At 46.3% G+C, this 144179-nt stretch overlaps 3 protein-coding genes across 11 annotated transcripts; all 3 read right to left on the minus strand.

Annotated features, from left to right (window-relative positions):
- Positions 1-4061: 4061 nt before the first annotated feature.
- On the minus strand, positions 4062-62367 carry LOC129604044 (NACHT, LRR and PYD domains-containing protein 12-like). Its single transcript, XM_055508462.1, has 7 exons — positions 61247-62367; positions 51281-51454; positions 50310-50483; positions 5527-5700; positions 4920-5093; positions 4253-4321; positions 4062-4092 (listed from the first exon to the last, which is right to left on the minus strand). Exons 1-7 carry the CDS (start codon positions 62278-62280, stop codon positions 4062-4064), a joined length of 1830 nt encoding a protein of 609 aa, XP_055364437.1. The 5' UTR covers positions 62281-62367.
- A 41093-nt stretch (positions 62368-103460) lies between these two features.
- Positions 103461-128599, minus strand: LOC114863684 (NACHT, LRR and PYD domains-containing protein 12-like). 8 transcript variants are annotated; one of them, XM_055507674.1, is made up of 11 exons: positions 128492-128599; positions 115903-116040; positions 115104-115182; positions 114724-114949; positions 112545-114480; positions 109835-110008; positions 108850-109023; positions 107533-107706; positions 106628-106801; positions 105222-105395; positions 103461-104471 (listed from the first exon to the last, which is right to left on the minus strand). In XM_055507674.1, exons 1-11 carry the CDS (start codon positions 128578-128580, stop codon positions 104462-104464), a joined length of 3348 nt encoding a protein of 1115 aa, XP_055363649.1. In that variant the 5' UTR covers positions 128581-128599; the 3' UTR covers positions 103461-104461. The 8 variants fall into 8 exon arrangements, with proteins under 8 accessions (XP_055363649.1, XP_055363634.1, XP_055363721.1 ...); XM_055507659.1 differs by lacking the exon at positions 128492-128599 and adding an exon at positions 116142-118407; XM_055507746.1 differs by lacking the exons at positions 106628-106801; positions 128492-128599 and adding an exon at positions 116142-118408.
- LOC129603994 (NACHT, LRR and PYD domains-containing protein 14-like) lies at positions 119117-125794 on the minus strand. 2 transcript variants are annotated; one of them, XM_055508228.1, is made up of 7 exons: positions 125169-125794; positions 124173-124346; positions 122582-122755; positions 121281-121454; positions 120643-120816; positions 120286-120459; positions 119128-119508 (listed from the first exon to the last, which is right to left on the minus strand). In XM_055508228.1, exons 1-7 carry the CDS (start codon positions 125654-125656, stop codon positions 119412-119414), a joined length of 1455 nt encoding a protein of 484 aa, XP_055364203.1. In that variant the 5' UTR covers positions 125657-125794; the 3' UTR covers positions 119128-119411. The 2 variants fall into 2 exon arrangements, with proteins under 2 accessions (XP_055364220.1, XP_055364203.1); XM_055508245.1 differs by lacking the exon at positions 120643-120816 and having other exon boundaries at positions 119117-119508.
- Positions 128600-144179: the final 15580 nt, after the last annotated feature.

Here is a 144179-nt window from a genome sequence, read left to right on the forward strand (position 1 = left end):
TTCTATCACAAGGCCGCTCAAACTAAAAGTCTATGTACGGAACGCATTAAACACATCCAACATGTGCCAGACACATTTTTTTCACAGCAGCAGTCAAATTAACTTTGAATTAACACTGACTCAATGTCAGAATAAATCCAGCTGTTTTTGTGGAGGTTTTTTTGAATCTTGACTCCTAAAGCGTCTACATGTACACTTACTACATTGGAGCCAGCAGGTGTTGTTACTGCGTTATCAGATCACACGTTTAACTCGTCTTCTGTATCGTGTTTGTGTTAAAGAGTCACCATCACTTCAATGAAGCCAGCAGCTTCTCTCATTCATTCTGGTCAATTTTATAGTTATTGAATGACTTCTATGTTTTTGTTTTCTTGACTGTGAGCTTTTCTGTACAACATCAAACTGTTATTGGTAAAGAACACCAACGAGGACACAGGTTATACAGTAAAAATGCTTTATCAACAATCTGTCTGTGACCAGAACGTCTACTTCATATTACAACACTAGAGCATTAATGTGTGAAAACACTGTTTGTACAAAAATACAAGCGAGGTTGTAAATTATACACATAAAAATAAATCAGGTTTTCTTTAACAAGAAGGATTACAGTCAACCCGATATCTACTGTAACTACTGCACCACACACTTCATTTCCCACATGATCCTGGTGGACTGGACACAGAGCAGCTGGTCTCAGATCAGTTCACACTGAGACTCGTCTCCACTGGTTCTGGTTCCTCTGTCAGTCAGTTGTGGATGAAGCTCTGCTCCCAGTAACATGGACCAGTCAGAACCTCCACACACACACTGCTGATGCTTCTACATCTGGATCAGTACCAGCTGCAGAGAGAATGAGAGCAGAGAGCAGATCAGTGAGTGTCTACAGAGACTCCCTTCATCATCTGTCACATCTAGGACAAAGAGCAGCAGGACTTCAGTTGTGTTCACAGCAGAAGTGGAGCAGCTGTTAAGCTTCCTTTTAGCTCATTGGCCTGATAGCTCAGTGTCGGACTCAGATGTGATGACTGGACTTCAGCAGAGGTTCTGCTCTGGACCAGCACCACATGGTTACTACATGGAACCATGGTTCTATCAGCCAGACTGATCTCAGAGCTGTGACACACATGAACCTGATCAGTAGTTAGTGTTGATGCTACGACACTTTGATGAGTGACTGGAGCTTTACAGGAAACACTGGATCTCTGCTGTGACACTAACTGAGTTTAGTCCAATACTGCTGAAAGCAGCACAGACTGACTCCAACCTCTACTGACCTCAGAGTCTGCAGTCCATAGTCTGGACTCTGCACCAGGTCACGAAGACGCTTCACTCCTGAATCCTGCAGGTTGTTGTAGCTCAGTTCCAGTTGTGTCAGATGTGACGGGTTCGACTTCAGAGCTGAGACCAGAGAATCACAGCTGATCTCTGACAAACTGCAATTACTCAATCTGAACAAAGAATCAAAGATAAAACAGTAGAAAACAAAAAGTCAGTTGAAACCATTCAGTGTCTCATCATGTATTTGGAACTGAAGACGTTTGGATAAAGTTTTCTCACAAAGAAAAAGAATCTCCGGGAGAACCACTCGGGGACTTTTGCCTCCGGCTACGTGCGGGACGCCTGGTGCCCTGTGTGTCTGGAGCCTCTGTCCATCAAGGATGCAGAGAATCTATTCATATTTTGGACCTTGATAACAGGGCTACTCATGATTGGCTTTGGTGGTGCCCTGCTTTATCGGACGATTGGAAAGGTTGGAAAATCTGTGGCCGACTCATTGGCGTGTCCACCGGCCGTGGAGCAACAAATGCTGATGGGGGCCATGGTTACTCGGCTGACGGAATCACACCAGAGGATGGCCCGAATTGAAGGACTGATAATTAACATCTCAGCCCGTTCCGAGGAAGACAAGAGACAGACGGATAACATCTGCAGACAGACTGAACACTTGGTTACTATGGTGACAGCCTTGTCTGACAGGCTTGAGGAGATGTCACGGGTGACCCATGGTCCCACAAAAGGCGATGAAGCCCTGAGTTCTGACCGATTGGAGTATTGATCTAGACAATTATTGTTAAAATGTATTAGAATTGGCTGTGTATTACTCTGTCCCTTCTCTCTTACCCCTCCTTTCCCGGGTCCAATGTAGCTCACAAGCTGTGCCTCTATCTTCTTTCCCTTATCGTGTCCCCCTTTAAGGACAACTGTTGGACTGGCATGTAAACATCGGCCTCGGTCATACTTCTATAAACCCACACTTCACTACACTGATGCAGATAACCCCCCCCCCCCCCCCCCCCACACACACACACACACACACACACACACACACACACACCACCTTACAGTCTCACTGTCTGCTCTCCGTCCTGATCTATCTGTCCTCATGTACCGAAGAAAAAATTCCAGCAACGTTTCCACTGGTACTGTGTCACTGTATGTAGGTGAGGTGTGTTTTTGGTTTTGTATTGCTTTGTACTGCAACCTTCTTCCACTGTCGGATTAAGCGCCGGTCAAGCTGGCTGCTGATGAAATTTCCCTGCTTTGGGACTAATAAAGTCCTATTCTATACTGAGGAAACATTTTTAAGAGTCAAACTGATGGAAAGAGTCAAACAAACAGAACCTCTGATTATAGCAATTGGGTTTGAATATTTGGGTCAGATCCAACATAATGAAGCCTTAGAAAAGTGTTGAAGCTTTAGCTGCTGATCATAGATTTGATATTTTTTGACTCATTAAACATTTATTTTGTTTTTATTCTCTCTAACTAAAACTGTTCACATTGTCTGGGAAACAATTTATACTGAGGAAACATTTAAAGGAGTCAAACTGATGAAAACAAACTAAAACTAAACAGTGATTGGACGAAACCAAAGAAGAAGACAGACTTTACCATGAAGACTGTCAGGACTTTGACTCTGTTTCTGTTTTATTTTGAAGGACTTCCTGTTTTGTTCATGTCACAGCTGGTTTGTGTCACTCCCGGCTCTCATTACGCACACCTGCCTGTCATTAGTAATCAGTCACCAGTATATAAGCACCAGTACTACTCACCCAAGCTGGTCGCCAGATTGTTATGCATGTACTCACCACTTTGCAGCATTACCTTGTCTGCTTACTGCCGATCCCGTTCATGACCTTGTTTTCAAGAGACCTGTCTGATCCTTGTCTGTACCTCTGCCGTGACTACCTGGTGACCTTCTTGCTTGTTTTTGGATCTGAGCCTGCCTGCACCTTATCTGTACAGTTGCAGAGCCTCACCGTGTATGAGCCTGCTTGAATTGACCGTGCTTGTACCGAATAAAGCCTGTTCCCTTTCTACCTACAATCTTGTCTGAAGCTATGCATGTGGGCCCGACATGGCTGTGGTTCTGACAAAGACCTTCAGTGTGGATCAGTAAAACATCAGCCTCATGTGTCAGCACAACGCTCCCATCACATTAACTTACACAGAACTAAAACATGGAGTCTGACCTCAGAGTCTCCAGTCGACAGTGACGACTCTCCAGAAAACCACACAGATGCTTCACTCCTGAATCCTGCAGGTTGTTGTTACTCAGGTCCAGTTGTGTCAGATGTGACGGGTTGGACTTCAGAGCTGAGACCAGAGAATCACAGCTGATCCCTGACAACATGCACCTCATCAATCTGTGAGTGAATAAAGAATCAAAGATGTGGATCAAAGCATTAATAATGAGTCAGATTTGTCCTGATCACTGATGTTTAGTCTAAAATGAGCAGAGTGACTTTGTGCTTGTGTTGTTGTGTCGTTGTGATCTCAGCTTCTACATGTCATGCAGACCCAAACAGGACCATTTGTTGGGATGATGGATGCATAGATGCAGAGGAAACCACTGTGAAAACCACGACTGGACTTTTGTACTTGGACCAGTTCTAGTTGTTTCATTAGTCTGTTATGAAAGAACTTTAGGTTTTTTATCCCTAAGAAACAATTTGGATTCAACATTTAAAGAATATTTTATTTTAATTATAATGTTTAGTGTTCTTTCAGTGAAACCGAAGTAAATCAAACTATACAGTAAGTGAACAAAAACCAAACCATTAACTCTCAGGAGCAAAACCTGCTGGTTCCCTGAAGCAGAACCACAGTCAGAACCTAGAACAGTAACAGTCAGTGAACTGACCTCAGAGTCTCCAGTCGACAGTGACGACTCTCCAGAAAACCACACAGATGCTTCACTCCTGAATCCTGCAGGTTGTTTCCACTCAGGTTCAGTTGTGTCAGATGTAACGGGTTGGACTTGGACGGAGCTGAGACCAGAGAATCACAGCTGATCTCTGACAAACTGCAGTAACTCAATCTAAATAAAGGACCAAAATGAAACAGTAGAAAGCAAAGTCAGTTGAACCATTCAGTGTCTCATGATGTGTTTGGAGATAAAGACGCTTCAGAAAGTAGAAGTTTAGAACCTAGAAGGTCCAAACATCAGAACCAACAGGATGCAGGTTAAAACAGTAACAAAGACTCATTAACATTAATGACAACACGCTGCTGCTTCAATTCAGACGTCGTGACTTCACCTCTTCAACTCTGCAGCTTCACCAATGGTTCCATCTAGACTCACTCATGTGCTGACACATTTATCTGAGCTTCTACTAAAGATCCTCATGAGTCCAACTCATGTTCTGGACACATGACATGTTTATAGAAACATACAGAAAATGTTCTATTGACAGAATAACATCGTAACAAAAACATTTTATACTGAGGAAACAATTAATGGAGTCAAACTGATGGAAACAAACTAAAACTTAACAGTGATTGGACAAAACCACAGAAGAAGAAAAAAGACTTTACCATAAAGACCCTCAGTGTGGATCAGTAGAACGTCAGCCTCATGTTTCAGCACAACGTTCACATCACATTAACTTACACAGAACTAAAACATGGAGTCTGACCTCAGAGTCTCCAGTCGACAGTGACGACTCTCCAGAAAACCACACAGATGCTTCACTCCTGAATCCTGCAGCTTGTTCCAGCTCAGGTCCAGTTGTATTAAATGTGACGGGTTGGACTTCAGAGCTGAGACCAGAGAATCACAGCTGATCTCTGACAAACTGCAGTCACTCAATCTGAATAAAGAATCAAATATGAAACAGTAGAAAACACAGAGTCAGGTGAAATAATTCACTGTCTCATGGTGTCGTCATTATTTTCTCTCAGATTCTTCAACAACATCTTTGTGCCTTTACTGTGATTCACTGGTTTGTTCCATGTCGTCTTGATGGAGACAGAACCAACAACATGATCCTGACTGAAAAGTTCCTGTCTAAACTGTGATAAACACCAGTGAACTTCAGGCTTCGTCACCACAGAGAACAGAGACACTGACTCCACACATGCTTTAGGACCAAAGTGTCTCCATAGGATCCAAGCTGTCAGTGACCTTTGACCTTCTCCACTTCTCTAGTCTCAGTCAGTTCTAAGAGTCACGATCAAACATCATCAAACATTTAAACAACATTTTCTCTAGAAACCTAGAACAGTAACAGTCAGTGAACTGACCTCAGAGTCTCCAGTCGACAGTGACGACTCTCCAGAAAACCACAAAGATGCTTCACTCCTGAATCCTGCAGCTTGTTGTTACTCAGGTCCAGTTGTGTCAGATGTGACGGGTTGGACTTCAGAGCTGAGACCAGAGAATCACAGCTGATCTCTGACAAACTGCAGAGACTCAATCTGAATAAAGAACCAAAGATGTGGATCAAAGCATTAATAATGAGTCAGATTTGTCCTGATCACTGATGTTTATTGTAAAATGAGCAGGGTGACTTTGTGCTTGTGTTGTTGCGTCGTCATGATCTCAGCTTCTACATGTCATGCTCTGGGTTCATTAGACATTATTAGTTCCATTTCCTGTTTTATTTTGTACTCATTTCCAGTTTTTGGTGCACCATGTTGTTCCAGTATTACTTTTGGTCACATCATTCGTTCAGCTGCAGTCAATTAGCAATTTGTCATGTATTTAGTCTCCAGCACTCACCTCATTCCTCCATGTTATAACCACTTTCCAGCGTTTATCCTGGTCTAGTCGTTACCGAACCTGTGACTGAGTTTGTTGTTTTGCCTGATCCTTGCCTGTACTGTCGCCTGATCTAACTGCCTGGTTACCAGTAAGCTTTGTTTGAACTTGGATTCTGCCTGCACCCTGTGATCATCTGAGTATCGACCACTGCCTGAACCTTAAATCCTTCTAATTTACCTGCTTGTCTCCAGTGCCGTGCACGTGGGTCCGCCATATTAAGCAGGCTGACACTAAACATCATCCACATGGCAGCACAATAATAGAACACCTGTTGATGTCAGCACTGATTCACAAGCTGCTGCTGGAACAAGTAGAAAACCAGACGTGTTGGATCAAAGACTTCATCTGGTTCCTTTGATTAAACGTTTTAAACTCTTTAAATCTGAACTATTCTGTCGTCTGATGGAAAAAGTTCAGACTAACATTTGATCAAACTCCAAACTGACCATTATTGATGAAGTGAATCATCTTTAGAATAGATCCCAGTCAGATGGATGTTCTCTCCTCTGGTTCTACATGGAACCTAGAACTTTCTGTAGCAACATGTCTGCAGCCTCATATTCATGCTTCTGTTTCCTGCTTGTGTCTCTACAAAGTGACATCATTGTCTGACAGAAAGCATCACACACAGGTTCAAACTGCTGTTCTGTCGTAAACACCATTAATGGGGAGTTAATCAGACGCCACTAAAGATCCTTCAAACATGGTTTACTCGGAGTCTCTGCTGCTGAGTCACATTTAAAGAAAAAGGCGTCACAAACATCTCTTCATGACCTTCATAGACTTTATAGAGTCACAATAAACTGTCAATCATTCCTGCAGGTTTTTGACATGATTCTTTTTTCATTCTAGATCAAGTGGATACGTTTGAATTGATGAGCTGAAAAACTGCTGCTTGGACATGAAACACGAAAAACACTGACCTCATAGTCTCCAGTCGACAGTGAGGACTCCCCAGTCCAGCACACAGAACTTTCACTGAGTCCTGCAGGTTGTTGTTGCTCAGGTCCAGATGTGTCAGATGTGACGGGTTGGACTTCAGAGCTGAGGCCACAACTTCACAGTGAGTCTTTGTGAGTACACAGCTAAAAAGTCTGTGATGACAGAAAATATAAAGTCTATAAATGTGAAGTTACTGTGACACAATCTGTATGGGGTTCCGAATGTAAAAAGAAATAACTATAACTAATTTTCTCACATTTAACTAAATGACTTAACATGTTTTCTCACATTTAGTTAAATGTGCAAAAGTCTAAATGTAAATGTTAAATGTTAAATGTTAAATGTAAATGTAAATGTAAATGTAAATGTAAATGTTAAATGTTAAATCTAAATGATAAATGTTAAATCTAAAAAACTGAATATTTAGGTAGACTCCACCCCCTAAGATCCTAGATCAGTGACGCGGACTCAAACACGTCAAATAGTACGCATAGCTCCACCCACATCTGACTCTGGATCGGTGCACGAAAATACTGGAGAAAAGCCTGAAGTCGAAGCCATCATGGCCGTCAGCTCCAACTCCCCCCCGTTAGCGGAGATTGAACGGGCTGTAACGGCAAGTGTGCGGGCTGAGGCTCCGCTTCAAACTGCTGTTCTGTCGTAAACACCATTAATGAGGAGTCAAGTAGGTTTAAAAAGAATATTTCTGTGGCGCCGGTGAAGAATTAGTTAGCTGACTTTACTAGCTAGCTGAAGTTACGGCCACGCTATAAACAAAAGTTTCCAGGTCAGATGTGGGCGGGGTTTGCACGCACTGTTTGAGGTGTTTGAATTCGTGTCTCTGATCTGAGACCAGCACTGTTTGAGGGTAGGGGTGGAGCCTACTTGCACATTCATGAATATTCAGTCTTGCACTCGGCAAACATTTAACATTTTCATTTACATGTAACATTTACATTTAACATTTAACATTTACATTTAACATTTAACATTTACATTTACATTTACATTTACATTTACATTTACATTTACATTTACATTTACATTTACATTTAACATTTACATTCAGACCTTGCACATTTAACTAAATGTAAAAAAAAACATGTTGTGTCATTTAGTTAAATGTGAGAAAACTAGTTATAGGTGCTCCTTTTACATTCGGCACCCCATACAAACTGAGCTGTAGATCAGTTTGTGTCACATCCATCAAAAACCAGAAGAACCAAATACAGATCATAGAAACATGTTGCAGACGCTTCATCCACTGAAAGAAACGACCATCAGCTGTGATCACATGTCAACTGTCAAAAGCTTTTAGCAGAAACTCTTCAGAGCTAAAGTTTCTCGGCTTGATGGAGCTTTACACCAAATCCAACAAAAAAAAGTCAGAAGATCCTGATGTTCACTAACTTTAAAGCTGATGTGATCTGACCCTCAACAAAGACGTTTTCTAGGAACCAGTAGTTGATGTTTTCACTCTGTGAACTTTTAGATTCTGTGTGAAGTGTTTCTCTTTAACACTGAGGCTTCAGCTTAAAGTTGCTGTAGAATATTAATGAACACATTAACGTTGGACTTACTTAAACTTTCTGCAGTTCCTCACAGCTGGAATCAGTCTCCGTCGTCCCTCCTCTGATGATTTGTACTTATTCAGGTCCAACTCATCCAGAACCTCCTCTGACATCTGCAGCATGTAGGCCAGAGCTGAGCACTGGATCAAGGAGAGTTCCTTCTCTGATCTGTTCTCTGACTTCAGGAACTCTTGGATCTGCTGATGGACTGAGTGGTCGTTCATCTCCATCAGACAGTGGAAGATGTTGATGCTTCTGTCTGGAGAGATTTTGTCACTGTTTATCTCCTTCAGGTTGTTGATGATTCTCTGGATGGTTTTCTGGACTGTTCTCTGTGTGACCCAGCAAACCTCCTAAGATTCTCTGGTTGGACTCCAGACAGAGGCCATGAAGGAAGCGAACAAACAGGTCCAGGTGTCCACTTGGACTGTGGAGGGATTCCTCCATGGTTCTAATCAGGACAACATCCAGAGCAGCACTGGACTCTTTCGGGAAGTTCTCCAGTTCCTTCATCTTCCCGTTGATGTAACAGAGCATCATGTGAACAGCAGCCAGAAACTCCTGAACGCTTAGATGAACAAAGCTGAACATCTTGTCCTTGGTTTTCCTCCCTCGCTCCTGTTTAAAGATCTCTGTGAACACTCCTGAACACACTGAGGCTCCTCTGACATCGATGCCGCTCTCTTTCAGATCTTCCTCATAGAAGATCAAGTTTCCCTTTAGCAGCTGCTTAAAAGCCAGTTTAGCCAATGACTTGATGTAGTTGCTGCTCTGTTCTGGTCCGTACTTGTCTTTAGTCCGATCCATCTGAAACCCCAGGAACTCTGCGTACATCTCCGTCAGGGTCTTGGGCAGCTCTCCTCCCTCTCTGGTTTCCAGCAGATCCTCCAGAACCGTAGCAGTGATCCAGCAGAAGACTGGGATGTGGCACATGATGTGGAGGCTTCGTGCCGTCTTGATGTGGGACATGATTGTATTGCTCTGCTCCTCATCTGTGAACCTCTTCCTGAAGAACTCCTCCTTCTGTGGGTCAGTGAACCCTCTGACCTCCGTCACCACGTCAACAAAGTCTCCATGAATCTGAATGGCTGCTGCAGGTCGTGTGGTGATCCAGATGCGAGCAGAGCGTAGTAGTTTTCCTCTGATGAGGTTTGTCAGCAGCTCATCCACTGAGGTGGACTCTGTAACGTCACGTTGACCCGTCTCCTTCTCACTGGTGCTACAGTCCAGTTGGAGGCGACTCTCGTCCAGTCCATCAAACACAAACAGAAGTTTGAAGCTGCTGTTGTCATAGTTGCTGTTTCCTGATGACTGTAGATGTGTAAAGATGTAATTCAGAGCCTCCAGGCTGATGGACTCAGTTTCTGGGATACATTCATGAATGAGCTCTGACAAACTAAACTTCTGTCCCTTCAGTGGATTCAGTCGACGGAAGGTGAAGGGGAAAATCAGATGCACCTCTTGATTGGACCTTTGTTGGGTCCAGTCCAACACAAACTTGTTCACAAGGACTGTTTTTCCAATCCCAGCGATTCCATTGGTCAACACTGTTCTGATGCGTCTGTATTTACCAGGGGGATGTTTGAACAGGTCACTGGGCTTCACTGGCTCCTCTGCTGATCTTTGCTTCTGCTGTGTCGTCTCAAGCTGTTGGACCTCATGCTGTGTGTTGATGTGTGAATCCGGCCCAGCTGTGATGTACAGCTCTGTGTAGATGTCATCCAGACGTTGGTCGACTTCTGACCAGCCTGGTTTCACACAGAGAAACTGGTCTTGGAGGTTTGATTGAAGCATCTGCTGGTAATATGTGATTGGCCGTGGCTCTGGTACTGGAACCATCAGATCTGGGTCTAACAAAACACAAAGAAGACAAAGTGTGAGATGTCAGCAAATGTCTGGTTCATTAATTCAAGTCTTTGTGCTAATGAACAAACATTAGAACTAGTGAAGAGAAGAACTTTGTTATATCTGATTATTAATGTACTGTAAATTCTCCTCCACATTTAACCAACTTAACCTCCAAACAGTCAATGTGTGATTGGGTCTGCGATGTTAAATGTAGAGATAAATCCTCTTACTCTGCAAACAATCAACCAGCTCATCCTGCTTAATCCTCCTCAGGAAGTTCACTGTGATCTTCAGAAATGCATCTCTGCTGCTCTTCCTCTGCTCTTCGTCATCATCATCACCATCCAACTCCTCTTCTTCCTCCATCTGACTCTCTAAGAATTCTGGGTAATCTGGACTCAGAACCTTCTGCATCTTCTTCAGCTCCTTTTTCACAAACGTGACAATGTTTTCCTCCAGCAGCTGGAACAGAAACTATATAAATGACCTGATCCAACTAAAACCATGGAGCCAAACATCAGATCCATGTTGGACACACTGACATCCACTGGTCTAAAAAGTGCAGCATGGATATGATTGAACACAACAGATGAACAGTAGTAGTTGTACATGTACAGACCGTAAATATGGAGTCTAGCTGTGTTTGGTGCTGCTGGACAGACTGAGCACTGGGAACCTCTGAGCTCTGCTGGTCCACTCTGTGGAGGAACCATGAAGAATGAGTCCACACAGAGACACACACAAGGTAAAGGTCCATGAAGTGATGTTGGATGTGAGCAGTGAGTCAGAGACTCCCTATAGTGGTGAAGGTTTACTGTCAGTCAGTTGCTTCAGTCTCAGCTCTGAACAACATATATCTCTGCCTTCCTCACTGAACAAGGCTGAAGAGTTGGAACAAGGAGTCTGCTGGGATCAGACTGGTTGTACTCGGCAGCTCCCAGTGGGTATATGTTGAACTAGTTACTTTTAACTACTTCCTACATTCATTCATTGTTGGACGTCGGCTCCGTTGTCGACACTGGTGACAAACAGTCGTCTCTACTGTACCACATCACAACTAAAGTCGCCAGTAGTAACTTCAATTTACTGCTGCAAGTGAAGAAGCTTCAAGACATTTGAACAAAACCTTCATGTAGAGACGCTAATAAACAGATTTGATCAGAGATGATCAGCTGCTTCCTTTGACGTCAGCACTTCATTAGAAGAGGAGCAGCGCCTGAGACCCTCTACAGGATCAGAGCTTTAGCTACTGCTGGATGGAGATTTGATCAATGATCAGAGTGAAGAAAGCTTCTCCTTCACATCAACACTTCAAACACAAATCAACCAGATCAACAAATGGAAACAACACGAATGTTTATCATCAGAAAAAGTTTACATCAGATTGTTGAGAATCATTCAAACTGACAACAACTCACTGTGACTCTGATACAGGTTGGTCTTTGAAATTAATAACAAGCTCGATTGACTGGTTGCTCTTTAAGGACACACAGCTGGGTCCAGGTCCAGGTCCAGGTCCAGGTCCAGGTTCAGGTCCAGGTTCAGGTTCAGCAGATCCTTGTCTTTGTTGGGACCTGATAGAAAAACACTTACGGTGACTCTCACACATTGAGTCCTAATTGAGCAGCAACAGTAAATCAGTGGTGTGTCTGTGACTTGGAGACAGAATCATCACCTCTGAGCTTTGTTCTGGTTCTCATGGTCCCCACACAGACTGGTTTTAGAGGGAGGGGCTCCATCCTCTCTGTCCTCACACTGGTTCATGCTGCTGGATTCACACTTTCTACCTTCATGTGGAGAAGAAACACAAATCATTCATCTGCACATCAACTCAATAATATTTCAACTTAATTGAGCCCACATTGAGGAAATTATTCTTTGGATTTTAACCCAGGGGATGGAAAAGTCCAAGCTAGTGTGAACTAGAAGACACACTTATCCACCAAATCCTGCTTCATCATCATCATCATCATCATCATCATCATCATCATCATCATCATCATCATCATCATCATCAGTTCCTCCACTGATTGTCTCTTCTTCTGTGGTTCATATCAGTGTCAGCTGGATGCAGTCAGACAGTGGGAGGCAGAAGAAGCTGCACCAGCTGCTCTACTTCTGTCAGAGACCACAACCAGTCTGATCACATTGACATAAACTACTGTAACAGACATCCTTTGACTCACACAATGACTCTGACTCTAATTGCTGAGTCCATTAAATGGCACAGAGAATTCACTTGAGTTTGTTGTCTTTGGATTTAACTACTACTAAAATTCCAGTCGTCATGGTTTGTTAATTCTGGGTTATGGTTTTACGGCAGAAAAGGCATCAGAATAAAGAAGCTTCTCTGCTGGAGTTCTGGGACTTTTTTCTGTGTTTGCTTGAATTCAACTGGAAGGATTCTGTCTGTGGATCAGTCCTTATCTCCCACAATCACATGTGAGGAGCATCAGAGCTCAGCAGCAACAATGTCCAACATGGTCATAGAATGATTTCATTTTCAAATGCAGTGTGATTTGACAAACTGTACTCAAGTGTTTTACAGAACCAACTGAATGATCAACTTAGAAGAACTTAACAGAAAGTGAACTGCTGAATAGCACATAAAGAAAGTTTAAATCCAGCAGACCCTTGTTTCCTCGTTTAAAACTTACTGCATGAGGAGAAGCGGTAGCAGGATTTGTGGTGTGTTTAGGTGGTGAATTTGTTTAACTGAAAGTGACACATGGAGTCTGTGAGAAAGTTCTGAGGAAGAGGACGTTCTGTCAAAGTGTTCTGTTCTGGAACACTTTGAATTGAATTGATTGCAGTCTCAGCCCTCATACTGTTGAACAAATTCTATTTCTAAACAAAAACCCTAATTAAATAACTTCACATGCATTGCGGGCTTATACACACTTCAAAAGCAGTTCAAGTCAATGAAGAAGTTAAATATGCTTTATATATAAGTTACAAGATATACAGATAGAAAGATGAACTTTATTGATCCCTCAGCAGCGAAATTCAACTGCTGGAACAGCCACAAGAACGCAGCAAAGGAATTGTGCAGGATTGCAGGACCAGAATAACTGGTTAATACATCACAAAGGCACGTGGAGGCAGTGACCTCACAGCTAAAGCATACATCCCTCAGCGGACTGTTGTTCAGCACGTGCTCCTCAGTAATACATGAGTACTTTGTCAAGACACTCAGTAACATTGATGAGCAGAGCTCCTTAGTCCTGGTATAATTTCAGCTGCTTCTATAACTACAACAGAAGGAATGTTCAAACAGCGCCAGACCGATTCTAGTTCAGCTCCAAACACTGTTTACATAGATCCTGCAGTGACAGAGAAGCCAACGTGCTGCTTCCTGATTTCAACAACTGAACGACAAGCGACCAGTCGGTCACCAGTTAAAGTGCTCACTGAAAAACTCACAACATAGAAAAGCAGAAAAGCAGAAAACACCACATTCCTGGACCTGTTCTGAGCGGACAGTACCACCGACTGTGAGCTCAGAACCAGAAACAGGACAAATATCAACTCCTCACATCTGGTTCCTGTCGGCATTAAATTGACAGAAGTGGATGGTGTCTCTTCTTACTCTACGTTAACAAACAGAAGCAGTCACAGTAATGTTGTTAAACACTCACCTCCTCAACTTTTCTTCTTTTTTTTTGGTGTTTATTTTAACTTTTCTCCTTCTGCTCTGTTTTCTCTAAATGGAATCTGAACTCACTGAACACCTTTGGTTGTTGCTTCTGTACCTGGATCCCGTGTTCACAGAGGCTCCGCCCCCTCTCTATTTACAGGAAACCAGGTGAGTTTAATGACTAAGAAGCAGCACATGAACAGGGAACATTCCATAAAACCTGTTAAAGTGTTTTTTATCTGCTGCAGCAGTTTGTCTGCGTCTCCAGCTGCTTGTTTCAGTGTGTAGCTAGTAGTAGTAAGTATCATGCTGTGAGTTACTCCAGCTGATCTGTTGGAACCAGTAAAATGTTTACATTTTTCATCGTCTTTACTGCTTAAAGATCCATCCACACGCTTTTTTCATGCTCCACATTGCTAAAGAATTGGACCTTGATGTCTCAGTAAGGTGTCTGTAACTTTTCATGTCAAAAAGCGCTGTAGATCGCCCACACGGCCCGTCTGAAAATGTGTTTTAAGCTCTCGTCCACAACGCCCGGTTTTCGGAGTGCGTTGCAAGCAAAATTGATCGCCACAACCCTTTGAGGAAACGCATAGCCATGATGCACCGTGGGGATCAAACTTTACGGTCACTGATCCACTGTAACAGCGACACTGGCTGACTCGTCCTCGTAGTGGAGTTCAACCATATGTTTGATCCAAAATCTGACTCTGAAGTCGAATGGGAGGCTGTTGAAGTGGTCACACTTTGACTGACGCAAGGTGGCAGATTCACATTTAATTTAATTTATTGATTTATATAATACGCAACTTGATTAGCTGCTAACGCTAATACTAATGGTTGCAAATTAGCAGCCTGAATTAATACAACAAAATATTCATAACACGACTACAGCTTGTTTGGGAGCATAGCTTGATAAACTAATATAAACTCATTTTATGTTATATATTTTATGTTTTTTTTATTTCTCGTGCTGCTGCTGTGTGAAAATAATTTTTCTTTAATGGGATCTTCAGCTGCAGCTTATATCTTGCCGTATTTGTCTGTAATTAAGTGTCAATGTAGTGAATGCCTACAGAGGCATGGTGTGACAGCAAATATTGCTTTCAAGATATTTCATGTGTTTATTACTTTTATTAATAAATTAAAATTTCGATAAATCTTACCTCAAGACGCCTGAACCAGTTGCCAAACCTACTGTCATGTATAGTTGATGACTCCAGGACTGGAGCCAGTATGATTAAATGTGTATTCATTACAGAACACATTTAATATACAGTATATCAGACAATTACACTTGCATGGAATAAATCAGTATCTCAGAAATTCATAAAAAACTTTACAACATTTTACTATTTGCAGAGTAATCATAATGTACCTGGGAACTCTGGTTTACAAACATAGTTTTGTTTCTAAATATATATTGACCTTATATTTTTTTAATTGCTTATAGTAAGGTGTATGTCTGTGTGTATCTCAAGTTGTTGCAGGTATCTGGCCTAGAAGTCTTGTTAGCTGGTGCTGGGGACTTCTAGGGCGAAGAGTCCAAGTCATCCCACCTTCCCTGGTCTGGATCAGGGCATTGTTTCCTGAGGGACAAGGCACATATGTTGGACTTAGACCACCTATGAAATACCTAAATTATTGTTTTTTAGCAATACCTCAATAAAAGCTGAAATATTATAAAATATTTGTCTGTTTTCCCTCATTAGGTATATACATACAAAAATAGTTCAGTGAAACAGCAATAGTCAAAGCCAACTTTATTTTTAACCAATGCACCAGCACTATAATGCTGGATAAGTTACCGTCACAGTTCAATTTGCAGACCACCAAATGAACGGGTAGGATTCATAGTTATGTTGAAAGCATAGTTTCTGGAGTGGAACAGGTACAGTCATGAGCAGTTGGCTGGGGAGATGTGAGGATCTTTTTTGTCTTCACGTGTTGGAAGACATCGGAAGCAGTGCAGCTGCTGTACAGATGGAGGATGCAGCTGTTTTCCTTGACACCACTCTAGAAGGTATAAAGAATAGAATAGCAGATTAATGAAATGACCAGTATTTCCTATGTATCTCACAACCTTTACAGATCTAAACAATAAATAGAGGTAGTTAGATCAGTTTTAATGGTTTGTGGAGCAAACACATTTTCAACTTATTTTATAGTGCTAGTTTGTTAAATCTTAGCATGACATTAATGACCTCCTTTCTGTCAGGTTGCTCAAATTCTGCTCAAAGGGCCGGTAGGACAGGGATGTTTACAAGGTCCTCCATAGAACAACCTGAGTCCAGCAGGACTTTATTGAAGATGGTCTCCATCACATTTTCCACATAATCTGCACCATAACACTAGAGTTAAAAATTACTCGTTAACAGACTAAAATATCGAAATAAGTTGACCAACTGCATACAGAGTAAATATATAGACAATAATATAGATCAGATTATGAATACCACAACTACTGAAATGTGAAATGCAAAATCTCAAATAAAACTGCATATTGGCCAACAAATGATTATACTGCTGTTAAATGTACATACCTTTGCTCCTGAGGTGAGCACTCTTCTACTCTTCTACAAGGTAGCTGTGTGTCAGTTTGAGAAGCAACCTCCTCGCGTTTCGGTAGCTGGCTTGCGTCAGCCTGTATAAAAAAATGTCACGTTTATAGCTGAAGTAGCTGACTAGATAAGCAACAACACACATGTTAGACTTAGATAGAACCTGCCATAACCCAAATTCACAGGTCTACTCGGGCTACAACATACACACGACAGGCTCGGTAGTAATTAGAAACACAGCTGACTCTCACAACTTACTAGCGCTAGCCGCTAACGTTAGCCGCTAAGGCTGTGCTACCATCGCGCTAGCAGCTATAATGTGAGCTGAGTGAATGACCTCAGTACCATATATCACACGATTTGAACCAGACAAATGCTGGAGAGGCTTGGACTCATCCAAATTGCGTATCAGCACCTTGCAACACTGTCTCTCTCTGTCGCTGTAGCTGTTAGATTCAACGGTTCTAGCAATTAGCATTCCTTACACAGGAGTGAAGCTACATTATAAACAGAGAAACTTCTGGAGTACATACATCAAATGAGTATCTTACGTTTGGGGAAGCAGCAAGTGGGCGCTTCTTCAACCTGAGTGACTTCTTCTTCTTTTGTCTTTTAAATGGCGAGTTTGAACAGGTCACTGGGCTTCACTGGCTCCTCTGCTGATCTTTGCTTCTGCTGTTTCGTCTCAAGCTGTTGGACCTCATGCTGTGTGTTGATGTGTGAATCCGGCCCAGCTGTGATGTACAGCTCTGTGTAGATGTCATCCAGACGTTGGTCGACTTCTGACCAGCCTGGTTTCACACAGAGAAACTGGTCTTGGAGGTTTGATTGAAGCATCTGCTGGTAATATGTGATTGGCCGTGGCTCTGGTACTGGAACCATCAGATCTGGGTCTAACAAAACACAAAGAAGACAAAGTGTGAGATGTCAGCAAATGTCTGGTTCATTAATTCAAGTCTTTGTGCTAATGAACAAACATTAGAACTAGCGAAGAGAAGAACTTTGTTATATCTGATTATTAATGTTACTGTAAATTCTCCTCCACATTTAACCAACTTAACCTCCAAACAGTCAATGTGTGATTGGGTCTGCGATGTTAAATGTAGAGATAAATCCTCTTACTCTGCAAACAATCAACCAGCTCATCCTGCTTCATCCTCCTCAGGAAGTTCACTGTGATCTTCAGAAACGCGTCTCTGCTGCTCTTCCTCTGCTCTTCATCCTCACCATCCAACTCCTCCGAGGGTGACAGGGACCGGAACGACCGCTACAGGGCCGACAGGAACGGGGCCTGGAGCGCCCTCAACTGGGCCGACAGGAACTACGGAACCGACAGGGACAGGAACGACCTCAACTTGGCCGACAGGGACTGGAACGGCCGCAACATGGCCGACAGGGACTGGAACGGCCGCAACATGGCCGACAGGGACTGGAACGGCCGCAACATGGCCGACAGGGACTGGAACGGCCGCAACATGGCCGACAGGGACTGGAACGGCCGCAACATGGCCGACAGGGACTGGAACGGCCGCAACATGGCCGACAGGGACTGGAACGGCCGCAACATGGCCGACAGGGACTGGAACGGCCGCAACATGGCCGACAGGGACTGGAACGGCCGCAACATGGCCGACAGGGACTGGAACGGCCGCAACATGGCCGACAGGGACTGGAACGGCCGCAACATGGCCGACAGGAACCGGGACGGCGTCCCCTCCGGAGCCGGCATGACTGCTTACAGCTCCCGAGCTCGACGGAGGAGACGTCGGGCCTGATTGGGTGGAACTAACAGTCGTCAGACGGACGGTGCCCTCTGACTGGGACAAGGACTGAGCGTGACTGGACGGGACTGGGACGTGACTCGACTGGACTGGAACGTGACCGGACTGGACTGGGACCTGGACTGGTCTCGACTGGACTGGGACCTGGACTGGTCTCGACTGGACTGGGACCTGGACTGGTCTCGACTGGACTGGGACCTGGACTGGTCTCGACTGGACTGGGATCTGGACTGGGCTCGACTGGACTGGGCTCGACTGGACTGGGCTCGACTGGACTGGGCTCGACTGGACTGGGATCTGGACTGGGCTCGACTGGACTGGGATCTGGACTGGGCTCGACTGGACTGGGATCTGGACTGGGCTCGACTGGACTGGGACCTGGACTGGGACCTGGACTGGTCTCGACTGGACTAGGCTCGACTGGACTGGGATCTGGACTGGGATCTGGACTGGGCTCGACTGGACTGGGCTCGACTGGACTGGGCTCGACTGGACTGGGATCTGGACTGGGCTCGACTGGACTGGGATCTGGACTGGGCTCGACTGGACTGGGATCTGGACTGGGCTCGACTGGACTGGGGCTGGAACCTGAGCATGACAGGGCTGCACTAGAGCATGAGCGTGGCGAGGCTGAGCGGCGACTGGAGCCTGAGCGTGGCGAGGCTGAGCGGCGACTGGAGCCTGAGCGGGGCATGGCGGACCTGGGGACTGGGCAAAACACGGCGGACCTGGGGACTGGGCAAAACACGACTGAGCTGGGGACTGGGCAAAACACGACTGAGCTGGGGACTGGGCAAAACACGACTGAGCTGGGGACTGGGCAAAACACGACTGAGCTGGGGACTGGGCAAAACACGACTGAGCTGGGGACTGGGCAAAACACGACTGAGCTGGGGACTGGGCAAAACACGACTGAGCTGGGGACTGGGCAAAACACGACTGAGCTGGGGACTGGGCAAAACACGACTGAGCTGGGGACTGGGCAAAACACGACTGAGCTGGGGACTGGGCAAAACACGACTGAGCTGGGGACTGGGCAAAACACGACTGAGCTGGGGACTGGGCAAAACACGACTGAGCTGGGGACTGAACAGCGCGCGGCTAAACTGGGGACTGAACAGCGCGCGGCTAAACTGGGGACTGAACAGCGCGCGGCTAAACTGGGGACTGAACAGCGCGCGGCTAAACTGGAGACTGAACAGCGCGCGGCTAAACTGGAGACTGAACAGCGCGCAGCTAAACTAGAGACTGAACAGCGCGCGGCTAAACTAGAGACTGAACAGCGCGCGGCTGGACTGGAGACTGAACAGCGCGCGGCTGAACTAGAGACTGAACAGCGCGCGGCTGGACTGGAGACGGGGGACCGCGTGAGTACAGGAAATCCTCCCAGCGGAACAACCATGGAGCTGGGCAGGTTGGTGCAGGCACGACGGTCCGACGGGGCTGGGAGGAGGAAACCGAAACCATCGGCGGTGCGACCGGCGCTGGCGTGGTGCGGAGCGCGTCCCTTAGCTCATCGAACTTCGCGCACAGTCGCTCATAGAGGCGACGAACACTGGGGCGCTCTAACGCGCTGTCATCGTCCTCCAGCGTCAATATCGCCACCTCCACGGCGCTGCGCTGGTTCTCCGGGTTAATCGCCCGTCGGTAATCCTCCGCGAGGATCTTAAAATAGACTTGGAGGTTGCTAGGTAGCTCAGCGCAGGTAAATTCCATACCCCCTCGGGAGAATAATACTCGCCGTTAAAAAAAAAAAAAAAGCGAGAAAAAACAGTCACTGACCCGACCGGAGGCTGAGTGCTGGCTGGGTCCAAGTTTGGCCAGATTGTTCTGTCAAACTCGAAGCAGGCGGCGGACCCACATGCACAGCATAGAGGCACGATTATGATAAAGCACAGGTTTATTAGATAAAGCAGGGTCAGGCGGTCCAGGTCGTACACGAAAGCGTTCAGTGAAGTGCTACGCACGGGAGCAGGCAATCTCTAATCAAATGTCCAGGCAGGGTTCGGTACACAAGCAGACTCGGTGAAGGTACCGGCAGGGATAAGACAAACTCACGGTCAGATGTTCGGTCCAGGTTCATTTCACAGGCGACGGTACAAACAAGGATCAGGCAGGATACACGGTCAAGGTAATACAGGAACAAAACACGAGGGTCACGGAACACGGAACATGAAACACGGGAACGAGGAAACTCAGGGAAACTAAGACTCTCAGGAAACACACGAAACTCAGGACACTCAGGAAACTAAGAAACTCAACAATCTGGCGGCGAACTAGGGGCACAGGTGGTGATTAAATACGTGACTTGATTACTGATTGGTAACAGGTGTGGATACTGGGAACCGGAGAGTGACGACTGAGTGAACAGGAAGTTAACAAAATAAAACAGGATGTGACAGATGGCGTGAAACATGACAGGAAACAACTGGAAACAAAACCCAAATCATGACACAATAAATGTGCATAATATCTCCACATGGTTTAATTAATAAAAAAGTTGTCTTTATAATTTTTCTTGTTAGTTAATTTCAGTGATTAATGTTTGTGTTTCTTACATTATCACGAATAATATCATTTTGTGTTTAATCTCTGACGCAGCACATAAACATGTAATATTACACAAAAACCTGTTAAACCGGTTTTTAGCTGCAGCAACAGTTTGTCTGCGACTACTAGTGATGGGTCCGTCAACCCCGACGCGCATGCGTCAAGCTCATAGAGCGATACAGTTCCTGTATCAGTCACTGTCTGACGCGCCAGACTGTGTTTATAATGAAGCGCATGTGTCGGGCTGCATCTGCCAAAAGGAATCCCTGAGCGTTTGCCGTTCATCGTCAAAATCTATAATTCATCTCATATCGGAAAATAAGGTGTCTTTTTTTGATTTAATTTTATAATAAAGTGAAAGTTTATTAATAAAATAATTAATCAAAAAAAGGTTTTCACTGGATCTATCTAAATTCAGATTAATTTCAAAGTGACTCTTAGTTTACTAATCATTATTTTATGCAGGTTTGACAGAACTTTCCTATTTAAACAAAACCACCTCACAGTGTGTTGACCCCACTGACACTTCTAGACCCCACATTTAAATCACTCTGGTTCCGCAGTTCCCCTAACTGCAATGAGGCCGTCAGTAGACTGCAGTCAGACTGTGCATCTGTAATTGGACGCACACAGAACCGTCATTACAGCAGCTGTCTGCACCCACTTCAGCATTATTTGTTTCTTGTTGTTGGGAAATCATGTGCTAAAATGCCAATTTGTTGTTTTTTAGATGACCATTGGCAAGATCTCGTCATTGAAGTGGGCAGATAGACCAAAAATGGGTCTTTTCTACAGCTGAAAAAGTTGTATCAAACAAGCTTAACAGACTCAATTTTAAAACGTTGGAAAAACTTATTTTTTTAAAGAAAAAAAAGGCATCCTCATTCACTACATGTTCACTTTTCACATTATGATACATGTTCACTTTATCGACTGTATCTTAAAATATGAATGGTAAATTTAAATAAAGAAATGAAATACTTTATAAAATACAATGACTTAAATTGTATAATTGTATATATAAAAAGGTCAAATCAGTGTCAGCTGAGTCTGTCAACTAAGTTGCCTGTAGGGATTTTTAAGGTCCAGCAGATGTCAGTATTCAGTGACACAGTATCAGTAATACAGTTTTGCAAAGTGTTGAGACGCTTCATAATGCCTCATCTAACCATCACTAGCGACTACAGCTGCTTGATTCAGCATCGAACTTATGTAGAGCAAACATCCGACACCAGAACTACAAGCGACCAGTTGGTCACCAGTTAACACACCTGATCTAGGTAACCAGCAGGGTCTGGGAAAGGAGAGCTGGAAAACCAGCAAGGGGCTGGTTTGAGTTTGACATCTCTGCTCTACATTAACAAACAGACTCAGTCACAGTAATGTTGTTAAACACTCACCTTCTCAACTTTTCTTCTTCTTCTTGGTGTGTAATTAACTTTTCCTCCTTCTGCTCTGTTTTCTCTAAATGAAGTCTGAACTCACCGAACACCTTCGGTCTTTGCGCCTGTACCTGGATCACGTGATCACTGAGGCTCCGCCCCCTCTATGTTTACAGGAAACCAGGTGGGTTTACAGGAAATAATTCTTAATGTCTGACGCAGCACATGAACAGGTAACATTCCATAAAACCCGTTAAAACAGGGATGTAAAAGTCCGGCCCGGGGGCCAATCACGGCCCGCGGTAAGATTTCATACGGCCCGCAATTTCGGTCTTATCATGTATTATTTATAGCCAACTAGCACTGTCTAACAGAATAAATAAATCACAAAACTTGAAAATGTAATTCCTCTTTTCACCACCACGTGGCAGCACCACTTTAATTCTATCTGGCTCTGCATCCTTGCCGCAAACCCTTCTCCGCTCATTGCTGCCATGGCGACTGCGACGAAAAAGAGGAAAGTTGACGGTGAGGGACGCCGCTTTCAAGAAAGATGGGAATTACAGTACTTCTTCACTGAAAAATCGAGACAATTGTGTTTGTCTTATTTGTCAAGAGACTGTTGCCTTGTTTAAAGAGTTTAACATAAAGAGACACTACCAAACCAAACATGCTAACACATACAGTACGACGGGAGTGACCGCGCAGAAAAAGTTAAACAACTCCAAGCTGCTCTGGCATCATCTGTGAGTCAAAGGAAAGTATCACCAAAGCAAGCTACGAAGTGACCATGTTAATAGCTAAACATGGCAAACCTCTTTCTGAAGGTGCATTTATCAAAGACTGTGTCATGAAAATGGTGGAGAACGTTGCCCCGAGAAGACGCAACAATTCATGAATGTTTGCCTGGCACGTAACACTGTGGCACGGAGAGTGGAGGACATATGATCAGATGTTAAGAGACAACTGGGGACAAGGGAGTGGCTTTTGATTATTTCTCATTAGCCTGCGATGAAAGCACCGATGCATCAGACACTGCACAGCTGTTGATTTTTTTAAGAGGAGTTGATGACAACATGAACGTAACCGAGGAGCTGCTTGACCTCCAAAACCTTAAAGGCCAGACCAGAGGAGCGTATTTATTCGTTTCTGTTTGTGAAGCTGTTGATGATCTGAAACTACCGTGGAGTAAAGTTTCTGGGATCGTTACCGACGGTGCGCCTGCCATGGCTGGTGAGCGAAGTGGATTGTCCACACTGATCTGCAATAAAGTCACCGAAGAAGGAGGTAACGCTATTAAACTTCACTGTATAATTTACCAGCAGGCTCTCTGCGCCAAACATCTCAAATTTGATCATGTTATGAAACTAGTGGTAAAGGCAATTAATTCTATTCGCTCTAAAGCTCTACACCACCGACAGTTTCAGCAGTTCTTGCTTGACATTCAGGCTGAATACGGAGACGTAATATATCACAACGCTGTGAGGTGGCGAAGTCGGGGCTCCGCATTGCAGCGGTTTTTCTCTCTCAGAGAGGAAATCGGACGTTTTTTGGGTGAAAATGGCAACCGATGGAAGAACTGTCCGATCCTGTCTGGCTGGCAGATTTGGCTTTTATGGTTGACATAACAAAGCACCTGAATGTGCTGAATGTTAACCTGCAAGGACGGGATGCAGTGGTGAGCCAGCTGTACGCTCACATCAAGGCCTTTGGAACCAAGCTGCAACTTTTCCAAAGACACTTGTCCCAAACAGAGCCCTGCACCGCACACTTCCCAGCTTTGAAAGAGGTGATCGACAGCTTCCCGCAGGACAACATTGGTGCGCAAATGATGAGTTACGCAACAACTATCACATCTCTTTTTATGGAATTTAACACATGCTTTTCAGATTTTGAGGCTATGGAAAAGGACATGTTGCTTTTCTCTTCTCCCTTCTCCGCGGACCCTGATGATGCTCCTCCACAGCTGCAGCTGGAGCTCATTGAGCTGCAGTGTGATGATGAGCGGCGCGGTGAACACCAGCAGCTTTCTCTTGTTGACTTTTACAGGCAGCTGGACAAAGGCAGGTTTCCAGAAATGCGAACATTTGCAAAGAAAATGCTGAGCTTATTCAGGCATTCTCTTTCATGAACTTAAACAAGAACCGACTGAGGTCAAAACGTGACTCCCACTTACGTGACATTTTACGCATCTCGACTACTTCCCTCAAACCAGACCTGGCCTCTTTACTGAAATCCAGATCTCAGTTTCCCCCCTCTTATTAGTGTCAGCAAGTTATTGGTTTCTTGATCAATCTGAAATTGAATGTTTTGAATCTGTCACTATTAACAGTGAAAAGCCAAAAGCATACTTATGCACTTTTAAGTATTACTATGGCACTTTTTTCATTTTATTAAACAACTTGAATAAGATTTGGATATAACTGTTGTTGTTGTGTACCTGAAAATGTGACAAACTATTACTCTGAAAGATCTTGTAAAAGATAAGAGCAAAATGTACTTGTTTTAAACTTAGACAACTTTGCATTACATATAACTCCTCTTTAAAATGTTCATGAGGCAAAGATATTTATCAAACTCATGTAACTTTAAGGTATTTCATACAGTTCAGTGTTCAATGTTATCTGACTCCCCAGATATGAATTAAAGGCAGAGTTGTCGTTTAAGAGTTGTTCACGTCTGCCTGAGCAGCTTATATTTGGTTACACTGCCATTTGAAAAAGAAAGAGAATTGTGACGATGAAAATTGTTTCATAATTGTGTACATTTGCATGTAACTTTTTTGGTTAAAAAAACATCAGAAGGATCTACTGACCCCCAGGCATCTTCACTTTATCAAATCTGGCCCTTTGTGCAAAAAGTTTGGACACCCGTGTTAAAGCGTTTTTTATCTGCAGCAGCAGTTTGTCTGTGTCTCCAGCTGCTTGTTTCAGTGTGTAGGTAATAGTAGTAAGTATCATGCTGTACGTTCCTCCAGCTGATCTGTTGAAACCAGTAAAATGTTTACGTTTTTCATCTCCTGATATCTTTACTGCTTAAAGTACGCAGTGGTGTTTCTAGATGCAACGACACAAAGTAATTGAGCTGATTCCAGCTTGTATTTGTGTTATTCTCTACTGACTCCGCGGAGCCGACTAGTGTAAGTAACTACAGGTTCACTAATCACTGTGGTAAAAGACTGCAGGAAAACAATGTGTTTGTCTTCAATATGTTTACTGTATTTATGGAGACATGATTTGAGTAAAGATGCAACATATTTTTAAATTTGTGTTAATCATACTTTTAATTATGGAAAAGTTAAAGTGTAGTGTAAAAGTGTAGTGCTTGCTCCAAACTAAGCACTATACTTTTTAGCAATGGTAAATCTTGAATACGTATGGGTTTTAATTTTTTTAACTTGCCTGGATTAAAAGTAAAAATGTTGATCAATATTTAATCAAAATCAAAGATTTTACTGATTTTATGAATGTCCGTTGAGGAATAGTAAAATAATTAGCTGTAACATATTGGAGTAATATCATAAGTATCATTTCTTCATTGTAATCCACCTGTGAGTCTCCTGTTGTCTGTCAGTGGAATGGAGGTGATCCTCAAACCAAGCAATTTGCCAGAATCTCTTTGAGGCCGACCCATAGTCCTCTTCCATGGCCTCTCCAGGAGGTGGGAGTTGAAATCCCTCTGACGTAGAGACATCCCTACAGACTCTCACAGGCCCACTGTGTTGGTCCGGCTTCCTCATCCGTCAGTGGACCCAAAGACCACCAGGTGGCGATAACTTACTGACCTGTAACGGCTCAGACCCACTTTTCACTGGAGCGTCCTTACAAGTGTGGTTGTGCCCAGTGACACAACCCAGAGGATGACCTTCAACCTCAGGCTGGAGTTTCCTGTTGATGTTTAGTTTTTTTAAATTTTGAGTCAGGTGTGAACAGGTGTTCTGTTTCCCAGGCAGAATGTCAGAACTGCACTGTGGGTTACAAACGGACAACGCAGCAGCGTAGCAGAGAAAGCGCTGATTTCGTAGATATACGATGAGTGGGGGAGGGGCGCTCAGTCTGCCGTAACCAGACAAGTCAAAGGCCCAAAAAGTGAAGCCTGCTCTTTCCTAACTATGAATTTTTGACCCAGATTGTTACATATAAGATATTAGGTTATAGTGAACACTAATATAGCATTATAGGGTATTTGTACAGCCTGTAAGCTTTCATTTGAGCCCTCCCTGGTGTCTCTGGGTTGATCCAGGCCAGAGTTGTGACTTATTAGGGGTACCTGGGCCAGGCGGAATTTGGTGTGAGGGGGGGATAATTAATTAATCATAAAATTAATTAAAAAATGTCCCATATACTTGTTTTTAACACCATTTGAATTATTTCTTCATGTATAAATGCAAAAGGCTTCATTCTTTTAGATCCTTTTTGTTTTTTTGTCCTGAGACCAGTCACCAGGGAGATATTTGCTTATATAAGGGAAGAAACCAGGCGAGGGCTTATCAAAAAAAATATTATAAAATTATTTCAGGTTTGTGTTTCTTTTGTTTTTCTCCTATATAACTGTAACAAATTATGTATCTTTCTTTTCCAATTACACCAAGCTCAATATTGTAGCCCTTACCATTGAGGAACTACAACCATTTTAATTGGAATATGCCAAATCGGATCCTAATTAATTAATAGGGTTTAAATAGGGCTCGGAAGCTAAGGGGTTAACGCGGCTGAAACAGCAGCTTTATGCCAGTAAATGAAACAAATCATCAGTAGCTGTTTCAGTTTGTCTCAGGTCAAATGTTCAGATTATTTTAATAAACCCAGACTTTCAGTAGTGACGCTTTTTGTGTGATTGTTAAACTCAATCACACACCATGCAGTAAATGGTATGTCTTCTGCTAAAGACTGGTCTAAACATATTATAGATAGGTATATAGGTCTATAATAGTCAGGACAGGAACGATCTGATCTGGAGCCGGTTTCAGTGGGAACATCATCTTCACTTTAAGGTCAAAACGTGGGCTACAAGTGGTTATAATTCATTATAGTTCATTTAGTGCAGGATCAAAGTGAATTTAATCAAAACGTTGCCCACTGAAGCACACAAACTATTTTCATGGTCAACTTCCCATAAAGCTGCACATCTCAGTATGATGTTGATTAGAGTGAAACTAATATAAATTAGGACAGTGTAGCGGATTCAAATTATTAAGAGTTTGATATTAATGCAGAAAAATTAATATACCTCGAAGTTGGGGCACCAGGTTTGTTTTAAAGCTGAAACCACGCTTGTATCAATCTAGTCAACACCAGATGTCAATTCAATTAAATCTGAAGAACAATGCACACAAAACCAGATTCCTTTTAACGTTTTATTAATCTAACACTACTGGATATATGAATAACATAATATGGAAATACTCAAATAAACAGAACAGAAAAAACAATCATGAGAAAACAATCAGAATGACATGATCAAGAGTAAATGTGTCACGATCTGGGTTTTGTGTCTAGTTATTTCCTGTTTTATTTTGGTAGTCTCCTGGTTTCTGTTCCTGTTTAGCTTCACTCCCGGCTTACGTCTTGTCACAGCTGTCCTGGTCATTATCCACACCTGCACGTTATCAGTAATCTAGTCATTTTGTATTTAGCCACCACCGGTTCTGATAGTCCCTTGCCAGATCGTTGTTCGTGTGTCATCGTTGTTTCCCCAGTTCATTGTTCCTGCCGTGTTTTCGTGTTCCCTGGTTTTAATGCTCGACCTTGTTTGCCTGCCTGACCACGCTTCACCGCCTGACGTATGGTATTGTACTCACCTCCCGGTTATGATCTGTGCCTGCTCCTGACTACGTCTCTGCCTAATCCCATGTAACCTGCCTGATCGCCTGTGTATGACCCTGCCTGGACTTCATTCTGCATATCGGAATAAACTACGCTCGTTAACACCAGAAAACCTTGTACTGTGCTGTGCATGTGGGTCCTCATCCGAGCGATCCCTGACAGAACGATCTGGCCAAACTTGGACCCAGCCAGCGCCAACCTGCACCCAGGTCTGTTACGAGTTTTTGTCCCTTGTTTTTTCCCCCGTTTTTTTTCTCTGTTCGTCGGCTCCGCGGCTAACTCCGCACCGGAGCGATGGAATTTATTCCCCCGGGCTTACCGGAGGACTTCCGCGGGGATCTCGAGAGGCTGCTCCGGCGGTTCGCGTCTCCAGCTCAGTCTCCAACCCAGTCGTGCTCTGTTCAGTCCCAGCCCAGCCGCGCTCTGTCCAGTCTCCAGTCCAGCCGCGCTCTGTCCAGTCTCCAGTCCAGCCGCGCTCTGTCCAGTCTCCAGTCCAGCCGCGCTCTGTCCAGTCTCCAGCTCAGTCGTGTTTTGCCCAGTCTCCAGCTCAGTCGTGTTTTGCCCAGTCTCCAGCTCAGTCGTGTTTTGCCCAGTCTCCAGCTCAGTCGTGTTTTGCCCAGTCTCCAGCTCAGTCGTGTTTTGCCCAGTCCCCAGTTCAGCCGTGTTTTGCCCAGTCCCCAGTTCAGCCGTGTTTTGCCCAGTCCCCAGTTCAGCCGTGTTTTGCCCAGTCCCCAGTTCAGCCGTGTTTTGCCCAGTCCCCAGTTCAGCCTCGCCACGCTCAGGTTCCAGCCCCAGTCCAGTCGAGCCCAGTCCAGGTTTCAGTCCAGTCGAGCCCAGTCCAGGTTTCAGTCCAGTCGAGCCCAGTCCAGTCGAGCCCAGTCCAGTCGAGCCCAGTCCAGTCGAGCCCAGTTCAGGTTCCAGCCCAGTCGAGCCCAGTCCAGTCGAGCCCAGTTCAGGTTCCAGCCCAATCGAGCCCAGTTCAGGTTCCAGCCCAGTCGAGCCCAGTCCAGTCGAGCCCAGTCCAGTCGAGTCCTGTCCCAGTCCAGTCGAGTCCTGTCCCAGTACAGTCGAGTCCTGTCCCAGTACAGTCGAGTCCTGTCCCAGTTCAGTCCAGTCACGCTCCTGTCCCAGTTCAGTCCAGTCACGCTCCTGTCCCAGTTCAGTCCAGTCACGCGCAGGTCTTGTCCCAGTCAGAGGATACCACCTGTCGAACGGGTGCTAGGCACACCCGATCAGGCCCGATGTCTGCTCCGTCGAGCTCGGCGGTTGCAAGCAGCCAAGCCGGCTCCGGAGTAGACGCCGTCTCAGTCGCTGCCGGCTCTAGTGGGGAGCCTGAGAGCAGCGCCGCCGGCTCTAGTGGGGAGCCTGAGAGCAGCGCCGCCGGCTCTAGTGGGGAGCCTGAGAGCAGCGCCGCCGGCTCTAGTGGGGAGCCTGAGAGCAGCGCCGCCGGCTCTAGTAAGGAAGCCGCTCCTGTTCCTGTCGGCCAAGTAGAGGTCGTTCCTGTTCCTGTCGGCCAAGTAGAGGTCGTTCCTGTTCCTGTCGGCCAAGTAGAGGTCGTTCCTATTCCTGTCGGCCAAGTAGAGGTCGTTCCTGTCCCTGTCGGCCAAGTAGAGGTCGTTCCTGTCCCTGTCGGCCATGTTGAAGCCGTTCCAGTCCCTGTCGGCCATGTTGCGGCCGTTCCAGTTCCTGTCCCAGTCCCTGTCGGCCATGTTGCGGCCGTTCCAGTTCCTGTCCCAGTCCCTGTCGGCCATGTTGCGGCCGTTCCAGTTCCTGCGCACCTCCAGGAGGAGGTCGCGCCAGCTGCAGTTCCTGCGCACCTCCAGGAGGAGGTCGCGCCAGCTGCAGTTCCTGCGCACCTCCAGGAGGAGGTCGCGCCAGCCGCAGTTCCTGCGCACCTCCAGGAGGAGGGTCGCGCCAGCCGCAGTTCCTGCGCACCTCCAGGAGGAGGTCGCGCCAGCCGCAGTTCCTGCGCACCTCCAGGAGGAGGTCGCGCCAGCCGCAGTTCCTGCGCACCTCCAGGAGGAGGTCGCGCCAGCCGCAGTTCCTGCGCACCTCCAGGAGGGGGTCGCGCCCGCCGCAGTCCCGGCGGACCTCCAGGAGGGGGTCGCGCCCGCCGCAGTCCCGGCGGACCTCCAGGAGGGGGTCGCGCCCGTCGCAATTCCTGCCGCACCTGCATCGGTTCCTGGCGGCCCGGCTCCGGCCGCACCTGCATCGGTTCCTGGCGGCCCGGCTCCGGCCGCACCTGCACCTGTGTCTCGTCGCGGTGGTCCAAGGAGGGCGCCGCTGGCTCCTGTTTCTCGTCGCGGTGGTCCAAGGAGGACGCCGCCGGTTCCGGTGTTTCGTCGCGGAGGTCCAAGGAAGACGTCTCCACGTCTGTCTTCGCCTCTGGTTCCTGCCTCCTCTCCATGTCTGTCTTCGCCTCTGGTTCCTGCCTCGTCTCCACGTCTGTCTTCGCCTCTGGGTCCTCCTGCGGCGCCGTCCGCCTCGACTCCTCAACCTCCTGACCAGCGTCCGCCAGGAGGACATCGCCGTTCGGGGGGGTCACCGTGGACGCTGGCCCAGCCCAGGGGCACTGGGTGTGCCTCCCCCCTGCCTCAGCGGCGGCTGGGCAGGATCTCGCCGCGTCTCCACCCGCCTTAAGAGGGAGCAGCGAGACGTCGTTGTTGTTGTTTATGCATCATGGACTTTGCTCTTGTCTTGTGGACATTCATGTTGGGTTCTCTTGATTATGAGACCCGTTTTTGTTTTGTTTTTCTGGTTTGAGGCTCGTGGGGTGCAACCAGCTGCTGAAACCAAGCAAATCTGTTAAGTAAACAATCGGAGCAAAAAAAAAATAAAAAAAATAAATAAGAAGCAGGGATGTACCTTAGGCTAACACATTCATAACTAAACAATTTTTTGTCTGTGGTTTACCTTGGAGATTAATACTAATACTAATAATAGTGCTAAGGTATGTGCACATACTAATACAAACATATACATACAATATACATACATATGTGCATTATTATACATATCCCATACTACTTAATAAAAGTCATGACATACAACACCACAAATTCCATATTGACACATTATTGATATTGGTAGTGATAAGTATCAATAATACTTACAGTTGGATTTGGAAAGTGTCCCACTACAAGGTTAGTAAGGCTGTAGCTTAACATTATGAGTGAGGCAGACGTTGGTGCATGAACAAAGCCACTTGTGGAAGCCAGGGTGATGTGAGGGGCTCGGCCACTACGCCCATCCAGCAAGCAGAGGAAGGAATCCCAGCAGCCAGGGAGCCCACACACCTTCAGTTCCAGGAGGGCAGGTGTTGCGACCTAAGCCGCCCACACAGAGCCCCAGAAGATGCCCCCGCGCCCAGAGTGGGGCCCGCCCCCTGTCCTCCACCCCCACACGGGCGGAGCGGGGCCGACCCCATCGGCCCGACCTCATCCCCTGGCGCTACAGCGGCCTGCAGCACAAGGCTAGCAATTGGTGAGGTCAGCAGAAAAGAGACCACCCAGGCAGACGATCATCGTACCCCGGGCAGAAAACCAGACCCCCCACACTTCAACCGCACCACACGCATACCAACTCAGACAAACAAAGACGCATACACCCACCCACATGTGCAACACACATCATCACATCAACACATACAAACACCATAGACTCTCTCACAACAAACTACTCAATCATACGTGAACCAATGCACTCTCAGATACATTCTCGCACCCACACCATTCGCTTGATCACATTCGTGGGGAGGGTAGGTCTCCGGCCTGCCGTCCATGTGGCCCCAGGCAGGGACCGCAGCTCCTCCCCGCCCCAACCCCCCCAACCCAGGGGACGCAGAGGGCAGCAGAAAAAGGCACCCCAGAACCCTGCAACCCAGCTTGGACGTGGGTGTGTGGAACTAAAGTGCACTGAAGGTGGGTGACACCTCCAGGAGCACAACCGCTGGCTGATGGTGTGTCCCCCGGACAGTGCCCCCCCTCGCCCTAAATGTCTTTTTGCAGTTAAAACTGGGTGGTGATCTCTCCACCAGGGTCAGTGGCCGAGGCCACAACTGGCCTCAGCCCCAGGCCCCAGTGAAGGAGCCCACCCCCGGCCCTAAATGTATGTGTATGTGGCTAAGTATGAGGAACTTTGGGAGATACCCAATTCTCCGAGGGGTCCAGCAGACAGAGCCATCAATGGGAAGGCTCCGTCTACTGGCCCCCCCGGAAGGAGCCCCCAGATTCCTGGACAAGTGTGTATGACTAATGCAATTAAAACTGCAGAGCATCCCACTTGGAAGGGACGGAACCACTTCCCAGTAGCCCCGGTCCCTCCATCAGCAGGACGCCCCTTGCAGACCTAAGTGGATGAATGCGGAGAAATGTAGTTGGGAAGCAGAGCACCAGGGTCCGCAGAGCCAGGTTCCTGACTGGCTCTGCTACCTATCCCACTACCCCCCACAACCCCCAGCCAGGAAGGGACAGCCGAGACCCAGGGACCGCAGTACTACTGCCCAGGCGCCACACGCAGCAGAGCCAGAGCCATCCTCACCCTTCTTTCACAATTACCCATTCTCTCGCTCAAGTATGCCCATGCTCGCCCCGTGTAGTGTGACACTCAAACCCACACACATACTCTGCGGTTGTGCATTGAGGGCCAGCCTCCGCCCAGGGCCCAATGAAGGTTCTAGCCTGAGTAGTCCGCCAACCCCCCCTGCAACAGGCCTGAGCAGTCACCAGAGGACGTCGGACCGCTAGGGCAGGTAGCACCCCACCCGAGCAGGGGCAGCGCCCCAGGGGAGAGACACCCCTCCGGGCACAGGCAGGCACCCCCAGAGGGAGTCCCCGGACGCAGGTCACCCAGGTCTCCACCCCCAGGTCCGCCCTCGCACACCGGCAGGGAGGCCCGCCTCCGGCTCCCCGGAGACAGGCACACGCCAACCCTCAAAATGGTCCCACTCCGGCACAGGGCTGCCGGTTTCAGCAGCCACCACACCCCTGCAGCAGGGGACCCATGCGGCCAGCCCAGAGTCCACCAACCCGTTGTCCTGGTTCCTTAGGCAGGCAGGCACCCCCAACCACTAGTCACCCCACCACCACTGTGCCAGACATGACGCAGTACCCGAGCCCCACGCATCCTTACCTGGAAATGGAATCAATCAGAGTATAGTTTTGGTCATTGATTTGATGAAGCAGACAATGTGTCTAAGGTGGTACAGTATAATCTAACAAGCTGTTCAGATATTGAGTAATGCTTAATTTTTTTTAGTTTTCCAGTTCATGAGGATGATTTTCTTTGCAACACAGAGGGCAGAAAGAAGTGTGTGTGATGAGTTTGTCTCTAGATCAAGCCCACTTAGATCTCCTAGAAGACAAAGTGCAGGGGCTGCTGGGATTGGACAGCTTAACTGGGTTGACAGGTGTTCACATACTCTTTGCCAAAATTGCTGCACAGGTGAACATGACCAGAATGCATATAGGAATCTATCTGCTGCGTTATCTGTACAGTGAGGGCAAATATTTGAGTTTGTGAGACCCATTTGGAACATCCTTTTTCCTGTATAGTGAGTTCTATGAAGAATTTTGTATTGTATTAGTTGTTAATTTGTATTTTTTGTCATTCAGAATAAATTAGAACATATGTTATTCCAGAACGTGTAATTAGTGGTGATATTGAGATCAGCTTCCCATTTAGAGATCGGAAGTCTCACTGTCTGATCTACATTGGAAATTAAGATATAGATTTTGGATACTGTCCTTTTCCCTGATATATCAATAAATCGCTCTATTACTGGTGGTGGTTGCATGTGGATGGCAGTATTCTTACTTTTTGCATTAAGTATTGACTTTAGTTGTTGGTATTCTAAGAAATTGGCACTAGTGATGAGACACTAGTTCTTCAAAAGAGGTAAACTTGTCTCTTGTGAAAACGTGTTTCAGATCTGTTATCCCTTTGATATGCCAAGTTGGAAAGTGTATTGCCTTTTTGTTTTGTATGATGTCTGGATTGTTCCAGAGAGGTGTGTTTTGGCAAAGAGTAAGCGAAGACCCATTAATTTTAAGAAACTCCCACCAGGCTTGCAGAGATGCTTTTATGCTAATGTTCTGGTAACAACTATTATGTTTGATTTTGGTGCTGATAAATGGCAGATCTGCAACTTTAATATTTCCAGAAAATGTTTGTTCAATGTCTATCCAGGAGGAGTCTGCTGGCATGGGTTTTATCCATTTGTGGACATGGTTCAGTCTATTGGCAAGAAAATAGTGGTGGAAGTTAGGTAGTTTCTAGGCCGCCGCAGCGTCTGGACTTTTGAAGAGTTTTTAAACTAATTCGTGGTGGCTTGGTTTTCCACAAAAACTGTGAGATGTAGGAGTCTAATGTCTTAAACCACGCCTGGGCTGGCTGAGTTGGAATCATTGAGAATATGTAATTAATTTTTGGCAGGATCATCATTTTTATGGTGGCAAATCTTCCCATAAGTGAAATGGGTAAGGACTGCCATCTTTTGAGGTTGACTTCTATTTGTTTTAATAATGGATTGTAGTTTAGATCAATAAGCTCTGATAGCCTAGACGACAATTCAATGCCCAAGTATTTAATGTTCCCTGAATGGAGTGTGGTAGAGGAGATGTTAGTCACCTTAAGGTTAAGTGGTAGCACTATAGATTTGGTCCAGTTAATAGAGTACTCTGAAAGTCCTGAGAATTCCTCTATGAGGCTGATAGTTGTAGGAAGAGACGTCTGTGGCTCCAGGAGAAACAGTAACACATCGTCAGCATATAAACTTATTTTATGATTTACTGATTTGGTCGATATTCCAGTAATTCCTTCATGCTGTCTTATTGCTGTGGCTAGAGGTTCAATAAATATTGCAAATAGTGATGGGGAAAGTGGGCAGCCCTGTCTTGTCCCTCTATGCAGATTAAACCTTGGTGAGATCTGGTTGTTTGTTCTGACTGCAGCGTTTGCTGAGTTGTATAATATTTGGATCCAGTCTATGAATGTTTCCCCAATGCCGAATTTGTGCAGAGTGGCTAAAAGAAACTTCCAGTTTACTCTATCGAAAGCTTTTTCTGCATCTAAGGAGACGATGGCTGACTCTAGTTTATGGATGGTGACATAATCAATTAAATTAATTAGTCTGTTCATATTGTTTGTTGACTGTCTACCTTTAATGAAGCCTGTTTGATCAGAGTGAATTATATATGGAGTGATTTTTTCTAATCTTCTAGCAAGTGCTTTACACACTATTTTTAGATCTACATTTATTAGTGAAATTGGTCTATAACTCGATGGGAGTGTAGGGTCTTTTCCTGGTTTTTGGAGCAGGCTTATGAAAGCAGAATTCATATTTGTGGGTAATGAATGTTGTTGTTTAATTTCAGCTACCATTTTGTAAAAGCTGGGGCCAGCATGGACCAGAACTCTTTATAAAATTCAGTTGGGAATCCATCTGGTCCTGGAGCTTTTTTATTGGGCATCTCCTGCAGAGCTTCATGTAGTTCTGCCAATGATAACAATGAGTCTAGAGTTGTAGATTGTTCTTCATTTAGCTTTGGCAGTTCTAGTTTATTCAGAAACACCTCTATGGCTGAGGTGGGTGGATCTATTTGGGACGTATATAACTCTTGGTAAAAGTTTTTAAAGGTATGACTTATTTCATGGGAAAACAAGTAATATTCCCTTTCTTATTAGTTATTGAATGGATGATTTGTTTCTCTTTATTATTTTTTAATTGGTTAGCTAGAAATTTACCACATTTGTTAGCATGGTCAAAGTTCTCCCAGCGTAATTGGTCTATCTGAAACTAAGTTTTGCAATCAATTATATTATTTAATTTCAGCTTTAGATTCTTTAGGTCTTCTAGGACATCATTGGTTGGAGAGGCAGCATATTTAATCTCTAGAGATTTTACTTTTTGCTCTAATTCTAATTCAAGTAACATGTCCTTTTTTTTCTTGTGTGATGAATATGAAATAATTCTACCGCGCATAACTGCCTTCCCAGTCTCCCAAAGAACACAGGGTGAGATTTCCGGTGTATCGTTGATTTCTATAAAGGTTTTCCATTCTCTCCTGACATAACTGATGAAGTCTTGATCATTGAGTAATGATGTATTAAACCTCCAATTCCTGGTTGATGGTGTGGCTGTCTTAATCAACAAAATGGACATTGGTGCATGATCACTGATTGTGATAGAGTGAATATTGGTGTCAGAGACATCTTGTAAGACTGAGTTATTTACTAAAATATAATCTATACGGGAGTGAGAGTGGTGAACTGGTGAGAAAAAGGTATATTCCCTGGATGTAGGATGAAGAGAACGCCATGTGTCACAGAGACCGAAGTCATCCATGTACTGTTTTAAGGTCTGTCCTGATTGCCAGTTCCTGTTGCTCACAGCTTTGCTTAGCCTGTCCAACTCTGGGTTAAATACTAAATTAAAGTCCCCTCCTACTATAAGTTTGGAACCAGAGTGAGCAGACAGTGATGTGAAGAAGCTGTGAAAGAAAGAGGGGTCGTCAGCATTAGGGCCATACACATTAGCTATGCAATATTCAATGTTTCCTATCAAGATGTTAATGATTATATATCTCCCTTCTGGATCTACAATGGTATCGTTATGCGTAAAGTTAATCTTTTTATTTATCAGGATGGCGACCCCTCTTTGTTTAGAATTTTAACCGGCTAAGTAAGCATGTGGGAACTCTGCTGATGCCAGAGTGTAATTTATAATTTTGGAAATATGAGTTTCCTGTAGTAAAACAATGTCTGCTTGTAGGGTTTTCAAATGGTTAAATATTTTAAATCGTTTCTCCTTCTTATTGATTCCACGTACATTCCAAGTGACAATCTTCAGTGGTGTCATATCTTACCTGACTGCTGTGCATCACTAGTCTTGTGTGTATGTAGTGTGACAGACTTTAGGTGTGTGGCTAACCTTAAGTACCTTTGTATTCTGAGTTGTGTGTTATCTATGTATGTGCACGTGTTTCCCCTGTGCAGTAGATGTTTGTGTGTGGCTGCTGGAGGGCTACATAGCTGGCTGACTACGTGGAAGAAGAATAGAGAAAAGGATGTAGACAGTGTGGAGTGAAAGTAGGTGAAGGAAAAAGAGTAAAGGGAAGGAAAATTAAAGTGAAAGGAAAGTGAGTGATTACGTATGATGAGCGCTTTGCAAAGTGAGTGAGTGAGTGACATTAGATTGACAATAAACATTTACATGAAACATCTGCGAGAGAACGAGTTTGAATACTGGATGTAAAGTTATAACACATAGTTGCATTGCATCTATTATTTTTTTAACAAACCTTTTATATTAAACCATTTTTTTACATACCACCTGCTAGTACAGCCACGGAGTTGCTTCCCGGTCCCGGTAGAGCTCTCCGTTGACCTACAGTTTGTCGACGCTGATGACAGCCCTGCAGCCTTCTGCCATGAACCTCTTACGGATGGGGAACAGTCGGCGGCGGCGGTCGAGGATCTCCTTGGGGAACTGATCGTTGACGCTGTAGTCGGTTCCCTTCAGCTGTCTGCCCCAGCTCTTAACCAGTTCCTTCTGCTTAAAGTCATGAAACTTGGCAACGATGGGTCGAGGGCGCTGGCCATCTGGTCGTCTTCCTCCGAGTCTGTGCGAACGGTGGAACGCCATCTTGTCCGCTGGAATCTTCATCTGTTGTTTAAGGAAGTTTTTAATTGTGGTTTCCGTGTTTTCCTCCGCCTGTTCTGGAATCCCCTGAGAACACCAGGTTGTCCCTCATGCTGCGGGCCTGCAGATCGATGATACCTTCTTTTATTTTTTTATTTTCGGCCGCTAGCTGAGCCACATCCTCCGTCAGGGACTGCACCGTTCCTTTCAGGGCCTCGTTCTCGGTGGCGAGAGAAATCACCTGCTGCTGGCTAAATTCCAGGGAGTCGCGGAGGGCCATAAACTCTTTGTGGAGGAGTTCCACTAGCGCCAGACGTGCGTTTTTTTTTTCGATTGACTCCAGGATGTCCGTGATGTTTTTATCCGCCGAGCTAGCTCCAGGTGACTCAGGTGAGTCAGACGGACGGGAACGCTTGTTGGGAGCCGTCTCCTTTTTCCCCATTACCAGACGCTCGAAGCACTCGTCGATGTACTCGAAACTTTCTTCGGTGTTATCCAGAATGGTAGGGTGGTTGATTATTTTCCGTAAAATAAGGTAGTTATTAGTGATGGGCCCGGCAACACCAAGCTCTTAGAGCGAAACACTGTATCAGTGCGCGTATCGCGTTGGGAAACCACGTGACCGATACAGTTCCTGTATCAGTCACCGTCTGACGCGCCAGACTGTGTTTATAAGGAAGCGCATGTGTCGGGCTGCATCTGCCGAATGGAATCCCTGAGCGTTTGCCGTTAATCGTCAAATTCATCTATAATTCATCTCCTATCGGAAAATATGGTTTCTTTTATGATTTAATTTTATGATAAAGTGAAAGTGTAGTATTAAAATGATTAAATAATTTAAAAAAAGTTTTCACTTGATCTATTTGAATTCAGATTAATTTCCAAAGTGACTCTTTACTAATCATATTATTTTATACAGGTTAAATTTCGTATTTATTCGACAGAACTTTCCTATTTAAACAAAACCACCTCACAGTGTGTTGACCTCAGCAACACTTCTAGACCCCAGATTTAAATCACTCCGCAGTTCCTCCAAGTGCAATGAGGCCGTCAGTAGACTGCAGTCAGAACAGCAGCTGTCTACACCCACTTCAGGCATGTTATTCAGCATTATTTGTTTCTTGTTGTTTGGAAATAGTGTACTAAAATGGCAGTGTGTTGTTTCTAGATAACCTTTGTCAAGATCTCCTCATTGCAGTGGGCAGAGAGACCAAATTTGTTTAAAAAAAAAAGGCATCTTCATTTCACAGCATGTTCACTTAGATTTTTACGTTATGATACATGTCCACTTTATCGACTGTATCTAAAAATATAAATTTTAAATGTAAATGAAGATATGAAATAATACTATATAACATACAATAGCTCAAATTATATTATTGTATATATTAAGTCACAAAATCAGTGTCAGCTGAGTCTGTCAACTAGGCTGCCTGTAGGGAGTTTTAATGTCCAGCAGGTGTCAGTATTCAGTGACACAGTACCGACACAGTATCAATACAGTTTTGCAATGTGTCGAAACGTTTCATGACGCCTCATCTACCCATCACTAGTAGTTATTTATTTATTTAAATTGGCGGATAGTTTGTCGCGCTGTTGTTTACTACCGGTGTCGCGCCGCCTTGTTGAATTTCTCGTGCTGTTCTCGCAGAGTCTCGCGTTCTCTCACAGCATCGCGTTATAACGTTTAATTAATCTAATACTACTGGGTATATGAATAACATAATATGGAAATACTCAAATAAACAGAACAGATAATGAGAGAACAATCAGAATGAGATGATGAACAGTAAATGAATCAATGAGTGAAAACACAAGGAATGGTCGAGGCCTAAGTGTGTGATGGCTTTGATCAAGAGAAAAGAGTATTTGTCTCTAACTAGTTCAAATCTAAGGATAACTAATCAATTTGGAATGTTCAATGTTAGCGCTTTGAGAAACACCAGACTTCTCAGAGGATTAGAGATGTTTGTCTTGCCTTAGTTTGGAGCTGGAGCCGCTGTGCAGCGTCTCCCGTTCGTAGGAATCGTCGCCCGCAGTGATGATGACGGCTCGGGTTCAGCAAAGTCAGCTAGGATGGACTTTGAAGGTGTTTCAAAGCGTCAGCGCTGCTTAAACTAGCCCAAGAGGAAAACGGGCTTGAATCTAATTTAATTATTTCAATCAAAAATAGCGAGTCAATTAAGGACTGGTTGTAATAGTTTCAGTTTCGCAGAGTTTCTTGATGACTTTCTAACGTTACAAAATTTGTTGTTTGTTCGTGTTTCTAAGTTTAACTTAGGTTTACAAAATGTAAGAACAAAGGAAAATTAAAGAAAAGTAATGCGACGCAAAAAAAAAAGTGAAAGAAGTTTGAAGGTAGAGGGAAACCCGATTCCACTAGGGTGTCACTGGTTTAAATACCTCTGGGGCAGTGGTCACTGCAGGGCGGAGAAATGACTTCAACCAGTGGTGAAGAGTTCCACCTCTTCAGATCAGGAATCAAACTATTTGGTTTGGATCGCTCCTAAATCTGGGATAACTAAGCTTTCCTCTTTTCATCAAGCTCAAAGTTCCATCACACCATAACACAATAAACATGTAATGATCCCTTTGACACTCAAATAAGCAGAGAAGTCAGAATGGTTAAACATCAATACTAAATGCATAGAATATTAAGATCTTATATGTGGTCCCTTGAAACGCTGTAACAAATGAAATGTTATTCATGATGCCTGGTCTTGTCTTATGCAACACCCAGTAAACACTAAAACATACACGAATAATAAATGCAAGCAAAATCAAATTATAAATGACCTAATCTGGACATTACTAATTAAACAATTGTAACACTTAAAAATGTAATACAATAATGAGGATACCTAATTGTAGCTGGTGGACATAGTCTATGTGTATGTTGCACAGATTAAAAGAAGTAAAGAAGATGAGTATTTGTATTTCAACTTTGTGCCTTCACACAAAGGAGAGCATGGTGATAACTTGAAGTCCCTTTGTGACTTTAGGAATTTCCTGGCAAATCTGTAGATCAGGCATTAAACATCACACAGAAACCAATCTAATATCAAATAAAACATTTTGTCCACAGAATACAATGGCATCAGTTTCATGGAAGTTGGAAGTTCTGGTGCATTGGAACCAGAACGTGTGTCCTAATAAAGTGTCTTGTTCTCTTGATGAGCACATTCCACATTTTATGGCTGGTGGTCCCAGTTCTAGGAGAGACAGCTTCCTGGTGATAAACGTGACAGCCTGTCCTTTTGGCATGATAAGCAGAGGTAGAATCCTGAGGGATTTACAGGTAGATCAACAAAGTGGACTCATGGTTCTTTGATATGGACATTTGAGATGTTGGCGCCAATTGGTGCCTGTTGTGAAACCATTCTCCTGTGGTGGAGAACGATTCAGGGTCCCTTATCTCTTGGGACTGGAAAGGACGTAGAGGCTCTTCAATGAGGGAGTTAAATTCACACGTAGGTCAGGTTACCTCAGTCCAGACGTGGATTGCTACACTCTGCTCCCAGTAACATGGACCAGTCAGAACCTCCACACACACACTGCTGCTGCTTCTACATCTGGATCATCTCCAGCTGCAGAGAGAATGAGAGCAGAGAGCAGATCAGTGAGTGTCGACAGAGACTCCCTTCATCATCTGTCACATCCAGGACAAAGAGAGCAGAAGTGGAGCAGCTGTTAAGCTTCCTTTCAGCTCATTGGCCTGAGCTCAGTTGGTAGCGCGGCTGACTCGAAAGGGAAAGGTTTGATTCCCCGCCTCAGCATCAGGTGTGTCCTTGAGCAAGACACTTGGCACTAGAGCGCCCTCATGTGGCGGAAAATAAATTTTGGGGAAAGTAAAGGAATTTCCTTTAACGTCTTGCACTGAAACATCAAGTCTGCTGACTCTGCACATTTCCCTCCAGTCCACACTGAAACAAACTGCTGAGTCATGGCTTTAGAGACGACTTCCTGTTGGTCCATCACAGACAGAGTCGCTGTGTGGTGAGCAACATCTTCTCTGCTTTGAAACATCAGCTGACACAGAAACATGAGAAGCTTTGGAGCAAACTAATGACAGAAGGACACAGACACAGATGTGATGACTGGACTTCAGCAGAGGTTCTGCTCTGGACCAGCACCACATGGTTACTACATGGAACCATGGTTCTATCAGCCAGACTGATCTCAGAGCTGTGACACACATGAACCTGATCAGTAGTTAGTGTTGATGCTACGACACTTTGATGAGTGACTGGAGCTTTACAGGAAACACTGGATCTCTGCTGTGACACTAACTGAGTTTAGTTCAATACTGCTGAAAGCAGCACAGACTGACTCCAACCTCTACTGACCTCAGAGTCTGCAGTCCATAGTCTGGACTCTGCACCAGGTCACGAAGAGGCTTCACTGATGAATCCTGCAGGTCGTTGTCACTCAGGTCCAGTTCTGTCAGATGTGACGGGTTGGACTTCAGAGCTGAGACCAGAGAATCACAGCTGATCTCTGACAAACTGCAGCCTACTCAATCTGAATGAAGAATCAAAGATGAAACTGTAGAAAAAACAGTTAGTTGAATACATTTGTAACAACTGCCCCTTCGTGCCGCTTGAGGCGCTGTTTTTTAATTTAGTTAATTCCAGTAATTCCCCATCGGTGCGGGCGAAGAGCAACGTTCATCATTCCACAGCATCTCCTCTCCTGTCCCCAGAACCCTGTCAAGACCCTACAGGTTCAGAACCCACGGGAGGAGTTTGTAGCAACATTCAGTGTCTAATGCTGTAGTCATGATTTCCTCTGATTCTTCAATCTAGGGTTCATATGATTGTGCCGGAAAAATGAACCAAACTTGTGGGGCTTTGAAACCACACAGAACAGTGACATCTGGTGATGTACTGCAAGTGTATTATCGGCTTCAACCAGTCTCCTTGTTCTTGCTGTACTGTACTTCAATAGTAGCTCAGTGTTGGTAGAGGCCCCAAGCTTGGAAAGTGGATGAGACCACCCGTGAAGGGTGAGAATAGAGTGGTATATAACTCTCTTCTCACCCTCCGCGGGTGGTCTCAACGGGTCCTCTACCAGAGGCCAGGGAGCTTGAGGGTTCTGCGCAGTATCCTTGCTGTTCCTAGGACTGCACTTTTCTGGACTGAGATGTCGGATGTTTTTCCAGGGATCTGTCGTAGCCACTCCTCCAGTTTGGGGGTCACAGCCCCCAGTGCTCCAATCACTACAGGCACCACTGTGGCCTTCACCTTCCAAGCTAGTGCCAGCCACTTGGTTATGGCGTTCCATGTATGCTTTCCCTGCCAGCATCTTACACCCTGCAGTTATGTGCTGCACCGTCTCAGGGGCCTCTTTGCAGTCTACGCCTTGGGTCTTGTCTGGTGTGGTAGATCTGGTAGTGATGTGTAGTTCGTGAACGATTCGTTCAATATGAACTAATCTTTTATATGACTCGGGAGGAATGAGTCCTCTCAGTGAACGATTTTTTTCAGTTCCATGCAGTACCTTCTTTTGCCACATGGCAGCAGCTGCTTAATCTCAGTCAGCAGGACAGGAAACAGAAATGATTCGTTTAGGACTGACTCAACTGAGCGTCCTTACTCAAGGATTAGATATTTTGTCACGTGACAGATGAGCCGAGCAGGCTCTGTAGAGCAGAAAGCGCTGATTCGTTCCTAGGATTCTTATGGATCGTTTGTTCGTTCTTTTGTCACGTCACAGCTGTGGCTCAGTGAACTCTGGGTTGATTAACCCAGAACAGGCTTACCCTGAGTGTGTCACATAACCCGCTTTCTGGAACACACCCCTGATTTCTGACGTTTATTTATTTGTCTCCTGACAGCCGACATATATATTTGATTCCTGTAAATGTGTGTAGTGTTTTTATGTATATAATGTAAAGTGTGTTTGTAAATAAATACTTGCGAACATTATATCAACATGTTCATTTTGTGGTCCTGTATACACTGCCACAATCATAAAATATGATAATAGTAATTAATAATAATAATAATGATAATAATAATAATAATAATAATAATAATAATAATAATAATAATAATAATAATAATAATAATAATAATAATAATAATAGCCAAGATAAAGGCACAAATGCACCAGGTAAACGTTTTAGAGAACTTATTGTTACTTTTTACTTTAAAAGTCTCTCTAATTGTCAAAACAAGTTTTAGTTTTAGTTTCAGTAAAGGTTTTCACTTTACCAGCCGTCATGTAAAATACAGCTCGGGCTGCGCTGTTTAGTTAATCCTTCTCGTTCTCGTTCATAGTTCCTCGTTCACAGCCCAACAGCTAAGGCTCAGTGGCGAGCACCAAGTACTACAGTTCTTTTGGGACTCGTTCCCATGGGTCGTTCGTTCGTTCACTTGTCACGTGACCGCCGAGCCGCGCAGGCTCTGTAGCGAGCAGCAAGCGCTCCAGTTCGTTCCTACCACTAGGAACGCTGTTAAACAACAATGGTAGGGAAGATGCAGGACATAAGTTACTTTAATGTGGTGCGTATTTACTAGGTTTTCATATGGTTTGAATTGCTAGTGGTCAGTATATAGTGTTTAAGAACCGCGGCCATTATTACAACGCCCACAGCGCCACCTGCTGTAAATGAACGAAATGAACGACTGACTCGAAATTATTCGAGAAGAAGATTCGAGAGAAAGAACGGAACTTCCCATCACTACTCGACACAGTATTGATCTTTTGAAGTGGAAGTGTGAGTGTGAGTAGCATTTTGATCGAATCACGTGACCACTGCGAGCTATCTATCCGCGGGGGTCACAGAAATGGCGCTTCCAAAACACATCATTTTCTAAAGCTGGAGAAGTTGTTTTAAAAAAAGCGTAACACACTAAATTTTAAAACATTGGAAAACTTATTTTTTAAACAAAAAAATTGTAAAAAGAAAAACAAGACATCCTCATTCACAACATGTTCACTTATATTTTCACGTTATGATACATGTTCACTTTATCGACTGTATCTAAAATACCAATTTTAAATTTAAATGATAGATATCCATCCATCCATTTCCCAAACCACCTATTCCCATATGCGGGGTCGCGGGGGTGCTGGAGCCTAACCCAGCTGGCTATGGGCGAGAGGCAGGGTACACCATGTCCATCGCAGGGCAACATAGAGACAGACAACCATTCACACACACACTCACGGGCAATGGAGAGACTCCAATCAACCTAATGCACGTCTTCGGACTGTGGGAGGAAGCCGGAAAACCCGGAGAGAACCCACGCAAACACGGGGAGAACGTGCAAATTCCACACAGAAAGGCACCAGGGAATCGAACCCAGAACCTTCTTGCTGTGAAGCGACGGTGCTACAGTACCCACCGCACCACCGTGCCGCCTATGATAAATATAATATATAAAATAATACTATATAAAAGACAATGACTTAAATTATATTATTGTATATATTAGGTGTAACGTCATTGTCAGCTGGCTGCCACAAACATCTACAGTACAGTACATTGAGTGGCCCAGAATGTCAGGCTGCTCCTCTTCTCCTCTTTCAAAGGAGAATCCTACCTTCAAAGTCTCATCTGGGTCTTTCTACTCTTTCTGTGCCTATCTATCTCTAAATCTGGGACCTCACTACATCCTGCAGCACCTGGATCTCCCTGGCACATATGTCAAGATCCTGTTCATGGACTTCAGTTCAGCCTTCAGTACCACCACCCCTGTAATAGTCCACTGTTACCTGACACAGGCTGCTCCTCTCCTCCTCCTTTTACCTTAAAACTCTCCTCCTCCCTTCCCCTTCTATTTCTCCTCATCCAACTTCTTCTTCTCCACCTTCATCTTCCCCTCCTTCCTCCTCCTCTTTCACTGCCTCCAATGCCTCCTTCACCTACGTTTTCTCCCGCTCCATTCTCCTTCTTCTCTGTCTTATTTTGTTGGCTTTTACTTGTTATTTTTCTCCATCTTTTTAGTTTCCCTTCCTCTTTCTCTACTATCTGTTTCAGCTCCTTTATTAATTTGTCTGTCACCTTCTGACCTGTTTACTCTTTAAAAGTCACTTCAAATTCTTTCTCTCTTACCTTTAGTTCAATTGTTTTTTCTTTAATTTCCTGCATAGTGCAGGCAACAGTAAAGTAATAAAAAAAGCTAAACATGCAACAAACACAATCCTTCATAGAAATATAGGTGGCACAGTGATCTCCAACTTCATCCCCTTCTCCTCCGCCTTGGACACCTCAGCCTCCATTCTCCTCCTTTTAATCTTCACCTTATTTTTGCAGTACAGGCATTAATCCTGGGAGCGTCACTGTTTCGGGCTCGACCTAACTGCATGGGCTCCTCAGTTGAAGACTAGAGACTGAAGCTCTAGTGGTGGTGGATTTGTTGCTCTTGCCGACCCCTGGACCCCTGTGATAACGATAAAGACGCGTCCCCTCACTCGTTCACCAAATCGCGACCGCTGCATCTCTGTTCCCCGCTCCTCTTCACAGAGGTTGTATTTCCTGAGACAGTCCAGAAAGTTTGATCTGACCCAGGACCTCATCTTCTACACTGCCATCATCCAGTCTGTCCTCTTCACCTCCAGCACTGTGCGGTTTAGGTTTGCCACCAATCAGGACAGGCAGAGACTGCAGCGAGTGGTCAGGTCAGCGGAGAACTCTCACTGGGACTGAGCTTCCTTCCATTGAGCATCTGTGCCGGGCCAGACTCAGAAAGTGGGCTGACCCCAGACACCCCACACACAAACTGTTTAAGCTCCTCCAGGAGGCAGGCGTCAGAACCACCAGACACAGAGTCAGCTTCTTCCCCCAGGCTGTGTACGAGCTGAACACCATCACACAGGGGAAAGACTAAGTGAATTATTTATTCAAATAATTTATTTATATATAGACCAGATGCAATTCCATGTTTGTCTTGTGCAAACCTGGTGAATAAAACTGATTCTGATTCTAAATTAATCATTCAGGCCCCAACGTATGCAATTAAGAGTTGCCGTCCTGGCAACTCTTAATTTAGATTTAAACCCAAACAAGACTCCAAACAGGACACAGAGGTTTCAAATTTGATATTTTTTGACAGAACATTGTAGCAATTAACAGCAGACTTATTCAGTACTCATTCTCTTTTAGCTACCTCCGTAACTAGGATACGAGCAACGATCAAACTGCGTCAGATTACACCTTGTAAAACTGTGAAGACTGTTCAGATCATGTACAGAAGACAAATCATTGTCAAGCAGTCTAAGCACAGAGCTCCAGAATTCCCCAACATTGAATTGCCAATTGACAAATTTATTGCGAAATGGATTTCGAGTCTGAAAAACTTTCATTGGGCGTTACACACTGAGCTGTGATGGAGAGGATTAAAAAAAAATCTAACAAACCCAGCAGGCTTTTTACCATCAAATCTTAGTTTTGATTTGGTGATTTTTGGGTTGAATGACAATTAGATCTTGTTTTGATTTTAAAAGATGAATTAACATTGACAGGGCAATGTTATTTCAGCATCTTACGGTCAATCTTATATTTACAAATCTTATTTTAATGTTGATTTGTGTAGACCTTTTTACAAGCATTAGCATTAAATGTTGTTTCAACATTACATTAATGTCACAACAATAACTGACATTATTTCAACCACATTTTATCCTTGAAAGTCGGTTGTGTGCCTGCTGGGAAGAAGCACAAGTGAATGGGATCAAACTATTAGTCAAGCTATCAAATATCCACTGCAGCCATGAAGAGAACACCTGGGTCTAGACCAGGCTGCTGGTGAGCCAGCTCTGGCCCATCCCACAATAAGCAGAACCAATAAAAGGACTAGTCCAGAGATCAGAGATCGTGCAGCCCGCTCTAGCCCTGCAGGCATCAAGCAAAGCCCCTGACTGTAACATAAGGGAGGCGTTGGGCAGGACAGTAGAAGAGAAGGCAGCAGGACCATGCGCCCTGAGCTGAAAATGGACCACCCACATACCACCAACACCTCATGCACAGACTGCCTCATACCCACATACATCTACTCACCCCGATGTGAACCTACCAACGACCAGGAGCCTGTGTGGCCCCAGGCAGGACCCGCGTTGCCAGAGCCTTGGGGAGGATGTCAAACGGTCAGTGTTAATACCACAAAGGCAAATCGTGGCCCAGATCAAAAGAAGGCTCTGGGAAGAAACTTCTAATTAGCTTCATTAGACGTGAGACATGTGAGAGTCATCAGACAGAAGTCACCCTGACCCAACGTCTAAGCCCTGGGACAACAAATGATGTGTACTGTATGTGTTCCTGAAGAGGCGCTAAGCAATATTTTTCAGATGGTGGTCATCTAAGATGGTGCTGTACCGTTTTAGTGAAGGGTGGGAGGAGACTGTGGTCTGTGGAATGCAGCTGCATTCACTGACTGTGGTGAACATGGAAGTAGTGAACCTGCAGACGGATCCATGGTCTCTGATAGAAACATAGCCAACGTTCTCTGACCAGGGTTTCCATTAGAGAAGCAGAGCCGTCAGTCTGGTCTCTCTCTGATCTGATTGGTCCAATGGTTGTAGAAGCTAAAGCCCATTTGTTGTCCTGTAGCTCTTTGAGCCCAGGATGGTTAGAAAACAACAAAGCTCCAGCTGGTAGTAAGTCCTCAGTCACTGACCTCTAGAGGAGCCTGAAGAAGAAATACAGTCAACACTATCCTCGATATCTAACTACTGCACCACACACTTCATTTCCCACATGATCCTGGTGGACTGGACACAGAGCAGCTGGTCTCAGATCAGTTGACACTGAGAATGGTCTCCACTGGTTCTGGTTCCTCTGTCATTCAGTTGTGGATGACGCTCTGCTCCCAGTAACATGGACCAGTCAGAACGTCCACACACACACTGCTGCTGCTTCTACATCTGGATCATCTCCAGCTGCAGAGAGAATGAGAGCAGAGAGCAGATCAGTGAGTGTCTACAGAGACTCCCTTCATCATCTGTCACATCCAGGACAAAGAGCAGCAGGACTTCAGTCGTGTTCACAGCAGAAGTGGAGCAGCTGTTAGGCTTCCTTTCAGCTCATCTTAACGTCTTGCACTGAAGCATCAAGTCTGCTGACTCTGCACATTTCGCTCCAGTCCACAGTGAAACAAACTGCTGAGTCATGGCTTTAGAGACGACTTCCTGTTGGTCCATCACAGACAGAGTCGCTGTGTGGTGACCAGCATCTTCTCCTCTTTGAAACATCAGCTGACACAGAAACATGAGAAGCTTTGGAGCAAACTAATGACAGAAGGACACAGACACAGATGTGATGACTGGACTTCAGCAGAGGTTCTGCTCTGGACCAGCACCACATGGTTACTACATGGAACCATGGTTCTATCAGCCAGACTGATCTCAGAGCTGTGACACACATGAACCTGATCAGTAGTTAGTGTTGATGCTACGACACTTTGATGAGTGACTGGAGCTTTACAGGAAACACTGTATCTCTGCTGTGACACTAACTGAGTTTAGTCCAATACTGCTGAAAGCAGCACAGACTGACTCCAACCTCTACTGACCTCAAAGTCTGCAGTCCATAGTCTGGACTCTGCACCAGGTCAAGTAGATGCTTCACTGATGAATCCTGCAGGTTGTTGTAGCTCAGGTCCAGCTGTGTCAGATGTGACGGGTTGGACTTCAGAGCTGAGACCAGAGAATCACAGCTGATCTCTGACAAACTGCAGCCACTCAATCTGAATAAAGAATCAAAGATGAAACAGTAGAAATCAAAGAGTCAGTTGAAACCATTCAGTGTCTCATGATGTCGTCATGGATTTCTTTCAGTAATCTGTCACTGCTAGTGTGTAAAGCTGCTTTCTAGTTTGACAGAGAGCTAAGAGGCTCCTATAATAAGTCCAGCACACAGAACGTTCTATTTCATTTAGTTTATTAGAGGTGATGCATTTTTGTTTAATATTCATGATTCGAGAACATTCTGAAGTACGAGTTCACCGTCCACATATGGCAAATAATCATGAGATTAAATATGTTAACCTAATGCTAAAAAAAGGACAGTAAAAACATGCAAAACAAAACTTTCAATCATATACTCTTTAGGGAATGATGAAAGAAGCGATCCACCGTACAGGCAGAACATTTCCCGGTTACTTCCGTTAACACTATGACACTATCCTCCTCCAATCAAACATCAATCACTGTCTGTGGTGTTTGATGATCATTAATGAGCTTCACTCAACTATTTAGTTCTGTGTGTCCTGTTCTGAAACTGCTGCTGATTCTCTCCTGCTTCTATTTGCTCCAAGCAGATTCTCTGTAGCTGCTTTATACAAGTGTCTTCAAGTGTCTTAGTCTCAGTCAGTTCTAAAAGTCATAGTCAAACATCATAAAACATTTAAATCACATTTTCTCTATTAAACCATCGTCAACACTTACTGACTTTTTTTACTTTGTTCCTTTTAGTTATGAACAGTTGAATTTGATCAGTCCTGAAGGTGATTTGACCTCATGATGAACCTGCTACAGTTCACATCACATTAAACTCACACAGAACTAAAACATGGAGTCTGACCTCAGAGTCTCCAGTCGACAGTGACGACTCTCCAGAAAACCACACAGATGCTTCACTCCTAAATCCTGCAGCTTGTTCCAGCTCAGGTCCAGTTGTATCAGATGTGACGGGTTGGACTTCAGAACTGAGACCAGAGAATCACAGCTGATCTCTGACAAACTGCAGGAACTCAATCTAAATAAAGAGTCAAAGATGTGGATCAAAGCATTAATAATGAGTCAGATTTGTCCTGATTACTGATGTTTAGTCTAAAATGAGCAGTGACTTTGTGCTTGTGTTGTTGTGTCGTCATGATCTCATCTTCTACACATCATCCACATGTCAGCACAACATTCATACACCTGTTGATGTCAGCACTGATTCACAAGCTGCTGCTGGAACCAGTAGAAAACCAGACGTGTTTGATCAAAGACTTCATCTGGTTCCTTTCATTCATCGTCTTCTCTCTAAATCTGAACTATTCTGTGTCGTCTGATGGAAAATGTTCAGACTAATGTTTGGATCAAACTCCAAACTGACCATTATTGATGAAGTGAATAATCTTTAGAACTGATCCCAGTCAGATGGATGTTCTCTCCTCTGGTTCTACATGGAACCTAGAACCTTCTGTAGCAACATGTCTGCAGCCTCATATTCATGCTTCTGTTTCCTGCTTGTGTCTCTACAAAGTGATATCATTGTCTGACAGGAAGCATCACACACAGGTTGAAGTGTCACCTGTTGATGGAGACGAATTAGACGCCACTAAAGATCCTTCAAACATGTGGACATGATTTACTCTGAGTCACATTTAACGAAAAAGATGCCAGAAACTTCTGTAGCTTCATAGACTTTATAGAGTCACAACAAACTGTCAATCATTCCTGCAGGTTTCTGACACAAGTCTCTTTTCATTCTAGATTCAAGTGGAGATGTTTAAAGTGATGAGCTGAAAAACTGTTGCTGAGACATGAACCAGGAAAAACACTGACCTCAGAGTCTCCAGTCGACAGTGAGGACTCCCCAGTCCAGCACACAGAACCTTCACTGATGAGTCCTGGAGGATGTTGTTACTCAGGTCCAGATGTGTCAGATGTAACGGGTTGGACTTCAGAGCTGAGGCCACAACTTCACAGTGCGTATCTGTGAGTCCACATCCAGAAAGTCTGTGATGATAGAAAATATAAAGTCTATAAATGTGAAGTGTCTGTGACACAAACTGACTTCATGAATGTTGATGCTGAAGCAGCGGTAGCTCAGTTGGTCTCATTCATCACAAAGTGTGAAGCTCTGTTGGTTCCACCAGATCCCAGAGATTAGAACCAAAGTGTGTCTGGACAGAACCAAAAGAACCAAAGACAGATCATAGAAACATGTTGCAGACGCTTCATCCACTGAAAGAAACGACCATCAGCTGTGATCACATGTCAACTGTCAAAAGCTTTTACTAGAAACTCATCAGAGCTAAAGTTTCTCTGTTGGATTTGGCTTGAAGCTCCATGTTAGAATGACTGTTTAGCGGATGGAGACACAGTAGGCTTAAGGCAGAGATGGTGCGAAGAGGTGCTTTAATTTCCACCCAGTGAGCAACATACTGTAAGGATAAATCAAAAAAACAATAATAGCAAAAAAATAAAATAAACAATTACAAACGGGCCACAGCCCGTGTGCAGCAGCCTTCCTATAGCCGTTTTTTTTTTAAATAATTATAGCCCCAATGAGCACAGATATGCTGAGCGAGGCAGCGACTGACCTGAAAGATAAGATCATGGCGAGATTGAGTAGGCAACCCCGAAGACAACTACAACGGCTAAGTGAAGTACCATCAGAAAGTCTCATGGAAGATGTGAATGCAGCATTAAGAGCGATCCCTACCACAACTATCACAGAAACCAATGAGCTGATATACATATAGCTCTGAGGGAAGTGAGCCAAATGACAGAGGCCCAGAGAGGTGCAATGAAAAGACTAATGCCCAAGAGGTATAGCCAGATGACCATACCTGAAGCACTCGAAACTGCCAAGCAAAGGCTACAAGCCTTGGCCAGCCGTCTAAAGAGATACACCAGGAACAATGAAGCCAAACGAATAAACTGCTGTTCGCAACACAACCTGCGAAAGTGTACTCTCAATGGCAGGGTAATAACAGCAGAGCAGACCCACCAAGGCTCAGATCCACCAGCCACAGTGATGCACAGTGGCTGGTGGATCTGAGGAAAGACCACAGCAACCTCCCTGAACAGAATCCAGTGACTATCACAGTGGCAGACATCCAACAAAGAGTCTCAGGTATGAAAAACTGGACAGCACGTGACATGATCCTGACATGATCCACTCTTACTGGCTAAAGAAGCTCACTGCAACCCATGAGCGCCTGGCAGCACAAATGAACCAGCTGCTAAGGGATGGGACTCACCCTGAATGGCTAACCGAAGGGCGAATGATCCTGATAATGAAGGATCCCTCAAAGGGTACAGTCCCATCCACCTACCGGCCAATAACCTGTCTCTCCACAACATGGAAGCTCATGTCAGGCATCATCGCAGCTAAGATAACTGGGCACATGGGTCAATACATGAGCGAAGCACAGAAGAGCATTGGTAAGGATACCAGAGGAGCCAAACACCAACTCCTGGTTGACAGAACAGTCGCCCAAGACTGCAGAGTGTGACACACCAACCTGTGCACAGCCTGGATCGACTACAAGAAAGCCTATGACTCAATGCCACACACATGGATCACTGAATGCTTGGAGCTGTACAACATCAATAGAACTCTAAGGGCCTTCATTGCAAACTCGATGAGGTTGTGGAGAACCACGCTTGAAGCCAATGGGAAGCCAGTTGCCCAAGTATCCATCAAATGTGGCATATACCAAGGAGATGCACTGTCCCCACTGCTGTTCTGCATAGGTCTGAACCCCCTCAGCCAAATAATAAACAAGACTGGCTATGGATATCGACTCCGGAACGGGGCCACCATAAGTCACCTCCTCTACATGGATGACATCAAGCTGTACGCTAAGAATGAGCGAGACATCGACTCGCTGATCCACACCACCAGGATCTACAGCTCAGACATCGGGATGTCATTCGGGCTTGAGAAATGTGGGAGGAAGGGTGACAAAGAGAGGCAAGGTAATCCACGCAGAAGGGGTCTCACTCCCAGAAGGAACAATAGCAGACATTGAGGACAATTACAAGTACCTTGGAATACCACAGGCAAACGGCAACCTTGAACAGGCAACAAGGAATGCGGCAACAGCCAAATACCTCCAACGAGTAAGGCAAGTCCTAAGAAGCCAGCTCAATGGCAAGAACAAATCCCAGGCAATAAACAGCTACGCCCTGCCAGTGATCAGATACCCTGCGGGAATAATAGGGTAGCCAAAGGAAGAGATACAGACCACAGATGTTAAGACACGAAAGCTCCTCACCATGCATGGAGGGTTCCACCCCAAATCCAGCACCCTGAGACTGTACGCTAGCCGCAAGGAAGGAGGCCGAGGACTAGTGAGCGTGAGAGCCACTATCTAGGATGAAACATCCAAGATCCATAAGTACATCAAGGATAAGGCCCCAACAGATGACGTGCTGAGTGAGGAGCAGGCCCTGAGCACCAGAGCCATAGAGGCCCAGATCTACCACACCAGACAAGACCCAAGGTGTAGACTGTGCAAACAGGCCCCTGAGACGATCCAGCACATAACTGCAGGGTGTAAGATGCAGGCAGGGAAAGCATACATGGAACGCCATAACCAAGTGGCTGGCATAGTCTACAGGAACGTCTGCGCAGAGTATGGACTGGAAAGTGGGAAACACCTACCAAGGTGGTAGAGAATGAGTGAGCCAAGATCCTGTAGGACTTCCAGATACAGACGGACAGAATGGTAATAGCGAACCAACCTGACATTGTGGTGGTGGATGTGGCAATACCAAGCGATGACAACATCAGGAAAAAGGAACATGAGAAACTAGAGAAATGCCAAGGGTGGTGATCGCAGCACTGGGGGCAGTGACCCCCAAACTGGAGGAGTGTCTACAACAGATCCCTGGAAATACATTCGATATCTCAGTCCAGAAAAGTTCAGTCCTGCAAGGATACTGCGCGGAACCCTCAAGCTCCCTGGCCTCTGGTAGAGGACCCGAGCTTGGAAAGTGGATGAGACCACCCGCGGAGGGTGAGAAGGGAGTAATATATATAATTATAATTATAATTATAATTATGTAATTACATATTTATACTTCAAAAACAGGCATACATCTTACATCACATAACAGTAAATATTGTACATTAGTATTCCTTTATTAGGAGAAACCAAAGTGAAGTGATCCCAAGCCACAGAACGTTTCTTACCAGAAGCCATAGTAAATAGCAATGAACTGATTTTAATTCTAACAGGGCAACAGAACTGGTCGGGAAATGTCGTTTAGAATAATTTTTTCTTTTATAGAGAATAGCGTGCCCAGTTGTTCAAACAGATGAGTGACCTATGAACCGTGGTTTGACCAAACAATCCATTCGGCGCTTTAGATGTCATCAATCAAGTGATCAACACCATTTGGCACACGCCCCGAAACATTGTGCCAAACCACTCTGCTTCGCGTGGGTAAAACAAGCGCCGAAGCATTTGTGTCAAACTGGCCATCCCTAAGGGTGTCACAGTCTAGATTATTTAGTCACTGTAATCACTCATTTCCGGTTTTATTTTGTCACCACTTCCTGTCGCAGTCATTGGTAGTTTCAGCCAGCCTTGCTCCCGGTTCTAATCTACTCACCTGTCTGTCATTTAGTCATCACCATTTAGTACTTAAGCACCACCTCTCACCCCAGCCCCTTGCCAGATTGTTTGTTCATTCACCCGTTCAACTTTCCAGCATTCTTACCTTTACCTTGCCGTGATTTTTGATCCTGTTTTGTTCCTGACCACGTCTCCAGCCCAGCCTGTGATAATCCCGTCTGCCTGTGTGAGTTTGACCATTGCCTGTTTTTGACATCCGCTTGCCTTATCCTCGTCTGTGCTGCTACCGATGATCTACCTGTGTACCGACCCTTGCCTGCCTGACCACGAGCTCGAATAAACCCTGTTGTTAACTGAGCCTTGTCTCCGCTGTGCGTGTGGGTCCGCTACCTTGAGTCCGTGACAGTACAATCTGGCCCCACTCGGACCCAGCCGGCGTCTTGCATCGGTTTAAGGACCGCAAGGGATTTTGTTTTGTGTACTCGGACGGCGCAAAGTCGTGATGGTGTTTTCCTGCTCGAGGCTGCCGGAGGACCTCCGCTGGTGCTTCGGGGAGCTCGCGAGGAATTACGCGGAAGCCCCCAGTCTGAAGGCGCGGCTCCGCGTAATAAAAAAGGCGATCGCTATCCTGGAGGAGGAATTTTGGTGGCTTGACTACCCGGAAGTGCAGACGCTTTTTGAGAGGCTCCAGGCAGTACGGAGGGATTTGGCACGCGCTCTGCGCGCGGCGCCCGCCGGCGTCTCATCAGCTGTTCCTGCTGCACCGGAAAGCGCTCCCGTCGTCGCTCAGTCAAGCCCAGCTCACGTTCCTGTCATCGTTCAGTCAAGCCAAGCTCACGTTCCTGTCGCTGCTCAGTCGAACCAAGCTCACGTTTCTGTCACTACTCAGTCAAGCCAAGCTCACGTTCCGGTCACTACTCAGTCAAGCCAAGCTCACGTTCCTGTCACTACTCAGTCAAGCCAAGCTCACGTTCCGGTCACTACTCAGTCAAGCCAAGCTCACGTTCCTGTCGCTGATCAGTCAAGCCAAGCTCACGTTCCTGTCGCTGCTCCGTCGAGGCAAGCTCACGTTCCCGTCGTCGTCCAGTCCAGCCAAGCTCACGTTCCTGTCGCGGCTCAGTCGAGTCAAGCTCGCTCCCCTCCAGATCCAGTCCGTACCGTGGTCCCAGCCTCTGCTTCAGCCCTGGCAGTTGAGAAGCCCACAGCTAGTCGTCGGAGGTCCAGACGGCGTCGACGACAGCCGGTTTCCCCTGTCCAGGCTCCAGAAGACTCGGTCACGGAAATCAGACTGCCTCCTTCGCCAGCAGAGGGCACTCTCGCCCCATCATACGACATGCCCATCTCCATCGCAGGCATCCCAGACAGTATCTTCCTGCGGATCCGTGCCCAATGCCCCCCTCCGGTCCTGTTCCTGTTTGCACACTGGCTGAACTCCGCTGAGGCAGAGACCGACCCGGTAAGCAAGGAGCGTCACTTCCGTGAAGCCGCCCTGCTCATCGCCCGGAAGCCTGCGCTGCGCGAGGCCCTGGGTTTCATTGAAACCCCGTCAGAGCCTGCACCCGTTCCTGCATCAGAGCCTGCACCCGTTCCTGCATCAGAGCCTGCACCCGTTCCTGCATCAGGGCCTGCATCACTGGCCCCAGCGTCTCCTGCGTCTCTGGCTGCAGCAACTCCCGCCCTAGCCTCACCTCAGTCATGCCAAGCGCCCGCCTCACCTCAGCCCGCAGCCGCTCAAGCCTCAGCTCAGCCCGCAGCCGCTCAAGCCTCAGCTCAGCCCGCAGCCGCTCAAGCCTCAGCTCAGCCCGCAGCCGCTCAAGCCTCAGCTCAGCCCGCAGCCGCTCAAGCCTCAGCTCAGCCCGCAGCCGCTCAAGCCTCAGCTCCGCCCGCAGCCGCTCAAGCCCCAGCTCCGCCCGCAGCAGCTCAAGCCCCAGCTCCGCCCGCAGCAGCTCAAGCCCCAGCTCCGCCCGCAGCAGCTCAAGCCCCAGCTCAGCTACGTCAGGCTCAAGCCCCAGCTCAGCTACGTCAGGCTCAAGCCCCAGCTCAGCTACGTCAGGCTCAAGCCCCAGCTCCAGCTCAAGTTCAGGCCTCGGCCCCGCCACGCCAAGCTCAAGCTCCATCCTTACGCCAGCTAGCGGACACCCCTGGCCAGTCACATCAGGCCTTAGTTCCTGTTCCTGTCGGCCATATTGAGGCCGCTCCCGTTCCTGTCGGCCATATTGAGGCCGCTCCCGTTCCTGTCGGCCATATTGAGGCCGTTCCCGTTCCTGTCGGCCATATTGAGGCCGTTCTAGCCCCAGTTCCTGTCGGCTCCTCAGAGGAGGACGCCGTTCTAGTTCCTGTCGGCCATAGTGAGGCCGTTCTAGTCCCAGTTCCTGTCGGCTCCTCAGAGGAGGACGCCGTTCTAGTTCCTGTCGGCCAAGTAGAGGTCGTTCTAGTCCCAGTTCCTGTCGGCTCCTCAGAGGAGGACGCCGTTCTAGTTCCTGTCGGCCAAGTAGAGGTCGTTCTAGTCCCAGTTCCTGTCGGCTCCTCAGAGGAGGACGCCGTTCTAGTTCCTGTCGGCCAAGTAGAGGTCGTTCTAGTCCCAGTTCCTGTCGGCTCCTCGGAGGAGGACGCCGTTCTAGTTCCTGCCACTGTCGGCCCCTCGGAGGTCGCAGCCCCCTACGATCCCCAGGAGGGGGTCGTCCCGGCCGCAGCGTCTGTTGCAGCCCCTGCCGACCTCCCGGAGGAGGTCGGTCCAGCTCCGTCTCCTGCCGACCTCCCGGAGGAGGTCGGTCCAGCTCCGTCTCCTGCCGACCTCCCGGAGGAGGTCGGTCCAGCTCCGTCTCCTGCCGACCTCCCGGAGGAGGTCGGTCCAGCTCCGTCTCCTGCCGACCTCCCGGAGGAGGTCGGTCCAGCTCCGTCTCCTGCCGACCTCCCGGAGGAGGTCGGTCCAGCTCCGCCCCCTGCCGACCTCCCGGAGGAGGTGGTCGGTCCGCTCCTGGTTCATGTGTTTTTTGAGCCAATGTGTGCAGGTGCTGCCCCTGGAGGTCCGGTCCCGGGCACGCTCGCCTCAGCTTCTGGTGGTCCGGCCCCGGACACGCTCGCCTCAGCTCCTGGTGGTCCGGCCCCGGACACGCTCGCCTCAGCTCCTGGTGGTCCGGCCCCGGACACGCTCGCCTCAGCTCCTGGTGGTCCGGCCCCGGACACGCTCGCCTCAGCTCCTGGTGGTCCGGCCCCGGACACGCTCGCCTCAGCTCCTGGTGGTCCGGCCCCGGACACGCTCGCCTCAGCTCCTGGTGGTCCGGCCCCGGACACCCTCGCCTCAGCTCCTGGTGGTCCGGTCCCGGACACGTTCGCCTCTGCGCCTGGAGGTCCGGTGCCGGCCACGTCTGTCTCCGCTCCTGGAGGCCCGGTGCCGGCCACGTCTGTCTCCGCTCCTGGAGGCCCGGTGCCGGCTACGTCTGCATCGGTTCCTGGTGGCCCGGCTCCGGCCCCGTCTCCACGTCTGTCTTCGCCTCTGGTTCCTGCCTCGTCTCCACGTCTGTCTTCGCCTCTGGTTCCTGCCTCGTCTCCACGTCTGTCTTCGCCTCTGGTTCCTGCCTCGTCTCCACGTCTGTCTTCGCCTCTGGTCCCTGCCTCGTCTCCACGTCCGTCTTCGCCTCTGGTCCCAGCCTCGTCTCCACGTCCGTCTTCGCCTCTGGTCCCAGCCTCGTCTCCACATCGGTCCTCGTCTCTGGTCCCAGCCTCGTCTCCACGTCTGCCCCTGGTTCCGGCTTTGTCTCCACGCCTGTCTTCGTTGCTGTTCCCGGCTTCCCGCCAGCTTTCGCCTCGCCTGCCCGACAGAGGGCCAGGTCCTTGGCGAATCCTGTGGCAGGGATGGCGCTGCCTCCTGCGTCGTCGGCCACCTCGGCTGGCCGGTTCCGGAGGCGACCACCTACCTGGAGGTCGCTGTTTCCGGCTTCGACGATGGCGCGGGCTCTGGCACTGCCGACCGCCGCGTCTTCTCAGTCCCCTGGAGCACCCCCGGTCTGGAGAGCACCGGCGCATGCGTTTGGCCACTGGAGGCAGCATGTTTCGACGCCGGCCTCCTAGAACTCTAGCCTTGTCCCCGGGCATAAGATGTGCCGTCTCGGCCTGGCGGCTGCACGGCCGTGACTCTCCTCGTCACCACCCCCCTTGAGGAGGGTTCTGGACTTTGTATTTCCTGTCATGGACTCATTATTCATGGACTCACCTCATGGACTTTGTTCTGTTTTCCCTGCCACTCAGTTCTTGTGTTTGTTCTAGCCCGTCACCCATCATGTTTATCTGTGTTTTTGCCTCTTTTTGGTTTTCTGTGGGACGTCTGGGAATCCGCCCTTGACGGGGGGGTTCTGTCACAGTCTAGATTATTTAGTCACTGTAATCACTCATTTCCGGTTTTATTTTGTCACCACTTCCTGTCGCAGTCATTGGTAGTTTCAGCCAGCCTTGCTCCCGGTTCTAATCTACTCACCTGTCTGTCATTTAGTCATCACCATTTAGTACTTAAGCACCACCTCTCACCCCAGCCCCTTGCCAGATTGTTTGTTCATTCACCCGTTCAACTTTCCAGCATTCTTACCTTTACCTTGCCGTGATTTTTGATCCTGTTTTGTTCCTGACCACGTCTCCAGCCCAGCCTGTGATAATCCCGTCTGCCTGTGTGAGTTTGACCATTGCCTGTTTTTGACATCCGCTTGCCTTATCCTCGTCTGTGCTGCTACCGATGATCTACCTGTGTACCGACCCTTGCCTGCCTGACCACGAGCTCGAATAAACCCTGTTGTTAACTGAGCCTTGTCTCCGCTGTGCGTGTGGGTCCGCTACCTTGAGTCCGTGACAAAGGGTAACTCTCTTTAGCCACTGTAATGGAAAAATTTTGCCTTTGTGCTAATTCTTATCCCGCACAGTCATCATGTGCTGGTTAGGTGCAATACTGGCATGCGTCAGCCTGTATAAAAAAAAAAAAAAAAAAAAAAAAAAAAAAACATTGTCACATTTACAGCTACAGTAGCTGACTAGGTAAGCAACACTTACGAGAAGACAGCAACAACATACATGTTAGACTTAGATAGAACTTGCCATAACCCAAATTCACAGGTCTACTTGGGCTACGACATACACACGACAGGCTCGGTAGTAATTAGAAAAACAGCTGACTCTCACAATCTGACTCTCTAGCAGCTAACGCTGCGCTACCATCGCGCTAGCAGCTACTGTAATGGAAAAATTGTGCCTTTGTGCTATTTCTTATCCAACACAGTGGTCATGTGCTGGTTATGGTTAGTCGTCATGTGATGCATTCTTACACAAACAACTAATCTCTTGTGCTGTCATACATCAAGTCTGAACATCTGATGTTCCATTTGACTGACTAATAATTTATGATATATGTTTGTCTTTTACACCCGGACTCTGGCTCCTTCCTATCTGACTCCCCACCAGACCCAAGGCTGTTAAAGCGAATGCATCTTGTCTTGGAAGCTCGGTGTTCCTTCCTTTGAATAACAAGACATGACGATGCAGAAGTGAGAAAGCAAACATTCTCACACACAGCGAGATAAGGTGGCGCAAACAATTCCATTGCTGCAGAGAGACATTCCACCAGAGCCAGAGAAAGGGGTTAAAAGGCAGAAGCAACTTGAGAATCGTGGGCTCTTTCTCTTAGCTGGTTTTTGGTTTGTTGATGTGCACGATCAACATCCATGCTTTTTATTTGCTTTCCCCATTATTTTTATTTTCTTTATTATTTCAATAAATCGCACAAAAGGACAACTCTCTCATCTGCTTCTTTATGGAAAATTTCCACCACACCACACCAAGCGGTGCACATGAGGTGAGTACATGTAAATCAATGTCCATCTGATTCATTTAAACCTGTAGATTTAAAAAAACTTTAAACTATGATTATGGGTTGTATTATTTTGATATTTCCAAACAATTAAACAGTTAATGAATTGATGCACTGTGGAGTTTATTGATAATGGAGACAACCTCCATTACACTCCATCATGTAAAGAAAGGCAGAAGTTCCAGATGTTCACAAACATTACAGCTGCTTGATCTGATCCTCCAAAAAGACGTTTTCTAGAAACCAGTAGTTGATGTTTTCACTCTGTGAACTTTTAGATTCTGTGTGAAGTGTTTCTCTTTAACACCAAGGCTTCAGCTTCATGTTGCTTTAGAATATTAACGATCACATTAATGTTGGACTTACTTAAACTTTCTGCAGTTCCTCACAGCTGGAATCAGTCTCCGTTGTCCGTCATCTGATGTGTTGTACTTGTTCAGGTCCAACTCATCCAGAACCTCCTCTGACATCTGCAGCATGTAGGCCAGAGCTGAGCACTGGATCAAGGAGAGTTTCTTCTCTGATCTGTTCTCTGACTTCAGGAACTCTTGGATCTGCTGATGGACTGAGTGGTCGTTCATCTCCATCAGACAGTGGAAGATGTTGATGCTTCTGTCTGGAGAGATTCTATAACTGTTCATCACCTTCAGGTTGTTGATGATTCTCTGGATGGTTTCTGGACTGTTCTCTGTGTGACCCAACAAACCTCCTAAGATTCTCTGGTTGGACTCCAGACAGAGGCCATGAAGGAAGCGAACAAACAGGTCCAGGTGCCCACTTGGACTGAGGAGGGATTTAGACATGGTTCTACTCAGGACAACATCCAGAGATGAGAAACTTTTAAAATAAAGCTCAGCAATTTTATTTCTAAACACCTGTTTTAGGTTTTTAAGAACTGATTCTGTGTCTTTGGAGTCTTTCAGGAAGTTCTCCAGTTCCTCCATCTTCCCGTTGGTGTAACAGAGCATCATGTGAACAGCAGCCAGAAACTCCTGAACGCTCAGATGAACAAAGCTGAACATCTTGTCCTTGGTTTTCCTCCCTCGCTCCTGTTTAAAGATCTCTGTGATCACTCCTGAACACAGTGAGGCTCCCCTGACATTAAACCCACTCTCTTTCAGGTCTTCCTCATAGAAGATCAAGTTTCCCTTTAGCAGCTGCTTAAAAGCCAGTTTAGCCAATGACTTGATGTAGTTGCTGCTCTGTTCTGGTCCGTACTTGTCTTTAGTCCGATCCATCTGAAACCCCAGGAACTCTGCGTACATCTCCGTCAGGGTCTTGGGCAGCTCTCTTTCCTCTCTGGTTTCCAGCAGATCCTCCAGAACTGTAGCAGTGATCCAGCAGAAGACTGGGATGTGGCACATGATGTGGAGGCTTCGTGCCGTCTTGATGTGGGACATGATTGTGTTGCTCTGCTCCTCATCTGTGAATCTCTTCCTGAAGAACTCCTCCTTCTGTGGGTCAGTGAACCCTCTGACCTCCGTCACCACGTCTCCATGAATCTGATTGGCTGCTGCAGGTCGTGTGGTGATCCAGATGCGAGCAGAGCGTAGTAGTTTTCCTCTGATGAGGTTTGTCAGCAGCTCATCCACTGAGGTGGACTCTGTGACGTCACGTTGACCCGTCTCCTTCTCACTGGTGCTACAGTCCAGTTGGAGGCGACTCTCGTCCAGTCCATCAAACACAAACAGAAGTTTGAAGCTGCTCTTGTCATAGTTGCTGTTTCCTGATGACTGTAGATGTGTAAAGATGTAATTCAGAGCCTCCAGGCTGATGGACTCAGTTTCTGGGATACATTCATGAATGAGCTCTGACAAACTAAACTTCTGTCCTTTCAGTGGATTCAGCCGACGGAAGGTGAAGGGGAAAATCAGATGCACGTCTTGATTGGACCTTTGTTGGGTCCAGTCCAACACAAACTTGTTCACAAGGACTGTTTTTCCAATCCCAGCGATTCCATTGGTCAACACTGTTCTGATGCGTCTGTATTTACCAGGGGGATGTTTAAACAGGTCACTGGGCTTCACTGGCTCCTCTGCTGATCTTTGCTTCTGATGTGTCGTCTCAAGCTGTTGGACCTCATGCTGTGTGTTGATGTGTGAATCCGGCCCAGCTGTGATGTACAGCTCTGTGTAGATGTCATCCAGACGTTGGTCGACTTCTGACCAGCCTGGTTTCACACACAGATACTGGTCCTGGAGGTTTGATTGGAGCATCTGCTGGTAATATGTGATGAACCGTGGCTCTGGTACCGGAACCATCAGATCTGGGTCCAACAAAACACAAAGAAGACAAAGTGTGAGGAGTCAAAAATGTCTGGTTGCTTGTACGTGTTTGTGTTAATGAACATAATGAAACAGCCTAAAACACTAGAACTAGTGAAGAGAAGAACTGCTGTATCTGATTATTAAATTCTGGTCCACATTTAACAAACTTAACCTCCAACACATCAGTAAATGTGTGATTGTGTCTGTGATGTTAAATGTTGAGATAAATCCTCCTACTCTGCAGACAGTCAGCCAGCTCCTTCTTCATCCTCCTCAGGAAGTTCACTGTGATCTTCAGAAACGCATCTCTGCTGCTCCTCCTCTGCTCTTCATCCTCACCATGCAACTCCTCCTCATCCTCCCTCTGACTCTCTAAGCATTCTGGGTAATCTGGACTCAGAACCTTCTGGATCTTCTTCAGCTCCTTCTTCACAAATGTGACAATGTTTTCCTCCAGCAGCTGGAACAGAAACTATATGAATGACCTGATCCAACTAAAACCATGGAGCCAAACATCAGATCCATGTTGGACATACTGACATCCACTGGTCTAAAAAGTGCAGCATGGAGATGAATGAACACAACAGATGAACAGTAGTAGTTGTACATGTACAGACCATAAATATGGAGTCCAGCTGTGTTTGGTGCTGCTGGACAGACTGAGCACCGGGATCCTCTGAGCTCTGCTGGTCCACTCTGTGGAGGAACCAAGAAGAATGAGTCCACACAGAGACACACACAAGGTAAAGGTCCATGAAGTGATGTTGGATGTGATCAGTGAGTCAGAGACTCCCTGTAGTGGTGAAGGTTTACTGTCAGTCAGTTGCTTCAGCCTCAGCTCTGAACAACATATATCTCTGCCTCCCTCACTGAACAAGGCTGAAGTGTTGGAACAAGGAGTCTGCTGGGATCAGACTGGTTGTACTGGGCAGCTCCCAGTGGGAATATGTTGAACTAGGAACATTTTCCTACTTCCTACATTAATTCATTGTTGGACGTCGGCTCTGGTGTCGACACTGAGGACAAACAGTCGTCTCCACTGCAACAACATCACAACTAAAGTCTCCAGTAGTAACTTCAATTTACTGCTGCAAGTGAAGAAGCTTCAAGACATTTGACCAAAACCTTCATGTAGAGACATCAATAAACAGATTTGATCAGAGATGATCAGCTGCTTCCTTTGACGTCAGCACTTCATTAGAAGAGGAGCAGCGCCTGAGACCCTCTACAGGATCAGAGCTTTAGCTACTGCTGGATGGAGATTTGATCAATGATCAGAGTGAAGAAAGCTTCTCCTTCACATCAACACTTCAAACACAAATCAACCAGATCAAGAAATGGAAACAACACAAATGTTTATCATCAGAGAAAGTTTACATCAGATTGTTAAAAATGTTTCAAAGTGACAACAACTCACTCTGATACAGGTTGGTCTTTGAAATTAATAAAACGTTCATTTCACTGGTCGCTCTTGAAGGACACACAGCTGGGTCCAGGTCCAGGTTCAGGTTCAGGTCCAGGTTCAGCTGATCCTCGCCTCTGATGGGACCTGATAGAAAAACACCTACGGTGACTCTCACACATTGAGTCCTAAATGAGCAGTTACAGTAAATCAGTGATGTGTGTGTGACTTGGAGTCAGAATCATCACCTCTGAGCTTTGTTCTGGTTCTCATGGTCCCCACACAGACTGGTTTTAGAGGGAGGGGCTCCCTCCTCTCTGTCCTCACACTGATTCATGCTGCTGGATTCACACTTTCTACCTTCATGTGGAGAAGAAACACCAATCATTCATCTGCACATCAACTCAAATCCATCATCATCATCAGCTGCTTCTTCTGTGGTTTATATCAGTGTCAGCTGACACTCACAGATGAGTTTAATGTCTTTGGATTAAACTACTACCAAAATTGTCTGTCTGTGACGTGTGGAAAGAAAATGAAATGAAACTGATCTGCTTAAAAAAAACTTAGTATCTGAGCTGTTCATGTAGTATCTGAAAACAGTTTGATGTTTAACAGACATGTAAATCAGACACCTATAAAAATTATTATTTTCTCTACTGTTAGGTATGAGAATGGAGGGTTCATGGCTTTGGACTGATCACTGAGCGCTGTGTGGACAGTAGGAAGCGCTGTTGCATGGTGTAAATTGTGAAAAGGGAAAGCTATGAGCACAGTGCATGTGCTCCACAGTACAGTAATAAACGAGCACTGGCTTCGTCAAGACACTAGAGATGGGAAGTTCGATTCTTTTAACTGACTCAGATCTTTAACTCTAGAACAATAAAGTGAACAAATCTTTTCGAGTTACAGCAGGCAGCGCTGCGGTTCTGAAACACTACATACTGAAAACATCATAGTTTGCTTCAGCGGACAAATTATAATATACAAAATGCCACAAGTAATTTAAACCATTTGAAAACCAAGGAAAGCAAATACACGCCAGAAAAATTGTTCACCATTTTCACCATTCACCGTTCACACTCAGCACCATGCAGCTCCCTCTGCCCTTCTGACCACAACAAAGGGTCCACAACAACCCACAAGAGCAGGAGTACAGGGGGTCATCTCCGACTTTTTAAGATGATGTGTGTTGTGAGTCTCCTCCCAACCTCGGAGGGCGGCACTGAGTAACTGTTTCCTTCCGGGAACATCATTAACTTGGGGACTATTTAAGTGGAGGATGGAGACTCCTCCAGTTGTCAGTGTGTTATGGTGGACTCTCAGTTTGCATCTGGCTTCCTGAATGACGGTTGGTTTTGTGCTTAGTTTGGATCGTGAACAGCCCTGTTACTTCTATTTTGGCTACTCAGTGCAGCGACCTATCGTGTCCTAGTTTTGTTTGGTAGAGACTTCTGTTTTGTATTATTCCTCTGTCTGGTTTGTTTTGCCCTGCTTCGCAGTGCGCCTCAGTTTAGTTTATGTACCTTTTGCCTACTCTGTAGTGACCCTTGGTTTTGTGTAGTATAATAAATATATCGTTTTGTATTCTGCCATCCTCGCCTGTTACTGCTTTTGGGTTCTGTCCTGTCTGGTCTTGGTGTTTATAACAGTACACACTGACCAAACATGGACCCAGCAGCAGGAGAGGAGACCTGGCAGGTTCCGAGCCTAAGCAGTGCTCGTTTGTTACTAGACAGCCCACGCACTACAGCCCGAGCTGAGGCCTTGCGTACTCTGCGGGAGATCGGCAGTGAACCAGCGTCTTTAGAGACGATCCCGTCTTCCCAGGTTAGATTAGCCCCTCCCGACAAGTTTTACGGGGATGCCTCTCGTTGCAAGAGTTTCATTACCGCGTTGCGGCTAAAATTTAGAGTAGAGGCGGGGCTGTTCCGATCCGAAGGGGAGAAGGTGGCGTACTGCATCTCGCTGCTAGGAGGAAAAGCGCTAGAGTGGGGTGCGGCGGAATACGAGAACAACTCGGCCTGTGTCGCCACTTTCGAGGGATTCGCAGAGGAACTCACTTCCCTGTTTAACCCCGTCGCGCATCGCCGAGTGGCGGCGGCCAAACTGTTCCACCTGTTTCAAGGACGTTTCTCATTAACGGATTACGTGGTACAGTTCCGCACGCTGGCGGCCGGGTTGGATTGGAGACAAGAGACCTTGTGCGATCGTTTTTATGACGGTCTCGCGGAGGAGATCAAAGATGAGTTGGCGGGGCATGTACTTCCGGATAGACTGAGAGATCTTGTGGCGCTGGCGGTGGCGATCGGCCAGCGTTTCGCTCAACGCGAGGCGGAGCGGGGAGCGCTCCGTCGCAGCGTCAGCCGACTTCCATCGGCAGCCGGGTTTTCACACCACAGCGGAACCGGGCAGGTTCAGCCATTCATTCCAGGACGACGAGCGACGAGCGCAGGGACCCAAGCTGCAGCCGACGTGGGGGAATTCCCTACGTCACGTCCACGTCATCCGTCCCCCCGCCAGGTGCCGGGGGCTTCTCTCCAGGGCGCTCTCATGACAGAAAGGGAGGAGCCAATGGAGATCGGACGAGGTCACCTATCGACGGAGGAGAGACAGCGTCGTTTCAACTCCGGACTGTGTTTGTACTATGGGGGTCCGGGTCATCGCGCTAACCAGTGCGCGTTAAACGGCAACGCTCGTCAGCCGGTGGAGAGGCGCTGACGAGCTTCACCGTGAATTTAATCTCCCTCTCCAAACCATTGTTTCCAGCCACTCTGTCAGGACCTCTGTCGGCGCGAGAGCTTCCCGTGTTTGTGGATTCCGGAGCTGAGGGAAGCTTCATAGACAGGCAATTTGCTCAGGAGCTGGGGCTCAGACTGATTCCAGTACAGGACCCCGTGGTGGTCCAAGCGCTGGATAAACAGGGGTTGTAAGGAGGTACCTGTTCTGCTGGGCATGCCGTGGTTACGGACACACAACCCACACATTGACTGGGCAGCGGGGAGAATTGTGGGGTGGAGTTCTTTCTGTTTGGCTAATTGTTTGCGGGCGGCGGGGCGGATCATTAAGGAGCCTGAGGTTGAAACTAATGCAGAGATCGACTTGACCCGGGTTCCTGCATGTTACCATGACGTGGGGGCCGTCTTTGATAAGGCTCGCTCTACTTCGCTTCTGCCTCATCGTCCATATGACTGTGCGATTGACCTCCTACCGGGTTCCACGCCGCCGAGGGGAAGAATCTTCTCACTGACTAAACCGGAGCGGGAGGCTATGGACCAGTACATCGCGGAGGCGCTTCGCACGGGGCTCATCCGTCCGTCATCATCACCCGCGGGAGCGGGGTTCTTTTTTGTAGGGAAGAAGGACGGCGGTCTCCGTCCCTGCATAGACTATAGGGGCCTTAATAAGATTACTGTACGTAACCGCTATCCACTTCCCCTCATTGCATCTGCGTTTGAACTTTTAGAAGGTGCTACTATTTTTACTAAGTTGGACTTACGTAACGCCTATCATCTTGTCCGTATAAGGGAGGGAGATGAGTGGAAGACGACATTTAATACTCCCACGGGGCATTACGAGTATTTGGTCATGCCTTTTGGTTTGACAAACGCACCTGCGGTTTTTCAGGCCCTTGTAAATGATGTCCTGCGGGACATGGTCAACAGGTTTGTCTTTGTCTATTTAGATGATATTCTCATTTTTTCCAAAGACCCGCGACAACATGAGGTGCACGTGAGAGCAGTTTTGATGAGACTCTTGGAAAACCAGCTATTTGTGAAGGCTGAGAAATGTGAATTTCACACAGCTAAGACTTCGTTCTTAGGGTTTTGTTTGGAACCAGGGAAGCTGGCGATGGATCCAGGAAAAGTGGCGGCTGTGACAGATTGGCCGGAGCCGAGGGATCGTAAGCAGCTGCAGCGGTTTCTGGGGTTTGCCAATTTTTACAGGCGTTTCATAAGGAACTTCAGCAAGGTGGCGGCTCCTCTTCATGCCCTCACCTCATCGAAGGCTCCATTCGTTTGGTCGGCGACCGCGAAGGGAGCCTTTGAGCTACTGAAGTCCCGATTTACGTCTGCGCCCATCCTCTGTCTCCCTGATCCTCAGAGGCAATTCATAGTGGAGACGGATGCCTCCAGCACCGGAGTGGGGGCCGTACTGTCACAACGCAGCGAACAGGATGGTAAGGTGCATCCATGTGCATTCTTCTCCCGCAAACTGAACTGCTCAGAGAGGAACTATGACGTAGGCAACCGGGAGCTGCTAGCAGTTAAGCTGGCGTTGGAGGAGTGGAGACATTGGTTGGAGGGGGCAGAACAACCTTTTATGGTTTGGACGGACCACAGGAACCTGGAATATATCAAGACGGCCAGGCGGCTTAACGCGAGACAGTCCAGGTGGGCTTTGTTTTTTGCTCGGTTCAATTTCACCCTATCGTATAGGCCCGGCTCCCAAAACGGGAAGCCGGATGCTTTGTCTCGGAAGTTTGAGGAGGTCACAGAGGAGGAGCCGAGAGCAGAGGAGGACCGTATCCTGCGCCCGCTGACAGTGGCCGCGGTTACCTGGGACCTTGAGACGAGGGTGAGATCCTACAAACACTCGGTGCCCATTCCGGCTGGTTGTCCTCCTCGTTGCTTGTTTGTCCCGCCTCCTCTGCGCACCCAGGTTCTACGCTGGGGCCATGATTCGCGGCTGGCATGTCATCCGGGGGGGTCCCGGACGCTGGCGCTGGTCTTGCAGCATTACTGGTGGCCTTCAATGAGACTGGACGTTCGACGTTATGTGGCAGCGTGCGGTGTGTGCACGAGGAACAAGACGCCACATCGCGCACCCGCAGGGTTGTTGCGTCCACTGCCAGTGCCGTACCGGCCGTGGTCACACATCTCGATTGACTTTGTGTCAGGTTTGCCACCGTCTGAGGGTAAGACCGTCATACTTACCATTGTGGATCGCTTCTCCAAGCTCATCCACCTCGTTCCTCTGACCAAGTTGCCCACGGCCAAGGAGACGGGGGAGCTACTAATTGTCCATGTGTTCCGTGTACATGGCATTCCAGAGGACATTCTGTCTGATCGCGGTCCGCAGTTTGTTGCTGCTGTTTGGCGGGATTTTTGTGCAGCGCTGGGTGTCTCCGCCAGCTTGTCGTCTGGTTTCCATCCTCAAACCAACGGACAGACGGAGCGCAAGAATCAGGACGTGGAGACTATGCTGCGGTGTATGTCGTCCACCAGGCCGGCGTCTTGGGTCCGGCAGCTTCCTTGGGTCGAATACGCTCACAATACTCTTCCTTCCCAGGTGCTGGGGTGTTCCCCTTTTGAGGCTGGCTATGGCTATCAGCCCCCGTTGTTTCCTTCTCAGCAGGTCCAGGGGCTGGACGGGTCGGTGGGAGCCTTCATTCGGCGGTGCAAGGCGGTTTGGACCAGGACCCGCGACTTCCTTCTCCGGGGCCAGACGAGAGCGGCCATATGGGCTAACCGCCGTCGGTCCCCAGCTCCGGAGTATCGAGTAGGGGACAAGGTCTGGCTTTCCACCTCGAACCTGCACCTGAAGGGGGCTAAGCGGAAATTGGCACCCAGGTTCATTGGACCATTTGAGGTGACCAGGGTGGTCAACCCTGCGGCGATGAGACTGGCCCTCCCTCCCTCCCTGCGCGTTCATCCTGTCTTCCATGTATCCTGTTTGAAGCCGGTGGTGGACTGTGATCTGGCGCCCACCTCCAACCGCCCTCCGCCCGCCCGGGTGATCGACGGGGGTCTGGCTTATACGGTGCGGGAGCTGTTGCACTCCAGACGGCGGGGCAGGGGGCTCCAGTACCTGGTGGAGTGGGAGGGCTATGGCCCCGAACACCGGCAGTGGGTGGCGCAGAGGTTCATTTTGGACAAGGGTCTCATCAGAGACTTTCATCGGAACCATCCTGCGGAACCCTTCTAGGTCGCCGGGGGACGACCGTTGGGGGAGGGGCTCTGTTGTGAGTCTCCTCCCAACCTCGGAGGGCGGCACTGAGTAACTGTTTCCTTCCGGGAACATCATTAACTTGGGGACTATTTAAGTGGAGGATGGAGACTCCTCCAGTTGTCAGTGTGTTATGGTGGACTCTCAGTTTGCATCTGGCTTCCTGAATGACGGTTGGTTTTGTGCTTAGTTTGGATCGTGAACAGCCCTGTTACTTCTATTTTGGCTACTCAGTGCAGCAACCTATCGTGTCCTAGTTTTGTTTGGTAGAGACTTCTGTTTTGTATTATTCCTCTGTCTAGTTTGTTTGGCCCTGTTACGAACTCGCCCCGTCAGTTCCAAACCGGCAGGGTTTGACAGGGAACCTACTTACTCCTCCCGTCGGTTCCGAACCGGCGGGGCTTTGACGGAACCCTGGGGCAGGAGAGGGAATGCGGTGGAGAGAGACGGTGACAGCACCCGCTCCAAGCGGGGAGAACTACGGCTCTCACGGAGCCGGGAGGAGATCACGCTCACACTGAGCGGAGGCTTCAGGCACCACGGCCGACGTGCTTCCAGCACACAGCTCTCTGTGTAATCCCTCACACAGACACCTGGCCGCAACCGGCAGACCAGGTCGCAGGGAACACAAGAGATGGGGGAAGACCCCAAATGCACGACCCAACACAGAGGGTACAATTGACATTAACGGTTTATTTAAATATAACAAAAACTCACTGCACCGCAGGACTCAGTTCAACACAAAGGAAGAACTAAAAATCACTGCATTGCAGGAAAACGATAAACAACCTGATTCACTATCTAAAATTAAACGCTCCGTACACTACGGGCAAAAATCCTAAACCTGAAACATAAGACCTAAACATGAAACATAAGACACTCACAAAACTTACGTGGTGGGACAGGACATAAACAAAACCAAAACTCCTTGCATCACGACTCTCCTCAATGTAACAATGGGGTAGCATCCAGCTACACCGAGAGTACACACCAGCAATGAGTGAAACAAAAAACATCCCTTAAATACTAACACCACCAGGTGGGTCAACTAATTACAAAAAGGAAATTAACCTCCACCACAGACCCACATCAAAACCCCAGGAGCGCCTCTAGCGGCGCGGAGGCAGAACGTCACAGAACCCCCCCCTCAACGGCTGGCTTCCAGACAGCCGCCAAAGAAAACACCCGACCTGGGCGGGCGGAGGAGGAACAACACAGGAGGCGGGCAGAACACAACCCCTCCTCAAACAAAACAGGAGTCCATTAAATGTCTATAACAGTCCACTGCCTTTCAAGGCGGGCGACGAACCTCCTCCAGCCACCGCTGCAGAGGAGTAGGCAGTTTGACTGTCTCCAGACTGATGGTGCGACCTCTGGGCGGCCGCCGACGAAACATGAGCCCTCCAGGGGCTTGACGCGGCCGAAACCGTCTGTCCATCAGACGTTGAGATCCCCGTGGCGGCCGACGGCGTAGGAGGCAGCGCCACTGTGGCAGCTGTCGACGGCGAAGGCGAGGCCACCAGTCCACGAGGCAACTACGCTGCTCCGGACCACCGCCGGAGTGCAGGGAACCCAGCGGCGTCCTCCCTGGACCACCACGATGAGAGACAGGAACCGGCGGCGTCCTCCCTGGACCACCGCGACTAGAGACAGGAACCGGCGGCGTCCTCCCTGGACCACCGCGACTAGAGACAGGAACCGGCGGCGTCCTCCCTGGACCACCGCGACTAGAGACAGGAACCGGCGGCGTCCTCCCTGGACCACCGCGACGAGAGACAGGAACCGGCGGCGTCCTCCCTGGACCACCGCGACGAGAGACAGGAACCGGCGGCGTCCTCCCTGGACCACCGCGACGAGAGACAGGAACCGGCGGCGTCCTCCCTGGACCACCGCGACGAGAGACAGGAACCGGCGGCGTCCTCCCTGGACCACCGCGACTAGAGACAGGAACCGGCGGCGTCCTCCCTGGACCACCGCGACTAGAGACAGGAACCGGCGGCGTCCTCCCTGGACCACCGCGACTAGAGACAGGAACCGGCGGCGTCCTCCCTGGACCACCGCGACCCCATGTTCCACCAGGAACGGACGTGGCCTCCTCCGGACCACCATCGGGAACAGACGTGGCCTCCTCCGGACCACCATCGGGAACGGCCGTGGCCTCCTCCGGACCACCAGGAACGGCCGTGGCCTCCTCCAGACCACCAGGAACGGCCGTGGCCTCCTCCAGACCACCAGGAACGGCCGTGGTCTCCTCCGGACCACCATCGGGAACAGACGTGGTCTCCACCAGACCACCATCGGGAACAGACGTGGTCTCCACCAGACCACCACCAGGAACAGACGTGGTCTCCTCCACCAGACCACCAGGAACAGACGTGGTCTCCTCCACCAGACCACCAGGAACAGACGTGGTCTTCTCCAGACCACCATCAGGAACAGACGTGGCCTCCTCCGGACCACCATCAGGAACAGACGTGGCCTCCTCCGGACCACCATCAGGAACGGACGTGGTCTCCTCCAGACCACCAGGAACAGACGTGGTCTCCACCAGACCACCAGTACAAGACGTGGTCGAACGTGGCTTGGCGACAGGAACATGACGCGGTGATGCCATTGGAAATACACGAAGCAAGCCCACCCTCACACTACACTTGTAGGCCAGACGAGGTGCTGGCACAGGTGAGCCGACTCGTGATGCAGCAGGCAAACCGTTCGTTGCAACAATGTTCTCTGTCCTTTCAGCAGCCACACTAAAATCCACCTCCGATGAGGTACGTTCCTTAATTGTCCGTTTAAAATCCACCGTTCCATCACCCTGTCCCTTCAGCTCCCTCCATATACTCCGAGCCTCGGATGGAGAGAGACGAACAGCTCCGGGCACGGTCTCCATCTGAGTGACGGGAGCCGTGGGCGGAGCTACGGCAGACACCACTGCCGGTTGAGAGTCTGTTGGCGCCCTTGAATTAAAATAGTCCACCGCTGTTCTGGCCGCTGCCAAGAATCCAGACCGCAGTGCTGGATCCCGCTGTGATGGCGAGCGGCCGGCCAGCTGGGCAGCCAACTCCTCCCGTAGCGCGGGGAACCACGTGACCAATTCCGGAAATCCCGGAATTGCGTGGAACTGCGGCACGACACCAATTAGATCGTCCAATCGGTTAACACCATACAGCCGGTCCCATGGAGCCGGCGAGGTGCACGCAGCCCCGATATGATCAAAAAACAGCCCCCAGAAGCGAGGGCTGATCTGCTCTGAAGCAGCCGGAGCCATGGGGACACTCCGGTGCAAAACGAAACAAAACAGAGCGGGAAACAAAAGCACGCACACAAAACACAGACAAGCTAACAGACTAAACACTTAGCTGGCTAGCTAACCTAAACAAACACTAACTAAACAAACTATGGGTCGGCTGGGATCTGGTTTGGCTGGTGTGTTCTGTTACGAACTCGCCCCGTCAGTTCCAAACTGGCGGGGTTTGACAGGGAACCTACTAACTCCTCCCGTCGGTTCCGAACCGGCGGGGCTTTGACGGAACCCTGGGGCAGGAGAGGGAATGCGGTGGAGAGAGACGGTGACAGCACCCGCTCCAAGCGGGGAGAACTACGGCTCTCACGGAGCCGGGAGGAGATCACGCTCACACTGAGCGGAGGCTTCAGGCACCACGGCCGACGTGCTTCCAGCACACAGCTCTCTGTGTAATCCCTCACACAGACACCTGGCCGCAACCGGCAGACCAGGTCGCAGGGAACACAAGAGATGGGGGAAGACCCCAAATGCACGACCCAACACAGAGGGTACAATTGACATTAACGGTTTATTTAAATATAACAAAAACTCACTGCACCGCAGGACTCAGTTCAACACAAAGGAAGAACTAAAAATCACTGCATTGCAGGAAAACGATAAACAACCTGATTCACTATCTAAAACTAAACGCTCCGTACACTACGGGCAAAAATACTAAACCTGAAACATAAGACCTAAACATGAAACATAAGACACTCACAAAACTTACGTGGTGGGACAGGACATAAACAAAACCAAAACTCCTTGCATCACGACTCTCCTCAATGTAACAATGGGGTAGCATCCAGCTACACCGAGAGTACACACCAGCAATGAGTGAAACAAAAAACATCCCTTAAATACTAACACCACCAGGTGGGTCAACTAATTACAAAAAGGAAATTAACCTCCACCACAGACCCACATCAAAACCCCAGGAGCGCCTCTAGCGGCGCAGAGGCAGAACGTCACAGGCCCTGCTTCGCAGTGCGCCTCAGTTTAGTTTATGTACCTTTTGCCTACTCTGTAGTGACCCTTGGTTTTGTGTAGTATAATAAATATATCGTTTTGTATTCTGCCATCCTCGCCTGTTACTGCTTTTGGGTTCTGTCCTGTCTGGTCTTGGTGTTTATAACAATGTGAGGATAACCACCTGTTTCTAAACATTAGCAAAACCAAGGAGTTAGTGCTTGATTTCAGAAGGTCCTCTCCACCACACACACGGTGAACATCCAGGGCTCAGACACTGATACCTGGATGTTCACCTCAACAATAAACTGGACTGGTCAAACAGCACAGACGCTCTGTATAAACAGGGCCAGAGTGGCCTCCACCTGCTGAGGAGACTGAGGTCCTTTGGTGTGTGCAGACAGCTGCTAAGGACTTTCTATGACACTGTGGTGGCCTCAGTAGTCCTGTATGGAGTTGTGTGCTGGGGGGGGGGGGCAGTACAGGCAGAGACAGCAAGAGACTCAACAAGCTGGTTCAGAAAGGTTCTGGTTCTGTCCTGGGCTGCACACTGGAGTCCATGGAGGAGGTGGTGGACAGAAGGATACTGGTAAACTAACATCCATCATGGAGAACCCTCCACCCCCTGCACCACTGTAGAGGCTCTGAGCAGCTCCTTCAGCACCACACTGTTACACCCTCAGTGCAGGAAGGAGCTACTGCAGGTAATTCCTCCCCACAGTCATGAGACTCTACAATACAGTACTACAGTGACGCACAATTATCACGACCTGTTGTTTCCCTTTCTGTTGGCATTATACTGGTATTATTGTTGTTTACTGGTGTTTTTCTTTCAGTAAGATGCTTTCATGTTGCCAAAAAGTGATTATTAGAGCCAAAAGCGTTTGATCAGACACTAAATTCTGCCTTATTTTAAAAACATTGAGCTCTGCTTTGTTATATTTACAGATGTAATAAATATCTAGTCCATCTGATCTTTGTCTGTTTCTGCCTAAGATCAGTAGAACCAGCAGCACGCTGCCAAAAAGTGAGTGCGAATATCTTTCTGGTTTCAGACTGGTCCGAGAAGATGATCAGACGGACTGGGTGTTAACTAAATCTTTAGAACACATTTAAGGTTAAGATGAGGCAGAAATAAGGGTCTCATCAAAACAGAGGCTCGAATAACTTTTTGGCAATGTGAAGACAGCATCTTACTGGTTCTACTGGCCTCAGACAGGTACAAGCAGTGATCCAGGGAACTTAAATCTGTTAATTTAACCCAGTAGATGACAATGAAGTTAAAAATGAAGCAAAACAAGCTTCTGATCAAAAGATATTGGTTGTAATCACTTTTTGGCAACATGAACACAGCATCTTACTGGTTGTACTGATCTCAGACAGGTACAGACATTGATCAAGTGAGCTGAATGCTCATTAAATGGGTTAATATGAACAAGGAGAGCTCCACTGACTTAAAATGACACAGAAATAAGCTTCTTATAAATATAAATTGGCTGTAATCACTTTTTGGCAACGTGAAGACAGCATCCTGGTTGAACTGGTCTCAAACAGATGTACAGTAGAAAGTGATAGGATGTACTGGATGCTCATTAAATCTGTTAACCCAGCAGAGCTCCATGAAATTAAAATAAGGGAGAAAGTAGCTTTCAGTAAACAGATATTGGCTTTAATCACTTTGTGGCAACATAAAACCAGCATCTTGCTGGTTCTATTGGTCTTAAGCAGGAACAGACAAAGGCCTGATGGACTGGATATTTATTACATATGTAAGTATAACAAAGCAGAGCTCAGTGTATTTAAAATAAGGCAGAATTGATTGTCTGATCAAACACTTTTGGCTCTAATAATCATGTTTTGGCAACATGAAAGCATCTTACTGGTTTAACTGGTCTCATACAGGTAAATGTGGTGAAATAACTCGGTGGTCACTGGTGCAGTTTCAATCAGACACAAAATGTAAAAGAAACATGTTGCAGCAATATTGAGTTGTAGATCTGAGTCCTAGCGTCATGTCATAGAGTTAGTCACAATTGCTGTGAAGAGAATTACGATGATTATTTTGGTTGTTTAGACAAAATCTAAAAGACGTGACATCACTACAACCACTGAAAAACATGTAGCGGATTATATTTACAAGTTATGGCTGTTTGAAACCTAAATATGCAGCGGTAGTCTTACACAAACCGAGCTAAACGCCTTAACGAGGAGTTGCGCTCTCTCGCATGTGTCAAACGATTTCTGGCAGACAGTCACTTTGTGGCACGACAACGACAGTAAAATTCTGGCAGACAGACACAATACCAGTGACCCAGCAGCACACAGGCCTGTCTGATACTAGTCACTAATATATATTGCTTCCGAATGTGCCGCGTCAGCGCCTTGGTTGCACTGCGTGAAGAGTGTGTTACGTCCTTTTGGCCTGTAGGTGGCGATTGACTCCCACTTTTGGTCCTAAAACAGCGTAGTTGACTATGTCATATAGCCTCTTGTAGAACAACCAATGACAGGTCTTGGGTCGCCTAGTGGTTAAGATGCATGGCTGCAAAACTTTTTGTCAGGGGTTCAAGTCTGAGTGGAAGCAGTCTTTTAATTTTAATTATTGGAAAAACAGCGTCTTATCATCATCATGTGACTCAAGAGATGACAACCTTGTATTACTTAGTGCATGGATCACCAAGACCATGTACCGCTGGTCGCGTTATAGTATTTAGTATAGTTATGTTCGTAAGTAAGTTATGGCAAATTATGGCAGTTTAAAACAAAAAATAAGAAGCTGAATGGTGCGCCCTCCCACGTGCAGCGTTCGATTTGTGGCAGACAAGCTCCTGTAACCCTGATTTCCTGCTGTTGGTACGGGCTACACTTTCCTTTACGTTTTATTCTTCTTTAATGCACCACACCACACCACAGTACAGCACATGTACACTTTTTTCTTTACGCCGCTCTCACCCAACGCGCGTCACCTTTTTCCTGTCCCCCGTCAACAAGGGCAGGTAGGAACTAATGTTAATGACAGATAAAATCACAGTAGCTGAAATGTCACGTTTCCCAAACATAAGATAAAAAAATAAAAAGCAATACTAACTAAGGTTACACTACTACAATTTAAAAAAGTGAATAAGGATGATCTAGACCAGAGGTCTGCCACCGGTAACGCCCATGTTTCCAATGAAAAAAACAAACACTGGGAGACACGGAGGGCGGCAATATTAATCATTTGATAACATTCAACATTTGTTTTTTAATCCAAAGAAGACATATAAGTCAGGGCTCAGAGGTTTAACATTTTATATTTTATTGACAGAGCAACCCGTGCGGCATCACCAGTCAATCTGGAAACGCATTCATTGGTTAGGACACTTTAGGTGTGTGAACTGGGGAGGAGACAGCAGCAGCAACTGAAGAGCGACTGAGTTGATGTCTTCCCCGCTGACAGGCGCATTCATTTGATAATGCACTTACCTTGGCTGACAGTTCAGTTGAAAAACACACTGAATCTTTATCAAACCGTCCTTGAATAACATCTATTAACTGCAGTTTCTTCCTTGATTATCCATGATTATTATGGAAGAAGCGCAAATTATCGCCAGTCCAAATTGTGCAATTAATACTGTGTTTACAATAAAGGTAATAAATAATAATAATAGTATTTTCAAATTAAAATGCACTGCATATTTTAAACGAATGTCGAGGTACTACAAATAAATTAGACCAGAAAGCTGCGATAAATAAATACGAGAGTAAACACATGTAGAACAAACTACTTGCTTTACTTGCTTTTTTTTTTTTTTTTTTTTTTTTCTCCGGCGCCGGTCGAGCTGGCTGCTGGTCACAACAGCTCCTGTCCTCTTACTTCTATTTATTACTTTCTTCACTTATTTAAGTTTACCTTTCTAGTGTGTTGTTAGTAGCATTAGTGTACACAACCTGTACACAGCTTGTATATAGTTTTTCTAAGTTTGGCGCAGTACAAACGCTGTTTTAAAGCTACGATGTGCGTCGGGGTCAGAGCGCGCATTGTTTACACCGCGGAGCAGCTGATCGCGCTGCGCAGCGCCGTAGTTCTGCCCAGAGACAGACACGAGATCACCGCTGAGGTGCTGGTGAAGTCTCGACGTGGGCGCCGCGCCGGAAAACTACGACGGGAGAAAACGAGACGCTTCAGGCCCGCTGTCCCCTCCGTCATCATGGGGAACGTGAGATCTCTCCCCAACAAGATCGACGAGCTCGCGGCGCTCACACGGTACCAGCCGGAGTACAGAACGAGCAGCGTCCTGCTCTTCACGGAGACCTGGCTGACGTCACTCATCCCGGACTCGACTGTCGCACTAGACAATTTTCATCTGCTACGTGCGGACAGAACGGAGAACAGCGGTAAGAGGAAGGGAGGGGGTCTGGCTGTGTTTGTGAACACCAGGTGGTGTATGCCACAACATTGCACTGTCAAAATGAAGCTGTGTAACAGAGACATTGAGCTGTTAGCGGTGGGCTTGAGGCCATTCTATCTGCCACGGGAGTTCACACACGTTATAATAATTGCTGTGTACGTCCCACCCTCCGCTAACGCTGACACAGCTTCTGAGACCCTGCTCTCAGTCACCAGCAGGCTGCAAACACAGCACCCACAGGCCCTCTTCCTGATCTCTGGGGACTTTAACCACGCACCTCCTTCAGCTGCTCTGCCTACATACTGTACACCCAGTATGTGACCTGCCCCACCAGAGACAACAAAACCCTGGACTTATTCTATGCCAACACCAAAGAGGCCTACGCTGCATCCTCCCTCCCACCGCTGGGCAGAGCTGACCACAACATCCTGTATCTCCTGCCTGTGTATAATCCTGTTGTACACAGGCAGCCGGTGGTGCCCCGCACAGTGAAGAGGTGGACAGCTGAGAGCGAGGAGGCTCTCAGGGACTGTTTTAACACCACTGTGTGGACGGAGCTCTGCGACCCACATTGGGAGGACATTAACGCAATAACAGACTGTGTAACGGACTACATCAACTTCTGCTGTGAAAACACTGTTCCCACCAGGCGGGTTCGGTGTTTCACCAACAGCAAGCCATGGGTCACCCCTGATATTAAAGCTCTGCTAAAGGAGAAGAAGAGAGCATTTAAATCAGGGGACAGGGAGGAGCTGAGGAGGGTGCAGAAGGAGCTGAGGAGGAAAATCCGTGAGGGGAAGTCCAGCTACAGGAGGAAGATGGAGGAGCAGCTGCAGCAGAACAATGTGAGTGAGGTGTGGAGGAGCCTGAAAACCATCTCAGGCTTTAAAGCTCCACACCCACAGGCTGAGGGGGACCTGAGCTGGGTCAACGAGCTGAACTCACACTTTAATAGGTTTGACCAAGCACCCACTTACACCTCCCAGCAGCTGCCTCCGAACCTTTTGTCACCTCATACCACTGGATTACCAGCCCCCACAGCCCTTCACACCTTTACACAAAGCCCCCTACCCTCAGCCCTGATGACTGGCGACTCATCCCAACCACACCCCCTCACTTCACACCACACTGAGTCACTTCCTCAACCCCTCACTTCACACCACACTGAGACACTCCCTCAACCCCTATCCTTCTCCAGCACCCAGGTGAGAAGTGAGCTCAAGAAGATCAAGGCCAGGAAAGCAGCTGGACCAGACGGCATCAGCTCCAGACTCCTTAAGTCCTGTGCAGGCGAACTGTGTGGAGTTATGGAGCATGTCTTCAACCTGAGCCTCAAGCTGAGGGTGGTACCACAGCTCTGGAAGACCTCCTGCGTGGTACCAGTGCCCAAGACACCGCACGCCAAAGACCCCAGCAGCTTCAGACCAGTGGCTCTGACATCACACCTTATGAAGACACTGGAGAGACTGGTCCTGGGTCACCTACGCCCTGCGGTGGGAACCTACCTGGACCCGCTGCAGTTCGCCTACCGACACGGCATAGGAGTAGACGACGCCGTCATCTTCCTCCTACATCGAGCCCTTTCCCACCTAGAGAAGCCCGGCAGCACTGTGAGGATCATCTTCAACACCATCCAGCCGATGCTTCTGAAACACAAACTGGAGGAGGCTGGTGTGGACCTTCATCTGACGGAGTGGATTATGGACTATCTCACAAACAGGCCCCAGTTTGTGAGAGCCAGGGACTGTGTGTCTGACACTCTGACCTGCAGTGTGGGGGCCCCACAGGGGACTGTACTGGCCCCCTTCCTTTTCACCCTCTACACGTCAGACTTCAGACACAACACGGACAGCTGTGTTCTGCAGAAGTTCTCTGATGACTCTGCGATCGTCGGACTGATCACCGATGATGACAATGCAGAGTACAGAGGACTCACTCAGAACTTTGTGGACTGGTGCCAGCGGAACCACCTCCTGATCAATGCAGGGAAAACGAAGGAGATGGTTGTGGATTTCCGCAGACAGCAGGCTGCTGTCATCCCACCGATGCACATCCAGGGAAGGGACATTGAGAGAGTGGACTCTTACAAGTACCTGGGAGTGCATCTGAACAATAAACTGGACTGGACTCATAACACGGATGCACTGTACAGGAAGGGTCAGAGCAGACTCTACCTGCTGAGGAGACCGCGGTCTTTTGGAGTGAGGGGGCCACTCCTGAAGACCTTCTATGACTCTGTGGTGGCATCAGCCATCCTGTACGGTGTGGTCTGCTGGGGCAGCAGCATCACAGTGAGGGACAGGAAAAGACTGGACAGGATCACCAAGAAGTCCAGCTCTGTCCTGGGCTGCACTCTGGACACGGTGCAGGAGGTGGGTGAGAGAAGGGTCCTGGCTAAACTGACATCCATCATGGACCAGGTCTCTCACCCACTGGAGGACTCACTGTCTGCTCTGGAGAGCAGCTTCAGTAGCAGACTGATCCACCCTCGCTGTGTGAAGGAGAGATATCGTAGATCCTTCCTACCTGCTGCTGTCAGACTGTACAATCAGAACTGTTGACCACATCCCACCACAATCACTCACCCACTGCATCAGTGGTTTATATAGCAACCTGCTCTGCACAATATTTGTGTAAATCTGTGAACAATCATGTATATTGTTACCGGTACAAATCTTATACCCATTACTGTGCAATAACCCTGCAATGACCTCATACTCACTCTAACTGTACTGTACTGCTTTGTACTGTGCCAACACAAACTGTTCTGTACCTGTATTCTTGCTCATCTGTACTGCTGTTGTGAGAGGTAATTTCCCCACTGCGGGACTATTAAAGGTTTTCTTATTCTTATTCTTATTGCTGCATTAATGAGTCTTAGACCTGCAGCTGATCACGCCGCCCGATGCTGCCCAATCTCCCACAGAGCTTTGTCCCGGAGCTGAGGTATTCCTCACCTGCTGATCAAGTAGTAACAACACATTAGCATGTCTATGCGCCTCTACGAAGGAGGGGGAAGGGATGTGAAGTTTGCCTATGCGACTGTGAGCAAACATGAGACAAACCAAAGTTTGGTCGAACTCAGATCCAAGTCATCTGAGTACAAAGCACATCACATATCATTCGATCTTGTGTTTCATTCGAGCAGTCTGGAGCTCTCTGCTAAGACTGCTGCCCCATGACCCATCCACGGATGAGCTTCGATTAAAAATTAAAAGCAGAGGTTTTTGTTTTTCGTTTTTCTCTAAACAAAAAAACAGTTTTAAATCCAATTCCGTGTGTTTTTGTTAAAAATATTTTTGCTCGTTTAATTGGTTTGTAAGGCGGTGCTTTTATTCAAATCTGTTTGCCGCCCATAGCAAGAGACTTGAGAAAGCCGGTGAAGGTGGATGGATCGGAAATGAAAGTTTTGAAATGTACACAGGCCGAACAAGTGATTTCAACCACTCAGTTACAATGACACGCACAGTCAAAACAAATTCTTGCTACATCTAGTGCGCCACTCCCTAGTTTCTCTCGTAGCCTGCATTTCCACATCCATACATTTGTGTATTGGTCACTCTCTGTCTGGACACATGACTCCGAAACACGTCACGTGTTTGTGTAAGAGTTTGATGTCTCCACCAAATTATAAGCAGAGGTAACGAGAGAACAACTTTTTTTGTTTTCTGTTTGTCTTTAAACAAAAAAAACGTCAACTCCAATTCCGTGTTTTTTTTGTATCAAACAAACATTTTTGCCTGTTTTATTGGTTTGTAAGGCGGTGCTGTGATTAAAATCTGTTTGCCGCTCATCACATGAGAGGCGAAAACACCGGTGAAAGTGGCTGGATGGACGGATGGGAAATCAAAATGTTAAAACGTACACGGGCTTGATTGATCTCAGCCACTCAGTTACAGTGACACGTACAGTCAAAACAAGTCAAACTGCAGGTTTACAGACACAGATTAAATGCGTACGAACAAACATGTTGCTGTAATGCGTCGCTGTTGATCTGCTGAGTTCTGGCGTCCTGTCAAAGTTACGATCGACAACTGCTGTAAAACAAATTCCTATGATTATTACGGTTATTTACATAAAATCTACGACTATTGAAAAACATTCATTAACAAGTTGTGGAAGTTTAAAATCTAAATAAGCGTCTGTAGTCGCAGATGGACTGCGCTCTACGTCTTTACTTGGCCATGCCCATTCAAATTATATTAATTAAACCGCGACGCATAATCATGGTATTATGTGAAGTCAATATGTTGTATCAGATGTTAGAGCGGTGGGTGTGTACATATTCTTAAGATACGCCTTCTATTTAAAGATACGAAAAAGCTGAGGAGAATGAAAACAAGAACATCTTGCTGTTGTGGCGCAGGTCTGTTCTAAACGACACAGAACAATTATAACTTTGCAGTGAACAGAAAATAACTAAGCCATCAACAAGTTGTTGCTCTTCACACTCCCCACGTTTGAGCACACATCCGATACTTAATAGTAAAAACTTAATAGTAAAATAGGTCTGGTGTAATATATGTGTGACAGGTAGAAATGAACAGTTGGACCTCAGTTGTGCTGTAGTGCATTGGAGGCTTCTGATCAATGCTGCGCCACCTGGTGGTTAAAACGAGACTAACGTCCTGATTTTTTTCAGCCGGCTACAGGATTAAAAATCTTTAGTCAGCGACCCACCTGCTGCACCGTGGCATGGCAACGGTACTGCAGTGAGAACGCTAGTCACTTTGAATTATTATTATTATCATTATTATTATTATTATTATTTATTTTTAAATTTTATGATTATACAGGACCACAAAATCAAGTTGTTGTAGTTCATGCAATGCATATGATGCATTGCATGAACTACATGAACATAATGCATAAGTCTTTATTTAAACGTTTAATTAATGAAACTGGATATTGAATCAACACTTTTTAATAATGCAATTCCACTTGAAGAATGCATTTACAAAATGCATATTGAATTGTCAATTGCAAAATGCATTGCCATTTGAATAAAGACTACTGTACAAAAAACGAAATGCATTTTTTTTTTATTTATACATTTAATTAATAAAACTGAGATTGTGAATTGTATTTTGAGTCTGAAAAACTTCCATACAGGCAACGTTCAAACAGCGTCAGACTGATTGTAGTTAAACAATCAAAATTGTTTACATAGATCCTGTAGTGACGGAGAAGCCAAGGTGCTGCACCGTGGTCAAGTTAGTTTGACGTTGGGCACCCAACAGACATTCGACGGAAAGTACCTCGTGTTCGCTTCGCGGTCACAAAACCGCTCGGCACATGAAGATGTTGACTTAGGGACCGTCGATATATTATTTGGATTTTCACGAAATTAATTATTCAATAGCGTCCAAACCATATGACCTACTGGTTCAAAACCTTCTCCAAAATGTGTGTCTACATCTTCTTCACATGGCACAGCCATTGTGAAGCTCCAAAAACATTTTGGAGCAGGCTTTGAACTAGTAGGTCATATGGTATGGATGGTATTGAAACATTACAGTAATATCTATACTAAAATATTTCAGAAAAATATGCAACATCACTATTTCCATATAGAAATGGCTGTGCCTTGTGAAGAAGATGTAGACACACATTTCGGAGCAGGTTTTGGACCAGTAGGTCATATGGTTTGGACGCTATTTAAAAAAAAATTCTTGAAAATCAAAATAATTTATCGACGGTCCCTAAGTCAACGTCTTCATGTATGGAGCGGTCTCGTTCTGTGTCCGCGTAGCGAACACGAAACACGGATCGCTTGTTCAAACACGGACCGCTTGTCTGGAGGTACTTTCGATCGAATGTCTGTTGAAGGTCCAACGTCAAACCAACTTCAACGCGGTACGTGACGCTTCCTGCTTCAAACAACTGAACGACGAGCGTCACCAGTTAACGTGGCCGCTGGAAAGCTCAGAACACCGACAGGAAAGCAGAAAAGCACCACATCTCTGGACCTCAGTCAGTCTGAGCGGTCAGTACCATCGACTGTGAGCTCAGAACCAGGACAAATAACAACTCCTCACATCCGCTTCTGGTCAGTGTTAGTTTGACGGAAGTGGATCATGTCTCTTCTTCCTCTACATTAACAAACAGACTCAGTAACGGTAATGTTGTTAAACACTCACCTCCTCTTTTCTTCTTCTTCTTGGTGTTTATTTAACTTTTGTTCCTTCTGCTCTATTTTCTCACAATGGAGTGTGAACTCGACGACACTTTTGGTATTCGCGCCTGTACCTGTATCGTGTGAAGAATGAAACCTCTCTGCAGGAAACTGAGTGAGTTTCCAGGAACTAATTCTTAATGTGTGACGCAGCACGTAAACAGTGAATGTTATATAAAACCCGTTAAAGCCTCCAGCTGATCAGTTGGAGCCAGTAACATGTTTACGTTTTTCATCTCCTGATGTCTTTACTGCTTAAAGTGCACAGTGCTGTTCCTAGATGCATTGATAGAAATTAATTGAGTTGATTCCAGCTTGTATTTGTGTTATTCTCTACTGACCCGTGGGGCCGACTAAGCAGCTACAGGTTCAATGTCTTTGTCTCCAAGGTATTTAATTATTGAGACGTACACAATGATTTGAGCAAAGATGCAACATATTTTTAGATTTGTGTTGATTATACTTTTAACTATGGAAAAGTAAAATTGATTTGCTCTCAACTAAGAATTACACTTTGGAGCAAGGTTAAATTTTTAAAAATCATGGGTTCTCATGTTTTTGACTTGTCTAGGCAAAAAGTTAAAATATTGATCAGTATCCACATCAAAGTTAAAGATTTTACTGAATTTATGCCTGTGCTCTGAGGAAGAGCAAAACAATTAGCTGTAAAGTATTGGAGTAATGTCATAAGTAGGATTTTTTTCAGTGTAGTCCACCTGTGAGCAGCTACATGACAGTAGCTACCTCCTGTTTTCGGTTTGCCAGAATCCCTTTGAGGCCGACCGATAGTCCTCCTCCTGGGCCACCTGGGATGTACCAGTCTCACAGGTTAACATGACTGTGTAATTATTGACTTGTATAATTTATCAAATGGCTGTAATATAATATATGTGGGAAAAGTAACTGCTAAAAAAATTGACGAAAGAAAATGTGGCTGTGATACCTCTGAATTGTACTAAATTAAAATAACCTGACACCTGACAAAGTTTGTCTCAGAACAGAGGAACAAACACACACAGCTGTGAAGTTACTGGTTCCTCCACTTAACCGTGGAATATAACATGACTGACTTCAAAGCCAAGTCCTTCCATCATCAGCAGCAGCAGCAGCAGTCAGATGAGCTGAGGATGAAGCCAGTGTGTCATGAGGGATACATCCATTATCCCACTGATAACTGAGCAGGTTAGAAAGCACCAATAGAATGATTCCACTGGTCCACACATGCTCTCATACGTAGCAGGTACCGACTGTGGGAGGAGGAACAGGAGAACCAGCACAGACTCATGAGTGGAGAACAGATTAAATTGTACTGGTGAAAGATGGATTCATGTGTGTGGGGAAGTTGAGGCCCAGTCTGTGGTCATGTAGTGTCACTGCTTTCAGCTGCCAGCAGAGGACGCCACATGCACAACAGCTGAAGCTGTTTGCAGTGAGGAGGAAGTGAGTCCTGATGAAACTCTGACAACACAGACAGAAAGGCCAAGAGCCAAGTCAGTGCAGATAATGACTGACAGCTCACATCACGTGACGTTACACAAAATGCTGCTAAGGCTTTAAGACAACAAACATGAAGCTGAAGTTATTTTACAACAACCTACATGATTGTGCGGCACCCAGTGGGAAGTGTTTTGCCAGAAGTGGGGCTTGAACCTAGAACCCTCCTATTCCCAAGTCAGTGCTCCACCTACTGAGCTACATCTGCACAAGAATCACCAGGAAGATGAAACCTTTCTCAGTGTGAAGAGAACCAAGCGTGAAGATCATTTATTTAGTGAGTTTATATCCTGTTATTTGAGCCATCTACATGTACAGTATATGGTTCAAACACACAAACAACTTTGTCTTTAAGCCAATTGGTGTGTGTCTGGTAATCACAAACCGAGGTCCTCACACGCAACATGCTCACGTCCACGTTGTCTAATATGTGGCGTAACACTGGAATCTGTCATAACCTGGACTTTTATTTTGCCACTTCCTGTTTCATTTTCATGCATTTCCAGTTTTGTCCTGTCATGTTTAGGTTAGCTTTACTTTTTTGTCACTGATTTTCCAGTCATAGTAATCAGTCGTAGTATTTAGTCTCTAGTACTCACCATGTCTAGTTGCCAGATCGTTGTTTATGTGTTCCTCGTGTAACCTAGTGTCATCAATTACTGGCTTATAAATGATGAAAAAGTGAAGCTGCTAATTTCTCATAATCAAACCAAAGCTGCTTTATCTGTATTAGATTTTTGATTTTCCATGTCAATGAAACTATTAAAGGACTATTCAGCAGTGGCTTAAAATGCATGTTCTGAACTAGTTACTACTGTGTTTATAGTATATGGAACCAACACACAATAAACTAAACTGCCTGTTAATTGTCCATTTTATGATCTCTGGGTTTTCTCTATTCTTCTTAGAATCAAATCAAATGCAGCATCGCTGCTGTTCCTGCACTGAGTCCAGTCAGGAAACGTTCCTCTGAAACACCAGTCACACTTGATCCTGGTGAGACGCTGAAACCAGCTGTGTAGAACTCAGTGCTGTGGTTCTCCATGAGCCTGGACGGTGTGAGGAGGACACGGTGAGTCCTGGTGAGTCACAGTCACCTGCTTGTGTCCGTCCCTCCTCCACTCTCTCCCCCTGGGGGTTATTTTTGCTGTCATGTCAGGCCCCACGGCTCAGACCACGTGTACACACTGAACCACACACCCTCCGCCTGGTTCCACTCGTCCTCAGCTGACACTGTGACAGAGGTGCTGTGGGACCGAGCGGACCTCACCAAAGGAAAGTGGAGTGGATTCTGCTGTAAACTGAGACGAACAACAGGCTCACAGACAAACACATTTACACAGTGAAACAAACACACAGAGAAAGCTTGTTTTACTTCAGCATGACAGACACCGCGGCCGAGGACGACAAGGACCCTGATATTGAGCTTTTTGTGAAGGTGTGTGTTTTGGAATGTGGACACTTCTCTCCACCTTTCTCCGTCTTGTCCAGTATTTGACCTCTGACCTTAATTTTGACTGGGTCCACTATAAGTAGCATGTGTTTGAGTTTATGTTGAAGTGTGGCTTCTGTGGCTCATCTGATATTTCTGTTATTGTTTTCACCATGAATCGTTTTGTTGAAAGTTCCAGAAACTTCGTCAGCTGCAATCAAGGACCCCAGGAAATTTGCTAAACAATTTCTTTTGCTTGTTTTTTACTATTGAAACGTAACTCCCATGTTATTCTGTACTCCCTATAATGTTAAACTAGACAGCTTCAATTCTGAATCATCAAAACCGTCTTAGATTTACCATATTTTCTTTTACTGTTTAAACTACCTTTAACAGATAACCAATCATTCAATCAATTCAACCTCATAGACATAAACACAGTGGGTGACAAAGGAACAAACAATCTGATATGAAAACGCAACAAAGACAAACTCTTACTTGTACCTGTACCTACAGAACTAGAGTAAACATACTCAGTCCAACATACCACCTTTTATTAGCGATGGCCTGTTGAAACAAGAACTATCCAGGCCTGGAAAAATAGTTTCCCCCTTCAGAAAGTTGCCATCGGGAAGCAAACAACCTGAACTGCGCCATGTGATTTCTCACAGATGTCGTGTTTATGGTCTCTAACAACAAGGAGGAAACACTGAACCTAGGTTTTAGGCTCAGCGTGGATGATTATGATTATGTACTGTTTTTGTACTTTATTTTGCAGTTACTTTAAGAAGCCCCATGGTCAAAACAAAACTTAAGGAATCATTTTGTGGCGTAGGCGTGAGGATTATGCTTATATTTGTATAAGTATATTATATAAGTGTAAAAGATAATAGTTTTGACCGACGTTGGTTGCACCCTGAAGATCATTCATTTCCTTTGTAACAATAGACATTGTTGTTAAAGCCCTAAAGACTTTTATTGTGAAGGACTGTTAAGCTTCCGGTAGAGGAACGCATCGTGTTAGGCTAAGTATGTAGCCATGTTCGCTATAAACGTGACTGGCTTGAGTATAATTTACTCGGTGTGTGTTCAACAATTAGTGTCACACGGCACAACAGAACACCCTCTACCGGCATGCAGCCAATGAGGTTTCACTGTAATTCCCTCCAGGCAAAAACAGACACCAGTAAACATCCATACAGATGTTACTTCTATCTTGACCTTAACAACAGGTGCTGTTATCCTACTCATCACCTAATCACATATTACAGGGGCACCATAGAAAGCATCCTAACACTCAGCTTCACATCCTGGTTTTGCAGCTGCAGAGCCCAGAACCGTCAACGGTTCTATAGCACTGTCAGTACTGCCAGCAAAATTGTAGGTGCTCCTCTCCCATTCCTGAATGGGATTTATCAGCAACGCTGCACACACAGAGCAGCTTCCATCATGGGGGGTCCTCAGCACCCTCTCATGGACTGTTCTCTCTCCTGCCATCAGGCAACAGGTACAGGAGCATAGGCTGCAGATCAAGCAGGTATCTACCAAACTGCTGTGACTCACAACAAACTGCACCCCTTAAACTCATGCTAAACTCCTGTCCAGAAGTGAACTGCTGCTAATGTGTTTAGGTTTACCATTCTTTTCATTGCTGTTACGTTTAAACATGTATGTAATATATAATATTATATATAATTGTAATGGAAAAATTGTACTTTAATGCTTTTGTGTTCATTTCTGACTCTGCATAGTGACCATGCATTCTGTACTTGTTGATTAGATCCAGAACTGAGCATTCTCAGACAGACAATCTATCTCCCTCTCAAGGTGACCGATTGTTCATGGCCTGAGTCTGCCTTTTAACCCTGGGCTCTGGCTCCTTTCTGTCTGATGCCTCACCAGACCCAAGGCTGTAGCCTTGTTTATTCCCTGTGTAATATGAACATCTTCACCCACAGTGTGATAAGGAGATTCCACCAGGTCCAGGGAAAAAGGTTAAAAGGCAGAAGCAACTTGAGGATCGTGGGCTCTTTGCATCACACCTTCGTGGTGTGTGCACTGATCTCCCCAGCTGGTTTTTGGTTTGTTGATGTGCACGATCAACATCCATGCTTTTTATTTGCTTTCCCCATTATTTTTATTTTATCCTTTCTTTATTATTTCAATAGATCGCACAAAAGGACAACTCTCTCATCTGCTTCTTTATGGAAAAACTTCCACCACAGAAATATATAATAATGTATGGAAAGAGCACATGTTTCAAATTGGCTGAATATACGGTGATATAATTCAAAACAGCACAAACATTCTTTCTTTGTATTGGTATTAATATTCAGAATTTCTGAATTTGGGGTTTTCATTAGTTCACAGTTATAATCATCACAATTAAAAATTAAATAAACATTTTAAATATATCAGTCTGTGCGTAATCAATTAATATAATTTAATATATATATATATATATATATATATATATATATATATATATATATATATATATATATATATATATATATACGGCTCGCTGGATAGCTCAATCGGTAAAGTCACAGGACTTGCATGCGGGGGGTTCCCGGTTCGAATCCCCGTTAGGGCGAATAGGCATCCAGTGTGGGTCCTTGGGCAAGCTTGAAGGCAAGACCCTTCAAGCTACCGCCTACCTCATATCATGAAACACATGAGATACCGGCTCAGACGTCGCCCGGTCTAACAAGGTCTGCGTCAGGTGTTGGGGAACCAGAGCACCTTGGCGAGAAGTGGGCTACTGGAACAAGAAAGAAATGGCTGAGATGCGAGAACAAGGCTCTGTTGGAATGCTACTACTCAAGTAACCCTAGTCAGAGGGGTTACATGCAAAGAATGTGCGGTGAATGGGAACGGAGAAACCCACATTCAAGGCTGACGGCGTGTGTTCCAGTCAGTCAGTGTTCCAACATCCACAAACGGCAACTGCTATCACAACCTGAGATTGACGAGGTACAACACAAATGCTACGGCAAGGGGGAGCCAGGACGCCAGGTCAGAGGGGAGGTTTCATCATCTCCCCAAAAATCTGTCGGGGCCTTATCCTTGAAATTGGGTACGAAGCCCCAATAAGCACAGATACGCTGAGCGAGGCAGCGACTGACCTGAAAGATAAGATCATGGCGAGATTGAACAGGCAACCCCGAACCCCACTACAACGGCTAAGTGAAGTACCATCAGAAAGTCTCATGGAAGATGTGAATGCAGCATTGAGAGCGATCCCTACCACAACAATCACAGAAACCAATGAGCTGATATACGCTTCAGCATCAGTGATCCTAGAGATGCTTGGCTATAAGAGCAACCATGGGAGCCATGAGAAACAATACCCACCATGGAAACGAAGGTTGGAGGCAAAAATCAAGGCAGCTCGGAGGGAAGTGAGCCAAATGACAGAGGCCCAGAGAGGTGCAATGAAAAGACCAATGCCTAAGAGGTACAGCCAGATGACCATACCTGAAGCACTCGAAACTGCCAAGCAAAGGCTACAAGCCTTGGCCAGCCGCCTAAAGAGATACACCAGAGATAACGAAGCCAGACGAATAAACCGGCTGTTCGCAACACAACCTGCGAAAGTGTACTCTCAATGGCAGGGTAATAACAACAGAGCAGACCCACCAAGGCTGGAAACTGAACAGTACTGGAAGGGCATATGGGAAAGGGAGACATCACAGTGGCTGGTGGATCTGAGGGAAGACCACAGCAACCTCCCTGAACAGAATCCAGTGACTATCACAGTGGCAGACATCCAACATAGAGTCTCAGGTATGAAAAACTGGACAGCACCTGGCCCTGACATGATCCACGCCTACTGGCTAAAGAAGCTCACTGCAATCCATGAGCGCCTGGCAGCACAAATGAACCAGCTGCTAAGGGATGGGACTCACCCTGAATGGCTAACCGAAGGGCGAACGATCCTGATAATGAAGGATCCCTCAAAGGGCACAGTCCCATCCAACTACCGGCCAATAACCTGTCTCTCCACAACATGGAAGCTCATGTCAGGCATCATCGCAGCTAAGATAAGTGGGCACATGAGTCAATACATGAGCGAAGCACAGAAGGGCATTGGTAAGGATACCAGAGGAGCCAAACACCAACTCCTGGTAGACAGAACAGTCGCCCAAGACTGCAGAGTGCGGCACACCAACCTGTGCACAGCCTGGATCGACTACAAGAAAGCCTATGACTCAATGCCCCACACATGGATCACTGAATGCTTGGAGCTGTACAACATCAACAGAACTCTAAGGGCCTTCATTGCAAACTCGATGAGGTTGTGGAGAACCACCCTTGAAGCCAATGGGAAGCCACTTGCCCAAGTATCCATCAAATGTGGCATATACCAAGGAGATGCACTGTCCCCACTGCTGTTCTGCATAGGTCTGAACCCCCTCAGCCAAATAATAAACAAGACTGGCTATGGATACCGACTCCGGAACGGGGCCACCATAAGTCACCTCCTCTACATGGATGACATCAAGCTGTACGCCAAGAGTGAGCGAGACATCGACTCGCTGATCCACACCACCAGGATCTACAGCTCGGACATCGGGATGTCATTCGGACTCGAGAAATGTGGGAGGATGGTGACAAAGAGAGGCAAGGTAATCCACACAGAAGGGGTCTCACTCCCAGAAGGAACAATAGCAGACATTGAGGACAATTACAAGTACCTTGGAATACCACAGGCAAACGGCAACCTTGAACAGGCAACAAGGAATGCGGCAACAGCCAAATACCTCCAACGAGTAAGGCAAGTCCTAAGAAGCCAGCTCAATGGCAAGAACAAATCCCGGGCAATAAACAGCTACGCTCTGCCAGTGATCAGATACCCTGCGGGAATAATAAGGTGGCCAAAGGAAGAGATACAGACCACAGATGTTAAGACACGAAAGCTCCTCACCATGCATGGAGGGTTCCACCCCAAATCCAGCACCCTGAGACTGTACGCTAGCCGCAAGGAAGGAGGCCGAGGACTAGTGAGCGTGAGAGCCACTATCCGGGATGAAACATCCAAGATCCATAAGTACATCAAGGATAAGGCCCCGACAGATGACGTGCTGAGTGAATGTCTCAGGCAGTGGAGAACAGAGGATGAGATGCTGGAAGAGGGACCATCATGGGAGGACAAGCCCTTGCACGGGATGTACCACCGGAACATCACTGAAGTGGCTGATCTCAACAAATCCTACCAATGGCTTGAAAGGGCTGGGCTGAAGGACAGCACAGAGGCACTCATCCTGGCTGCACAGGAGCAGGCCCTGAGCACCAGAGCCATAGAGGCCCAGATCTACCACACCAGACAAGACCCAAGGTGTAGACTGTGCAAAGAGGCCCCAGAGACGGTCCAGCACATAACTGCAGGGTGTAAGATGCTGGCAGGCAAAGCATACATGGAACGCCATAACCAAGTGGCTGGCATAGTATACAGGAACATCTGCGCGGAGTATGAACTGGAAACCCCAAGGTCAAAGTGGGAAACACCTCCCAAGGTGGTAGAGAACGAGCGAGCCAAGATCCTGTGGGACTTCCAGATCCAGACTGACAGAATGGTAATGGCGAACCAACCAGACATTGTGGTGGTGGATAAAGAGCAGAGGAAAGCCGTAGTGGTGGATGTGGCAATACCAAGCGATGGCAACATCAGGAAAAAGGAACATGAGAAACTAGAGAAATACCAAGGGCTCAGAGAAGAACTGGAGAAGGCTTGGAAGGTGAAGGCCACAGTGGTGCCTGTGGTGATCGGAGCACTAGGGGCTGTGACCCCCAAACTGGAGGAGCGGCTACAACAGATTCCTGGAAAAACATCCGACATCTCAGTCCAGAAAAGTGCAGTCCTAGGAACAGCAAGGATACTGCGCAGAACCCTCAAGCTCCCTGGCCTCTGGTAGAGGACCCGAGCTTGGAAAGTGGATGAGACCACCCGCGGAGGGTGAGAATAGAGTGTATATATACACACACAACAAATACACACTCTATTCTCACCCTCCGCGGGTGGTCTCATCCCCTTTCCAAGCTCGGGTCCTCTACCAGAGGCCAGGGAGCTTGAGGGTTCTGCGCAGTATCCTTGCTGTTCCTAGGATTGCACTTTTCTGGACTGAGATTTCGGATGTTTTTCCAGGGATCTGTCGTAGCCACTCCTCCAGTTTGGGGGTCACAGCCCCTAGTGCTCCGATCACCACAGGCACCACTGTGGTCTTCACCTTCCAAGCCTTCTCCAGTTCTTCTCTGAGCCCTTGGTATTTCTCTAGTTTCTCATGTTCCTTTTTCCTGATGTTGCCATCGCTTGGTATTGCCACATCCACCACTACGGCTTTCCTCTGCTCTTTATCCACCACCACAATGTCTGGTTGGTTCGCCATTACCATTCTGTCAGTCTGGATCTGGAAGTCCCACAGGATTTTGGCTCGCTCGTTCTCTACCACCTTGGGAGGTGTTTCCCACTTTGACCTTGGGGTTTCCAGTCCATACTCCGAGCAGATGTTCCTGTATACTATGCCAGCCACTTGGTTATGGCGTTCCATGTATGCTTTGCCTGCCAGCATCTTACACCCTGCAGTTATGTGCTGGACCGTCTCTGGGGCCTCTTTGCACAGTCTACACCTTGGGTCTTGTCTGGTGTGGTAGATCTGGGCCTCTATGGCTCTGGTGCTCAGGGCCTGCTCCTGTGCGGCCAGGATGAGTGCCTCTGTGCTGTCCTTCAGCCCAGCCCTTTCAAGCCATTGGTAGGATTTGTTGAGATCAGCCACTTCAGTTATGTTCCGGTGGTACATCCCGTGCAAGGGCTTGTCCTCCCATGATGGTCCCTCTTCCAGCATCTCATCCTCTGTTCTCCACTGCCTGAGACATTCACTCAGCACGTCATCTGTCGGGGCCTTATCCTTGATGTACTTATAGATCTTGGATGTTTCATCCTGGATAGTGGCTCTCACGCTCACTAGTCCTCGGCCTCCTTCCTTGCGGCTAGCGTACAGTCTCAGGGTGCTGGATTTGGGGTGGAACCCTCCATGCATGGTGAGGAGCTTTCGTGTCTTAACATCTGTGGTCTGTATCTCTTCCTTTGGCCACCTTATTATTCCCGCAGGGTATCTGATCACTGGCAGAGCGTAGCTGTTTATTGCCCGGGATTTGTTTTTGCCATTGAGCTGGCTTCTTAGGACTTGCCTTACTCGTTGGAGGTATTTGGCTGTTGCCGCATTCCTTGTTGCCTGTTCAAGGTTGCCGTTTGCCTGTGGTATTCCAAGGTACTTGTAATTGTCCTCAATGTCTGCTATTGTTCCTTCTGGGAGTGAGACCCCTTCTGTGTGGATTACCTTGCCTCTCTTTGTCACCATCCTCCCACATTTCTCGAGCCCGAATGACATCCCGATGTCCGAGCTGTAGATCCTGGTGGTGTGGATCAGTGAGTCGATGTCTCGCTCACTCTTGGCGTACAGCTTGATGTCATCCATGTAGAGGAGGTGACTTATGGTGGCCCCGTTCCGGAGTCGGTATCCATAGCCAGTCTTGTTTATTATTTGGCTGAGGGGGTTCAGACCTATGCAGAACAGCAGTGGGGACAGTGCATCTCCTTGGTATATGCCACATTTGATGGATACTTGGGCAAGTGGCTTCCCATTGGCTTCAAGGGTGGTTTTCCACAACCTCATCGAGTTTGCAATGAAGGCCCTTAGAGTTCTGTTGATGTTGTACAGCTCCAAGCATTCAGTGATCCATGTGTGTGGCATTGAGTCATAGGCTTTCTTGTAGTCGATCCAGGCTGTGCACAGGTTGGTGTGTTGCATTCTGCAGTCTTGGGCGACTGTTCTGTCTACCAGGAGTTGGTGTTTGGCTCCTCTGGTATCCTTACCAATGCCCTTCTGTGCTTCGCTCATGTATTGACTCATGTGCCCACTTATCTTAGCTGCGATGATGCCTGACATGAGCTTCCATGTTGTGGAGAGACAGGTTATTGGCCGGTAGTTGGATGGGACTGTGCCCTTTGAGGGATCCTTCATTATCAGGATCGTTCGCCCTTCGGTCAGCCATTCAGGGTGAGTCCCATCCCTTAGCAGCTGGTTCATTTGTGCTGCCAGGCGCTCATGGATTGCAGTGAGCTTCTTTAGCCAGTAGGCGTGGATCATGTCAGGGCCAGGTGCTGTCCAGTTTTTCATACCTGAGACTCTATGTTGGATGTCTGCCACTGTGATAGTCACTGGATTCTGTTCAGGGAGGTTGCTGTGGTCTTCCCTCAGATCCACCAGCCACTGTGCATCACTGTTGTGTGATGCCTCCCTTTCCCATATACCCTTCCAGTACTGTTCAGTTTCCAGCCTTGGTGGGTCTGCTCTGTTGTTATTACCCTGCCATTGAGAGTACACTTTCGCAGGTTGTGTTGCGAACAGCCGGTTTATTCGTCTGGCTTCGTTATCTCTGGTGTATCTCTTTAGGCGGCTGGCCAAGGCTTGTAGCCTTTGCTTGGCAGTTTCGAGTGCTTCAGGTATGGTCATCTGGCTGTACCTCTTGGGCATCGGTCTTTTCATTGCACCTCTCTGGGCCTCTGTCATTTGGCTCACTTCCCTCCGAGCTGCCTTGATTTTTGCCTCCAACCTTCGTTTCCATGGTGGGTATTGTTTCTCATGGCTCCCATGGTTGCTCTTATGGCCAAGCACCTCGAGGATCACTGATGCTGAAGCGTATATCAGCTCATTGGTTTCTGTGATTGTTGTGGTAGGGATCGCTCTCAATGCTGCATTCACATCTTCCATGAGACTTTCTGATGGTACTTCACTTAGCCGTTGTAGTGGGGTTCGGGGTTGCCTGTTCAATCTCGCCATGATCTTATCTTTCAGGTCAGTCGCTGCCTCGCTCAGCGTATCTGTGCTTATTGGGGCTTCGTACCCAATTTCCGGTTGGGGAGATGGTGAAACCTCCCCTCTGACCTGGCATCCTGGCTCCCCCTTGCCGTAGCATTTGTGTTGTATCTCGTCAATCTCAAGTCGTGATAGCAGTTGCCGTTTGTGGATGTTGGAACACTGAGCTAGTAGTTGCTTCGCCGTCAGCCTTGAATGTGGGTTTCTCCGTTCCCATTCACCGCACATTCTTTGCATGTAGCCCCTCTGACTAGGGTTACTTGAGTAGTAGCATTCCAACAGAGCCTTGTTCTCGCATCTCAGCCATTTCTTTCTTGTTCCAGTAGCCCACTTCTCGCCAAGGTGCTCTGGTTCCCCAACACCTGACGCAGACCTTGTTAGACCGGGCGACGTCTGAGCCGGTATCTCATGTGGTTCATTGTCTCTCATGATATGAGGTAGGCGGTAGCTTGAAGGGTCTTGCCCAAGGACCCACACTGGATGCCTATTCGCCCTAACGGGGATTCGCCACGGCGCAGCGAGTGCGTCGCTGACTAAAGATTTTTAATCCTGCAGCCGGCTGAAAAAAATCAGGACGCTAGTCTCATTTTCACCACCAGGTGGCGCAGCGTTGATTAGAAGCCTCCAAAGCACTACAGCGTAACTGAGGTCCGACTGTTCATTTCTACCTGTAACACACATATATTACACCAGACCTATTTTACTATTAAGTCTTTACTATTAAGTATCTGTTGTGTGCTAAAACATGGGGAGTGTAAAGGGCAACAACTTGTTGATGGCTTAGCTGTTTTCTGTTCACTGCGAAGTTATAATTGTTCTGTGTGGTTTAAAACAGGCAGCGCCACAGCAGCAACACGTTCTTGTTTTCATTCTCCTCAGCTTTTTCGTGTCTTTAAATAGAAGGCGTCTCTTAAAAATATGTACACACCCACCGCTCTAACATCCGATACAACACATTGACTTCACATAAAACCATGATTATGCGTCGCGGTTTAATTAATATAATTGAATGCGCAAGTAAAGACGTAGAGCGCAGTCCATCTGCGACTACAGCCGCTTATTTAGGTTTTAAACTTCCACAACTTGTTAATTAAGGTTTTCCAATTGTCGTAGATTTTACGTAAATAACCGTAATAATCATAGGAATTTGTTTTACAGCAGTTGTCGATCGTAATTTTGACAGGACGCCAGAAATCAGCAGATCTACAGCGACGCATTACAGCAACATGTTTGTTCCTACGCGTTTACTCTGTGTCTGCAGAACTGCAGTTTGACTTGTTTTGACTGTGCGTGTCATTGTAACTGAGGCTGAGAGACTTATTCGACCAGTGTACGTTTCAACATTTTCATTTCCCATCCGTCCATCCAGCCACTTTCACGGCGTTTTCGTTTGTCTTTCGATGAGCGGCAAACGGATTTTAATCAAAGCACCGCCTTACAAACCAATAAAACAGGCAAAAATATTTGTTTTTTACAAAAAGACACGGAATTGGAGTTAATATGTTTTTTATTGTTTAGAGACAAACGGAAAACAAAAAGTCGTTCTATCGTTACCTCTGCATATAATTTGGTGGAGACATCAATCTCTTACACAAACACGTGACGTGTTTCGGAGTCACGTGTCCAGACAGAGAGTGACCAATATACAAATGTATGGATGTGCAAATGCGGGCTACGAAAGGAACGGGGCAGTGGTGCACGAGATGTAGCGAGAATTTGTTTTGACTGTGCGTGTCATTGTAACTGAATGAGTGGCTGATGTGACTTATTCGGCCCGTGTATGTTTCAAAACTTTGATTTCCCATCCGTGTATCTATCCTGAATAAAAGCACCGCATTACAAACCAATAAACCGAACAAAAATATTTTTAACAAAAACACGGACTTGAATTTAAAGCTGTTGTTTCGTTTAGAGAAAAACGAAAAACAAAAAACCTCTGCTTTTAATTTTTAATGGAAGCTCATCCGTGGACGGGTCGCGGGGCAGCAGTCTTAGCAGAGAGCTCCAGACTGCCGCTCGAATGAAACACGAGATCGAATGATATGTGATGTGTTTCGTACTTAGATGACTTGGATCTGAGTTCGACCAAGCTTTTGCTTGTCTCATTTTTGCTCAGAGGCGCAAAGGCAAACTTCTCATCCCTCCCCTCCCCCGTAAAGCCGCATAGACATGCTAATGTGTTGCTACCACTCCATCAACAGGTGAGAAATACTTCAGCTCCGGGACAAAGCTCCGTGGGAGACTGGGCAGCATCGGGCGGCGTGATCAGCTGCACGTCTAAGACTCATTAATGCAGCAAGTAGTTTGTTCTACATACGTTTACTCTGCAAAAATAAACGTATGTATTTATCGTAGCTTTCTGATCTAAGTTATTTGTAGCACTTCGACATTCGTTTAAAATATGCAGTGCATTTTAAAATGAAAATACTATTATTATTATTTATTACCTTTATTGTAAACACAGTATTAATTGCACAATTTGGACTGGCGAAGATTTGCGCTTCTTTCATAATAATCACGGATAATCAAGGGAAAAACTGCAGTTCATAGATGTTATTGAGGGACGGTTTGTAAAGATTCAGTGTGTTTTTCAACTGAACTGTCAGCCAAGGTACGTGCATTATCAAATGAATGCGCCTGTCAGCGGGGAAGACATCAACTCTATTCAGTCGCTCTTCCGTCGCTGTTGCCGTCTCCTCCCCAGTTCACACACCTTAACACTAGGACTACTGGGTTTTCTAAATATACCAGTTCCTACTACAAGGTGTTCCTACGAAGTTAACCAGCTGTTTATTTCGTTATTAATCATTTCACCTGTACCACATAAAGTCATTGCAGAGCTACAGCCGTGTTCCTACGAAGTTAACCAGCTGTTTATTTCGTTATTAATCATTTCACCTGTACCACATAAAGACATTGCAGAGCTACAGCCGTGTTCCAGCCAGTGTTAACCAGCTGTTTATTTCGTTATTTCCTCTTTAATGTCCGTCTGGTGAATGAAAGGCAAACATTATTTTTATTTACAAAAAAAATTAAAACGTTTACATGTGATTTGTAAATGCTGCACTGAGCTCCTTTGCTTTGACGAGTTTTGTGTCTACATGAAAGCGGGCAGAACAACGTCCGAACCAATGAATACGTTTCCAGATTGACCGGTGATGCCGCACGGGTTGCTCTCAGTTAAAACAGCTGTTTGAAGCAGGGAAAAGCGAGTTAGCTGTCCTTGTCGATGCCTTGACAATGTTTTAGCATCGGTTAGATCTCTGAGCCCCGACTTTTATGTCTTCTTTGGATTAAAAAACAAATGTTGAATGTTCTCAAATAATATAATATTGCCGCCCTCCGCGGCTCCCAGTGTTTGTTTTTTTCATTTAAAACGTGGGTGTTACCGGTGGCAGACCTCTGGTCTAGATCATCCTTATTCACTTTTTTAAATTGTAGTAGTGTAAACTTAGTTAGTATTCCTTTTTATTTTTTTTATTTTATGTTTGGGAAACGTGACTTTTCAGCTACTGTGATTTTATTTGTCATCAACATTAGTTCCTACCTGTCCTTGTTGACGGGGGACAGGAAAAAGGTGACGCGCGTTGGATAAGAGCGGCGTAAAGAAAAAAGTGTACATGTGCCGTACTGTCTTGCCGTGTGGTGCATTACAGAAGAATACCACGTAAAGAAAATTGTAGCCCGTACCAACAGCAAGAAATCAGGGTTACAGTAGCTTGTCTGCCACAAATCGAACGCTGCACGCGGGAGGGCGCACCGTTCAGCTTTTTATTTTCGGTTTTAAACTGCCATAATTTGCCATAATTTACTTACGTTCATAACTTCATACTATAACGCGACCAGCGGTTCATGGTCTTGGCGATACATGCACTAAGTAATACAACGTTGTCATCTCGTGATTTCCAATAATTAAAATTAAAAAACTGCTTCCACTCAGACTCGAACCCCGGACAAAACGTTTTATTGCCATGCATGTTAACCACTAGGCCACCAAAGATCTGGTCATTGGTTATTCTACAAGAGCCTATTATGACGTAAGCAACTACGGTGTTTTAGGACCAAAAGTGGGAGTTAATCGCCACCTACAGGCCAGAAGGACGAAACACACTCTTCCCGCAGTACAAACCCGGCACTGACGCGGCAGTTTTGAATCCCAAACACGGTGGGGGTAGACACTTTTACCGGCTGCCTCTGTATATATATATATATATATATATATATATATAAATATATATATATATATATATATGGTGTAGAACTGTATATGTATATATATATGCCACAGACAGTTCTACACCAGTTCTACACCAAAGGAATCCCAGGTACTTCGTCAAAGTAAACAGAGAGAAACGGAAAACTAATTGTCTCGTTTCCGCTCAGATTATTTAGGAACCACTAACACATGGGAGCACCGCGAGGATCACCTAAACTAACAATATTTACCCTTACGGTGCAGATGCTGCAAACTGCGCTCGCCCTCACTCCCAGGATGAGGCTGGTGGTGGAGAAACTCTAGTAGAAAGTGGACATGACACTTGTTATGGGAAAAATTGTGTCTTCCTTACTTCTATGCAGTTATTATACGATTTATGACTTATGTTCTGCCTTTAATATTTTATCTTTTGTCTTACTGTATGCATTTGACATTTCACCTACATTGTTCAATGGTTGTCTCTGCCTGACTCTCAACTCTAGCTCCCAAACCCAAGGTCGGGGAGTTGTGTCTCTGTCTGTTGAGACTTGGTGCTCCTTTCTCACAGATAGTCGGACGTCAGCGATGCAGGTGTGAGAATGTAAATATCTTCACACACACTGCGACAGGGAGGAGATGGTGCATGTAATTTGATTGGGTTAGAAAGACATTCCACCCTAGTCAGACAGAGAAGCTAAAAGGCAGAAGCAACTTGAGTATCGTGGGCTCTTTGCATCACACCTTCGTGGTGTGTGCACTGATCTCCCAGCTGGTTTTTGGTTTGTTGATGTGCACGATCAACATCCATGCTTTTTATTTGCTTTCCCCATTATTTTTATTTTCTTTATTATTTCAATAAATCACACAAAAGGACAACTCTCTCATCTGCTTCTTTATGGAAAATTTCCACCACAAAACCACAGTACAAAAGTTGTTTAGTTATTAATGTGTTAGCCTAAGGTACATCCCTGCTTCTTATTTATTTTGCTCCAATTGTTTACTTAACAGATTTGCTTGGTTTCAGCAGCTGGTTGCACCCCTTACTAAGAGTATATATATTCTATATATACTCCTCTTGTTAAAGCAAAGCTGTCCATCACAATATGGCATTCAGCGTAAGATATGCTGCTTGTTAAACTGCTGGACAGTTAAAAAAAAAAAGGAGATCTCCATGCAGGTGATCCATTTTCCACACCGCTTATTCCCATATGCGGGGTCGCGGGGGTGCTGGAGCCTAACCCAGCTGGCTATGGGCGAGAGGCGGGGTACACCCTGTGCGACGGGACACACACACACAGACATACAACCATTCACACAAACTCACACCTAATGCAGATGGGAGGAAGCCGGAGAACCTGGAGAGAACCCACTCAAACACAGGCAACGTGTAAACGCCACACAGAAAGGCACCAGGGCCACCTCCGGGAATCGAACCTGGCTGTGAGGCAACGGTGCTACCCACCGCACCACCATGCCGCCCGTGCGTAAGTACCGTTAAGTACTTTTTATAATATTGACCTAGACAGCATTCATTCTGAATCATAACAGTCCAAATTTACCTTATCTACCTTTAACACATAACCACTATCATTCAATTAATTCAATCTCATAAACCTCAATCACATGCTGTAGAAAAAAACTGTCTAAAATAACCGGTCTTCCGTAATAACTCGTGACCAAATTCTGAACGCTGCACTGGTTGCTCTTAGTGACGGCAGCAGTTTGAAGCAGGAAGAAGCATGTTATCTGTCCATGACGATGCCGTGTAAATGTTGTGTTAATGTCTTGTCTGTACACGATTTAAGTAAATGTAGTTGTACAAGAAACAACCTGACGCAGTTTGAACGTCGCTCGTGTTGTAGTTACATGACTTAAAAGAGGAAGTGAGTCTGCTCCTGAATTGCTACGCTCTGCTTTCAATAAAGAATCAAATGTGAAACCTCTGCATTTTGTCTTTGGAGCCATGATTGAGTTTAACCAACATCAACAAAAACAATATTATCAAACACTTGTTCATTTAACTGTGAAATTAGCTAAATAAGTCGTAATTAATGGAATTCTATCTATTGGTTTAACTTGTTTTTGTCACAAACACACGATGGAGGAAGGACCCAAATGCACAGCGTCAACTTGAGTAAGAACAATAGTTTAATGGTCAAGTTCAGGCAGGCAGAGGTCATACATGGTGCAGGCAAAAACAGGATCCGACGGGGAGTAGGCGAGGTCAAAAACAGGCAATGGTCAGACTTACGGCTCAGGACTGTCAAAGGCTGGACTAGAGACAAGGTAGGGTAACAAAACTGGGTCATACAGGAACATGAGATACAAGATAATGCTGGAATGCTGGTCAAGACAATGCAGGCAATCTAGCAAGGTGCTATGGTGAGAGGTGGTGCTTAAATACAGGTGAGTAGATTACTAGTAGGAAACAGGTGAGTTAACTAAAACTGGAAAGAAAGCTGGATTAACTGGATATGAATGCTGGGCAGGAAGTGGTACAAAAATAAAACCGGAAATGAGTATGACAGTGAATAATCGTGAACTATGACAGTTTTGTCGCATTTGTGTTAGAGTCACCATCACTTCAATGAAGCCGGCAGCTTCTCTCATTCATTCTGGTCAATTTCTAAAGTTATTCAATGACTTCTTGTTTTTGTTTTCTTGTTTGTGAGCTTTTCTGTACGACATCAAACTGTTATTGGTAAAGAAAATAAAGAAAATGAAAAGTAAAATGTCAAAGAGCAGCAACGAGGACACAGGTTATACAGGATAGATTCTTTATTAACAATCTGTCTGTGACCAGAACGTCTACTTCATATTACAACACTAGAGCATTAATGTGTGAAAACACTGTTTATACAAAAATGAAAGCGAGTTAGTGAATTATACGCATAAAAATATTTTAGGTTTTTTGACAGAATTACAGTCAACCCTGTCCCCGATATCTAACTACTGCACCACACACTTCATTTCCAACATGATCCTGGTGGACTGGACACAGAGCAGCTGGTCTCAGATCAGTTCACACAGAGTCGTCTCCACTGGTTCTGGTTCCTCTGTCAGTCAGTTGTGGATGAAGCACTGCTCCCAGTAACATCAACCAGTCAGAACCTCTACACACACTGCTGCTGCTTCTACATCTGGATCATCTCCAGCTGCAGAGAGAATGAGAGCAGAGAGCAGATCAGTGAGTGTCTACAGAGACTCCCTTCATCATCTGTCACATCCAGGACAAAGAGCAGCAGGACTTCATCATCACATCATCACATCACAGCAGAAGTGGAGCAGCTGTTAAGCTTCCTTTTAGCTCATTGGCCTGAGCTCAGTTGGTGTCGGACTTGGAAGGCAAAGTCTGTGGTTCGATTCTTTGTCTTTGTGTGTCCTTCAGTGAGACCCAAATGCAGGAAACAAATTTAAGGAAAACGTCAACTAAAATATTAACAAAAAATTCTGCTGACTCTGCACATTTCCCTCCAGTCCACAGTGAAACAAACTGCTGAGTCATGGCTTTAGAGACGACTTCCTGTTGGTCCATCACAGACAGAGTCGCTGTGTAGTGACCAACATCTTCTCTGCTTTGAAACATCAGCTGACACAGAAACATGAGAAGCTTTGGAGCAACTAATGACAGAAGGACACAGACACAGATGTGATGACTGGACTTCAGCAGAGGTTCTGCTCTGGACCAGCACCACATGGTTACTACATGGAACCATGGTTCTATCAGCCAGACTGATCTCAGAGCTGTGACACACATGAACCTGATCAGTAGTTAGTGTTGATGCTACGACACTTTGATGAGTGACTGGAGCTTTACAGGAAACACTGGATCTCTGCTGTGACACTAACTGAGTTTAGTCCAATACTGCTGAAAGCAGCACAGACTGACTCCAACCTCTACTGACCTCAGAGTCTGCAGTCCACAGTCTGGACTCTGCTTCAGGGCAAGAAGACGCTTCACTGATGAATCCTGCAGGTTGTTGTATCTCAGGTCCAGTTGTGTCAGATGTGACGGGTTGGACTTCAGAGCTGAGACCAGAGAATCACAGCTGATCTCTGACAAACTGCAGCCCCACAATCTGAATAAAGAATCAAAGATGTGGATCAAAGCATTAATAATGAGTCAGATTTGTCCTGATCACTGATTTTCAGTCTAAAATGAGCAGAGTGACTTTGTGCTTGTGTTGTTGTGTCGTCATGATCTCAGCTTCTACACATCATCCACATGTCAGCACAACATTCATACACCTGTTGATGTCAGCACTGATTCACAAGCTGCTGTTGACCTCAGTCGCATCTGGAATCAGTGGAGAAGCTGATGGACTCAAACTTGATTAAAGCCAAATATTAGTGGCAATGATTTTCTCTGATTCTTGTGATAAAGTGAATTGAAACCAACCAACACTGGACATTTTCTCCAGCTTCTTCAGAAACATCAGTGAGAAATGCAAGTGTGTAACTTGTGAAGATTTCATCTCAGTCAAACACAACTCACTGAAATGAAGTGAAACTGCAGAAGAAGAATGTGATGAATGAGTTTCCAACCAGGATGGACCTGCCTGGTTCCACTGGGAACAAACACACACTCACTGACTGGCTCCTGTTTGGTGCCACCTTGTGTTTCTGTGCAGTGGTTCTGATGAACTGGACTTTGTGTTGATGTTAACTGACTGTGTGGTGTTCACAGCTGGAAGGACCTGGGTTCAGCAGGAGCCTTTCTGTGTGGGCTTCTCATGTTCTCCCTGTGTGTGTGTGGGTTCTGTTCTGGTTCTGCAGCTTCCTGCCACAGTCCAAAGACCTGAAGTTCTGCTGCTTAGCTGCTGACTCTGAGCTTCCATAGGTCTGATTGTCTGTCTCTGTGTGTTGGACCTGTGATGGACTGGTGACCGGTCCAGACTGGACCCTGCCTCCTGCTGAGTGACAGCTGGGATCAGCTCCAGAACCACGCAGACCCAAAAGAACAGGTTGTTGGGATAATGGATGCATAGATGCAGAGGAAACCACGGTGAAAACCACGACTGGACTTTTGGACTTGGACCAGTTCTGGTTGTTTCATTAGTCTGTTATGAAAGAACTTTAGGACTTTTATCCCTTAGAAACAATTTGGGTTCAACATTTAAAGAATATTGTTTTATATTGTTGTCTGTGTTTTAATGTTCAGTCTTCTTTCAGTGGAACCGAAGTGATCAAACTATACAGTAAGTGAACAAAAACAAAACCATTAACTCTCAGGAGCGAAACCTGCTGGTTCCCTGAAGCAGAACCACAGTCAGAACCTAGAACCTAGAACAGTAACAGTCAGTGAACTGACCCCAGAGTCTCCAGTCGACAGCGACGACTCCTCAGAAAACCACACAGACGCTTCACTCCTGAATCCTGCAGCTTGTTCCAGCTCAGGTCCAGTTGTGTCAGATGTGACGGGTTGGACTTCAGAGCTGAGACCAGAGAATCACAGCTGATCTCTGACAAACTGCAGTGACTCAATCTGAAGAAAGAATCAAAGATGAAACAGTAGAAAACACAGAGTCAGTTGAAACCATTCAGTGACTCATCGTGTGTTTGGAGCTGAAGACGCTTCAGAAAGTAGAATTTTAGGAGCTAAAAGGTCCCAAGATTAGAACCAACAGGATGCAGGTTAAAACAGTAACAAAGACTCATTAACATTAATGACAACACGCTGCTGCTTCAGCTCAGACGTCATGACTTCACGTCTTCAACTCTGCAGCTCCACCACTGGTTCCATCTGGACTCACTCATGTTGTACTGACACATTTATCTGAGCTTCTGCTAAAGATCCTCATGAGTCCAACTCAGGTTCTGGATATGTGACACACTTATAGAAACATATAGTAAATGTTCTGTTGATGGAATGACATCGTCACAGAAACATTTTATACCGAGGAAACATTTTTAAGAGTCAAACTGATGGAAAGAGTCAAACAAGCAGATTCAGAACTTCAGAACTTCAGAACATCATGGGTTTGAAAAACTGGGTCAGAACCAACATAATGGAACCTTAGAAAAGGGTTGGAGCATCAGCTACTGATCATAGATTTGATAATTTCTGACTCATTAAACATTTACAGTACTTGGTTTTTATTCTTTTTGACTTTACCATGAAGACCCTCAGTGTGGATCAGTAGAACTTCAGCCTCGTGTCAGCACAATGTTCACATTCACATTAAGCTCACACAGAACTAAAACATGAAGTCTGACCTCAGAGTCTCCAGTCGACAGTGACGACTCTGCAGAAAAACACACAGATGCTTCACTCCTGAATCCTGCAGCTTGTTGTAGCTCAGGTCCAGTTGTGTCAGATGTGACGGGTTGGACTTCAGAGCTGAGACCAGAGAATCACAGCTGATCTCTGACAACCTGCAGCTCATCAATCTGAATAAAGAATCACAGATGAAACAGTAGAAAACACATTTAGTTGAATCCATTTGTAACAACTGCCCCTTCGCGCCACTTGAGGCGCTGTTTTGTTTCCTCCTTGTGTTGAGATCATTTCCTGTGTGTTGCCAGGTCTAATGAAGGATGTGAATCACTGGGCCTAATGGTTTTTAAGTTTGGCCTTTTGTTTCATTCTTGCTGGTGTCGTGGGTCGTAAGCTTGAAGCTGCGTCCAGGTTACAATAAGTTAAAGAGGCGTTTTCTGTCATTTGATGTCCTGTCCTTTGTCACCTGTGAAGGTTTGTAGTCTTCTCCAGTCGCAGTCTTGTCTTTGTTTCATGTTTAGGATTTAGTTGCCCGTTGTAATGGAGCGTATTTAGTTTAGCCTGTAGGACACAGGGCTGTTTACATTAGTTCTCAGTCGTCCAGTGTCGTCATCTTGTGTTTTCATGTAACATATAGAGTAATTATATAGAGTCATTGGTTTAGTCGTTACCTGCACAGCAGTGATTTTTACTTCTCACATTTTGTGCCGTGCAGAGAGTTTGTATAGTTTTCATGTCTGTCTGTGTTATTGTCAGGCTTCGTCACCACAGAGAACAGAGACACTGACTCCACACATGCTTTAGGACCAAAGTGTCTCCATAGGATCCAAGCTGTCAGTGACCTTTGACCTTCTTCACTCCTCTGGAACAGCTGTGCTTCCTGCTGCAGGTGATGGTGGTTCTGTGATGCTGCTAGGATTCATTTCCTCTTCTCTGCTCCTCCTCCAATCAAACATCATCCACTGTCTGTGGTGTTTGATGATCATTAATAAGCTTCACTCAACTATTTAGTTCTGTGTGTCCTGTTCTGAAGCTGCTGCTGATTCTCTCCTGCTTCTCTTTGCTTCAAGCAGATTCTCTGTAGCTGCTTTATACAAGTGTCTTCATTTAGTCTCAGTCACTTCCAAGAGTCACAGTCAAACATCAAACATTTAAATAACATTTTCTCTATTAAACCATTGTGACTTTTTACTTCCTTCCTCTCAGTCACTGAACAGTTGAATGTGATCTGTCTTAAAGATGTTTTGACCTCATGAAAAACCTGCTACAGTTCACATTACATTAAACTCACACAGAACTAAAACTTGGAGTCTGACCTCAGAGTCTCCAGTCGACAGTGACGACTCTCCAGAAAACCACACAGATGCTTCACTCCTGAATCGTCCAGGTCGTTGTTAGTCAGGTCCAGTTGTGTCAGATGTGACGGGTTGGACTTCAGATCTGAGACCAGAGAATCACAGCTGATCTCTGACAAACTGCAGGAACTCAATCTAAATAAAGAGTCAAAGATGTGGATCAAAGCATTAATAATGAGTCAGATTTGTCCTGATCACTGATGTTTAGTCTAAAATGAGCAGAGTGACTTTGTGCTTGTGTTGTTGTGTCGTCATGATCTCAGCTTCTACACATCATCCACATGTCAGCACAACATTCATACACCTGTTGATGTCAGCACTGATTCACAAGCTGCTGCTGGAACCAGTAGAAAACCAGACGTGTTGGATCAAAGACTTCATCTGGTTCCTTTCATTCATCGTCTTCTCTCTAAATCTGAACTATTCTGTGTCGTCTGATGGAAAATGTTCAGACTAATGTTTGGATCAAACTCCAAACTGACCATTATTGATGAAGTGAATCATCTTTAGAACTGATCCCAGTCAGATGGATGTTCTCTGCTCTGGTTCTACATGGAACCTAGAACCTTCTGTTGCAACATGTCTGCAGCCTCATATTCATGCTCCTGTTTCCTGCTTGTGTCTCTACAAAGTGACATCATTGTCTGACAGGAAGCATCACACACAGGTTGAAGTGTCGCCTCTTGATGGAGACGAATCAGACGCCACTAAAGATCCTTCAAAACATGTGGAGACGTGATTTACTCTGAGTCTCTGCTGTTTTAAAGAAAAAGACAAACGTTTGTTCATGAGCTTCATAGACTTTAGAGAGTCACAAGAAACTGTCAATCATTCCTGCAGGTTTCTGAGACATATGAGTCTCTTTTCGTTCTAGATTCAAGTGGAGATGTTAGAAGTAATGAGCTGAAAAACTGCTGCTGAGGCATGAACCAGGAAAAACACTGACCTCAGAGTCTCCAGTCGACAGTGAGGACTCTCCAGTCCAGCACACAGAACCTTCACTGATGAATGTTGAAGGTTGTTGAAGCTCAGGTCCAGATGTGTCAGATGTGATGGGTTGGACTTCAGAGCTGAGGCCACAACTTCACAGTGAGTCTTTGTGAGTCCACAGTTAATAAGTCTGTGATGACAGAAAATATAAAGTCTATAAATGTGAAGTGTCTCTAACACAAACTGACTTCATTAATGTTGATGCTGAAGCAGCTCTAGCTCAGTTGGTCTCATCCATCACAAAGTGTGAAACTAAGCTAAAGCTAAAGTTTCTCTATTGGATTTGACTTAAAGCTCCATTGAGCAAAGAAAGACAGAAGATCCTGATGTAGCAATCCACGTCTGGACTGAGGTAACCTGACCTACACGTGAACTTAACTCCCTCCTTTGAAGAGCCCCTCTGTCCCTTTCAGTCCCCAGAGATAAGGGACCCCGAATCTTTCTCCACAACAGGATCACCACAGGCACCAATTGACGCCAACATCTCAAATGTCCATATCAAAAGAACCCTGAGTCCACTTTGTTGATCTACCTGTAAATCCCTCAGGATTCCACCTCTGCTTATCATGCCAAAAGGACAGGCTGTCCCATTTATCACTGAGAAGCTGCCTCTCCCAGAACTGGGACCACCAGCCATAAAATGTAGAATGTGCTCATCAAAGAGAACGAGAGACTTCATTTGGACACAGGTTCTGGTTCAGATGCACCAGAACTTTCAACTTCCATGTAACTGATGTCATTGTATTCTGTGGACAAAATGTTTTCATTTGATATTAGATTGGTTTCTGTGTGATGTTTAATGCCTGATCTACAGATTTGCCAGGAAATTCTTAAAGTTACAAAGGGACTTCAACTCATCACCATGCTTTCCTTTGTGTGAAGGCACAAAGTTGAAATAGAGAGACTCACCTTCTTTACTTCTTTTAATCTGTGCAACATACACATGGACTATTTCCACCAGCTACAATTAGGTATCCTCATTATTGTATCATATTTTTAAGTGTTACAATTGTTTAATTAGTAATGTCCAGATTAGGTCATTCATAATTTGATTTTGCTTGCATTTATTATCCGTGTATGTTTTAGTGTTTACTGGGTGTTGCATAAGACAAAACCAGTCATCATGAATAACATTTAATTTGTCACAGCATTGTAAGGGACCACATATAAGACCTTAAGATTCTATGCATTTAATATTGCTGGTTAACCATTCTGACTTCTCTGCCCATTTGAGTGTCAAAGTGATCACTACATGTTTATTGTGTTATGGTGTGATGGAACTTTGAGCTTGATGAAAAGAGAAGAGCTTAGTTATCCCAGATTTAGGAGCGATCCAAATCAAATAGTTTGATTCCTGATCTGAAGAGGCGGAACTCTTCACCACTGGTTGAAGTCATTTCTCCGCCCTGCAGTGACCACTGCCCCAGGGGTATTTAAACCAGTGACACCCTAGTGAAAGCGGATTTCCCTCTACCTTCAAACTTCTTTCACCTTTTCTTTTTGCGTCGCATTACTTTTCTTTAATTTTCCTTTGTTCTTAAATTTTGTAAACCTAAGTTAAACTTAGAAACACGAACGAACAACGATTTTTGTAACGTTAGAAAGTCATCAAGAAACTACGCGAAACTGAAACTATCACAACCAGTCCTTAATTGACTCGCTATTTTTGATCGAACCAATTAAATTAGATTCCAGCCCGTTTGCTTTTGGGCTAGTTTAAGCAGCGCTGACGTTTTGCAACACCTTGGAAGTCCAGCCTGGCTGACTGTTACTCTGCTGAACCCGAGCCGTCCTCATCACCGCGGGCGACGACTTCTGGCCCAGAGGCCGTGGCACCTGGACCAGAGAGGACACGCCTGCTCAACCAACTGGTAACAGGAGACGCTGCACAGCGGCTACAGCTCCAAACTAAGGCAAGACGAACATCTCTGATCCTCTGAGAAGTCTGGTGTTTCTCAAAGCTCTAAAATTGAACATCCCAAATTGATTAGTTATCCTTAGATTCGAACTAGTTAGAGACAAATACTTCTTTCGCTTGGTCATAGCCATCACACACTCAGGTCTTGACCATTCTTTGGGTTTTCACTCATTGATTCATTCACTGTTCATCATCTCATTCTGATTGTTCTCTCATTTTCTATTCTGTTTATTTGAGTATTTCCATATTATGTTATTCATATATCCAGTAGTGTTAGATTAATAAAACGTTAAAAGGAATCTGGTTTTGTGTGCGTTGTTCTTCAGATTTAAGCAGAGGTCACTGAACCGCGACAAGAATTCACGGCATAAGAGACTGATTTGGTTTTAATCACAAGAAAGTGGTTATTGTTGTTCATGAGTGGTAACTCATTGAATTGATATCTGGCTTTGACTAGATTAATACAAGCGTGGTTTCAGCTTTAAAACAAACCTGGTTCCCCAACTTCGAGGTATATTAATGCTTTGCATTAATATCAAACTATTAATAATTTGAATCCGCTACACTGATGTTCACTAACTTTACAGCTGCTTTGATCTGATCCTCAACAAAGACGTTTTCTAGTAACCAGTAGTTGATGCTTTCACTCTGAACTTTTAGATTCTGTGTGAAGTGTTTCTCTTTAACACTGAGGCTTCAGCTTCATGTTGCTGTAGAATATTAATGATCACATTAACGTTGGACTTACTGAGCCTTTCTGCAGTTCCTCACAGCTGGAATCAGTCTCCGTCGTCCCTCCCATGATGTCTTGTACTGGTCCAGGTCCAACTCATCCAGAACCTCCTCTGACATCTGCAGCATGTAGGCCAGAGCTGAGCACTGGATCAAGGAGAGTTCCTTCTCTGATCTGTTCTCTGACTTCAGGAACTCTTGGATCTGCTGATGGACTGAGTGGTCGTTCATCTCCATCAGAGAGTGGAAGATGTTGATGCTTCTGTCTGGACAGATTCTATCACTGTTCATCTCCTTCAGGTTATTGATGATTCTCTGGATGGTTTCTGGACTGATCTTTCTGTGACCCAGCAAACCTCCTAAGATTCTCTGGTTGGACTCCAGACAGAGGCCATGAAGGAAGCGAACAAACAGGTCCAGGTGGCCACTTGGACTGTGGAGGGAGTTAGACATGGTTCTACTCAGGACATCTTCCAGAGATGAATAAACTTTGTTATAATAATAAATAGAAGAAGAATTATGATGTTCATATGTCCAGACTTTCCTCAAAAAGAAAACACCATCATCCTCCTCCTCATCATCATCCCAGTCTTTCCTCAGAAACTCCTCCAGTTCCTCCATCTTCCCGTTGGTGTAACAGAGCATCATGTGAACAGCAGCCAGAAACTCCTGAACGCTCAGATGAACAAAGCTGAACATCTTGTCCTTGGTTTTCCTCCCTCGCTCCTGTTTAAAGATCTGTGTGAACACTCCTGAACACACTGAGGCTCCTCTGACATCGATGCCGCTCTCTTTCAGATCTTCCTCATAGAAGATCAAGTTTCCCTTTAGCAGCTGCTTAAAAGCCAGTTTAGCCAATGACTTGATGTAGTTGCTGCTCTGTTCTGGTCCGTACTTGTCTTTAGTCCGATCCATCTGAAACCCCAGGAACTCTGCGTACATCTCCGTCAGGGTCTTGGGCAGCTCTCCTCCCTCTCTGGTTTCCAGCAGATCCTCCAGAACCGTAGCAGTGATCCAGCAGAAGACTGGGATGTGGCACATGATGTGGAGGCTTCGTGCCGTCTTGATGTGGGACATGATTGTGTTGCTCTGCTCCTCATCTGTGAATCTCTTCCTGAAGAACTCCTCCTTCTGTGGGTCAGTGAACCCTCTGACCTCCGTCACCACCTCAACAAAGTCTCCATGAATCTGATTGGCTGCTGCAGGTCGTGTGGTGATCCAGATGCGAGCAGAGCGTAGTAGTTTTCCTCTGATGAGGTTTGTCAGCAGCTCATCCACTGAGGTGGACTCTGTGACGTCACGTTGACCCGTCTCCTTCTCACTGGTGCTACAGTCCAGTTGGAGGCGACTCTCGTCCAGTCCATCAAACACAAACAGGAGTTTGAACCTGCTCTTGTCAAAGTTGCTGTTTCCTGATGACTGTAGATGTGTAAAGATGTAATTCAGAGCCTCCAGGCTGATGGACTCAGTTTCTGGGATACATTCATGAATGAGCTCTGACAAACTAAACTTCTGTCCCTTCAGTGGATTCAGCCGACGGAAGGTGAAGGGGAAAATCAGGTGCACGTCTTGATTGGACCTTTGTTGGGTCCAGTCCAACACAAACTTGGTCACAAAGACTGTTTTTCCAATCCCAGCGATTCCATTGGTCAACACTGTTCTGATGCGTCTGTATTTACCAGGGGGATGTTTGAACAGGTCACTGGGCTTCACTGGCTCCTCTGCTGATCTTTGCTTCTGCTGTGTCGTCTCAACCTGTTGGACCTCATGCTGTGTGTTGATGTGTGAGTCCGGCCCAGCTGTGATGTACAGCTCTGTGTAGATGTCATCCAGATGTTGGTCGACTTCTGACCAGCCTGGTTTCACACACACAAACTGGTCTTGGAGGTTTGATTGAAGCATCTGCTGGTAATATGTGATGGGCTGTGGCTCTGGTACTGGGACCATTGGATCTGGGTCCAACAAAACACAAAGAAGACAAAGTGTGAGGTGTCACAAATGTCTGATTCATTGATTCAAGTTTTTGTGTTATCGAAAATTATGAAAGAGCCTGAAACACTAGAACTAGTAAAGAGAAGAACTTTGCTGTATCTAAATATTAAATCCTGGTCCACATTTGACCAACTAATTCTCCAACACATCAGTAAATGTGTGATTGTTTGTGTGATGTTAAATGTAAAGATAAATCCTCTTACTCTGCAGACAGTCAGCCAGCTCCTCCTGCTTCATCCTCCTCAGGAAGTTCACTGTGATCTTCAAAAACGCGTCTCTGCTGCTCCTCCTCTGCTCTTCATCCTCACCATCCAACTCCTCCTCATCCTCCCTCTGACTCTCTAAGCATTCTGGGTAATCTGGACTCAGAACCTTCTGCATCTTCTTCAGCTCCTTCTTCACAAACGTGACAACGTTTTCCTCCAGCAGCTGGAACAGAAACTATATGAATGACCTGATCCAACTAAAACCATGGAGCCAAACATCAGATCCATGTTGGACACACTGACATCCACTGGTCTAAAAAGTGCAGCATGATGATTGAACACAACAGATGGACAGTAGTAGTTGTACATGTACAGACCATAAATATGGAGTCCAGCTGTGTTTGGTGCTGCTGGACAGACTGAGCACTGGGAACCTCTGAGCTCTGCTGGTCCACTCTGTGGAGGAACCATGAAGAATGAGTCCACACAGAGACACACACAAGGTAAAGGTCCATGAAGTGATGTTGGATGTGAGCAGTGAGTCAGAGACTCCCTGTAGTGGTGAAGGTTTACTGTCAGTCAGTTGCTTCAGTCTCAGCTCTGAACAACATTTATCTCTGCCTCCCTCACTGAACAAGGGTGAAGTGTTGGAATAAGGAGTCTGCTGTGATTAGACTGGTTGTACTGGGCAGCTCCCAGTGGGAATATGTTGAACTAGGAACATTTAACTACTTCCTACATTCATTCATTGTTGGACATCGGCTCTGATGTCGACAATAGAGACAAACAGTCGTCTTCACTGCAACAACATCACAACTGAAGTCTCAGTAGTAACTTCAATTTACTGCTGCAAGTGAAGAAGCTTTAAGGCATTTGACCAAAACCTTCACGTAGAGACGTCAATAAACAGATTTGATCAGAGATGATCAGCTGCTTCCTTTGACGTCAGCACTTCATTAGAAGAGGAGCAGCCCCTGAGACCCTCTACAGGATCAGAGCTTTAGCTACTGCTGGATGGAGATTTGATCAATGATCAGAGTGAAGAAAGCTTCTGCTTCACATCAACACTTCAAACACAAATCAAACAGATCAACAAATGGAAACAACACAAATGATTATCATCAGAGAAAGTTTACATCAGATTGTTCAGAATGATTCAAACTGACAACAACTCACTGTGAGTCTGGTACAGGTCGGTCTTTGAAATTAATACTGAGGTCCTTTGACCGGTCGCTCTTGAAGGACACACAGCTGGGTCCAGGTCCAGGTTCAGGTCCAGGTCCAGGTCCAGCAGATCCTCGTCTCTGATGGGACCTGATAGAAAAACACCTACAGTGACTCTCACACACTGAGTCCTGAATGAGCAGTAACAGTAAATCAGTGATGTGTCTGTGACTTGGAGACAGAATCATCACCTCTGATCTTTTCTCTTTATCTCCATTCTTCTGGTTTTAGTGGGAGGGGCTCCCTCCTCTCTGTCCTCAAACTGGTTCATGCTGCTGGATTCACACTTTCTACCTTCATGTGGAGAAGAAACACAAATCATTCATCTTTACATCAACTCAAATCCTTCATCATCATCAGGTGCTCCTCCACTGATTGTCTCTTCTTCTGTGGTTCATATCAGTGTCAGCTGGATGCAGTCAGACAGTGGGAGGCAGAGGAAGCAGCTGTTATAAATCTATAAAGAGTTCATTGAATGGTGCAAAGATTACACTTGAGTTCGACATTTTTAGAATAAATACTACCAAAATTCCAGTCTTCGTGTTTTGGTAATTTCAGGTTATGACTTTATGGCAGAAAGACGTCAGAATAAGACCTCAGGAAAGAAGAAGCAGAGAGACTGTTTGAAATCATAAAGACAAGAACATTGTCCAGACTTAAAGCTCATCCAGCTGGTTTGAGATGAACTGGACAGAAGAGTGAAATAAAAGCATCCGATTTAGGGGAACTTCTGCAACGAGAAAAGGAGCTTTCTGATTTCCATTGTAGAAAGAATGAGACAAGTGTGATCAGCTGCTGTTTCAGCAGACACATCAACACATCTTCATATCATCGGACTGGAACTATTCTGGACATGAGTTAATATACGGAAGGTGCCGTTTCGACCTGGTGGCTGCAGAGCTGTTTTGGTCGTCTAGGAATCCGCCCTAAACAGAGGGGTTCTGTCACAGCTCAAGTCATTCAGTCACGGTTTCGGTTCATTTCCGGTTTTATTTTGTCACTACTTCCTGTTTCATCACCACCACCAGCAGTTCCAGCTTCACTTCGGTTTCTAGTTAACTCACCTGTGTCCTATTGGTAATCAACCCACCTGCATTTAAGCACCACCTCATGCCAGCACCTTGCTGGATTGTCTGTGTTTGTGTGTTATGACCAACGTTCCTGCGCTACTTTGTGTCCAGTCCCAGTGTATGATCTGGTTTTGTTCTAGTCGTTTTTGTCTCTTGTCCAGCCTCTGGTAATAGTGAGCCGTGAGTTTGACCATTGCCTGTGTTTGACCTCGCTTTTGCCTACTTCCTGTCAAACCTTGTTTTTGCCTGTATCGTGTATGACATCTGCCTGCCTGACCACGAACACATTAAACTGCCGTTTTTACTCTAGTCACGCTGTGCATTTGGGTCCTTCTTCCTGGAGTTGTGACAAAGGCTACTTGTAGCATCAACAAATATAACACCACTGGTTTATTTAGAAGTTCAATTAGAAAACAAACTATAGTTGATGAATATCTCCATGCTTTAAATAATAAGTCATGTTTTTTTAATCATTTTTCTTGTTAGTTGTTTCAGTGGTTGTTGTTTGTGTTTCTTACTTTATTACATGAATAATGACCTTTGTGTTTAATCTCTGATGCACCACATGAACAGAGAATAATACAAAAACCCTGTTACACTGGATAACAGCTGTAGCAGCAGTTTGTCTGTGACTAAGTCATTTGTTCATTTCACAGCAGGCAGCGTTGTAGCCCTCTTGTGGGCGTTGAAAAAATGGTCACAGTTCTCAAACACTATGTCAGGTTTTGGTGGAGATCGGACCCACATGCACAGCGAAACGCAGCAGACATATGGATTAAGTAAAGGGCTTTATTGCGGGAATCATAGTCTCAAAACAGCCGGGGTCATACACTTGAAAGCATGAGGGGATCGGCACAGAAGGAGCAGGCTCAATCACTTCCAGAGGACAGGCACGGGTCGGTAACATAATTCACAGTGTACAATACCAGGTCAGGATCAGACGAGAATCAGAAGTCGAAAAAATACGGAGCGGGGTCAAACACGAAATGAGCTCTCAATGGAATGCTGGAAAGTGACGGTAGGGGTACAACGATCTGGCGGAGAACTAAGGAAACAGGTGGTGGTTAAATACAAGAGGTTGACTACTGATTTTAAACAGGTGTGTGTAATGAGGACCGGGAGTAAAGCGGGAACTGCTGTGGTGTGACCAGAAACGGAAGTGCTTACAAAATAAAACCGGAAACTGGAACCAAAACCTGACAAGGTAAAACAGAAAAGTCCTTTCAAAATAAAACTGAGAACGAAAACCTGACACACTATATAATGAAGACACTATGGTTTGTTTCAGCGAACTAATTATAATCACAAAATACCACAAGCAAATTAACCCGTGTGGAAACCTAGAAAAGCAAATAAACACCACAATAAAGCGACCCGCATCTTTTCTGCCATTGTTGTTTAACAACACAATAGTCGCTTAGAAGCGGTCAACGAACGAACGAACGATCCGTAAAAAGCCGTATGAACGAAAAAGGAACGAACAGTAGCGTGTGCTGCTCGCTAGAGAGCCTGAGTTATGAACGACGAACGAGAACGATGAACGGCCCAAGCTGCGTTTCATGGTGACTGGTAGAGAAAAGTGAAAGTGAAACTTATAACAAAAGTAAGAAAAATAATGTGTTTACATGGTGCAATTACTGTGTCGAAAATGTATTATTATTAATATAATTGGTGTTCTTATTATTGTTATATTTTATTATTTTGTGGCACAGTAACACAAAATCAACACGATAGAATTTGTGAGTATTTACTGTATTAAGAAAAATACATTATATACACAATAATACGACACACATCTACAAGAATCCATTCATTAATTACGATTTCATTAAGGTATAATGTATGTCGGGTGCCAGATGACAAATGAATGAACGTTAAATATCAGACATTGTTCATTCCCTTGTTTCTCAGTCCACACAGCCCAATAACTGATCTACAGCTGTCACGTGACAAAAGAACGAAAGAACGATCCGTAAGGATCCGTGTGAACTCATCACAAAAGAACACAGAGTCTGAGGGTCTGGTTGTCATTTGGCAAAAAAACAGACACTGAATCCCATCAACTCCTCACATCCGGTTCTTGTCAGTGTTAGTTTGACAGAAGTGGATCGTGTCTGTTCTTCCTCTACATTAACAAACAGACTCAGTAAAGGTAATGTTGTTAAACTCACTCACCTCAACTTTTCCTCTTCTTCTTGGTATTTATTTAACTTCCTTCCGCTCTGTTCTCTCTAAATGAAGTTTAAACAGTCCCGTTCGACACAGTATTGTTTTTTTTAAGCGGAAGTGTCGAGGAGTAGCGTCTTGAGCGAGTATCAAATCACGTGACCACGTAAGAGAGAGGCTTTAACAAGAGTAATTACAGTCAACACTGTCACCGATGTCTAAATACTACCACTTCATTTGTTCACTTGTTCTGGCTCCTGTTTCAGTCTGTTGTGTAGGACGCTCTGCTCCCGGTAACATGGACCTATCAGAACTTCTCCACCTGCAGAGAGAATGAGAGCAGAGAGCAGATCAGAGAGACTACCTTCATCATCTGTCACATCCAGGACAAAGAGCAGCAGGACTTCAGTCGTGTTCACAGCACAAGTGGAGCAGCTGTTAAGCTTCCTTTTAGCTCATTGGCCTGAGCTCAGTTGGTAGAGCTTCGGACTCGGAAGGCAAAGGTTCGATCCCCCGCCTCAACATCAGGTGTGTCCTTGAGCAAGACACTTCGCACTAGAGCGCCCTCATGTGGCGGAAAAAAAATTTAGGGGAAAGTAAAGGAATTACCTTTCCTTTAACGTCTTGGACTGAACCATCAAGTCTGCTGACTCTGCACATTTCCCTCCAGTCCACAGTGAAATAAAATGCTGAGTCATGGCTTTAGAGGCGACTTCCTGTTGGTCCATCACAGACAGAGTCGCTGTGTGGTGACCAACATCTTCTCTGCTTTGAAACATCAGCTGACAAAGAAACATGAGAAGCTTTGGAGCAAACTAATGACAGAAGGACACAGACACAGATGTGATGACTGGACTTCAGCAGAGGTTCTGCTCTGGACCAGCACCACATGGTTACTACATGGAACCATGGTTCTATCAGCCAGACTGATCTCAGAGCTGTGACACACATGAACCTGATCAGTAGTTAGTGTTGATGCTACGACACTTTGATGAGTGACTGGAGCTTTACAGGAAACACTGGATCTCTGCTGTGACACTAACTGAGTTTAGTCCAATACTGCTGAAAGCAGCACAGACTGACTCCAACCTCTACTGACCTCAGAGTCTGCAGTCCATAGTCTGGACTCTGCACCAGGTCACAGAGAGCCTTCACTCCTGAATATCGCAGTTTGTTGAAGCTCAGGTCCAGTTGTGTCAGATGTGACGGGTTGGACTTCAGAGCTGAGACCAGAGAATCACAGCTGATCTCTGACAAACTGCAACCACTCAATCTGAATAAAGAATCAAAGATGTGGATCAAAGCATTAATAATGAGTCAGACACTTACTGATTTTTTTACTTCCTTTCTTTCAGTCATTGAATGTGATCAGTCCTGAAGGTGATTTGACCTCATGACAAACCTGCTACAGTTCACATCACATTAACTCACACAGAACTAAAACATGGAGTCTGACCTCAGAGTCTCCAGTCGACAGTGACGACTCTCCAGAAAACCACACAGACGCTTCACTCCTGAATCCTGCAGCTTGTTCCAGCTCAAGTCCAGATGTTTCAGTTGTGACAGGTTGGACTTCAGAGCTGAAACCAGAGAATCACAGCTGATCTCTGACAAACTGCAGCCACTCAATCTGAATAAAGAATCAAAGATGACACAATAGAAAACAATGAGTCAGTTGAAACCATTCAGTGTCTTATTGTGTGTTTGGAGCTGAAGATGCTTCAGAAAGTAGAAGTTTAGAACCTAGAAGGTCCAGGACCAACAGGATGCAGGTTAAAACAATAACAAAGACTCTTAACATACATACTTAACATTAAGTAACTAAGGTTCCAGACACGTGACACGTTTATAGAAACATGTTCTATCGACGGAACAACATTGTCACAGAAACATTTTATACTGAGGAAACAGTTAATGGAGTCAAACTGATGGAAACAGACTAAAACTAAACAATGATCGGACAAAACCACAGAAAGCGAAAACAGACTTTACTATGAAGACCCTCAGTGTGGATCAGTAGAACATCAGCTTCATGTGACAGCACAACGTTTACTTCGCATTAAAATCACACACAACTAAAACATGGAGTCTGACCTCAGAGTCTCCAGTCGACAGTGACGACTCTCCAGAAAACCACACAGATGCTTCACTCCTGAATCCTGCAGCTTGTTGTTACTCAGGTCCAGTTGTGTCAGATGTGACGGGTTGGACTTCAGAGCTGAGACCAGAGAATCACAGCTGATCTCTGACAAACTGCAGCCATTCAATCTGCATAAAGAATCAAAGATGAAACAGTAGAAAACACAGTCAGTTGAAACCATTCTGTCTCATGGTGTCATGTTTTTCAACATCTTTGTGTTTTTTTTGTGATTCATTGGTTTGTTCCATGTCGTCTTGATGGAGACAGAACCAACATGATCCTGACTGAAAAGTTCCTGTCTAAACTCTGATAAACACCAGTGAACTTCAGGCTTCGTCACCACAGAGAACAGAGACACTGACTCCACACATGCTTTAGGACCAAAGTGTCTCCATAGGATCCAAGCTGTCAGTGACCTTTGACCTTCTTCACTCCTCTGGAACAGCTGTGCTTCCTGCTGCAGGTGATGGTGGTTCTGTGATGCTGCTAGGATTCATTTCCTCTTCTCTGCTCCTCCTCCAATCAAACACCATCCACTGTCTGTGGTGTTTGATGATCATTAATTGTCACGGCGCGGTGTGCGCGAAGATGGCGACCCACATGCACGGCTTTAGGAGACTCTTAGGTTCAGATTGAGGGAGTTTATTGTCCTCAGTAGTCATATACAGGCAGAGTTCAGAACCGGGTAAGCAAATGGGCAAAAGTACAAAAACGGCAGGCAGGCGGTTAGTCAAAACAGGTTCTCGGTCAAAACACATACAGACAGCGTGGTAACCGGAAAGTGCTGGAATGGAACAATTCAAAAACAACAATCTGGCAGGGAACAAAAGTAAGTGCTGGTGGTTACAGTATATACTGAACTAAAGACCGAATTGAAAACAGCTGAACAAAATAAACAGGAAATGGAAAACAGAGACTGTGACATTATTATGAGCTTCACAAAACTATTTAGTTCTGTGTCCTGTTCTGAAGCTGCTGCTGATTCTCTCCTGCTTCTATTTGCTCCATAAGATTCTCTGTAGCTGCTTTATACAAGTGTCATCATTTAGTCTCAGTCAGTTCAAAGAATCACAGTCAAACATGTAAGGCACGTTCTCTTTGTAGAACCATCATCAACACTTACTGACTTTTTTACTTCCTTTCAGTCATTGAACAGTTGAATGTGATCAGTCCTGAAGGTGATTTGACCTCATTATAAACCTGCTACAGTTCACATCACATTAATCTCACACAGAACTAAAACATGGAGTCTGACCCCAGAGTCTCCAGTCGACAGTGACGACTCTCCAGAAAACCACACAGATGCTTCACTCCTGAATCCTGCAGGTTATTTCCACTCAGGTCCAGTTGTGTCAGATGTGACGAGTTGGATTTCAGAGCTGAGACCAGAGAATCACAGCTGATCTCTGATAACCTGCAGCCGCTTAATCTGAATAAAGAATCAAAGATGTGGATCAAAGCATTAATAATGAGTCCGATTTGTCCTGATCACTGATGTTTAGTCTAAAATGAGCAGAGTGACTTTGTGCTTGTGTTGTTGTGTCGTCATGATCTCAGCTTCTTCATGTCATGGTCTGGGTTCTTTAGACATTATTAGTTCCATTTCCTGTTTTTTTTTACTCTTTTCTGGTTTCTGTTCTACCATGTTGTTCCAGTATTACTTCCGGTCACATCATTCAGTCAGCTGCAGTCAATTAGCATCTGTCATGTATTTAGTCTCCAGCATTCACCTCATTCCCCTGCCAGATCGTAGCATTTTATCCTTTGCTTGAACTCTGATTCTGCCTGCACCCTGTCTGTATCTCCACCCTGTGATCATCTGAGTATCGACCACTGCCTGTACCTTAAATCCTTCTAATGTACCTGCCTGTCTCCAGAGCCGTGCATGTGGTTTCACCATATTAAGCAGCCTGACACTTCACACCATCCACATATCAGCACAATAATAAAACACCTGTTGATGTCAGCACTGATTCACAAGCTGCTGCTGGAACCAGAAGAAAACCAGATGTGTTGGATCAAAGACTTTATCTGGTTCCTTTCATTCATTGTCTTCTCTCTAAATCTGAACTATTCTGTGTCGTCTGATGGAAAATGTTCAGACTAAAACTCCAAACTGACCATTATTGATGAGGTGAATCATCTTTAGAACTGGTCCCAGTCAGATGGATGTTCTCTCCTCTGGTTCTACATGGAACCTAGAACCTTCTGTTGCAACATGTCTGCAGCCTCATATTCATGCTCCTGTTTCCTGCTTGTGTCTCTACAAAGTGACATCATTGTCTGACAGGAAGCATCACACACAGGTTGAAGTGTTGCCTGTTGAGACGAATCAGACGCCACTAAAGATCCTTCAAACATGTGGAGACGTGATTTACTCTGAGTCTCTGCTGCTGTGTCACATTTAATGAAAAAGATGCCACAAACTTCTGTTCATGAGCTTCATAGGCTTTATGGTACGACTGGTTGTCTGACCACCAGGCAATGTATTTAAACCAGGGCTTGAGTGGGTCTAGTTGCTGGTGAGGCACAGTAGTTTGTGATGTACAGTATGGCTCATGTTAGGATTGTAGTACAATACGAAGTGGTCATAGAGCCTGTTCTTCCGTGAGAAACCATAAGTCTGTGTTTGTATTACTGCCTGCCTTGAGCGTTTTTCCTATTTTTTGTGTTTTAGCGACAGTGCTTTGCGTTTTTGCCTCCCTTGTCTTTTGCAAGCGTTTTTAGTTGGTATGGTTTTTGTAATAAACCCTTTTGTTTTTGGAAAACAACGACTTGTTGTCTCTCTGCATCTTGGGTTCCAGTCACTCCATGTGTGAAAATGTAACAGAGACAAAACCACTGACCTCAGAGTCTCCAGTCGACAGTGAGGACTCTCCAGTCCAACACACAGAACCTTCACTGATGAGTCCTGCAGGTTGTTAAAGCTCAGGTCCAGATGTGTCAGATGTGACGAGTTGGACTTCAGAGCTGAGGCCACAACTTCACAGTGAGTCTCTGTGAGTTCACAGTCAGAAAGTCTGTAATGAAAATATAATTTTAAGTCTATAAATGTGAAGTGTCACATGAAGTGACACAAACTGGCTGTCACAACCTCAGTCATTTACATCACTGTTTTGTTCATTTCCGGTTTTATGTTCTAAGTACTTCCTGTTTCCAGTCACTGTTAGTTTCAGCCAGCTTGACTTCCGATTTCAATTAACTCACTTGCAACCTATCTAGCCATGCTTTCCAGTACTTAAGCACCACCCTTAGCCTGGTTACCTTGCCACTTTGTCTGCGTTCATTCCATGACCAGCATTCCAGCATTGTCGAGTCGCCAGTTCCAGTGCATGACCCTGTTTGGTAAAACCATCTTGATTCTAATTCAGTCTCTGATAGTCCGATCTAGTGTGTTTGACCTCTGCCTGTTTTTTGAGCACGTCTTTGCCAACACCTTGTCGGACCTTGCTTTTGCCAACCTGTGTATGACCAATGCCTGTCTGACTACGTTCTTATTAAAACACTTGTTTATCCAAGCCACACTGTGCATTTGGGTCCTTCCACAATTGTGCCATTGTGACACTGGCACAATGGTGATGCTGAAGCAGCTGTAGCTCAGTTGGTCTCTTTTGGATTTGACTCAAAGCTCCATCGAGCAAAGAAAGACAGAAGATCCTGATGTTTACTAACTTTACAGCTGCTTTGATCTGATCCTCAACAAAGACGTTTTCTAGGAACCAGTAGTTGATGTTTTCACTCTGTGAACTTTTAGATTCTGTGTGAAGTGTTTCTCTTTAACACTGAGGCTTCAGCTTCATGTTGCTGTAGAATATTAATGATCACATTAACGTTGGACTTACTTAAACTTTCTGCAGTTCCTCACAGCTGGAATCAGTCTCAGTCGTCCCTCCTCTGATGTGTTGTACTTGTTCAGGTCCAACTCATCCAGAACCTCCTCTGACATCTGCAGCATGTAGGCCAGAGCTGAGCACTGGATCAAGGAGAGTTCCTTCTCTGATCTGTTCTCTGACTTCAGGAACTCTTGGATCTGCTGATGGACTGAGTGGTCGTTCATCTCCATCAGACAGTGGAAGATGTTGATGCTTCTGTCTGGACAGATTCTATCACTGTTCATCTTCTTCAGGTTGTTGATGATTCTCTGGATGGTTTCTGGACTGTTCTCTGTGTGACCCAGCAAACCTCCTAAGATTCTCTGGTTGGACTCCAGACAGAGGCCATGAAGGAAGCGAACAAACAGGTCCAGGTGGCCACTTGGACTGAGGAGGGATTTTTGAATGGTGTTGTACAAGAGGTTGTCTAACTTTGTAATTCTGCAGCCTTTACCCATAACTCCTCCAGTGCTTCCATCTTCCCGTTGGTGTAACAGAGCATCATGTGAACAGCAGCCAGAAACTCCTGAACGCTCAGATGAACAAAGCTGAACATCTTGTCCTTGGTTTTCCTCCCTCGCTCCTGTTTAAAGATCTCTGTGAACACCCCTGAACACACTGAGGCTCCTCTGACATCGATGCCGCTCTCTTTCAGATCCTCCTCATAGAAGATCAAGTTTCCCTTTAGCAGCTGCTTAAAAGCCAGTTTAGCCAATGACTTGATGTAGTTGCTGCTCTGTTCTGGTCCGTACTTGTCTTTAGTCCGATCCATCTGAAACCCCAGGAACTCTGCGTACATCTCCGTCAGGGTCTTGGGCAGCTCTCCTCCCTCTCTGGTTTCCAGCAGATCCTCCAGAACCGTAGCAGTGATCCAGCAGAAGACTGGGATGTGGCACATGATGTGGAGGCTTTGTGCCGTCTTGATGTGGGATATGATTCTGTTGCTCTGCTCCTCATCTGTGAATCTCTTTCTGAAGAACTCCTCCTTCTGTGGGTCAGTGAACCCTCTGACCTCCGTCACCACCTCAACAAAGTCTCCATGAATCTGATTGGCTGCTGCAGGTCGTGTGGTGATCCAGATGCGAGCAGAGCGTAGTAGTTTTCCTCTGATGAGGTTTGTCAGCAGCTCATCCACTGAGGTGGACTCTGTGACGTCACGTTGACCCGTCTCCTTCTCACTGGTGCTACAGTCCAGTTGGAGGCGACTCTCGTCCAGTCCATCAAACACAAACAGAAGTTTGAAGCTGCTCTTGTCATAGTTGCTGTTTCCTGATGACTGTAGATGTGTAAAGATGTAATTCAGAGCCTCCAGGCTGATGGACTCAGTTTCTGGGATACATTCATGAATGAGCTCTGACAAACTAAACTTCTGTCCCTTCAGTGGATTCAGCCAACGGAAGGTGAAGGGGAAAATCAGATGCACGTCTTGATTGGACCTTTGTTGGGTCCAGTCCAACACAAACTTGTTCACAAGGACTGTTTTTCCAATCCCAGCGATTCCATTGGTCAACACTGTTCTGATGCGTCTGTATTTACCAGGGGGATGTTTGAACAGGTCACTGGGCTTCACTGGCTCCTCTGCTGATCTTTGCTTCTGCTGTGTCGTCTCAACCTGTTGGACCTCATGCTGTGTGTTGATGTGTGAATCCGGCCCAGCTGTGATGTACAGCTCTGTGTAGATGTCATCCAGACGTTGGTCGATTTCTGACCAGCCTGGTTTCACACAGAGAAACTGGTCTTGGAGGTTTGATTGAAGCATCTGCTGGTAATATGTGATGGCATGTGGCTCTGGTACTGGAACCATTGGATCTGGGTCTAACAAAACACAAAGAAGACAAATTGTGAGGTGTCAACAAATGTCTGGTTCATTGATTCAAGTCTTTATGTTAATGAACAGGCTGAAACAGTAGAACTAGTGAAGAGAAGAACTTTGCTGTATCTGCTTATTGAATTCTGGTCCACATTTAACCCACTAAACCTCCAACACATCAGTAAACGTGTGATTGTGTCTGTGATGTTAAATGTTGATAAATCCTCCTACTCTGCAGACAGTCAACCAGCTCCTCCTGCTTCATTTTCCTCGGGAAGTTCACTGTGATCTTCAGAAACGCGTCTCTGCTGCTCTTCCTCTGCTCTTCGACCTCACCATCCAACTCCTCCTCGTCCTCCCAAAAAATTGAGCCATACATCAGATCCATGTTGGACACACTGACAATTCACTGTCTAAAAAGTGCAGCATGAGATGATTGAACACAACAGATTAACAGTAGTATTTGTACATGTACAGACCATAAATATGGAGTCCAGCTGTGTTTGGTGCTGCTGGACAGACTGAGCACTGGGAACCTCTGAGCTCTGCTGGTCCACTCTGTGGAGGAACCATGAAGAATGAGTCCACACCAACACACACAAGGTAAAGGTCCATGAAGTGATGTTGGATGTGAGCAGTGAGTCAGAGACTCCCTGTAGTGGTGAAGGTTTACTGTCAGTCAGTGGCTTCAGTCTCAGCTCTGAACAACATATATCTCTGCCTCTCTCACTGAACAAGGCTGAAGTGTTGGAACAAGGAGTCTGCTGGGATCAGACTGGTTGTACTGGGCAGCTCCCAGTGGGAATATGTTGAACTAGGAAGATTTAACTACTTCCTACATTCACTCATTGTTGGACGTCGGCTTTGGTGTCGACACTGAGCACAAACAGTCGTCTCCACTGCAACAACATCACAACTAAAGTCTCCAGTAGTAACTTCAATTTACTGCTGCAAGTGAAGAAGCTTCAAGAGATTTGACCAAAACCTTAATGTAGAGACGTCAATAAACAGATTTGATCAGAGATGATCAGCTGCTTCCTTTGATGTCAGCACTTCAGTAGAAGAGGAGCAGCCCCTGAGACCCTCTACAGGATCAGAGCTTTAGCTACTGGCTGGATGGAGATTTGATCAATGATCAGAGTGAAGAAAGCTCCTCCTTCACATCACAACTTGAAACACAAATCAACCAGATCAACAAATTGAAACAACACAAATGTTTATCTTTGGAGAAAGTTTACATCAGATTGTTCAGAATGATTCAAACTCACTGTGATACAGGTTGGTCTTTAAAATTAATAAAACGCTCATTTGACAAGTCGCTCTTAAAGGACAAACAGCAGGGTCCAGGTCCAGGTCCAGCAGATCCTCGTCTTTGTTGGAACCTGACATAAAAACACCTATGGTGACTCTCACACGTTGAGTCCTAAATGAGCAGTAACAGTAAATCAGTGATGTGTGTGTGACTTGGAGAAAGAATCATCACCTCTGAGCTTTGTTCTGGTTCTCATGGTCCCCACACAGACTGGTTTTAGAGGGAGGGGCTCCCTCCTCTCTGTCCTCACACTGGTTCATGCTGCTGGATTCACACTTTCTGCCTTCATGTGGAGAGAAAACACAAATCATTCATCTTTGCTCCGTCACTGATTGTCTCTTCTTCTGTGGTTCATATCAGTGTCAGCTGGATGCAGTCAGACAGTGGGAGGCAGAGGAAGCTGCACCAGTTGCTCTACTTCTGTCAGGGACCACAACCAATCTGATCACATTGACATAAACTAACATTAGGTTGATTGGACTCTCTCCATTGCCCGTAGGTGTGAGTGTGTGGCTGTGAATGGTTGTCTGTCTCCCAGAGGCAGCCTACGAACATACCCTTCTGTAATGTTTATACCCACCTCAAAAGCAGTTCAAGTCAATGAAAGAAGAGAAATATGCTTTATATATAAGTTACAAGATAGACAAATAGATGAACTTTATTGATCCCACAGCAGCGAAATTCAACTGCTGAACAAGAAGGCAGCAAAGGGATTGTGCAGGATTGCAGGAAAAAAAATTTTTCTCCACTTTCAAAACCAAATAAGAAAAAGGGAAACCGGGGGCGGGGCCAGACTTTCACAATAAAATGCCCAAGAGCATTTGAAGCGCAACATCGACAATTATTTGTAACTCCTGAAGGGTTGCGGTCGTGTTTTGACACACAATGAGACCCACATTGTTAACCTAAACCTTTTTTAAGAAATGACCTGCAATTGCACATTTATGCACCAGGTGGAGCAGTGATGTGTAATCCAGGCCCACAGGTAGACTGGAAGTGCATGAGGTTTGTTTATGTATATATATATATATATATATATATATATATATATATATATATATATATATATATATATATATATATATATATATATATATATATATATATATATATATATATACAACCACACACCACACACACACACACACACACACACACACACACACACACACACACACACACACACATACTCTTGTATACGGGTGGTCCCCGGTTCGAATCCCCGTTAGGGCGAATAAGCATCCAGTGTGGGTCTTTGGGCAAGACCCTTCAAGCTACCGCCTACCTCATATCATGAGAGACAATGAACCACATGAGATACCGGAAATGGCTAAGATGCGAGAACAAAGCTCTGTTGGAATGCTACTACTCAAGTAACCCTAGTCAAAGGGGTTACATGCAAAGAATGTGCGACAAACCCACATTCAAGACTGACTGCGAAGCAACTAATAGCTTAGTGTTCCAACATCCACAAACGGCAACTGCTATCACAACTTGAGATTGACGAGATACAACACAAATGCTACGGCCAAGACGCCAGGTCAGAAGGGACGTTTTGGGTACGAAGCCCCAATGAGCACAGATACGCAGAAGGATAAGATCATGGCGAGATTGAACAGGCAACCCCGAACCCCACAACAACGGCTAAGTGAAGTACCATCAGAAAGTCTCATGGATGTGAATGCAGCATTGAGAGCGATCTCTACCGCAACAATCACAGAAACCAATGAGCTGATATACGCTTCAGCATCAGTGATCCTAGAGGTGCTTGGATATAAGAGCAACCATGGGAGCCATGAGAAACACTACCCACCATGGAAACGAAGGTTGGAGGCAAAAATCAAGGCAGCTCGGAGGGAAGTGAGCCAAATGACAGAGGCCCAGAGAGGTGCAATGAAAAGACCAATGCCTAAGAGGTACAGCCAGATGCCAATACCTGAAGCACTCGAAACTGCCAAGCAAAGGCTACAAGCCTTGGCCAGCCGCCTAAAGAGATACACCAGAGACAACGAAGCCAGACGAATAAACCGGCTGTTCGCAACACAACCTGCGAAAGTGTACTCTCAATGGCAGGGTAATAACAGCAGAGCAGACCCACCAAGGCTGGAAACTGAACAGTACTGGAAAGGTATATGGGAGAGGGAGGCGTCACACAACAGCGATGACAGTGGCTGGTGGATCTGAGGGAAGACCACAACAACCTCCCTGAACAGAATCTAGTGACTATCACAGTGTCAGACATCCAACATAGAGTCTCAGGTATGAAAAACTGGACAGCACCTGGCCCTGACATGATCCACGCCTACTGGCTAAAGAAGCTCGCTGCAATCCATGAGCGCCTGGCAGCACAAACGAACCAGCTGCTAAGGGATGGGACTCACCCTGAATGGCTAACCGAAGGGCGAACAATCCTGATAATGAAGGATCCCTCAAAGGGTACAGTCCCATCCAACTACCGGCCAATAACCTGTCTCTCCACAACATGGAAGTTCATGTCAGGCATCATCGCCGCTAAGATAACTGGGCACATGGGTTAATACATGAGCGAAGCACAGAAGGGCATTGGTAAGGACTCCTGAGGAGCCAAACACCAACTCCTGGTTGACAGAACTGTTGCCCAAGACTGCAGAGTGCGACACACCAACCTGTCTACAGCCTGGATCGACTACAAGAAAGCCTATGACTCAATGCCACCCACATGGATCACTGAATGCTTGGAGCTGTACAACATCAACAGAACTCTAAGGGCCTTCATTGCAAACTCGATGAGGTTGTGGAGAACCACCTTTGAAGCCAATGGGAAGCCACTTGCCCAAGTATCCATCAAATGTGGCATATACCAAGGAGATGCACTGTCCCCACTGCTGTTCTGCATAGGTCTGAACCCCCTCAGCCAAATAATAAACAAGACTGGCTATGGATACCGACTCCGGAACGGGGCAACCATAAGTCACCTCCTCTACATGGATGACATCAAGCTGTACGCTAAGAATGAGCGAGACATCGACTCGCTGATCCACACCACCAGGATCTACAGCTCAGACATCGGGATGTAATTCGGGCTCGAGAAATGTGGGAGGATGGTGACAAAGAGAGGAAAGGTAATCCACACAGAAAGGGTCTCACAAGGAACAATAGCAGACATTGAGGACAATTACAAATACCTTGGAATACCACAGGCGAATGGCAACCTTGAACAGGTAACAAGGAATGCGGCAACAGCCAAATACCTCCAACGAGTAAGGCAAGTCCTAAGAAGCCAGCTCAATGGCAAGAACTAATCCCGGGCAATAAACAGCTATGCCCTGCCAGTGATCAGATACCCTGCGGGAATAATAAAGTGGCCAAAGGAAGAGATACAGACCACAGATGTTAAGACACGAAAGCTCTTCACCATGCATGGAAGGTTCCACCCCAAATCCAGCACCCTGAGACTATACGCTAGCCGCAAGGAAGGAGGCCGAGGACTAGTGAGCGTGAGACCCACTATCCAGGATGAAACATCCAAGATCCATAAGTACATTAAGGATAAGGCCCCGACAGATGACGTGCTGAGTGAATGTCTCAGGCAGTGGAGAACAGAGGATGAGATGCTGGAAGAGGGACCATCATGGGAGAACAAGCCCTTACACGGGATGTACCACCGAAACATAACTGAAGTGGCTGATCTCAACGAATCCTACCAGTGGCTTGAAAGGGTTGGGCTGAAGGACAGCACAGAGGCACTCATCCTGGCTGCACAGGAGCAGGACCTGAGCACCAGAGCCATAGAGGCCCAGATCTACCACACCAGACAAGACCCAAGGTGTAGACTGTGCAAAGAGGCCCCTGAGACGGTCCAGCACATAACTGCAGGCAGGGAAAGCATACATGGAACGCCATAACCAAGTGGCTGGCATAGTATACAGGAACATCTGCGCGGAGTATGGACTGGAAACCCCAAGATCAAAGTGGGAAACACCTCCCAAGGTGGTAGAGAACGAGCAAGCCAAGATCCTGTGGGACTTTCACATCCAGACAGACAGAATGGTTATGGCAAACCAACCAGACATTGTGGTGGTGGACAAAGAACAGAGGAAAGCCGTAGTGGTGGATGTGGCAATACCAAGTAATTTTAACCAAGTAACCAATGTAATAAGAATAAGAGAATAAGAAAACCTTTAAAAGTCCCGCAGTGGGGAAATTACTTCTCACAACAGCAGTACAGATGAGCGAGAATACAGGTACAGAACAGTTTGTGTTGGCAATGATTAGCACTAAAATTATTGGCATTTTTTTTCAACCAGCCAGGAATAAATGTCAACAGAAAGTCCAAAAGCTTCCTCAGTCTGAGTGAAGTTCCATATTATCCTCCAGTTTGGCTTCACTTCACACTTGCAAAGAACTGGCTCGTTACGTGAACAAAAGACAAAAAAGTGAGTAGGTGTGATGAACCCTCCCCCAAGAAGGACAGCAGACTGAAAGAGTTGACATGACTCAACTTCCACACAACTTAACCTGAGCCATGAAAACCAGATATATTTGTAAACTGCTCACCAAGAAAATTCTTAATGGATCCATAACTTTAAAGGTCCCACTCAAATCAATGCTTTGTTAACATAAAGCTGTATGAAGGAATTTAGTTACTGTCCATACAGTAGTTCTCCCTCAGAGGACCAACAGCCTAGTGGTTAATGCACAGAAGCTCCCAGCTAGAGACTCCTGGTGTAAACTTGCCTCTGGTGTCTTTTGTTTACCATACAAATTGACAAAGGGACACAAAATACAGAGATCTGTGCACCCAGGCATCAGTGCCTCAAGAATGGACAGGCGCTGGGCCTGGTTGTACAGCCGGAAATCAGCATCATCATCCACCATATAGAGTAATAAAAGGACATCTGAATACATATATGGGTTATGAGTTATGCCAGCTGATATTCCTTCAGTTCTGTGTCATTGCAATCACCTTTACTGCCAAATGTCACCGCAATCGGCTGATTGTGACGGCTCAATAATTTTCAAGTTAACTCAGACTTTCCTTAAAGTAGAAACATAGCACCAAAAGTGCAGGAACCTTCAGTCTGAGTAGAGTTACAGTACTTATTATCCTCCATTCACAATAGGCTTCACTTCACACCTGTAAAGAACTGGCTCATCAGTTGAACAAAGGACTGTGAGGAGGTGTGAAGACCACATCCCCCATGAAGGACATATAATGTAGAAGCTCCTTGAGAAATATTTCTGCTCTAAAAGAATGTACCCAACTTTCAGACAACCTGGTTTAGAAAATGGTCAAATTAACTGGATGTTTATAAAATCTGTAAATAAAACTTGTTAAAAAGAAAGTGTTAAGTTTATGGCTTCAGGATTTAAAAGTTTCTTATATTAAACCACCAACTAACAAAAATGGTTTGTTTAAAAAACTGTGGGTGGGAAGTTGTGTGCTTTAACCACTAGGCTCTTTGAAGTGATGGATCTCTGAAGAATCTTCTGTTTAAGTAGTTCACAAATGTTTTTGGTTGCATCACATAAAGTAACAGCACTGCAGGACTCTGGTGCTTTGGGGAGAAGGGGATGGTGTGAAACCAGTCTAACTAGTGCTGTGGATTGGTCGTTCTGTCTGAAAAGAGGCTCTCTATTGTTATGTTCATCTAAGTTTAATTAGAAGATTCAAATGCTCATTTTTTAATTTAAAACAGCTTCTGAAGCAGGCAGACTGACACACACTACATTCAAGTGAAAATGGCCGAATATATAGAATGACAATTTAAGAATTTCATTAGGTACATTAGTAAAGTCCAATTCAACCTAATACAGCCAGTAACTGATAAACCTCCAGAAAGTAGTTTGGCAGCTGTGGTAGCTAAGCTAATCTATGATTTAAAAAAGTAAGTTTAACATTCAACTCTGACATGAAGTCAACTTTTCAAGTTTTCTCAACTTTTTTATAGAGACTATAGTCTGTCTGTCTGTCTGTCTGTCTGTCTGTCTGTCTGTCTGTCTGTCTGTCTGTATGTCTGTCTGTCTGTCTGTCTGTCTGTCTGCCCTAGCAAACAGCGTTTAACTGACATTATCAGATTTATGTCCTGTTCTCAGAACTGTGCCTGTACTTGGTAGTTGACCCAGGTCAGATACTAAAGCTCCACCTTTTGGTTTTACCCTAGAATTGCGTCTTTGGTGCTAAAATGGGGGTGGCCTCATTAACATTTTTAACACCTTCCGCAGACAGACCAAGGAAAATGAACCGCTCCATCTGTAGGTAGGTAGGTAGGTAGGTAGGTAGGTAGGTAGGTAGGTAGGTAGGTAGCCAGACAGACAGACAGACAGACAGACAGACAGACAGACAGACAGACAGACAGACAGACAGACAGACAGACAGACAGACAGACAGAAATAATACCTTTATTGTCCCGCGATGGGGAAATTACCATGTTGCAACAACACAGAGACATATAGATATATATACAGAAGAAATAACAATCAAAATTAGAACTTAGAACTCCACAGGTTATCAACATCATGTACATATAACAATGAGGTAAGGTGACTGCACCAAACAAAGTGAGTGAGATATTAAAGTTACTGGTACCATTGCTCTGGAGATGTAGCGTGTGTCTGGCAGTGTGGTAGAAATGTGCACCATGTTATAATTGTTCATTATAAAGTCTGACAGCAGCAGGAAGGAAAGACCTGTGGAATTTCTCCTTCCCACAGCGAGGGTGGATCAGTCTGTCACTAAATCTGCTCTCCAGGGCAGACAGTGTGTCCTGCAGTGGGTGGGAATCGTGGTCCAGTATAGATGTGAATTTTGCCAGAACCCTTCTGTCTCCCACCTCTCTCACTGACTCCAGAGTGCAGCCCAGGACAGAGCTGGACTTCTTAATGACCTTATCCAGCTTTTTCCTCTCTGTGATGCTGCTGCTCCAGCAGACCACACCGTACAGGATGGCTGACGCCACCACAGAGTCATAGAAGGTCTTCAGAAGTGTCCCCTTCACTCCAAACTACCTCAGCCTTCTTAGTAGCTAAAGTCTGCTCTGACCCTGCCTGTATAGTGTGTCTGTCTTTTTTTGTCTTCCCTGAATTGTCTTTGTCTTCCCTGAATTGATCAGAAGATGGTTCTGCTGACACCAGTCCACAAAGTTCCGTGTCTGTTCTCTGTACTCTGCGGCATCATCGTCAGTGATAAGTCCAACAATTGCAGAGTCGTCTGAGAACTTCTGCAGAGCACAGCTACTGTAGATGAGTTGTGTCTGAAGTGAAGAGGAAGGGGGCCAGGACAGTCCCCTGGGGGGCTCCCACACGCAGTCCTGGACCCTCACAAACTGGGGACGGTTTGTGAGGTACTGTAGTCCAGTATCCACTCTGTCAAGTAACTGTCCACGCCAGCTGACTCCAATTTGTCCCTTAAGAGGTGGTATATGTTATTAAAGGCACTGGAGAAGTCAAAGAACAGAATCCTCACAGTGCTACTGGGCTTCTTAAAGTGGGCCAGGGAACGATGGAGCAGGAAGATGATGGCGTCCTCTTCTCTGATGCCAGGCTGGTAGGCAGAACCATTGCTGAGCTCACCATGCAGCGCAGTTGATGTAGAACCAGTCTCTCAGGTATGATGACTACTAAACCAATACCAAAGGTAGGTGGTGGAAAATAAAAAGATCCTGTGCAGGCACTCATCTGTTCTGTACATACAGTAACACCTTGACGTTGCGTGACGGATCATCTGATCACACACACTTCACCACAGAATCTGCCTCACAAAGATGATGCGATGCACATTAGGGTAGTTATGGCTCACAATGAGTTCAGTTATTGTGAGGCAGGTTGAGTGGCTGTTATTCTCCCGCAGGTAAAGCAGGCTCTGAGACAGGAAGTCCAATGATGGATCATATTTAAACAGCCACAATAAATTGTAATAAATCACTGTTTAGAATACTTGCAAAGATCGGCACAACATTTGAGAGTCTTCCTGAGCATAAGAGCATTAAAGGGGTCATATCATGCAAAATCCACTTTTTAGACATTTTGGAGCGTTCCTATGACTCTATAGGTCACATATACTCACACTGAGCACGGTAGAAATGCATTTCCTTCTTTTTTCACATTTTGAAAACGTAAATTTTCTAATCCAATGGAGAGAGACCACGTCTTACTCTGAGGTCGTGCCCCAGTTGTCGTCATATTGGTAGGAAGTTCTCCCTGCAAATCCTGAACCACCACCCCCACAATGATCCCGAACCAAAACTGGACTTCCGCCATTTCCCCCCTCTCACTTACCGTGAACAGATGAGCACGGCAGCGTCCAAGTCCTCCCATAGAAATAGTTCGGTTATTGGGTGTTTTAACCAACACCAAAGTCTATTCACTTTACCAAGGGATCAACTAGTGAGGACTATGTGGGTCACTTTTATTTTAAACGGATTGGTGCCAGAAACACTGCCTCAGTGTGCATTTCAAATGAGGGTGCGTACAATACTGGATTTTTTTTACGGCTCCTGTTGGAATAAAAGGATCTATTCCTACAGTCCGTCATTCACTCACTGAAGTACGTAAATGCTTGATACTTATAATTTTTTAAAATGTTAATTTGTATGTTTAAAGTGTAGTAACCTATGTGTGAGGCAAGTTACTAGCTAGCTATGCTAATGGCTACAGCCAGTGGACCAAGCCTTTGTCCCCGTCAAATGTGCTCGTGGGCTCCTGCAGCCACACACCTGTGTGGAGAAAAGCTAATGGCTATCGGCATCGAGTGGCTACAGGCAGGGAGCGGTGAGTCTAGCTCGCTTTAGTAAGTACGTGCTTGATACTTAATATGTTGGTTGGTCTGTTTAAAATGTAGTAACCCACATGTGAGACAAGCTAATGGCCATCGGCATTGAGCGACGACAAGTCTGTAATCGCATACACCCGGGGGGAACAGCTGATCGTTATCGCCCTTCGAGCAGCGACAGGCAGGGAGCGGTGGATCTAGCTCACTGTAGTATGTTTGTGCTTGATACTTGTGATATATAAATATGTTAGTTGGGGCTGTTTAAAATGTAGTAACCCACATGTGAGACAAGCTAATCGCTAGCGTTACTAACGGCTACAGCGAATCAACCGAGCCTTTGTCCCTTTCAAATGCGCTACTCTGAGTTGGCGCAATCACACACCTGTGTGGGGAACAGCTAATAGCGATGGGCCTTCGATCGGCGACAGGCAGGGAGCGGTGGATCAAACTTTTGTCCTGTTGACGTGCTGCCGCTCCTGTTTGTGTGTTGCGTTAGCCGATCGCATGCCATTAGGCCTTTGCACTTAAGAGCTACAGCTGGTCGATTGCTACAAAAAGAAACTGCAGATGAAGGCGGTTATGTTTGTTATTACCCCGTCCTGTGTCACAGCCTAAATCAACTTGTGATTTGGGGTTATGTCATGGTTCTATCAAATTCTAACATAATTAGTTGGAATGATTACTGTGTTGGGTTGCAAGCTTAGTTGCTAATTAGTCACATCTCTACAATAACTGCTGCTATCTGGTCAGTTACCCATAGCTTGTACCATAGCCATTATATTTGTAGGACCAATACAATTTACAGTAAATTCAACATTGTCTTTTCTATATGGTAGGGGGCACATTCCAGTTATCCACATGGGAGGCTGTAAAACAGAGAAATCACTGCAGACTGTTGGTACACAGACATCTGCTGCCCAGCTCAGGAGTGAAGGTATGTAAGTTTGTATGTACCAACAGTAAGATAGGCAATAGAAGATTTTAATTGGTATATACTGTTTAGATTTTATATTTGAATTGTAACAACTGTTTATCTGTTGTTTTAGCACAGACAGGCCTGTCCTCTTGTTTGGTTTAATTTTTTGTCTGGTGTTGTGTATTCCTACATTAGAGAAGGTTTTGACCTACATAATAATGAACATTTCACTAATCTACAATTCTGATTGCAGTACCTTTTGTTTTGATGAGGTGATGGTGAGGACAGCCACAGCTTCCATCTGGTAGAGGACTGCCTCCGCTCAGTCTTCCAAATAGTGATGAGAACAAGGATCACCACATCTCCCTGGTCATCTATTTACAACTATACCCGTCCTGCTGCAGAAAGAAATCTCCAACATAACCAGGGTACCCCCTACCCAGGACATGGACTGTTTACCCTACTTCCATGCATTTCGTCTGCAAGGCTCTGCAAAAGCTTCTGTCCTCAAACCCCCAGACTTTTTAATTAACTCAGTAACTTATACATTGCACATTAGAGTGTGAAGGTGTCACAGCTCATGTCATTTAGCCACTGCACTCAGTCGTTTCCGGTTTTATTTTGTCACCACTTCCTGTCTCAGTCATTGTTAGTTTCAGTCAGCCTTGCTTCCAATTCTAATCTACTCACCTGCCGGTCGTTTAGTCATCATCACTTAGGATTTAAGCACCACCTCTAAGCCCAGCACCTTGCCAGATTGTTTGTTCATTCACCCGTTCAACTTTCCAGCATTCTTACCTTTACCTTGCCGTGATTTTTGATCCTGTTTTGTTCCTGACCACGTCTCCAGCCCAGCCTGTGATAATCCCGTCTGCCTGTGTGAGTCTGACCATTGCCTGTTTTTGACATCCGCTTGCCTTATCCTCGTCTGTGCTGCTACCGATGATCTACCTGTGTACCGACCCTTGCCTGCCTGACCACGAGCTTGAATAAACCCTGTTGTGCACTGAGCCTTGTCTCCGCTGTGCGTGTGGGTCCGCTACCTAGAGCGCCGTGACAGTACAATCTGGCCACACTCGGACCCAGCCGGCGTCTTGCATCGGTTTAAGGGCCGCAAGGGATTTTGTTTTGTGTACTCGGACAACGCAAAGTCGTGATGGTGTTTTCCTGCTCGAGGCTGCCGGAGGACCTCCGCTGGTGCTTCGGGGAGCTCGCAAGGAATTACGCGGAAGCCCCCAGTCTGAAGGCGCGGCTCCGCGTAATAAAACAGGCGATCGCTATCCTGGAGGAGGAATTTTGGTGGCTTGACTACCCGGAAGTGCAGACGCTTTTTGAGAGGCTCCAGGCAGTACGGAGGGATTTGGCACGCGCTCTGCGCGCGGCGCCCGCCGGCGTCTCGTCAGCTGTTCCTGCTGCACCGGAAAGCGCTCCCGTCGTCGCTCAGTCAAGCCCAGCTCACGTTCCTGTCATCGTTCAGTCAAGCCAAGCTCACGTTCCTGTCGCTGCTCAGTCGAACCAAGCTCACGTTCCTGTCACTACTCAGTCGAACCAAGCTCACGTTCCTGTCGCGGCTCAGTCGAGTCAAGCTCACTCCCCTGTTGCCACTCAGGCAGATCCAGTCCCTGCTCCAGACGCCGCTCAGGCAGATCCAGCTCCCGTTCCAGACACCAGCTCATCGGCCCAAGTCCATGCCCACGCTACCGCCATAGTTCCCCAGTCCCATCCAGTCCGTACCGTGGCCCCGGCTCCTGCTTCAGCCCTGGCGGTTGAGGAGGTGAAGCCCACAGCTAGTCGTCGGAGGCCCAGACGGCGTCGACGACAGCCGGATTCCCCTGTCCAGGCTCCAGAGGACTCGGCCACAGAAATCAAGCGGCCCTCTCCGCCAGCAGAGGGCACTCTCGCTCCATCATACGACTTGCCCATCTCCATCGCAGGCATCCCGGACAGCATCTTCCTGCGGATCCGTGCCCAATGCGCCCCTCCGGTCCTGTTCCTGTTTGCACACTGGCTGAACTCCGCTGAGGCAGAGACCGACCCGGTAATCAAGGAGCGTCACTTCCGTGAAGCCGCCCTGCTCATCGCCCGGAAGCCTGCGCTGCGCGAGGCCCTGGGTTTCATTGAACCCCCGTCAGAGCCTGCACCCGTTCCTGCATCAGAGCCTGCACCCGTTCCTGCATCAGAGCCTGCACCCGTTCCTGCATCAGAGCCTGCACCCGTTCCTGCATCAGAGCCTGCACCCGTTCCTGCATCAGAGCCTGCACCCGTTCCTGCATCAGAGCCTGCATCACTGGCCCCAGCGTCTCCTGCGTCTCTGGCTGCAGCAACTCCCGCCCTAGCCTCACCTCAGTCATGCCAAGCGCCCGCTCAAGCCTCAGCTCAGCCCGCAGCCGCTCAAGCCTCAGCTCAGCCCGCAGCCGCTCAAGCCCCAGCTCAGCCCGCAGCCGCTCAAGCCCCAGCTCAGCCCGCAGCAGCTCAAGCCCCAGCTCAGCCCGCAGCAGCTCAAGCCCCAGCTCAGCCCGCAGCAGCTCAAGCCCCAGCTCAGCTACGTCAGGCTCAAGCCCCAGCTCAGCTACGTCAGGCTCAAGCCCCAGCTCAGCTACGTCAGGCTCAAGCCCCAGCTCAGCTACGTCAGGCTCAAGCCCCAGCTCAGCTACGTCAGGCTCAAGCCCCAGCTCCAGCTCAAGCTCAGGCCTCGGCCCCGCCACGCCAAGCTCAAGCTCCATCCCCAGCTCCAGCTCAAGCTCAGGCCTCGGCCCCGCCACGCCAAGCTCAAGCTCCATCCTTACGCCAGCTAGCGGACACCCCTGGCCAGTCACATCAGGCCTTAGTTCCTGTTCCTGTCGGCCATATTGAGGCCGCTCCCGTTCCTGTCGGCCATATTGAGGCCGCTCCCGTTCCTGTCGGCCATATTGAGGCCGCTCCCGTTCCTGTCGGCCATATTGAGGCCGCTCCCGTTCCTGTCGGCCATATTGAGGCCGTTCTAGCCCCAGTTCCTGTCGGCTCCTCAGAGGAGGACGCCGTTCTAGTTCCTGTCGGCCAAGTAGAGGTCGTTCTAGTCCCAGTTCCTGTCGGCTCCTTGGAGGAGGACGCCGTTCTAGTTCCTGCCACTGTCGGCCCCTCGGAGGTCGCAGCCCCCTACGATCCCCAGGAGGGGGTCGTCCCGGCCGCAGCGTCTGTTGCAGCCCCTGCCGACCTCCCGGAGGAGGTCGGTCCAGCTCCGTCTCCTGCCGACCTCCCGGAGGAGGTCGGTCCAGCTCCGTCTCCTGCCGACCTCCCGGAGGAGGTCGGTCCAGCTCCGTCTCCTGCCGACCTCCCGGAGGAGGTCGGTCCAGCTCCGTCTCCTGCCGACCTCCCGGAGGAGGTCGGTCCAGCTCCGCCTCCTGCCGACCTCCCGGAGGAGGTGGTCGGTCCGCTCCTGGTTCATGTGTTTTTTGAGCCAATGTGTGCAGGTGCTGCCCCTGGAGGTCCAGTCCCGGACACGTTCGCCTCAGCTTCTGGTGGTCCGGTCCCGGACACGTTCGCCTCTGCTCCTGGTGGTCCGGTCCCGGACACGTTCGCCTCTGCTCCTGGAGGCCCGGTGCCGGCCACGTCTGTCTCCGCTCCTGGAGGCCCGGTGCCGGCTACGTCTGCATCGGTTCCTGGTGGCCCGGCTCCGGCCCCGTCTCCACGTCTGTCTTCGCCCCTGGTTCCCGCCTCGTCTCCACGTCTGTCTTCGCCTCTGGTTCCCGCCTCGTCTCCACGTCTGTCTTCGCCTCTGGTTCCCGCCTCGTCTCCACGTCTGTCTTCGTCTCTGGTTCCCGCCTCGTCTCCACGTCTGTCTTCGCCTCTGGTTCCTGCCTCGTCTCCACGTCTGTCTTCGCCTCTGGTCCCCGCCTCGTCTCCACGTCGGTCCTCGTCTCTGGTCCCCGCCTCGTCTCCACGTCGGTCCTCGTCTCTGGTCCCCGCCTCGTCTCCACGTCGGTCCTCGTCTCTGGTCCCAGCCTCGTCTCCACGTCTGTCCTCGTCTCTGGTCCCAGCCTCGCCTCCACGTCTGTCCTCGTCTCTGGTCCCAGCCTCGCCTCCACGTCTGTCCTCGTCTCTGGTCCCAGCCTTGTCTCCACGTCTGTCCCCGTCGCCGTTCCCGGCTTCCCGCCGGCTCTCGCCTCACCTGCCCGACGGAGGGCCAGGTCCTTGGCGAATCCTGTGGCAGGGATGGCGCTGCCTCCTGCGTCGTCGGCCACCTCGGCTGGCCGGGTCCGGAGGCGACCACCTACCTGGAGGTCGCTGTTTCCTGCCGCGACGATGGCGCGGGTTCTGCCATTGCCGACCACCACGCCTCCTCAGCCCCCTAGAGCACCGCCGGGCTGGAGAGCACCAGCACATGGGTTGGACCGCTGGAGGCGTCGTGTTTCGACGTCGGCCTCCTAGAACTCTAGCCTTGTCTCCGGGCATAAGATGGGCCGTCTCGGCCTGGCGGCTGCACGGCCGTGACTCTCCTCGTCACCACCCCCCTTGAGGGATTGCCTGAACTTTGTTACCATCCATCATGGACTCATTATTCATGGACTCACCTCATGGACTTGGTTCTGCTCCCTGCCACTCAGTGCCTTGATCATCATGTGTTTGTTCCAGTCCGTTGCCCATCATGTTTAGTTGTGTTTTGATCCCCTCATTTTTTGTCCCAGCCTGTCGCCCCCCTTGCATGGTTGTGTTTTGTTTTTGGTCGTCTTGGAATCCGCCCTAGACGGGGGGGTTCTGTCACAGCTCATGTCATTTAGCCACTGCACTCAGTCGTTTCCGGTTTTATTTTGTCACCACTTCCTGTCTCAGTCATTGTTAGTTTCAGTCAGCCTTGCTTCCAATTCTAATCTACTCACCTGCCGGTCGTTTAGTCATCATCACTTAGGATTTAAGCACCACCTCTAAGCCCAGCACCTTGCCAGATTGTTTGTTCATTCACCCGTTCAACTTTCCAGCATTCTTACCTTTACCTTGCCGTGATTTTTGATCCTGTTTTGTTCCTGACCACGTCTCCAGCCCAGCCTGTGATAATCCCGTCTGCCTGTGTGAGTCTGACCATTGCCTGTTTTTGACATCCGCTTGCCTTATCCTCGTCTGTGCTGCTACCGATGATCTACCTGTGTACCGACCCTTGCCTGCCTGACCACGAGCTTGAATAAACCCTGTTGTGCACTGAGCCTTGTCTCCGCTGTGCGTGTGGGTCCGCTACCTAGAGCGCCGTGACAGAAGGTAGCAGTTCGTTCTAGCTTTGGAGCAGTGGTGCATTTTTTTGGTTGACAATAAAGTTTGTGTTTTCCCTTCAGAAAGAGTTCAGTGAAATACCTATTAGGTATTTCACTGAACTCTTTCTGAAGGGAAAACACTTTTATTCCGGAAATCATAGTATTGAAATTACATGTTTTTTCTCTTTTTAATATGGTAAGCTATAAAGTTGAACCGGCCATAAAAAGCATATAAATTATATATAAATTCCCCCCACAAAAAACACATTTTTACTCAAATGTAGTAATAGGTAAAGGAGTTATTCCACAGGTGGTCTACATCCATCATACAATTAGTGTTTTAGTGTTTTATCCATCAGGTAATTCTGCCTTCATCTACATCTATCTATCAGCACCAGCTCACTAGCCTCTGTAGACTAGATACCTGTAACAACTTCAGATACAAAGACATATTACTGTCAGATTTATCAAGAATCATCAAAAAACATAATTAAAAGCAGTACAAATACACCAGGTCAATATATAATTTGAACCAATGCTTTTTGTTCCTAGGTAGGTCATGCAGTGATTGCTCTAAATATTAATGCACATTTTTTAAATAAAATTATGTCAGAGCAGCAGCACAAGTAAAACAAAACAGTGAAATGTGTAAATGTAAAATGTATTTATATTATTTCAGCTTTGCTCTCAAACTTATTTATTTGTATAATGTAAGCTAAAGTAGTGTTTTCTATTAACGAGAGTTTTCCAGGTAAGTTGTGTTGTGAATATTCAAGCTGCACAGGCCATTTAGCATTCGCATTAGCAACCGCTAGTTGCTTTGCAAATTACATAAATCAATTAAATTAAAGTAAATGTGACATTACCAATGAGACACATCTTGCATCAGCCGAAATGTGGTGACTTCAACAGCCTCCTCTTCAGCTTCAGGGTCAGATTCGGGATCGTAGATGTATGGTTCTACTACGCTAC

The sequence above is a fragment of the Betta splendens genome, chromosome 1 (assembly GCF_900634795.4).
Source record: "Betta splendens chromosome 1, fBetSpl5.4, whole genome shotgun sequence".
Lineage (NCBI taxonomy): Eukaryota > Metazoa > Chordata > Actinopteri > Anabantiformes > Osphronemidae > Betta > Betta splendens.

Bases quoted from the DNA above. Each gene is read 5' to 3' on its own strand.
- LOC114863684 (XM_055507659.1), bottom strand. From the start codon at position 116,272: ATGATTTGTGTTTCTTCTCCACATGAAGGTAGAAAGTGTGAATCCAGC. The intron at 107,707-108,849 runs GTCAGACTCCAA...TTCTTTATTCAG, and splicing joins TGTCGACTGGAGACTCTGAG to ATTGATGAGCTGCAGGTTGT. The intron at 105,396-106,627 runs GTCAGTTCACTG...TTCTTTATTCAG, and splicing joins TGTCGACTGGAGACTCTGGG to ATTGTGGGGCTGCAGTTTGT.
- LOC129603994 (XM_055508228.1), bottom strand. From the start codon at position 125,656: ATGGGTAAAGGCTGCAGAATTACAAAGTTAGACAACCTCTTGTACAAC. The intron at 124,347-125,168 runs GTAAGTCCAACG...TTTTCATTACAG, and splicing joins AGGAACTGCAGAAAGTTTAA to ACTTTCTGACTGTGAACTCA. The intron at 120,460-120,642 runs GTCAGACTCCAT...TTCTTTATTCAG, and splicing joins TGTCGACTGGAGACTCTGAG to ATTGAGTGGTTGCAGTTTGT.
- LOC129604044 (XM_055508462.1), bottom strand. From the start codon at position 62,280: ATGTCCCACATCAAGACGGCACGAAGCCTCCACATCATGTGCCACATC. The intron at 5,701-50,309 runs GTCAGACTCCAT...TTCTTTATTCAG, and splicing joins TGTCGACTGGAGACTCTGAG to ATTGAGTCTCTGCAGTTTGT. The intron at 4,322-4,919 runs GTCAGACTCCAT...TCCTTTATTTAG, and splicing joins TGTCGACTGGAGACTCTGAG to ATTGAGTTACTGCAGTTTGT.